The sequence below is a fragment of the Musca autumnalis genome, unplaced genomic scaffold (genome assembly GCF_047663935.1).
Source record: "Musca autumnalis isolate F117 unplaced genomic scaffold, ASM4766393v1 scaffold_3, whole genome shotgun sequence".
NCBI lineage: Eukaryota > Metazoa > Arthropoda > Insecta > Diptera > Muscidae > Musca > Musca autumnalis.
In genome coordinates this window covers 22,232,660-22,376,838 of record NW_027411866.1, presented here as the reverse complement: position 1 = coordinate 22,376,838, position 144,179 = coordinate 22,232,660, and positions in this window count along the sequence as shown.

Here is a 144,179-nt window from a genome sequence, read left to right as displayed (position 1 = left end):
AAGACCACAAGGTCTTCTTAAAGAATACCACAAGGTCTTCTTAAAGAAGACCACAAGGTCTTCTTCTATAGGAAGACCACAAGGTTTTCTTATAGAAGACCACAAGGTCTTCTTATAGAAGACAAAAACGTCTTCTTATAGAAGACCACCAGGTCTTCTTATAGAAGAACACAAGGTCCTGTTATAGAAGACCACAAGGTCTTCTTATAGAAGACGTCTTCTTATAGAAGACCACCAGGTCTTCTTATAGAAGACCACCAGGTCTTCTTATAGAAGACCACCAGGTCTTCTTATAGAAGACCACCAGGTCTTCTTATAGAAGACCACCAGGTCTTCTTATAGAAGACCACCAGGTCTTCTTATAGAAGACCACCAGGTCTTCTTATAGAAGACCACCAGGTCTTCTTATAGAAGACCACCAGGTCTTCTTATAGAAGACCACCAGGTCTTCTTATAGAAGACCACCAGGTCTTCGTATGGAAGAACACACCGTCTTCTTATAGAAGATCACACAGTCTTCTTATAAAAGACCACACGGTCTTCTTATAGAAAACCACACGGTCTTCTTATAAAAAACCACCAGGTCTTCTTATAGAAAATCACCAGGTCTTCTTATAAAAGACAACCAGGTCATCTTATTGAAGACCACCAGGTCTTCTTATAGAAGACCACCAGGTCTTCTTATAGAAGACCACTGGGTCTCCTTATAGAAGACCACTTGGTCTTCTTATAGAAGACCACTTGGTCTTCTTATAGAAGACCACTTGGTCTTCTTTTAGAAGACCACTTGGTCTCCTTATAGAAGACCACTTGGTCTTTTTATAGAAGACCACTTGGTCTTCTTATAGAAGACCACTTGGTCTTCTTATAGAAGACCACATGGTCTTCTTTTAGAGGACAACTTGGTCTCCTTATAGAAGACCACTTGGTCTTCTTGTAGAAGACCACTTGGTCTCCTTATAGAAGACCACTTGGTCTTCTTATAGAAGAACACTTGGTATTCTTATAGAAGACCACTTGGTCTTCTCATAGAAGACCACTTGGTCTCCTTATAGAAGACCACTTGGACTTCTTATAAAAGGCCACTTGGTCTCCTTATAGAAGGCCACTTGGTCTCCTTATAGAAGACCACTTGGTCTCCTTATAGAAGACCACTTGGTCTCCCTATAGAAGACCACTTGGTCTTCTTATAGAAGACAACTTGGTCTTCTTATAGAAGACCACTTGGTCTTCTTACAGAAGATCACTTGGTCTTCTTATAGAAGACCACTTGGTCTTCTTATAGAAGACCACTTGATCTTCTTATAGAAGACCACTTGGTCTTCCTTTAGAAGACCACTTGGTCTTCCTTTAGAAGACCACTTGGTCTTCCTTTAGAAGACCACTTGGACTTCCTTTAGAAGAGATGTTTCATTTTTCCTAGCATAAATGTGTCCATTTTTTACCCATACGAATTTCCAGCCGTTGTCCTTAGCCTTCATTTTGGTCAACCAAAACATTCGCCTATAATTTGATGTAAGTTCATCATTTATATAGATGTATCTATTTGTGGGTATGTCACTGTTACTTAGAACGTTTTCATCTACCCTGTGTCTCTTTAATTTATCCATAATCTCTTTCTTTTTGTTTGCGGAAGATAACTCAACTATTATCTTATTTTTTGATTTCACATGAAATGCGTTCTCAATATGAGTATCGTTGACTTCGACGCCCACCGACGCTGCAATTTTTATACCCTCCACCATAGGATGGGGGTATATTAAGTTTGTCACTACGTTTGTAACTACTCGAAATAATCATTGTAGACCCCACAAAGTATATATATTCTTGATCAGCGTGCAATTCTACATCGATATAGCCATGTCCGTCCGTCTGTCCGTCTGTCCGTCTGTGGAAATCACTCTAGCGTCCGAACGGATTGACGTAGGTTGATGAAATTTTGGGAAAATATGTTATATTTACGTAGGACTTTTGGTATTGAAAGCGGGCTATGTAGGTCCACGCTTTCGTATAGCTCCCATACAAAATGACGCGTGACGCGTCGTCGTTTTAAGGAATTTTTAAGATATTTGGCCCATTTTACGACCGAATTGGTTGTAATTTGGTACTTTGTGTCTACAGAGGCCAGAAAATATTCCTACCAAAGTTGGGTTATATAGGTCCACGTTTTGGTATAGCCCCCATATAAGGCCCCATAAAAAGTACGCGTCATTTTAATATATTTTGAATGTATTAGACCCATTTGACCACAGAATTGGTTGTAATTTAGTATTTTGTGTCTTCAGAGGCCAGAAAACATTCCTACCAAAGTTGGGTTATATAGGTCCACGTTTTGGTATAGCCCCCACATAAGGCCCCTTATAAAGTACGCGTCATTTTAATATATTTTGAATGTATTAGACCCATTTGACCAAAGAATCGGTTGTAACTTTGTATTTTGTGTTTCCAGAGGCTATGAAACATTTCTACCATAAAATGTTTATATAGGTCCACGTGTTAATATAACCCTCATAATACAATATCTCCCGATTTTCGATATTTTGAACGTTTTAGCCTCATTATCACACCGAGATGGCTGAAATTTGGTATTTAGTCTTCTTTAGGCGTATAAAACTTTCCACCAGAAATTTGTAGGTATAGGTCCACGCCATCATATAGCCCCCATAGAACGGTACCTTCCGAATTTCGGTATTTTGAGGGTTATGGCCACATTAATCCACCGAAATGGCTGAAATTTGTGGTGGAGGGTATAAAAAGTTCGGCCCGACCGAACTTAACGCTTTTCTTACTTGTTTTCATTACAGTGTTTGCATCCATCTTGACGACGTTAGCGTTGTTTATTTCAATATTTCTTTGTATGGCTTTCTGTTCGAGAATATTTATTCTTCTATCCATCTCACTGATCTGTTTGGTTTTTTCTTCATCTCTCTTCTGCAGTTCAGTGACCTGAGATGCGATATTGGATAGTGTTTCATTTAGTTTACTCAGACTGTTGTTGATGTTCTCTGCCATGTTGTTGTTAGTGATGGTCAGTGTATTCATGTTTGCTATCATTTGCTGCATAGCAGATTTGAGTTCTCCCATATCTGTTTTGATATCATCATAGTATGTCTTGTTATTGTTGTGATACTGAGATTCACTTGTTTTCGCTCGTTTGTTTTCGTTACTGAGAGAGTCAGCATCCCCATCATCCAACTCCCTCTGCTTCTTTTGTTGTTGTTGAGAATTAGGTTGTTGTGTGATTTCTTCAACATATTGAGCTTGATGTGAGGTAGAGTGTTCTGCCGAATGTTGATTTTGTTGTTTTAATGCAATTTGCAAATCATCGGTGTTAACATATGTGTGGTTGGTGTTGTTGGGAGATCTTTGCCTTGATCTGCAGATCTCGCATTTCCACTCCAATTTTCGTGACGTGCCCATAGTTTTGTAACTGGCTTCAGAGAGCCCACTACATGCGGAGAAATGGTATTTTTTGTCGCAGCTGCGACACCATACGTAGTTAGCCGACGTTATTGGTACATTACACTTATTGCATACAACCGTTGGTACTTGCAAAAAGTCCATTTTTGTTTTTGTTTTCAGCGAAATTATTTGGAAATTTAAGTTTAGTTCAAATTTGAAACAACTTTTTTTGCGATGCGCGTAGTTTAAGCACTTCTGTTTGCTACAAGAGTCAAAACTGAACTCCCTATAGAAGACCACTTGGTCTTCTGATAGAAGACAACTTGGTCTTTTTATAGAAGACCACTTCGTCTTTTTATAGAAGACCACTTGGACTTCTTATAGAAGACCACTTGGTCTCCTCATAGAAGTACACTTGGTCTCCATATAGAATACCACTTGGTCTTCTTTTAGACGACCACCAGGTCTTCTAATAGAAGGCCACCAGTTCTTCCAATAGAAGACCACCAGATCTTATTATAAAAGACCACTTGGTCTTCTTATAGAAGACCACTTGGTCTTCTTATAGAAGACGACTTGGTCTTTTTATAGAAGACCACTAGGTCATATAGAAGAGCAAAATGTCTTCTTATAGATGACTACCAGGTCTTCTTATAAAAGACCGCCAGTTATTCTTATAAAATACCACCAGGTCTTCTTATAGAAGACCCCAATGTCTTCTTATATATGACTGCCAGGTCTTCATATTGAAGACTAACACGTCTTCTTATAGGCGACCACCTTCTTATAGAAGACAACCAGTTCCGCTAATAGAAGACCACCAGATCTGCTTATAAAAGACCACAAGGTGTAGACGAACACCAAAATGTGTTCTTATAGAAGAGCGCAATGTCTTCTTATAGAGGACTGCCAGGTCTTCTTATAGAAGACCACTAGGTCTTCTTACAGAAGTCCATTAGGTACATATATTTTAAAAAACCACCAGGTCTTCTTATAGAAGACCACAATGTATTCTCATATAAGACCACAATGTCTACATACATATATATGACTACCAGGTCTTCTTATTGAAGACTACCAGATCTTCTCATAGACGACCACCAGGCCTTTTTATAGAATACCACCCGGACATCTTATAAAAGTCAACCAGTTCCTCTTATAGAAAACCATCAGATCTGCTTATAGAAGACCACCAGGTCTTCTTGTAGAAGACCACAATGTCTTCTTATAAAAGACCACAATGTCTTTTTATAGAAGACCACAAGGCCTTCTTATAGAAGACCACAAGGTCTTCTTATAGAAGACCACTTGGTCTCCTTATAGAAGACCACTTGGTCTTCTTATAGAAGACCACTTGGTCTTCTTATAGAAGACCACTTGGTCTTCTTACAGAAGACTACTTGGTCTTCTTATAGAAGACCACGTGGTCTTCTTATAGAAGACCACTTGGTCTCCTTATAGAAGAACACCTGGTCTTCTTTTAGAAGACCACATGGCCTTCTTATAGAAGACCACTTGATCTTCTTATAGAAGACCACAAAGTCTTCTTATAGAAGACCACAAGGTCTCCATATAGAAGACCACTTGGTCTTCTTATAGAAGACCACTTGGTCTTCTTATAGAAGACCACTTGGTCTTCTTATAGAAGACCACTTGGTCTTCTTATAGAAGACCACTTGGTCTTCTTATAGAAGACCACTTGGTCTTCTTATAGAAGACCACTTGGTCTTCTTACAGAAGACTACTTGGTCTTCTTATAGAAGACCACGTGGTCTTCTTATAGAAGACCACTTGGTCTCCTTATAGAAGAACACCTGGTGTTCTTTTAGAAGACCACATGGCCTTCTTTTAGAAGACCACATGGCCTTCTTATAGAAGACCACTTGATCTTCTTATAGAAGACCACAAAGTCTTCTTATAGAAGACCACAAGGTCTCCATATAGAAGACCACTTGGTCTTCTTATAGAAGACCACTTGGTCTTCTTATAGAAGACCACTTGGTCTTCTTATAGAAGACCACTTGATCTTCTTATAGAAGACCACAAAGTCTTCTTATAGAAGACCACAAGGTCTCCATATAGAAGACCACTTGGTCTTCTTATAGAAGACCACTTGGTCTTCTTATAGAAGACCACTTGGTCTTCTTATGGAAGACCACTTGGTCTTCTTATAGAAGACCACTTGGTCTTCTTATAGAAGACCACTTGGTCTTCTTATAGAAGACCACTTGGTCTTCTTTTAGAAGACCACCATAGGAAGACCACAAGGTTTTCTTATATAAGACCACAAGGTATTCTTATAGAAGACAACAACGTCTTCTTATGGAAGACCACCAAGTCTTCTTATAGAAGACCACCAGGTCTTCTTATGGAAGAACACCAGATCTTCTTATAGAAGACCACCAGGTCTTCTTATAGAAGACCACCAGGTCTTCTTATAGAAGACCACTATGTCTTCTTATAGAAGACAACTATGTCTTCTTATAGAAGACCACTAGGTCTTCTAGTGGAAGACCACCAGGTCTTCTAGTGGAAGACCACCAGGTCTTCTTATAGAAGAACACACGGTCTTCTTATAGAAGACCACACAGTCTACTTATAAAAGACCACACGGTCTTTTTATAGAAAACCACACGGTCTTCTTATAAAAACCACCAGGTCTTCTTATAGAAAATCACCAGGTCTTCTTATAGAAAATCACCAGGTCTTCTTATAGAAGAACAAAATGTCTTCTTATAGAAGACCACCAGGTCTTCTTATAGAGTACCACCAGGTCTTCTTATAGAAGACCACCAGGTCTTCTTTTAGAAGACCAACAGGTCTTCTTATTGAAGACCACCAAGTCTTCTTATAGAAGACCACCAAGTCTTCTTATAGAAGACCACCAAGTCTTCTTATAGAAGACCACCAGGTCTTCTATAGGAAGACCACAAGGTTTTCTTATATAAGACCACAAGGTATTCTTATAGAAGACAACAACGTCTTCTTATAGAAGACAACAACGTCTTCTTATAGAAGACCACCAGGTCTTCTTATGGAAGAACACCAGGTCTTTTTATAGAAGACCAACAGGCCTTCTTATAGAAGACCACTATGTCTTCTTATAGAAGACCACTAGGTCTTCTAATGGAAGACCACCAGGTTTTCTTATAGAAGACCACAGTCTTCTTATAAAAGACCACACGGTCTTCTTATAGAAAACCACACGGTCTTCTTATAAAAACCACCAGGTCTTTTTATAGAAAATCACCAGGTCTTCTTATAGAAGACCAAAATGTCTTCTTATGGAAGACCACAAGGTCTTCTTATGGAAGACCACAAAGTCTTCTTATAGAAGACCACAAGGTCTTCTTATAGAAGACTACAAGGTCTTCTTAAAGAAGACCACAAGGTCTTCTTAGCGGAGACCAACAGGTCTTCTTATAGAAGACCATCAGGTCTTCTTATAGAGGACCACCAAGTCTTCTTATAGAATACCACCAAGTCTTCTTATAGAAGACCACCAAGTCTTCTTATAGAAGACCACCAGGTCTTCTATAGGAAGACCACAAGATTTTCTTATGGAAGACCACAAAGTCTTCTTATAGAAGACCACAAGGTCTTCTTATAGAAGACTACAAGGTCTTCTTAAAGAAGACCACAAGGTCTTCTTAGCGGAGACCAACAGGTCTTCTTATAGAAGACCATCAGGTCTTCTTATAGAGGACCACCAAGTCTTCTTATAGAATACCACCAAGTCTTCTTATAGAAGACCACCAAGTCTTCTTATAGAAGACAACCAGGTCTTCTATAGGAAGACCACAAGATTTTCTTATAGAAGACCACCAAGTCTTCTTATAGAAGACCACCAAGTCTTCTTATAGAAGACCACCAAATCTCCTTATAGGGGACCACAAGGTTTTCTTATAGAAGACCACAAGGTCTTCTTTTAGAAGACAACAACGTCTTCTTATAGAAGACCACCATGTCTTCTTATAGAAGACCACCAGGTCTTCTTATAGAAGAACACAGAGTCTTCTTATAGAAGAACACACGGTCTTCTTATAGAAGAACACACGGTCTTCTTATAGAAGAACACACGGTCTTCTTATAGAAGATCACACAGTCTTCTTATAAAAGACCACACGGTCTTCTTATAGAAAACCACACGGTCTTCTTATAAAAAACCACCAGGTGTTCTTATAGAAAATCACCAGGTCTTCTTATAAAAGACCAAAATGTCTTCTTATGGAAGACCACAAGGTCTTCTTATGGAAGACCACAAGGTTTCTTATAGAAGACCACAAGGTCTTCTTTTAGAGGACTACAAGGTCTTCTTATAGAAGACCACAAGGTCTTCTTAGCGGAGACCAATAGACCATTTTAAAAAGGCCAGCAGATTTTCGAGCACCTGGTGTTTCTATAGAAAGTGTTCGTAGCGACGACCACAAGTTTTTCCTATGAAAAACTACAATATATTCTTATAGAACACCAGGAGGCCTTCTTAGCGAAGATAATCAGTTTTTTTACAGAAGACAACTAGGTCTTCTTATAGAAAACCACCATTTGTTCGTATAGAATACCACTAGAACTTCTTATAGTTCATCAGTTCATCCTAAAAATAACAACCAATAGGTCCCCTTACAGAAAGTCATCAGTTCCAATATAGAAGAACGAGGACTTCTTATAGAAAACCAACAGATCTTTTATAGAGAACTACCAGGTCTACTTACAGAAGAACACCAGTTATTCTAATGGTATACCGCCGCGTCTTCATAAAGAAGTCTAACAGGTGTTTTTATAGATTACCGCCAAGTGTTGTATAAAGCAGGTCCATGTTTCTATTTGTCATAACTCTAAACGCTTACAAATATTTCACTTTGAACACATTTCAATATGTGTCCTACTCCAGCAGCTTCTTTATGTCAATATCAGAGTGTCTCATAACACCCATTGCTAGAACCATTCATAATGAAAATGTCATTTTAATCTTTATTTTATGTGTTTCTTTTATTTTCTGTGGTACACTTCTTATTCATTCTTAGCTTGATTGAAGCTTTTGCATAATCGGCTTAATTGATGAACAACGTGTTGGCGTGGAAAAAATGAGCAATCCTTTTCATCTCTGCTATGTTAAATTCTTTTGATACCACCACACACTTCTTTTGACGGATTCAGCTCTATACGCTTAACTGGGAAAATGCGTTTCATGGGAACAATAAACGCCTTTTGGAATGATTTTTTTTCTTTTCTTGAATGGTGAATAAATGATGAAACTGCTAAAGATGATGATGATGATGGATACAGTGAAGTTTTTCGGAATAGTGCTGTTAATATCGAAATCAATCATTTTTTTTTTTATTTTGTTAGAATTCAAACAAAAATATGAAAATCGGGAAGTATCGTTATATTTGGGCTATGTTGAAAATTGTTGATGCAGATGTGTGGTGACCACTACAACCTTCAAATGTCAAATTACAGTTAGTTCGGTTAAAAATTGTAGCTAAAATTGCCAATAACTGAAAATTGGGAGGTACCGTTATATGGGAGCTATATCCGAACATGGATCTATATTGACAATTTTTTATGGAGAGGTGTTGTGACCACTAAGAACTTCAAATGTCAAATTACTGCTTGTTCGGTTTAATATTGTAGGTAAAATCATCAAATTACTGAAAATCGGGAGGTACTTATATATGGGAGCTTTATCAATACATCGACCTTTCTTGACAATTTTTGGTGGAGAGGTGTGGTGACCACTAAGAATTTCAAATGTTCAAATTACAGATAATTCGGCTAAAACTTGTAGGTAAAATTCTCAAAATACCCAAAATCCGTTATATAGGGATACCGAAATCCGTTATACCGAGGTACCGTTATATGGGGCTATACCAAAACATGGGCCTACGTTCATAATTATTTCGAATATAAGTTTTTTGGTGCTATTCCAAAACATGGCCCTATTTCTACTAGTTATATAAGTTTATTGACATTTAAGAACCCTAAATGTCAATTTATAGCTAAATCGGTCTGATAATGTAATTAAAAACGTCAAAATGCCATACCCATTGGGGGGTACCGTTATAGGGGGGCTATATCAAAACGTGAACCTATGTCCACAACTTTTGTTATATAAGTTTATTTACACTTAAGAACACTAAATGTCAAATTATAGCTTAATCGACCTGAAAATGTAGCTAAAAACGTCAAAATACCGTAAATCGGGGGGCACCATTTTATGGGGGCTATACCAAAACGTGGACCTATGTCCACAAGTTTTGTTATATAAGTTTATTGACATTTAAGAACCCTAAATGTCAAATTATAGCTACATCGGTCTGAAAATGTAGCTAAAAACGTCAAAATACCGTAATCGTAATTTCAATGCGTAACAAACGGAAAAACAAACTTAATATACCCTCCATACTACGGTGGAGGGTATACAAATTAAATTTTTAATCAAATCAATTTGGATAATCACGGCAAGAGCGTCTCGATCAAATTATATCTTTGTACATCGATAAAGGGACACCCTATATCAATATGAAAAACTGGTTTAATGAATTCAATATTGGCCGACACTCGCAAAAAAGGAGGTCGAGTGGGTCGCCGAAAATAGGCCGTTGTTCCAGAAAAAATCTAAGCCGTTCGTGAACGGGTAATGCATGAACGCCATGTTATATACCGTGAGATAGATGCATCCTTGGGCATTTCTTCCACCAACTAACACTTGATATTGCAGGAACACCTGGCCGCAAAATTGGATTTCTCCCGTTAGATACAGCAAAATTGGTCTAAAAAGGGCTCTTGTGGATTGGTGCAAAGGAATTATGAATAAAAACAAGTAAGAAAAGTCTATAGTCGGACGGAGCCGACTATGGGATACCCTATACCACTATCCCTGGACAATCGCTCTCCACGGAACTTCTTTTCAATGATTGTGAAAATTTAGTTATCAAATATCAGAGATGTAATGTATGATACTTATGACCAAAACTAACAAGTTTTCTAGCATGACAAAGACATTTTTGTAGCAGGCAAGCAAAATTTAAATCACACAAACTAAAATGTAATGAAACCCACTTATGTAGTACTACTACTTCCGTTGTTTAACCGCTACGTTATTGAAATTGTTACCAATTTCACACAAAAGTTTTAGTCCATTTAACCCGCTAAGTGTTATGTGATCTTCACGTTGGTTTTTATGCTTCTTCTTCTTCTTCTTCATCATAAACGCAAACTTTGTTTAAAATTTTGCGGGTTATTATTTTGACCTACAGAGCCGCTACAAAATTGGTTAAAATTTTGTTTTTGGTCCATTTCATTCCCTGAACATTTCACGATCATCAGCAAAAACTAATCATTTCTATTCTGGCCCGAAAATTCGTCACAATCGGTCCATAATTGCGGCCTTAAGCCATAGCCGACCAAGAAGAGCGAGCGCTTAAATTGTTTATGTGTGGGTAAAATTACACTGACAGAACAGGGTGATGATTTTCATATTGAGTGTGAAATGAAAAATATATTGTTGGCGCGTTCGCTTTGTATGACTTAAATTAAAAATAATATAAATAACTGCATAATTTGAAAAGTATTTTTGTTCATATGTTAATTTTTTTGAGAGAAAAAACAAATTGTATATAAAAATGATTTTTTAAGACTTTCTAAGCATACATACATTTTTTATTGTTGCATTGCAGACGAGGCATTCTGCGTCATTAAAATATTAATACAAAACAAAAATCATTTTCAAATTCTTCCCTCCACATATTTGCTGTACAACTGCAAAATCTTTTCTGTGTACCCAAAAATAAACAAATAAAGCGGCATCAACCTGCTTGCATGAAATTCAGTACAAGACTGAAGTAAAAAAATCAAAACATTTGCTCTCTTACTTTGCGTTCGGGTCGCGTGTGTGTGATTTGCCGAACAACTTCGTAACCAAATCAATTCCCACGAACGGGTTTGCCTTAAGCTTGTTTACAATTTTTAATGGAAGGACACACATCGAATTTATTATTACACTGCAAACAAATAACGGAATATATTAGGCTGTAACTCAGTTATCTGATCATACACACCAATATAATTGACATCAATTGAAAGGTCAAGCGTTCCACTTTCAAGTATATCTCACTTTTCCGGAATGTCACTTCCAGGAATTAAGATATAAGCTGTATATTAAAAATTTTCACAATTTTCACACAAAAGTTTTAATCCATTTAACCCTCTAAATATTATCCGATCGCCATCTCAAATTGCAAGCTTCTCCTTTGTGATATACTCTTACCTTATTTAAAATTACGCGTTGATCGGACTATTATTGAGACCTACAGTGCCGCTAGAAAATTGGATAAATATTATGTTTTTGGTCCATTTCACCCGCTTTATATTTCACGATCATCACCAATAAGAATAGGGATAAAAAATTTCGTGACGATATAATTGCGGCCTGGAGCGTGTTTACAATTTATAATGGACAGACGGACTGACGTACGGACACACATCTCAAAATCGCTTTATCTCGTCGAGATATGAAGATTGGTATGCCACTTTGGGGGTCTCCGACGAATATTTCGCGGTGTTACATGAATTTTTACCAAAACAAACTTATAATACCCTTTTCCACATTGTGGTATAGGGTATAAAAACAATCGAGGTACTTCAAACGACATTTATAATATCGTCACAGACGACGAATCTTGAATCTATGCTTAGCAGCTCGAAGCAATACAGGAATCCACCGAAAGTGAGCCAAGTCCAACGAAAGCTGTTCATGGAAGAATACCTTCGAAGCAAATGGTCACCTGTTTCTTTGGTCAAACTTACCGTGTGACGACTATACGGCTTGGGAAATGTAGGACGGTTAGTTCTGACAATTTGTTTGCCTGACTTCTCCTGAAGGATTCGAAAAGCGTACAAGAGAAGACGAATCGTTCTGCATCATGACAATGTGGGCTCTCACACATCCATACAAACCAGCGCCTGTTTGACCGGACAAAACGTGAAATTGATGGGTCATGCGCCGTACAGCCCTGACTGGGGATCCAGTGACTTCATCTGATTACAGCACATCAAGAAAAAAAAGCGTGGTCAACGATTTTCGTCGCCAGTAGATGCTGTAATAGCGTTCAAAAACCATGTTTTGAATGTGCCTCAATCAAGCCACTGTAAACAACCCAACACATGGTCCTACGTCAAACTGCCCTTAGTATGCTTAGGTTAAAAACTGTCAAACTTTCCAGGCCGTAAAGTTTTATAGTGCCCTCGTATTCTGCAGTTACAATGACACTCCTCCAATTTATTAAACACTACAAATCTATATATATAAAATTGAAATTTGTTTGTACGTTTGTTTGTTTGTTTGTTTGTTTGTTTGTGCCTTATAGACTCGAAAACCGCTGAACAGATCTTACTGAAATGTTTAGGGTACATTGCTACATGGCCTGGAATGAAAATAGGCTATATCATTTTTTGAAATTTCGCGTTGATCTGGAGATATAGCATCAAAACCGGAGGTACCTCCAAAAAATTTAGTTTTTGTATGCAAATATCTTTGAAACTATTACAGATACAATCTCCAAATGTTGTATGTGTGACGGAATTTGACGTAGAAACAAATTTGCCAAATTATATTCAAATCGGTTCAGATTTGCATATAGCTCCCATACACATATATTTTCGGACGATTTCCTTATTTTATGCGCCAAACACGCTTCATATGTCCAATTTCGCTGAAATTTAGGCTGTGTGATGGATATTGGCCTAGAAATATATGTGCCAATTTATATCGAAATCGGTTCAGATTTGGATATAGCTCCCATATGTATTTTCTGCCGATTTTCCGCATTTGATGCACCAAACACGCTATATATGTCCAAATTCCCTGAAATTTGGAATGTGTTACAGTACTTGGCCTAGAAATATATGTGCCAATTTATATCGAAATCGGTTCAGATTTGCATATAGTTCCTATATATACTTTCTGTCGATTTCATGTATTTGAGGCACCAAACACGCTATATATGTCCAAATTCGCTGAAATTTGAAATGAGTTACAGAACTTGGTCTAGAAATAAATGTGCCAAATTGTATCGAAATCGGTTCAAATTTGGATATAGCTCCCATATATATTTTCGGCCGATTTTTCGAATTTGATGCACCAAACACGCTATATATGTCCAAATTCGCTGAAATTTGGAATGTGTTACAGAACTTGGTCTAGAAATAAATGTGACAAATTATATCGAAATCGGTTCAGATTTGGATATAGCTCCCATATATATTTTCGGCCGATTTTCCGCATTTTATGCACCAAACACGCTATATATGTCCAATTTCGCTGAAATTTGGAATGAGTTACAGAACTTAGTCTAGAAATAAATGTGCCAAATTATATCGAAGTCGGTTAAGATTTGGATATAGCTCCCATACACATATATTTTCGGCCGATTTTCCGAATTTGATGCACCAAACACGCTATATATGTCCAAAATCGCTGAAATTTGGAATGTGTTACAGAACTTGGTCTAGAAATAAATGTGACAAATTATATCGAAATCGGTTGAGATTTGGATATAGCTCCCATATATATTTTCGGCCGATTTTCAGCATTTTATGCACCAAACCCGCTATATTTGTCCAATTTAGCTGAAATTTGGAATGTGTTACAGAACTTGGTCTAGAAATAAATGTGACAAATTATATCGAAATCGGTTCAGATTTGTATATAGCTCCCATATATATTTTCGGCCGATTTTCCGAATTAGATGCACTAAACACGCTATATATGTCCAAATTCGCTGAAATTTGGAATGTGTTACAGAACTTGGTCTAGAAATAAATGTGACAAATTATATCGAAATCGGTTCAGATTTGGATATAGCTCCCATATATATTTTCGGCCGATTTTCCGCATTTTATGCACCAAACACGCTATATATGTCCAATTTCGCTGAAATTTGGAATGAGTTACAGAACTTGGTCTAGAAATAAATGTGCCAAATTATATCGAAATCGGTTCAGATTTGGATATAGCTCCCATATATATTTTCGGCCGATTTTCAGCATTTTATGCACCAAACACGCTATATTTCTCCAATTTCGCTGAAATTTGGAATGTGTAACGGAATTTGGTCTAGACATAAATGTGCCGAATTATATTGAAATCGGTTCAGATTTGGATATAGCTCCAATATATATTTTCGGCAGATTTTCCACATTTTATGCACCAAACACGCTATATATGTCCAATTTCGCTGAAATTTAGAGGGTCTGACGGAATTTGTTCTAGAAATAAATGTGTTAAATTATATCGTGATCGGTTCAGGTTTGGATATAGCTATTATATATATTTTCGGCCGATTTCCTATTTTTTATGTGTTACAGAACTTAGTCTAGAAATAAATGTGCCAAATTATATCGAAATCGGTTTAGATTTGGATGTAGCTCCTGTATATATTTTCGGCCAATTTCCGGTATTTTATGCACCAAACTCGCTATATATGTCCAATTTCGCTGAAAATTGAAATGCGTAACGGGATTTGGTGTAGACATAAATGTGCCAAATTATATCGAAATCGGTTCAGATTTGAATAAAGTCCCATATATATTTTCTGCTGATTTTCTGTATTTTATGCACAAAACACGCTATGTATGTTCAATTTCAATGAAATTTGGAATGAGAGACGGGATTTGGTCTAAAAATAAATTTGACAAATTATATCGATATCGGTTCATATAGGAATATAGCTCCCATACATATTTTCGGTCGATTTCATGTTTTTGTTACATATTGAACATATGTATGTATATGTATGTATGTATGTATGAAATTTTGACGACTTAGCAGTCAGTAGAAGTCATCATTATTTACACAGGTAAATATAGTTGGGAAGGAATTGACCAAGGCTACAGCTATTAAGTATCATATCTTTGAGAGACTTCTTAAGATGTATATTTTATTATGAGATATATTTAAATCATTAGGAATACTTATTGGCGGAAAGGCTTTCGGAAGAGTGTTACCTCATGAAACATACAAAAATACCATAGTAGCTCCATAACAACCCTGAATAGGTATATAACGCCTTCATGTCTTCTATATTTATTCGTTAAAATATTAAAAACGTTAATATAAGTATGGCATTCCATTATATTTTATCGTAGTCGGGGCAGCAAAGCGCACCGGGTTCAGCTAGTGCTATATAAAAATTTTCAATATATGAATTTGAAAGAAGAAAAGTTCGATGACGGAGAAGCCGCTCCGCAGCCGATATGTCTGAAGAGCGTCTGGCAAAGGCGAAACATGCATGTCACATAATGGTGGTTGTGTGGGTTCGAATCTTCGGCTTTCCTTTTTCACTTGCATCATTGGTCAGTAAGCTCGATTCCGAGAAATTAATTGAAAATTGTGAAATTTTTGAAGATATATCGTCTAAAAATTATGCACTTGTGCCATAGTTATGATTGATAATGCACACCGTCTTGTGCTTTTCAGGGTGATATCATTATACCCTCAGCATTTATGCTAAGGAGGGTATATACACTTGCATACGGGCAAAATGTGCCTTATCGAAATAATGGTTTTAGACCCCAAGTATGTTTGGACGAAATGTGTTTCAGACAATTTGGAGTTGATCTAGCCATGTTCGTCCGTCTGTCTGGCTGGCTCTTGCGCACGATAACTCTCGAACGGATCAACCGATTCGGTCCAAAATTTTGCTTTTGCAATAGTTTGTCCAAACTTAGTTTATATCTGTCCACTCCTTCCGGTACCTCCCCCACGATAACTCTTGAAGGAAGTTACCGATTTGGTCCATACTTTGCACATCATGAAATTTCTACCAGACTTAGATGAGGTTTCAATATGGACTCAAGCGGTCCACTCCTTCGGGTACATCCCACACAAATTTTCGGAAAAGTTCAGTTAAGGACCTGCTCTCGAATCGTTTTGATTTTTGTTGTAGCAACTTGCATTCACTGCCCCCCATACGACGGTACAAGTTTCATCAGGGACAAGTCCATACTTCCTGAGAAAATAGGCTGAAAGTTACAAACAAACCCCTATGACACCGTGTGTAGTGGTTAGAGCGCAAGATAACTCTCGAACGGATCTGCCGATTCGGTCCAAAATATGGCCTTCGTAATATTTTGTGCAAAATTAGATTAAGTTCGATGATAAGCTATATCGGCCTACTTTTTTAGGTACCTCCCCCACTAAAGTTCAAAAATGTTCGGAAAAATTCTGCGCACGACAAATCTTGAAGTGAATCACCGATTTGGTCAATAATTTGCACATCCTTATATATCTACCAGACATAGATCGGGTTTGAATATAGACCATATTTGTTCACTCCTTCGGGTACCTCCCATACAAAATTTAGGATATGTTCACTTTAAGACCTGTTCTCGAATCACTTTGATTTTTTTTTGTTTGAAGCACCTTGCATTCGCTGCCTCAATTAAGACGGTAAAGGATTTTTTAGAGGCAAGTCCACAATTCTTGATAAAACAGCCCGAAAGGTGTAAAAACCCTATGGCAAAATATGTGGTCGCTGGAGCGCACGATAACTCTCGAACTGACCAACCGATTTGGTCAAAAATTTGGCCTTCGTCATATCTTGTCCAACCTTAGTTTCAGTTCGAAGATGGGCAACAATGGTACGCACGATATCTCTTGAACGGGGCAATCAATTTAGTCCAAACTTTGGATATCCTAACAATTTGCCCAAATTTAGTTTAACTTCTAAAATGGCCGATATAGATTTTCTCCTTAAGAGTACCTCCCCCACAAAAGTTCAACATTTGTGTCTAAGTGCAGTTTAGGGTGTGGTCCTGTTCACATCCATATAATGTTTTCCGTGGACAAGCCATGCTTCCTGGCATACTGGTCCAAAAGTTACAAAATGATCCACTGAAATGACTATTGGGCGCGATTTCACTTCCATAATGGACTATGTCGGTCCATGCCTTTAAGTACCTCCTCCGCAACACTTTTGAACTTTAATCTTAATTCACATTTTTGTCGGCAAGTTCAAATGTCCAAAAAGGGCCACAAAATTTTGAACAGACCCTAAATAGGCTGAGGGTATATCTCTGTCAGCAAAACCGACTGATACTTTTTTCCTTGTTTAATAACGATTCAACCACTTCAATATCTCTAGCCTGTACTTAATTCTGATTTTTGTATCTCTCAGCTGCTCTCTAATCTATGCAATATATTCCCCAAAGTCAACTAATTACAGGCATGTGGTTTTCATTTAAATACCCTTCTCCACTTGTTAGTTTTCTTTATTTTTAAGCCATATTGCCTTGATTTTAGTTTTTTTTTTTTGGTTGTTTTTTAATGGGTGTTTTCAATCGAATTTGAAAACGGAATTTTTTGTTCGATTGAAAAAAGAAACGAAATAGAACTGGATTTGTTTCCCTTTTTTGTTTGTCACACAGAAAAACTTGTTTTGTCCACATTTTTGTTGGTCGTATTCCAAATCTAAATATCTTGCTTTATTCGCTCTTTGATTTGAATCATTAACCAATGATTGTTGGTGAATTTGTAGTTTATTTGAAACTGAAATCTGACAAAGCTGCTACATTCCTTTAATTTTATTTGCCAGATGAGGCCTGGCCAGGCTGTATGCAATACCATGACCCAGTTTGCCATGGCGCTGGGGAAATTAGTTGCCATTGTGAATGAATAAAAAACGAAATTATTTTTTCAATTATATGAAGTCATGTCCGCTAATAGATTTGTTTTCGATTGCGGTTATCTTGTTTATTTTTGACCAATAATTATTGCTGAGGTCACATCAGTGCAGTTTGTTTCTGTGAGCTCATGAAATTGTTATTGTTGTCTTTTTTAATTAAAAATACATTGCGCTTGAAAATAAATAACAAATTTTCTAAACACTGGAAAAATAATTTTGAAAGTTTGAAATAAAAGAAAAAAAAAACAGAAAAAGAGGTTGAACTAGGATGATGATAAAAGTTGATTTTTTTTAGATTCCGGACTAATACATCTCTTTTGAAATAATCAAGGAAATTTTGGTATAGGTAGTGCGTACTCTAACTCATTTTTGTATCCAACTCCACAATGTGGGAAAGATATTGTAAGTTTGATTTGCTAAAAATTCATATAACACCGCGAAATATTCGTCGTAGACCGCCAATATTATATACAATTTTTCATATCTTTACAAGAACAAGCGATATAGCGATGTGTGTCCGTCCGTCCGTCATTGTTGATGATCGTGAAATATTTAGGGGGTGAAATGGACCAAAAACTAAATTTTCCTAACTTATATCTTCTCTGTAGATCGCAATCATAGTCCGCGAAATTTTAAAAAATGTGTGGGCTTGTGACAGAAAAGAAGCTGGCAATTTTACATGATGATCATATATTTTTTAGCGGGAGAAATAGACCGAAACTTTTGTGTGAAAATTTGGAAAAAATGTAATATGTATCTTATATAGAACATTGGTGGCGTTTATTTAATTGGGATAGCTGTTACAATTTTGATTTTTCAAAATAGTCTGGCTTAATCCCTTTTGTTGTTTTAATATTTAAAACAACAAGTTTATTAGTGGAGAAGGTTTGGCATTGTTCGCCAAGGGGTAAGGCAAGGAAGACTAGTTTCGATCCACGCCACTGGATCTCATCAGTTCCCTTTGTTTCTTGTTTGTGGATATTCTCCACCGAAGTTATTTTTCAATAACTTCTTCAACAAGGAACTTTTTATACCCAAACATCAATCGTCAGCTCGAAGTATAAACGTAAACAAAGAAAACCCTTCAATGAGAAGTTTTTTCTTTGGGTACCTAACACAACTCCGACGAAAGTGTTTACGAAACAAAGCAAACCTTCTTCCACTCGTATGTGTCGTTGATTTTTCAACAAATGCACATACCCAAATGCTGTTTGGTAGCTTATATACCAACAACACAGTGGCGTGGATCGAAACTAGTCTTCCTTGCCTTACCCCTTGGCGAACAATGCCAAACCTTCTCCACTAATAAACTTGTTGTTTTAAATATTAAAACAACAAAAGGGATTAAGCCAGACTATTTTGAAAAATCAAAATTGTAACAGCTATCCCAATTAAATAAACGCCACCAATGTTCTATTTGAGAAACACTGGCACGGTTTTGTGTGTTGTTGGTATATAAGCTACCAAACAGCATTTGGGTATGTGCATTTGTTGAAAAATCAACGACACATACGAGTGGAAGAAGGTTTGCTTTGTTTCGTAAACACTTTCGTCGGAGTTGTGTTAGGTACCCAAAGAAAAAACTTCTCATTGAAGGGTTTTCTTTGTTTACGTTTATACTTCGAGCTGACGATTGATGTTTGGGTATAAAAAGTTCCTTGTTGAAGAAGTTATTGAAAAATAACTTCGGTGGAGAATATCCACAAACAAGAAACAAAGGGAACTGATGAGATCCAGTGGCGTGGATCGAAACTAGTCTTCCTTGCCTTACCCCTTGGCGAACAATGCCAAACCTTCTCCACTAATAAACTTGTTGTTTTAAATATTAAAACAACAAAAGGGATTAAGCCAGACTATTTTGAAAAATCAAAATTGTATCTTATATATTTATTTCTTATAGACACGTTCTGCCCACGTGAGTTATTTTTGAAAGACGATCTCTTAACCTTTCCACAGATGCCAACTCAGATAACCGAGTTACAGACTAGTATATACAGAAATTCCACAGTTTAATACTGACAAATTGTTACAAGAGGTAAGGAAGATGCCAACAATTTTGGATAACGAGCGGATAGTTCTTAGCGTGTGAACTTTTGTGGAAAAATATCCAAATTCAATTTTTGGTCAATATTTTATTTCTAGGAGACATATGTATTTCGGCTATCGACGAAAGTAAACTTGAAACCCAACACAAATATAGCGGTTATATAACTGAACTACTACCTAACATATATGTAAGTGGTTTTTTATTGTTGTGATTTTCTTGCATAGAACTACATTTACATTACATGTTACAAAACGTCGAAATCATGATAGAAAAGTTTTCAAATCATGAAAGAAGGATTCCCTGGTTTTTAAATAGTTACAAATTACAATGCTGACAATGGTATGAGGCTGATAGACTTTGCAGCTGCAAGAAACATGGTAGTTAGCAGTATCAGATTTATGCATCTCGATATTCATAAGGGCACCGGCTATCTCCAGATCAAAGAACAAGAAATCAAATTGATCACGTTATGATAGATGGAAGACATGCATCAAGCGTGTTGGGTGTACGATCGTTCCGATGTGCAAACATAGACTCGGACCACTACCTTGTTGCAGCAAAGGTATGTACCTGATTTAACGTAGCAAACAACGTGCGAACAGACACAACACGGAAGTTGGACATCGGTAAGCTGCAATCACATCAGATAGCCACAGCATATTCCACTGCCTAATCAAAGCACTCCTCGTCCCGATAACATATCAGGACAATGGCAAAACATTGGCCACTCCATGCAAACAGCCGCAAATTGGATATCAGAAATCTCCAACAAGGAATCCATGGCATGACCAGGAGTGTCGTGCTGCTACCGAGGAGAAAAATGCGGCATATAGGGCTACTTTACAATCAGTAGCAACGCGTAGCTCACGAGAGAGGTATCGGGAGAAAAGGAGAGAGGAGAAACGTCTTTTCCGCAGGAAAAAGAGAGAGATGAAAAAGCGGGAGTGTAAACAAATCGAGATGTACAGGAGACAATATGAAGTCCGAAAATTCTACCAAAGAGTGAAACATCAAACTGATGGCTTTGGAGCTGGCACATTCTCCTATAGAGACTAGCAAGGTAATCTGGTAACTGATACAGATAGTGTGCTAAGGATATAGAAAGAGCATTTTTCCAAACTGTTGGTATCCAATAGTAGCGAAGTCGACGAAGATACCACAGATCCAGTCCCAGAAGATGGTATTGAATGTACCACCCGGCCAAGATGAAATAAATACAGCAATAAACCGGCTGAAGAATAATAAGGCAGCAGGTGCTGATGGCCTACCAGCCGAGCTGTTTTAAACCGGAGGCGACACGCTGATAAGGTGTATGCATCAGCTAGTTAGCTCCATCTGGCAGGAAGAACGCGTACCCGACGATTGGAACTTGAGCATCCTGTGTCCGTCCATAAGAAAGGAGATAAGATTTTATGCTCCAACTATATGGGCATAAGTTTTCTCCCTATCGCCTACAAGATAGTGTCAGGGATATTGTGCGAGCGACTAAAGCCCATGGTCAACGAAATAGTTGGACCATACCAATGCGGCTTTAGACCTGGCAAGTCCAACATTGACAAGATATTTACCCAGCGGCAAATCCTGGAGAAGACCCAAGGGATGCAGATCGACACCTGCCACCTTTTTGCCGATTATAAAGCAGCCTTCGACATCCCGCTACGTTCAAAGGTATTCCAAGCAATGTCTGAATTTGGGATCCCCGCAAAGTTCATTCGTCTTTGTAAAATGACTCTAACTGACAAAAGATCTTCAGTTAAAATAGGAAAGAACCTCTCCGAAGAGGTTTCTTTTCAACATCCTGCTAGAAAAGGTTATACGAGAGGCAAACTTGCTTATGCTGATTATATAGACAGCATGGGACGATCAGTAAAAGAAGTAACCGATACCTTTATGAAGGTCGAAAGAGAATCTGCTAAAGTGTGTCTGGCGGTAAACGGCGAGAAGACCAAGATGATGGTGTCGACGCGCAATGCGTCCATTGAGATCGGACCAACTGTTGAAATTGGTTCCTATAATCTTGAGGTAGTAAAAGACTTTGTATACCTCGGCACCGCCGTAAACACAACAAACGACATTAGTTGTGAAATAAAAAGAAGAACTGTATTGGCCAACAGATGCTACTTTGGCTTAAGTAAGCACTTAAAAAACAAAGCCACAACTCCTCAAACAAAAATAACGCTTTACAAAACACTGATACTTCCCGTGCTGATGTATGGTTCCGAAGCCTGGGTAATTGCGCAAGCAGATAAGGCAGTGCTTGGAGTGTTAGAGAGAAAAATTATTCGAAAGATCTACGGACCGATCTGCGTTGAAGGTGAATATCGACGTCGTATGAACCACGAGCTGCATCTGCTATACAACGAAATCGATTTAGTTAAACGTATCGAGATGCAGCGATTGCGTTGGCTAGGCCATATCATAAGAATGGCGGTGCACGCAGAATTGGCAGGCCAAAGAATAGATGGCGCAAACAAGTGGATGAAGAGATGACAAGGCGCGGTATTCCAAAAAGCGAAGCACTAAACAGAGAGAAACAAATGTTCTGTAATGGGCCAGCTAAGTAAGTAAATTACAATGCTGTACGGGGTCTCGAAAACTTGATGCTTTTCCACTGATCGATTAGACAAAAATCACCGAAAACTACTTCTAAATTTTTTTAATATTTGTTTGTACCCTCAACATTTAGGCCAACGAAATGATCGAAATAATGATTTTAGACCCCAAGTATGTTTGAACGAAATCCATATCAGACAATTTGGAGTCGATTTACCCATGTCCGTCCGCCTATCTGGCTGACTGGTGCGCACGATAACTCTCGAAGAATCAACCTATTTGGTTCAAATTGTAGGTCTCGTAAATTTTGTCCAAACTTAGTTGAAGTTCGAAGATGGACCATATCGTTCTACCCTTTCCGTTAATTACCCCCACAAAAGTTCAAAAACTTTTCGCTAAGATTATTCGATTTGTTCCAAACTAGGGATGTGTGCATATATATATCAGATTCGAATATGGACTATATTGGCCCACTCCTTTGGGAAAAGTATAGTTTAACAGCTCTTCTTCAACCGTTTTGAATTTGTTTCAAACATGTTCGCCTTGTGGCCCCTTTTACCACGGTGCAATTTTTTGGGCAAGTCCATACTTCCTGATATAACGCCATCTAAACTAATAACCCTCGAAGTGAGAAACCGGTTTGGTCTTAATTTTTTACATCGTATTATTTCTTAGAGACTTGCATTACGTCCGAATATGGACTAAATCGGAACACTTCTTCGGATGCCTCCCACATAAATTTTTGAAAGAGTGCCGTTTAAGGACCCGTCTCGGATTGTTTCAATTTTTTTGCATTTTTATTGTCTTTGTGGCCATTTTTACGACGGTGCAATTTTTTGGGAAATTGATCCCAAAATTAAAAAAAAATCATAGAGACGTTATTAGTATTGAGTTTACTTATTTTCTTTTTGTCCGAGGCTGAGGGTAAATCTTGTCGGCACAGCTGACTGATACTTTCTAACTTGTTTTAATAAGATGCTGCGAAAAAGCTCCGATTGGTCATTATAAAATACGGAAAATAATACCTTACATTTCCGGTAATGACGGCGTATATATGTATGTATGTTCTATATCTCTGGTATGTTACCATTTATATCAACTTATGTATGTTAGACCGGTCGGCTAAAATATTTCGCAATCACATAAAAGAAATTCCTAGAAAAATAGTGCCCAGGTAGAGTGAAGTAGGATATCTCATGGTCGGCCCTGTCCGACTATGACCTTCTCTTACTTGTTTTTTTTTATTTAAAGACAAAAATTGGTAAAATGAAAGCTCATGATTATGAATGGACGATTAAAAAAAGTTGACACCACTCTTGTTATTTTTTTTTTTGTGGTCGCTAACTTACCAAAGATGTCGCCAATCACCGAAATTATAAGCATTTTACTCTTACTGATTTTTGCCGGTAGCTCACAATATAAGTTACAAAATCTCATCACGGATAGCGTTTTTTATAATTTTTTTTTTTCAAAATAAATATTGGAGGAAATATCATTCTTCCATTTGGTTTTTCTTTTCTCTTATCTTCTCTCAGAGTCAGCTTCTGTAAGCCATTTCTGTTTTAATTAAAAACTTTCCCTTTTTCAGGATATAATGAATTGGAAATAAATAATAAAGATATATTAAAATATTGAAACAACATCATCAATTTCTTCAAAAGCAAGATATCTTTGATTTTATGCATAACTGTATCGACAAACATTAATTTGTAAAGAGTAATGAATAATTCAAATCATCCTAGAAACATTGATTAAAGAAAATAGTAAAGAGACGCAAATCAGAACTTCAAAAGTATTCTCTGGAAAACTAATTTCTAATTACCAAGCAAAAAAGGGAAAAATTCATCAAACCTTACAAAATGCTTAATAATTCCGAAGAAGTGAAGAAAAAATACAAAAAAAAAAGAAAAATTCGTTAATATCACTATGCAACACTGAAAATGCAAACAACTTCTAGTATAAATTTTTTAAAAGTACATTTAAGACTACAAAAATCCTAGTTGGGTTTTGTTCCGTCAGATCCAGTTCGGATTTTATGGAATCAACTAAACCGGGCTAAAAATACGGGTTTTCCATTTATCGGTCCTTTATCTCAGAAATGATTAGGAATTTGGCATTGTTGTCTTTGGCAATATTGTAGCCCTAAAAAAGTAGAACTTATCTATTAAACAACTGCATAAGATAAACTCCACCTAGTGCATAAAAATCTATAAAATATAGACATTTTCACATAATTGCTGAAATTCTGGTGAGTATCAGCTAAACTATTGGGAGTTGAACGCAGTAACCTTTTGCCAAAATCTTCCAAATAAAATTCTCTGTAGTTCTTCAGAACATTCTGAAACATTAAAATGATTACTTCATGTTGTTTCAGCGCTATTTTGCATCATATCCTTTACAACACGTATTTCACACCAGCAGTTTATTCTCGCATTTCAGATTTCAACACTTTATTAACATATTTATTAAATGGTCGTTGAAAAATATACTGAAAACAAAGTAATAGAGGCATTTTATAACAATGGCATGTTCTGACGAGTTGTGTATTATATTCCAGCGAATATTTTTCCAAAAGAAAACATTAAGAAAAAAATAACGGTTTCGGAGATATGGTGCGAAATGTACAAAAAGTATGAAAATTTTTGATATTTTTTTAAAATTTGAGGCAATAAATGCAGTTTTTTAAATATTAAATATTTTATTCTTTCTCTTATCTACAAATTTGCTTCAAAAGTCAGAAGAAAATTCACATAGGTTTTAGAGATATAACCCACAATTGCTTTAACAAGTGAATATTTAACCATGTTAAATAAAATCCAGGATGCAGAATATTCTGGCCCAACACCATAAGTAACATAGAACTGTGGAACTTAACAAACCAGGAACCCAGACAAAAGCAGATTAGACGTAGGAAATGGAGGTGGATTGGCCACACCTTAAGAACAAATGCTCATAGCATAACAAGGATGGCGCTTGAATGGAATCCCCAAGAATCACGAAATCTAAGTCGTCCAAGAAACACCTGGCGACGAACCATAATCCATGAACTAAGACATAACAACCCTACATGGAAGATGCAAAAGCAAGAGCAAGTAACCGTATAAGATGGCGATGCTTTGTGGAAGCCATATTCTTCCAAGGGGAGTAACAGGAAAAAAATAAAATGCAAGTTTGGGTCTGTACTTTCAAAAATCCTCAGCTTACATTGTTTGCACAAGATTGCCTTAAAAATGTTTCATTGGATTTAGGAGTGTTGGCGTTTTTTATTTGGCATGTCGACTTCTATTTTTCAATTTTTAAGTATACGCTCATTATCCAAATTTGTTGTTGACCAAAATTCTTACCTCGTGTAAAAATTCGCTAGTATTTAACTTTAACTGTGAACTCTGAGCACGTACATCAACATAAGTGACATATATCGACGCCTCCAAACAATAGTATGCTAAGTCGACTTAGCCTGTTTTCAAGTTCTTTACATTTTTATATTTAACGTCTTTTAACTTAAATTCTGTCAAATTTTGGTAATGATCGGACAATCCGAACAGAAGTTATAAACAAATATTTACTTAGCTAGCACTGAAGGTCAAAGAAATTTCCAAACTTTGAGAGCTTCTCCTGCAAAACTCACTTTTTAGACTTAGCATACTATTATTTGGAGGTGTCGATATGGAAAGGTCGAGAGATCGTCTTTCAAAAATAACTTACGTGGGCGGAATATTAAATTTTTCCCCAATTGTCACATTAAAGTTTCGGTCTATTTCACCCGCTAAAAACTGTCTGATCACCATGTAAAATTGCAAGCTTGATATATCGAGCAAAGAACCGTATACCCGATTTTCGTTCTTATGTGGGGTATCGACACAACAGCCAGTTGAAATGACTGTAATTTGACGTTTAATCTTCCTCACAGTTTGAAACTCCGGTTGTAATAAAACTGGTACCTTTTATGGACAGTAGACAGAGCTCCGATTACTCACTCCAATTCGCTCGAATTTCACTCGCGAGTGAAACTCTTCTCGAAATCGAGCAAGTTGAGGGGCGTAACTCGCCCCCTCCCCACCCCCAAAAAATTGCACCCAAAAAAAGATACCACATCCCTCCAAATGTCCACTCGCGAGTAAATCGGAGCTCTAGCAGTAAATGGTCAACAGGTCTTCTCTCTCACAATTTGAAATAGTATTATACAAAATTCGAAGTTCTTTAAGTAAAATATACAACAACGTTCGAAAAACAAAAAAAAGCAGTAAGGAAAGGATTAAAATCGGGCGGGACCGACAATATGGTACCATACGAGTACACCACTGTGAATGTGTAAAATATCTATGGAAGATGTATCTAAATCTGCCCTAATTTCGATATAATATGGTACACTTATTACTAAACCAACTTTCATCACAACATTCCAAATTTCATCAAAATTGAACAGATATAGGGTGTCTGGGGCAGCAACTACCTGAAATAGACGGAAAATATATATGGGAGCTATATCCTAATCTGAACCGACTTCGATATAATTTGGCACATTTATTTCTAGACCGTATTCAGTCACATATTCCAAATTTCATTGAAATCGGACACATACAGCAGGTTTGGTAAAGCAAATGCGTGAAATCGGCCGAAAATATATATGGGAGCTAAATCCAAATCTGAACCGATTTCGATATAATTTGGCACACTTATTTCTAGAACGAGGTCAGTCATACGTTCCAAATTTTATAGGAATCGGACATATATAGCGTGATTGGTTCAACAAATGCGTGAAATCATCCGAAAATATTTATGGGAGCTATATTCAAATCTGAACCGATTTTCACCAAAAGCAATAGCCTTCTTTCTATGGCTAAAAAATGATATTTCTTAATTTTCAGCTAAATCGGATTATATGCATTAATCGAGTTAGAAAGTTATTCTATGTCAGGGCTGCTTACAGAGAAAAATATACCATTTAAGGGAAATTAGGAAAACACGATTTTTGGAAGTTTATTTAGATATTTCATCAATTTTTGAACTTTATTGTCCTCAAAGACGATGGGGAAAAATTTCACATTTTTGAGCAGCCATGTTCAATGTACATATTTACCTAGGAGGAACTATGGGTCTATCTCGTTTCCTTTTTTCCATTTGATCAAAAAAGCCTTATATATGAAATTTAAGGCGATCGGATCCTACCAAAATTTGTGAAAATCGGCCCAGATTTTGATTTTGCTCCAATATGCATATTTGGCCAATTACAGGTAATGTAGGTCCCATTATATAGCTAATATTAAAATCTGGCCCGATTTTCAAATATGTTTGTAGGATTCGTTTTTTTAGACACAACAATGAACTGGTAAAGTTTTTTCCATCGATTGGAAAATATTTGTGGAATGTAGAGCGATTTCGTGAAAATTCGCCTTTGGCCCCTATACACTTAAAGAAAAAGCTTCATAACATAAACGAAATTATACGTTCCATCAATGAAACTTGTCATTAATTTTAACCAACGTAGAGCTTCATTGAATAAACGAAAAAAGTTTCATTGAGTTTCATTCAAGTAAAATTAATGAATTTGTTCATTAATGCAATGAAACTTCTTCATTGATGCAATGAAACTTTTTATTAATGCAATGAAATATTTTATTAATGTGATGAAATACTTTCATTAATGGAATTAAATACTTTCAATATTGCAATGAAATACTTTCATTAATGCAATAAAGCTTTTCGTTAGTTCAAAATCAATAGCACATTTCATTGATGTAACGTAAGATTTCATTTATGATATGAAACCGTTTCATGTATTTAATGACACTATTTCATTTATTGTTGGTGCCGACCAAAAATGTCAAATCTATATATATAAATGAGCTTGGTGATAAGGTACTGACTGACTGACTGACTCATCATCAACGCCCAGCTAAAACGGCTAAAGCTTGGAGCTTGAAATTTTACCAGTGGGTCACTGTTGATGCAAATGTGCGAGATAAGACCGGGTTTTAGAAAATTCGTCCTGGAACCACAAAAAATAACAACAACAAAAATCCTTACTTTTCATTATTATTACGTACTTATTCACTTAGTTGGCCCTCTGCAAGACTTGTGTCAAATTAACAATGCTATAACTTCTTGATATCGTAAGAGATCACACATAATTTAAAATTTTGTAGTTTACTTCTAGGCGCACTTATTTTATCGTAAACCACTAAATAATAGAAAGACAAAGACAAACCGATCCTGATTTTGTTTTCACATAACAGGTGTCGCACAAAAGATTTTCATTCGTTAAAATCCAGTTAGAAAAAATGATTACAAACGATGCCTTTGTCAAAAATTTGGATTTTCAATTTAAAATTAAAACAAAAATTCTTTCAATAAATAATGTTGGGTTTGTTGAACAAATGAGTTGCTGTTGAAGACAACATTATGGGAATAAACTCAGAAATCGGCCAGAAATAACAGCAGCTAAAAACTGTATGGACCTGATTTGGTAATAACTAAATGTTTGCAAATAAATGAAAGTGCAATAAAATTGTGCATATTACCACGATTTATTTGCAATTAAGAATTTTATCGTATATGGAAATGTACAGTCATAGCTATTCAATTTTCAATTTCAAAATCTGTAATTTTAAGAAATCGCTAAATAATTAATGAAATCAATAATAGGCCCCAAACCAGAGACAAAAGATTGGTTCTGTAATTGAAAACTACTTTGGAGTATGTGTGTTACGTGAAAAAGGCAGAAAAGTATTACATAACAAGTGTTCATCGCGAAGGGTTAGGAAAAAGTTCTCTCCCCGCAAAATATAAACGAGCGAATCAGATTTGCTACTAAGAAGATTTCAAGCCCGTTAAAGTACTTTGATGACGTTATATTTTCTGATGAGATGAAAATTATGTTGATTATTACGACGGAACCCAAAAAATATGGCGCAACCCTCTCACAGCCCTGGAAAATAAAAATGCAATACATACTGTAAAGCTCGGAGAACTGTTAGGTTATGGTAAGGGCATAGACAAATGAAGTGTATAGACAAAGGATTACTCATGTTGAGTGCTGTCAACAGACTCAAACCAAAATACTCAACATTTTTCGAAGTAGATTTTTGAGAAAAATTGCAAGATTTTCTTTTACATCTGAGGATGTCGATTCCGTCAAAAACTAACCCCATACAGTTTTTGTTAGAAGAAGATGTTTTAAAAATTGTGTTTTTAATTGAGTTGTTCTGTTTGCAATTAAGAATTATTATGGCATTCTTGGTATATAGAAATGTAGAGTCTATAACTTTTCGTCACTAAATAATTTAGGAAATCAATAATAGACCACAAACCAGAATCAAATTTTGATTTTGTAATTGAAAACGATTTTGGAATATGTGCGTAACGTGAAAAAGTCAGAAAAGCATTATCACGAAGGGATAGGAAAAACCACTGCTCTCCCCGTAAAATATAGGGAAACGAATTTTCTACAGAGAAGATTTCAAGCCCTTTAAAGTACTTTGATGACGTTATATTTTCTAATGAGACGAACATTTTGTTGTATTATTACGAGGGGACTCAAAAAGTATGGCGCGAACTTCTCTATAACGAACTTCCCAATAACGAATTTTTCTCTATAACGAAGAAATATTGAAAACACAGTTTTTTCTGTCCATGCTCACCTATTTTAACCTCAATATAACGAACTTCCCTATAACGAATACTTCTCTACAAAGAAGTTTTTTTAAGCACAAGTTATATTTCCCACACAAAATAACCTCCCTATAACGAATTAAAAAACAACATCTTTCAACAGCGCTCTTATTGAAGTCCACTTTATTTTTACATTGCGCACACAATATGTCAAAACAAAATAGTGGTTTATGAGGAAAAATATCAGTTAAAATATTTTTTGTGGTGATCGAACGCAAACTACGATAAAATTATAGAGATCAGCAAGTTTATCATTTGAGTTTGTTTAGATTCGAAGACTGATGAATCGTGCAATATGTTTTGAATTGCCTTTTCTTTCCCAGTTTAAGAAATAGTTGCGAAACAAAGTTCCCGATCATATTTGTTTTCCCACTGCTCATTCGGATGACTTTTTTGATGAAGCAAAGTAGCTTAAGGGGTATTATCAATTTGTCTACATAGCATCACATTCTGAGTCCATTTATACGTGCCCGTCCATCCGTTAATGCACTTTTGTCGCATTTATTATCCTATCCGGGTTAAAATTTATGATGGTCGCAATTTTGACTAAAGGACTATAGCCATTGCTTTTGACGAGAATAGGTTGAGATTTGAATATAGCTGCCATATATTTTCCAGATTCCGTATATTCTATCCACCAAACAACTATTTTGAAACAAATGTGTAATGAAATCTGTTCAGTAGTGCGATTCACAAACTAATTTTGTGAGTTACCGACAAGTGTCGGTAAAATTAAAATGCTTATAACTTCGGTAATTACCGAAAGAATATGTGGTAATACCTTAAACTGTCGTACTTTACTTTAAATAGGAACGGGTAAAACTATACTCTGCATTTTAATTAATTTATTTATTTAATATCCTCCTTTATATTCGTGTGAATTCTCCGCTAACGAAGTAGCGGGCACTTGCTAGTACATATATAAAATTTTTTCGCCCTGTTTTAAAAGATATTGGCGTACTTATCTTTTTCAGCACATACTATTTAGCATGATTTCAACACTCAAATATTATTCTTAAATTTAAAGATATTAAAACTTTCATTACGTCAATGAAATCCGTTTTGTTTATACAATGAAACCAAAATTTGTTAAATTTTAGAAACATTTCATTGTATTAATGTAACATTTCATAGCATCAATGAAAAATAATCAATGAACCCTGTTCATTGATACATCGTAGCATTTTTCTTTCAGTGTCCAATGTATTATGGAAATAAAGATCGGTCAGGGGGCAAGGTCACAATAAATTTTTGTAGACATCGTTTTTCAGCCACAATAATGAACAGGTAAAGTTTTTTCATCGATTGAACTATAATAACGGAATTTAGAAAATTTTCGTGAAAATGTACGTTTGGCCCCATACAAATTTGTATGGAAACAAAGATTGCTCCGGGGGGGCACGGGTTAACTTTAACCGATTGTCATAAAATTTCATATATATGGTTTTTGAATCAAATGGAAACAATTTTGTCATTTTGGGGCCGCCCTAATATGTGGCTTTGTACACAACTTTTCCGATATCTCTTTAAATTAAGATTACTTGTATATTTGTTTCAAGTACTTTATTGTGAAATTCTCTTGCATTCCTTTCTTCTCCTTGTTCACGTTTAAAATGCCAGTATTTGAGTTTTCAGCTAAGAAACCTAAAGCTTCACCATTGTCTGTCTGGCCTTAAATAACTACAGAAAATCAAACACAAAAAATCTCCCTAAAAATTATGAAATATTTTGCGCAAATGCATTTTTATGGCAAATGTTTGGCAATCAATTTTTTTGGGCATAATAGTTGGTGTCAGCAATAAACTTTTTACAGCGAATAAGGAAAATTATAAATAACGAAAAAAGTCTAGCGATTGCTAAGAAAATAGAAGACTGCCTTCTTTTGTTGGAATATTGTAAAATCGCTGTTGCCCGAAGTTAAAAGTAAAGTCAACATTTTTTTCTTCTTATTTGGAAAACTACGTAATATTTGCAAAAATATACGGTCATAAATAGTCATTTGTTTGAAACTATTACCGAAATAGGACTCATTTTTTGTTAGTAGGATATAGGATTGTTTCCCTATGAAATGGTCAAATAAACAAGTAATAAATCTGGTCATTAATTATTGTCGAATACCCATTCTTTCTGCCAGATTGTGCCAAATATCTGATGCATACATCTTATAACCATGTCGCCTCCGGTCTTCAACAGCTAGTAACCCTTCGGCTCCTACGGCCTTGTATTGCTGTCAGGACATAATCTTGGGCGGGCGATATACAACCAATAACACCTTCTGACATTGGAAAATTTATCTTTTCATATCCTGTGCACCCTAACCCTATTACCTGATTATCTTGTTCGTCTCTACAGGATGACCATAGCTGACCAGTTTGATGTTTCATTCATTGGTAGCATTTTCGGACTTCATCCCGATTTTTTCAAGTTCCCGCTTTTCCATTTCTCTCTTTTTCCCGCGAAAAAGACGATTCTACTCTTGCCTTTTCTATCGATGACTCTCTCATGCTATGCGTTCCTACCAATTGTACAGTAGCCCTATATGCTGCGTTTTTCACTGCGGTAGCTGCATGACGAAGAGTACTCTCATTAAGCATTTGGGCCAGTTGAGTGGAATATGCTGTGATTGCAGCCTATCGATGTCCAACTTTTGTGTGGTATCTCTCCGCACTTTATTCGCTACGTTTAATAAGGTACCTACCTTTGTTGCAATAAGGTGGTGTTCCGAGTCTATGTTTGCTCCTCGGAACTATCGTACATCTAACACGCTCGATGAATTTCTTCCACAACGTGATCAATTTGATTTATTTTAATACCCTACTACACAATGCCCCGCTCGGGCATTGAAATTTGTAATAAAGTTACAGGCCGCTATTATGGACAAAATTGTCACGAAATTTTGTATAGAATTCATTTTCAGACCAGAATAGACACCTATTGTTATTGGTGATTATCGTAAAATATTTTGGGGGTTGGAATGGACCAAAAACAAAATGTTTTATTCGATTTTGTAGCTGCTCTGTAGGTCGCAATAATAGTCCGATCAGTGCAAAATTTTAAATAAGGTTGGAGTTTATGACAAGGAAGAACCTTGCGATTTAACACGATGATCAGATAGTATTAGCGGATACAGGAACGTACGCAATGTTGGTAAATAATGGGGGTCCCAGAGAGGAGGACGCATATTGGGTTCTATGAAGGTCAGACAATATACCCCAACAAATGTTTACCAGTGAAAAATCGGCCCGTCCAGGCTGTAACTGTGCTCACTTCTTTTATTTGAATTGTACTGCAGAGTATCTCTGCTTTGGTTAGATGGGTTGCAACAATGAAGACATTCTGAGCTTCAAAATGTTCGGAACTGCGTTACCAAAATTGGTGAAATGCTTGTAAAAAGACACTGGGATATCTTAATTTCCAATTTATGGAATTTTATTTTAATGTCAGATATTTATGCTTCTGTTGGACATATTTCAAGGAGGGAGGTTGATAAATTCAGAATGTGGCATTTATGGTAAAATACCAGAGTTATTGCAAAAGGAGCTATGATATCACAATTTTAATATTTTGAAGTTTTTACGTTAATGACAAATACCGCTGCTTCTATTTGGTGTATTATAGACATGTAAAATGCTAATCAAGAAGACCAGGAAAGCTTTCAACTAGTGCCAAGTAGATGTCGACAGTAGTCAAATATTAAATTAAATATTAATTACTTTTGTTCAGTTCGCCTGAAGTCATTTGGCATAAAAGCCAGAAATGTTTACGAGTGAAAAGTTTGTGCACAGTTGTAGCATACAACCTACGGAGTAGAAACCGATTAATATTATTGAAGCGAGCGCACGTACTTTGGCCGGCCTGTCAGCTCGTCGGAGGGGCAGGTTCTTGCTTCATGACACTTTTTCCCGCTACATTGTAGTTAATTTATATTATACGTGCTGCTTTATAAAGACATTAGGAAGTGGAAGATAAAAGCGGCAAATCTGTCACTGACATTCTTCATTAAGATAGACCAAGAGATGTTGAATAGCCTATCATGCCCACCCAACCAGGTCAGAAGTCTCATAAATCCCATGAATATACTTCACCTACTGACCCCCATATTCTGATGACAAATTTAACTTGGCTTAACTAAAACCAAACAGGCATACAAACTGTATTAAACGAAATCCATAATTAGTTTATTCGATAATAATTCACAATTCATGTTTTCAGGACGTATGTCCGCAATTTTAGAAACACTAGAAACATGCTAATATCAAAAATAAAAGTAATCTAATATAATCTAGCTTATCAATAAAATTTATGCACTCTATATAGCCTAATTATTCAGTTCAAATTCGCCAAATAGGCATATAAGGTAGATGCAGTTCAAATTATTAAAAGTTAATGCGACCCGCCTTAAGGCAAATCAACAGGTTGATTGTATTGCAATAGCAGCAGATAGAAAATACTTTGCATTCGATATCACACCAAAAGATACTGAGACCGAAATATCAGAGAGAACAAAAATAAATAAATAATGAGAATAATATCATGTACTCACAAATGTGTTTCTCCAAACGGCAAATCATACTCCACCGGCGAAAGATCTTTCGAGAGAGATGATGATGTTGTTTAACATTGGGGAGAAAATAACATTTAGTATAACACTTGTTCTACAAAACATTTGCTGCTGGATTTGGGGTTTGCGTTAGATCGTCGACTTGCCTAGAAATGAGACCATAACAATGCAAGATGCTTAGGGTAAACGGTGGGGGAGATGATTACAAAAAAACTGTACCGTTCAATGTTTGATGTTGGTATGTAATGAATATTTATATTAATTGCATTGTGTATGGGGTTTGTCTCTCGCCAAGTCGATATCATATTTTGTTTCTGTTTAGGCACCAAATTTAAGAAGTTACACTCACGAAAAGAAGCAGGTTTAAATCTCGGCTTCATTGAATCAAAACTTAAGTTTCACACCAAGCTTAACTTAATTAATTATAATTTAAATTTAATTATATTCTTTGAACCAGATCCAATTAGGCGTAAAGTAAAAACACGTTTTCGACGATAAACAAAATTACTTAGGTTTTGATTCATTTCTTGCCTCAAATATAACTTAGAGATTATTTAAACTAGTAATTTTTGGTGTCTTTCCATTATATGAGATGTTCTGAGGTCATCACTTCATTTTACATTTGACATTGATGTTCGTGGATTTTTTTTTAGCGAAGGCAAGTTATTTGAAGATTTTGCCGAGTAATGTCTCTATGATCCTGGACTTACTCGGACATTCGGAAATTAGGATGATGAAGATTTTTAGGACAAGTTATCCACTTTATAAGCACATTTTCTGATCTTCTCTTTGGTAAAAAGGCAAAATTTCATATCACTGGTATTCCCACTCCGTATTGCAAAAATTCCGTTAGTGTAATTCAATCATCAAATCACATGGCAATTGTTTCTTTCTTTGGTTTCGATCAACTGAAAGGTAATAAAGGAACTGATGATAGCTTGCAGTCGACTTGTGTGCTTGGCGATCTTCTGATTTGCACTAGGCATGCAAACCTGTTTGAGAGCAGGAATGGCAAAGTAAAACAGGCGAACAAATAGATCTCCCAGTATTTTTATGACTGCCTTTGGTTTGTCGAGCCAAATTAAATAATTGAATTTGGGTGCCAATCATAACAAAAATCAAAACCGCAAACATTATTTCTGCGTTTACACGCATTCACAAATGAAAGAACAACCACTCACCGCTTTCAACAAATTGCACCCAGGCTTAATGATTTAAGGTTATCTAATGACAAAGGCAATAACGAAGCTTAGATAATATTTGGGAAATATCCTTAACTCCAAGTCAATGAACATGGAATCCAGTAGTCCGATTCTAATAAAGGAATAGGTTTTCCTTTAATAAAAGCTATTGACTGAAGGCACTATTTCGCTTTAACTCACCAAGAAATATTTGCAAAAATTGTATGTAGGAAAAAGTGTTAAGTAACAAAGCAAAAGAACTATATTGTACATTAAGTTTAAACTTGTTCGTAAACTGATGACTGGCAAAATGGCCGAGCTAATTGCAAATTAATAGAAAGAAGCCTAGGATGAGCTGGACTCAAAGCCCAAATTTCCAGACGGTTCGCAAGAAGAATAAAATAGATTAAAAGCAAAGCACTCAGAAGTAAGAAAAAAAAACACTTTTCACTGAAACTTGAAGTCCAGAGGGCGCATATTGCTAATCTTTGAAATTCAAATTCATGTTCGAAACAGTTAAAGATGAAAGACAAATGATATGAGATGAAATAAATTACAGATACATGATAACAGATATCCTGGCAAGTGCACCTGTACACAGTGGTGTAGGGTATCACATAGTCGGCTCCGTCTCGACTATAACCTTTGCTCACTTGTTTTTGTATATAACTACATTTACCTTCCATTCTACAAAATGGCGCAATCATTTTAGAAAAAATTTCAAGCCATTTTTTTAATTGGTGTAAATTGTAATGCTGTACGTGGTCTTGAAATTGTTGTGCTACCTTTGGTAAAAAGTAATGTAATACCTCGAAATATTGGTATGTTTTCATTGATCGATCCAGTAAAAATCATCGAAAGCAATTTCTAAAAGCATTTTACATGGTCGACCCTGTCCGATTATAGCCCGCAATTACTTCTTTTAATTAATGTTTTTATTATAAATTTTGATTTTTCAAATCGTATTTAAATGCATTAAAAACAACCCTGTCACTCACATTTCACAATAAGCCAACAAACAAACTTTCAGATTTCATCTCAAAACCACTAAAGTTGGCAAACCAACACACACTATGACAGTAAAATTCTCTGCTATTGGTAAAATAAGGAGGTCAAAAAGTCACATCAAACTTATGTTTGAAATAAACCACATGCCATGACTAGCCATATGGTTTTCCTAGAAATTGGTTGCGATTTTCTTTCAGTTTTCGTGTTTGTGGGTATGTGTGTGGGTGTTTGAATGTGCTGCCTGGGTATTTTACACATGTACACTCACAAATACAGTCATTTGTATGTATACACAAAACTGCAAAAAGGACATACGATTGTCACTACAGTGCAATATGACTATGACTATGTCATACAATAGACATATTACAATGTATCATATTACAAGATGGAAAATGTACCTTAATGCCTGAAAGATTCACAAATTTCAAACGCTTTCGAAGGGGCCTTTTTGTGCGTTCCATGAAGTAAGTTGTGACAAGTTTCGTATCTTTCGCAAAAACTGCAGATATTAGTCATTACATTTTTGAAGATTTTATCATTTTCTTTTTTTGGTTCCTTTAACAATTTCACACAAATATCAGCTTCTTCACATTTCTCAATTTCAAAATTAACCATCAAATAAACTTTGAAGTTCTTTGACCACATTGAAGTAATGTGAATGTCCGTAGCTCTACAAGGCACCACTGTTAGTTGTTCATTTTAACGGCATTCGAAGTTATTAGACATTATTGACTTTACCGGCAATGTTTATCAATTTCGGTCATGGTGTGTGGCAATCCGACAAAAGCAAATCAATTGAGTTGAATGAAAAGTAAGTTAAATTAAGTTAATTAATTGCAACTAGACTTCCACACAAACGTGGTTCCTTTTGTGATTTACTTTGTTTTGTTGTGAACTCGAACGAATTTGAGTGCGTATTGTTCATTAAAATTACAACTACGCAACAATAACCTCGAAAGGTGAAGAGAACAATTGGAGCGTATGACTTATAACGTAACTTATGCGTTCAACTTTACTTAAAAGGTCTGTGAAGTAATTCAAGCTAATTTGGCCGTTGCACAGTGGTGCCTCTTGTGAGGAAAGAGTGCCACAAATAATTCTAATCGAGCTACCGCCTCGAAATTTTAAACATAGTTTTATAACGAGCCCAAATGAGAGAGAAAATTAATGGATGTAGGTCCACATTTGGGTGTAGCCCCCATATAAAGGTACTGCCCAATTTTTTATATTTGGACGATTTTAGCCAAATTTTCCAATCGATTTGGCTGTAATTTTACATTTTGTGTTCTGAGAGAACAAGATACCTCCTTGCAACAAATGTTCATTATAAGTCCAAGTTTAGATATAGGTCCCATATAGACGTATCTCCTGATATTCGGTATTTTGACGATTGTAGCCACATTTTGACTTCGGAGGGAACACCATACTTCCGTGCACAACATGTTTAATATAGGTCCACGTTTAGGTCCCACATAAACGTACTTCCAGATTTTAGGAATTTTGGCGTTTTTACAGGTATAAGGGTATAAGGGGAATAACCTGCAGGGTGGCAGATGGGGGCAGCTGGATTTTTTTTTGTCGTAAACAAGAGACTTTCCTCTGTATTTAAAAAAATATGGACTTGCCCTTAAGCGGCCAACATTAATAAAACTCAACATAAATTTATAGTAATGATATTAAATAAAGAAAAGTCATTTGCAAAGAATTAATTTTTAAGGAAGTTAGTTAGGTTAGGGGGTGACGTAGGGGATGGAAGATACCAAGGAACGGTCCTGACCGGTTTTAACATGGCAAAGCCCAGGATTTATCTTGGTCCCTCTTTCATCCCAAGTGGACACTGACCTCCCCGTGGTGTCACCTGGGGAACTGCCTTTAACACCCGTTAAAGGTAGTGAGCTAACATGTGCCGCGCGTTCACCCATAAGAACGTTAAAAACTTGGGTTTGGGCGTCGGGTTAGTAACCCTCCCCTAGAAAAAACAGCATACTATGAAAAAACGAAAGAAAAGAAAAACAAACCCCTCTAAAGTTGACGAACCCCGCAAACGTTTTAAGGACCATGATCTGCGAATCTGCACCTGGAATGTTCGCACTCTTTATAGAGAAGGTGCAGTCTTCGCATTGGCAGACGTACTTGAAAAGTACAAGACCGATATTACTGCCATACAGGAAATACGATGGATTGGGAAAGGCGTCACAACAACACCTAAAGGTGACGCACTGTATTATAGCTGCCATGACGTAAAGCATGAGTTTGGTTGTGGATTCGTAGTTAGTCGGAGACATCTTGTATCCAGCTTCACTCCAGTGAATGAAAGACTTGCTGCAATTCGAATAAAAGCTAAATTCTTCAACATCAGCTTTATCTGCGCTCATGCTCCCACTGAAGAAAAGGATGAACAGACCAAAGATATATTTTACGAGCGCTTAGAAGAAACATATGACCGTTGCCCTGCCCATGACATTAAAATCATTCTAGGCGATTTTAATGCCAAAATTGGAAAGGAGAATATCTTTGGCCCAACAGTCGGGAAATTCAGTCTCCACAGTGAAACATCTGACAATGGTATGAGACTGATAGACTTTGCAGCTGCAAAAAACATGGTAGTTAGCAGTACCAGATTTAATCATCTCGATATTCATAAGGGCACCTGGCTGTCTCCAGATCAGAAAACAAGAAACCAAATTGATCATGTTGTGATAGATGGAAGACATTCATCGAGCGTGTTGGATGTACGATCGTTCCGAGGCGCAAACATTGATTCGGACCACTACCTTGTTGCAGCAAAGGTACGCACCCGATTAAACGTAGCAAACAAAGTACGAACAGACACAACACGAAAGTTAGACATCGGTAAGCTGCAATCACAACAGATAGCCACAGCATATTCCACTCAACTAGCCCAATTGCTTAATCAAAGCCCTCCTCATCCCGATAACATATCAGCGCAATGGCAAAGCATTGCCCACTCCATGCAAACAGCCGCAAAATCCATACTTGGATACCAGAGACCTCCACCAAGGAATCCATGGTATGATGAGGAGTGTCGTGCTGCCACCGAAGAGAAAAATGCGGCATATAAGGCTACTTTACAATCCGTAGCAACGCGTAGCGCACGAGAGAGATACAGGGAGAAAAGGAGAGAGGAGAAACGTCTCTTCCGCAGGAAAAAGAGAGAGATGGAAAAGCGGGAGTGTGAAAAAATCGAGATGTACAGGAGCCAGAATGAAGCCCGAAAATTCTACCAAAGAGTCAAGCATCAAACTGATGGCTTTGGTACAGGCACATCCTCCTGTAGAGACCAGCAAGGTAATTTGGTAACTGATACAGATAGTGTACTCAGGATATGGAAAGAACATTTTTCAAATCTGTTGGTATCCAATAGCAGCGAAGACGACGAAGATACCACAGTCCCAATCCCAGAAGATGGTATTGAATGTATACCGCCCAGCCAAGATGAGGTAAAGACAGCAATAAATCGGCTGAAGAATAATAAGGCAGCAGGGGCCGATGGCTTACCAGCCGAGCTGTTCAAAACCGGAGGCGACACGCTGATAAGGTGTATTCATCAGCTAGTTAGCACCATCTGGCAGGAAGAACGAGTACCCGACGATTGGAACCTGAGTATCCTGTGCCCCGTCCACAAGAAGGGAGATAAGACTGTATGCTCTAACTATAGGGGCATAAGTCTACTCCCTATTGCCTACAAGATCGTGTCAGGGATATTGTGCGAACGACTAAAGCCAATGGTCAACGAGATTATTGGACCATACCAATGCGGCTTTAGACCTGGCAAGTCCACCATTGACCAGATATTTACCCTGCGGCAAATCCTGGAGAAGACCCAAGAGATGCAGATCGACACCTACCACCTTTTTGTCGATTATAAAGCAGCCTTCGACAGTCCGCTGCGCTCAAAGGTATTCCAAGCCATGTCTGAATTTGGTATTCCCGCAAAGCTCATCCGGCTTTGTAAAATGACTTTAACTGACACGAGGTCCTCAGTTAAAATAGGAAAGAACCTCTCCGAAGGGTTTGGTACCAAAAGAGGTTTCAGACAAGGAGACAGCCTTTCGTGTGACCTCTTCAACATCCTGCTAGAAAAGGTTATACGAGAGGCAAACGTCAAAAGAAGTGGCACAATCTACACCAACAGTCACATGTTACTTGCTTATGCTGATGATATAGACATCATGGGTCGATCAGTAAAAGAAGTAACTGATACCTTTATAAAGGTCGAAGGAGAATCTGCTAAAGTGGGTCTGGCGGTAAACGGTGAGAAGACCAAGTTGATGGTGTCGACGCGCAATGCGTCCATTGAGCTCGGACCGACTGTGGAAGTTGGTTCCTATAATATTGAGGTAGTAAAAGACTTCGTCTACCTCGGCACCTCCGTCAACACAACAAACGACATCAGTTGTGAAATAAAAAGAAGAATTGTATTGGCCAACAGATGCTACTTTGGATTAAGTAAGCAGTTTAAAAACAAAGCCACATCTCGTCAAACAAAAATAACGCTCTACAAAACACTGATACTACCCGTGCTGATGTATGGCTCCGAAGCCTGGGTACTTGCGCAAGCAGACATGGCAGTGCTTGGTGTGTTTGAGAGAAAAATTCTTCGAAAGATCTACGGACCAATCTGCGTTGACGGTGAATATCGACGTCGCATGAACCACGAGCTGTATCTGCTATACAACGACATCAATATTGTTAAACGTATCGAGATGCAGCGATTGCGTTGGCTAGGCCATATCATAAGAATGAGCGATGATGAACCCGCTAAAAAGGCGTATGAATACATGCCACATGGCGGTGCACGCAGAATTGGCAGGCCAAGGAATAGATGGCGCAAACAAGTGGATGATGAGATGACAAGGCGCGGTATTCCAGTGTGCAAAGCAACAAATAGAGAGGACTGGAGATCTCTTCTTAGTTCGGCCTATAGAACAAATGTTCTGTAATGGGCCAGCTAAGTAAGTAAGTAAGTAAGTAGTTAGGTTAGGTTTAAGGATGCCCAGCCCTCTATTATAATAGGTGACTGCTTCACTCGGAGACCGACTATTTTGAGATTCTGGAAATGATGATTTAAAAATGATGGTGTATTGCTTAGATGTTTGACGATGAAGGAGATGATAGAGTGAATAGGAGAGGATAGAGGTGAAGAGATGATGGAGAGTGTAGGAAGCGTATCTGGAAAAGTGAAAAAGAAATTTTTTATTAAGGGTTGCTAGTGATCTTTGCCACGGTACGGTATCTCCTTGTTTGCAACATGGTATGGGCACCTACAAAGCAGATGTTTGACAGTCTTTATCTCCTCCGCATCTTCACATAGTCTGCAGTAGTCAATGCCACTGTAGCCTAGAGCTGGCAAAAAATCGATGGCACTATCGATAATATCGATTGTTATTTAAAAATTCAATATCGATAGATAGTTTTACCTATCGATATTATCGGAATAACAACCCCTAACCTCAAATTCATTGAAATAAATAGAAATTTCGCTACTTTTCGGTTATGTGTGTGTGAGAAAGTAAGCCCGTAGTCACACGTACACATTTTTCGGTAAAGTAAAATGTATTTTTTTATATTTTTAATAAAATAAAAGCAGTTGTTTATTCTGCCTCACATTTTTGTGAACTACTTGTGCAAAATTTCAAGAAAATCATTGACATTTCCGCCTTTTTCATTTCCAAATTAATGGTGATGACAGCTTAACGATAATATCGATAGCAATCGATATTTTAAAACATTATATCGAAAATATGTAATGTTGGGAATATCGATGGTTTGCCAGCTCTACTGTAGCCCCATTTTGAAGTTAGGAATCTCTCTCCGCAGTGACCTGTTATAAGTCCAACCGCGATTTTCATCCCTAACTTGTCAAGTGAGATGATGGAGGCCGTTCTTCGACGATAAAACACAGGCCAGATTGCCTTGGATACCCTACAACCAGGTTCCAATAGCCATCTTTGATGTGTTTCTCATTGAAGAACTCCCGAAGTTTGCCGATGAAGTGACACATCGGTGGCCTGACGGTTTCATTAACTGATAAGTCGATAGACCTAGAGCCACTTCGAGCCAGTTCATCTGCTACCTAGTTTCCCATGATATTGCTGTGACCCGGAACCCAACATAGCTTTACGATATCGTGTATATCCTGCAGAGCTGTCCTGCAATCAAGAATAGCTCTTGAATTTATGGTCCATGACTTGAGAACCTTGAGGGCCGCTTGACTATCGACATATGTATATAGTAACCGGTCCTGTAAGACTGCCTTCAAGCCTTTTAACCAATTCAGCTGCTTTCCTGATAGCAAGAATCTCCGCCTGAAAAACACTACAATTATCGTCCAGCTTATATGAGTTTTTAATTAGTGAATTCTCGCTGTAGACGCCAGTGCCAGTACCTTCTTCCATCTTGGACCCGTCTGTATAGATTGCCAGACCGTCCAGAGGAGATATGCACTCAGCCCATGCGTCTCTGCTTGGGAATATAACGGTTAAGGAGTCAAACTTTAATGAGGTAGGCATATAATCGCTTACGCAACTACTGTCACCTAACTCAAGTCGACTGTCACCTAACTCAAGTCGACATTCGAGTGTCCAAAGTGTGAATCACGCCAACACCCTGACTCCCGGAGTCTAAGAGCAGTCCTCGCCGCCTGAAACTGGAGATACAGTTGGAGATACAGTATGACGTTTAAAGCGGCTTGAGGAGTGCTCTTAATCGATCCGGTAATCAGCAGTGACGCGGTTCTTTGTACACTTGATAATTTGGAAAGTAAAGCTTTGTTCCTAAGAGCTTGCCACCAGACCAGTCCACCATAGGTAAGTGTGGGCAGGACCACTGTTACATACAGCCAGGGTATGATCTGTGGTCTCAGTCCCCAGCTTTTCCCAATGGAGTTCTTACAGGAATAGAGTGCCATGAGTCCTTTCTTCGTTCGCTCCTCTACATTTCTTTTCCATGACAAGCGATGGTCCAGAATAGTGCCGAGGTATTTAGCATCCGTAGAAAGTTCCAGGGCCACCCCGTCCAGGACAGGAGGATCGGAATTGGGAACTTTGCGTTTCTTAGTGAATAGTACAAGCTCTGTTTTCTCCGGGTTTACTCCCAGACCATTGTTCTGGGCCCAGTTTGCTCTTTGCATGAGCTCAGACAGGGTTGGCAAGAATTTGCCACTTATCAGCACAACCACATCATCAGCGTAGGCGACCACCTTGATCTTCAGCCGATCGTAGCACACAAGTATTTCATTTATTACCAGAAGCCATAGCAGAGGTGAGGGAACTCCTCCCTGCGGAGTGCCTCTGTTAACAGATTTCCTCACGGAACTCTCTCCTATGGATGAGTTGATGATTCTACTCTTCACCATCTCATCAATCCATTCCACAGGGATGGAGGAAACACCTGCGTTGCTGAAAGCATTGTAGATTGATTCAAGCTTCACGTTATTGAAAGCCCCCACTATATCAAGAAAGGCCGCCAGCGCGAAGCCTGAATTTTCCATATGCTAAGGAAGTTAGAAAACGATTTTTATACCCCGCCCCATATATAGTACGAGTCACTTTAAGATATTTTGAATGTATTAGTCTCATTTGACCACATAATCGGTTGTAACTTTGTATTTTGTGTTTCCAGAGGCTAAGAAACATTTCTAGCATAAAATGTTTACATAGGTCCACGTTTTGATATAGCCCCCATAGGACGATATCTCCCGATTTTTGGTATTTTGAAGGTTTAGCTACATTATCCTACCAAAACGGCTGAAATTTGACATTTCGTCCTCCTTTGGGATGCAAAAATTTCTCCCATACATTTATTGGTATCGGTCCATGTTTTGATGTGCACGCATGGAAAGGTACATCCCAATTGTCGGTATTTCGAAGGGTTTAGCCTCATTATAATACAGAAATGGCTAACATTTGGTACATAGTCTTCCTTGAGGGTATAAAACTTTCCACCTGAAATTGGTATGAGTCAACGACTTCATATCGTCGGTGTCATGCTTAAGTGTTCCATACGCCATTTTTGACATTTTGAGATAAAGGTACCTTACAAGGTTTTGAACCATGCTCTTTCAGATTTTTTGGTCGGTTTTTCTATATCTCTTATAGTTTCTGAGATCTTCAGTATGTTGCCAGTTGTTCCAGATGCCAGTATGTTCCATATCCGCTTTGTGATCCAAAAAATCTTGTCGTTTTGTTCCATATCCATAAAGCCTGGCGTATGGAACAAAACAACTTTGAACTTTTTAGTTCCATATCCATGTCGTTTGGCGTATGGAACAAAAAGAGACAAAAACGAATTGTTCCGCACCAAAAATGATGGCGTTTGGAACAAAAAATTGTCCATTTTTTCCAAGTTACGGAAAAGTGTGGCGTATGGAACAAACCTCCTCCCGTACCTCCCGATTTTCGGTATTTTGAAGGTTGATGCTCAATATCCCAACGAAATCACTGACATTTGGTAGTTAGTCTTTGTTCCCCACAGAAATAGCTGATGTTTGGTATTTACTTTTTGATAGGGGTACGAAAGATTCCACCCGAACTGTGCCGGTATAGGTCGACGTCCTCAAATAGCCCCCATAGGACCTCCCTATTTAAGGTTTAAAGTTGTGGCCTCAATATACCACCGATATGACTGAAATTTAGTATTTAAACTGACATGAGTATATAAAATATTGCAGAAGAGAATTATCAGTATAAGCCCTTTTCTTCAAAGAACCCCCATAGAAGCGTACTTCCCGATTTTCGGTATTTTGAAGCTTGTGTCATCAATATCCCATCGAAACGGATGATATTTAATAGTCCGTTTGTGGTATGAATTTTTCCACCTGAAATTTTCCGGTATTGTTCCATGTTTTTATATAGTCTCCATAGAAAGGTCCCTCCCAATTTTCGGTATTTTGAAAGTTTTAGCCACATTATTCAACGGGAATAACTGAAACTGGGTATTTAGTCTTCGCTGGAGTTATGAAACTTTCCTCCAGAAATTTATCGTTACAGGTCAACGTTTTATACAGCCTCAAAAGAACGGTGCTCCCGATGTTGTTAACTATCCAAATCCAGAATATCCACGTTAAGGTCTAGTCGGTATTGCCCAATTTTATGTATTTCGCTCAATTCGGAAAATTGTAAATATTGGTCCATGTTTTGGAAAGAACAAAAATTTCGCCCCATATTAACTGTTTTGAAGGGAGTATTATCAGTTCAGATACATGTACTACTCCTGTAATAAAACGAAATTAAACTAATTGTTCCTATTCACCTTAATACAGTTCGTGGTGGAGGGTATAAAAAGTTCGGCCCGACCGAACTTAACGTTTTTTTTTTTTTGTAAGAATATTGTCAATGCCGTCAACTATAAGTTTTATTTTGGAAATTGTACATTTACTTCTTCAATTTTTTATAATTTCACTCATAAGCTACGAATGCTTTGCGGACATATTTTTCGGTTTTAAGGCACCACATACAAACCTTAATTTCTTCGACTTAACTTGACATATTACCGCTGTAAATTGGCAAAAATAACACTGGATATTAAAAACTTAATGTGTTTAGAGAATATTTATTACAATCGCCATAAATTTTTCATGTTTTGTCCACTGGCGGAACCACAGTGCGTTGTGTAGAAAGACTACCTAAATATACCTATGCCAATTGTGTTGCAATGAAACTGTGGGAAATAATACCATCTGCGTCTTACCAATGCATTTGATGCACCAGGTTATATTCTAGGAAATAATTTCCATATTTGAAATGTTCAACAAAAACTTCCTTTAACCAGAAAAATTTACCCCAAATGAAAAAAAAAGCAAACCAACCGAATTTATGTTTACACTTCCCTCACATTCCTTGTTTAGTTTGCCTGCAGAAACTTCCACGTACAAAAACTAAAGATCTCCATTTGTCTCATGTAACGTTCATTCTTTCCTCTATCCTTCGTTCCACCCTTTTTGTGGATTTGTTTTCATTGCGACCACATTTCCTTTCCCTTATAGCAATGGTGTTTTTGTTTACTTTTGCTTGGAAGCTGCTGCAGCAACATCTTTGTTATCAGTTGGTTGACTTGGCCAAAAAAGTCAAAACAAAGGTATTTTGGGGTGTGGAAGGACAAACTTTTGATACACCATGCTGGACAGTTGCAGTTTTTTCCAGCCAACTGTAGAAGCAACAAAAACCAAAAAGGGAGAACTACTTTTAAGAAGTTAAGATTAAGGGTAAATAAGTTAAACTTGGAAAATAAAAACAAAAACCAGTTAAGACAAACGACTTTTTGTATATTTTTAATTAAGTTATGACTTATCAAAAAAAAAAAAACGTATAATACCCTTTCCACATTGGGGTCAAAGACATAGAACTGTAAAAACGGGAAGAAATACATTTGACATTTGACATACAAATAGCTTACAAACAATTGTTACGAACAGTGCTGCGTAACAGAGGCATGTTAATAGACATGTTACCGTTCTATGGGGTCTAAAAGAGGGGGTGGACTATACCGAAAAATTAAGAGTAGAAAGTTGAATAACATCAATGAAGACTAAATACCAAATTTCAGCCAATTTGGTGGAATATTGAACCACAACCTTCAAAATACCGAAGATTGGGAGGTATGGAAGCGTTGACTATACCGACAAATTTAGAGGGGAAAGTTGAATACCCCAAATGAAGAGTTAATACATTTCAGCCATTTCGGTGGAATATTGAAGTCGCAACCTTCAGAATTCCGAAAATCGGGATGTACACTTCTATGGCGGCAATACGAAGGCGTGGACTTGTGCCCAGACATTTCCGGGGGAACGTTTTATACCACCAACGAAGACTAATACCATATTTTAGCCATTTCGGTGGAATATTGAGGCCACAACCTTCAAAACACCGAAAACTGGGATGTACCGTTCTATGGGGGCCATATGAAGACGTGGACCTATACCGACAAATTTAGAGGGGAAAGTTGTATACGCCCAACGAACACTTAATACCAATTTTCAGCCATTTCGGTGGAATATTGAGGCCACAACATTCAAAATACCGCAAATCGGGAGGTACCGTTCTATGGGGGCTATATGAAGGCGTGGGCCTATACCGACAAAATTCTGGAGAAAAGTTGTATACCCCCAACGAAGACTAAATACAAAATTTCAACCATGAAGTCATGATAATGAAGCTAAAACCTTCAAAAAACCGAATATCGGGTGGTAACGTTATATGGGAGCTATATCAAAACGTGGACCGATATAGTCCATTTGCAATAACAAACATCCTAGGAGTAGTAGAAAATTCTATACCAAATTATAAAGCTCTATCTTAAAAATTGCGAGCTGTATCTTGATTTCAACAGACGGACGAACGGACAGACGTACTTGGTTATATCGACTTAGAATTTTACCCTGATCAGGAATATATATACTTTATAGGGTATCCGATGAATATTTCGATGTGTTACAAACGGAATGACAAATTTAATTATACCCTCCATATTATGGTGGAGGATAAAAAATGCGTACTAGTAGTTCTTTGGATTTTCGGTGTTGCATAGTGTTTTCAAAGATCGAAACTTTGCCTTTACTCCAGAAATTTGAAAGAATTTCAAGCGCACATTCCATGGACCTTTTTGGTGCGTTCCATAAAGTAATTTGTGAAAGTTTCGTATAGTCCGCAATAATTTTAGGAAATTAAGTATCTCGGGTAATTTTATTGGCAACACTTCAAGGAATATTTTTGTAGAAATTTTTAACCATCGATCTCACACCAAAAAAATACAGATGTTGATTATTACTTTTTTAACAATTTCCCTTTAACAATTTCCCAAATACCAGCAGTTCTTCACATTTCTCAATTTCAAAATGAATCACTAAGTAACTTTGAATTGCTTTGTCCACATTCATGTAATTTGAATTCCAATAACTCCACAAGGCTCCAATATTAGTTGTTCATTTGAATGGCATTCGAAGTAATTAGACATTATTGACTTTACCTGCAATGTTTACCAATTGCGGTCATGGTGTGCGGCAACCCGGCAAAATCTAATCAATTGAGTTGAATGAAAAGTTCGTTAAATTAAGTTAATTAATTGCAAGAACAATTCCACTGGGTACAAAAGCACACAAACGCGATTCCCTTTGTGATTTACTTTGTTCTGTTGTGAATTCGAAAGAAAGGTTCAGATAAGCTCGAAAGGTGCAGAGATGATACCATCTGCATCCAACCTATGTGTATGAAATCATGGGAGCCATTGGAATATTGGATGCACCATGTTATATTAAAGGAAATAATTTCCATATTTGAAATGTCCAACAAAAACTTCATCCAACCACAAAAGTTTACCCCAAATGAAAAATCCAAACCAACCGAATTTATGTTTACAATTTGTTTCCAACTTGCTTTGTTTACCTGTAGAAACTTCCATGCACAAAAACTAAAAATCTCCACTTGTCTCAGGTAACGTTTATTGTTTCCTCTGATCTTCATCCCACCCTTTTTGTGGCTTTTGTTTTCATTGCGAGAATATTTTCTTTTCTTTAGAGCAAAGGTGTTTTGCTTACTTTTTAGTTGCATGACTGCAACTGCTTCTGCTGCTGCTGCAGCAACATCTTTGTTATCAGTTGATTTGGCCAAAATGGCAAAAAAGTATTTTTGCGAGGAAATAAGACAAAGTTTTGATACACAATGCCGGACAGTTGCAGCTATTTCCAGGCAACCATAAAAGCAACAAAAACCAAAAGGGAAAACTACTTTTAAGAAGTTGAGATTAAGGGTAAGTATGTTAAACTTTGAAAATAAAAACAATACCCAGTTAAGACAAACGACTTTTTGTACATATTTAATTAAGTTATGATTTATTAAAAAGCAAACGTACAATACCCTTTCCAACAATGGATTCAAAGGCATAGAACTGTAAAGACTGGAAGAAATGCCTTTGACAAACAAATAGTTTACAAAAAATTGTAACGGGAATTCTCGCATAACAGAGACATGTTAAAAGAGAAAACAAAAAAAAAATAACATAAAAGAAGAACAACACGAAGAAAAAATCTTCAAAAGAAAATATTTAAACTCATAATTTTTTTTTTTTTTTTAATCGAGCTTTATGATCTATTATGCAAGTGAAAAAGGAAAGCCGACGATTCGAACCCACACACCCACCACTATGTGACATGCATGTTTCGTCTTCGGTAAAGACTCTTCAGACATATCGGATGTGGAGCGGCTTCGATGTCCTCGAACTTTTCTTCTTTCAAATGCATTTTTGTTTTGTATTTTACAACAACAATGAGGATTTTCCCATTTAGTTGTGCTTTCATGACAAACGCTTAGCGCTGCCTTTGAAAGTTATGAGTTTGGCTCTGAACGCTAACACGCCGTGACAACACTTTTTTCCTGTGTTTTTCAAGGACGTGGGTTCAAACCCCAGCCTGGCTCAGCTGATTTTTATTTATTTGAAAATTTTTGCCTTTTTAGGCGAAGATCATTTTTTAAGATTAATTTTTTAATTTTTTTTTTTTTTTAATCGAGCTTTATGATCTATTATGCAAGTGAAAAAGGAAAGCCGACGATTCGAACCCACACACCCACCACTATGTGACATGCATGTTTCGTCTTCGGTAAAGACTCTTCAGACATATCGGATGTGGAGCGGCTTCGATGTCCTCGAACTTTTCTTCTTTCAAATGCATTTTTGTTTTGTATTTTACAACAACAATGAGGATTTTCCCATTTAGTTGTGCTTTCATGACAAACGCTTAGCGCTGCCTTTGAAAGTTATGAGTTTGGCTCTGAACGCTAACACGCCGTGACAACACTTTTTTCCTGTGTTTTTCAAGGACGTGGGTTCAAACCCCAGCCTGGCTCAGCTGATTTAATTTATTTGAAAATTTTTGCCTTTTTAGGCGAAGATCATTTTTTAAGATTAATTTTTTAATTTTTTTTTTTTATTTTAATCGAGCTTTATGATCTATCATAAAGCTGGCTCAGCTGAGCCAGGCTGGGGTTTGAACCCACGTCCTTGAAAAACACAGGAAAAAAGTGTTGTCACGGCGTGTTAGCGTTCAGAGCCAAACTCATAACTTTCAAAGGCAGCGCTAAGCGTTTGTCATGAAAGCACAACTAAATGGGAAAATCCTCATTGTTGTTGTAAAATACAAAACAAAAATGCATTTGAAAGAAGAAAAGTTCGAGGACATCGAAGCCGCTCCACATCCGATATGTCTGCAGAGTCTTTACCGAAGACGAAACATGCATGTCACATAGTGGTGGGTGTGTGGGTTCGAATCGTCGGCTTTCCTTTTTCACTTGCATAATAGATCATAAAGCTCGATTAAAAAAAAAAAAATTAAAAAATTAATCTTAAAAAATGATCTTCGCCTAAAAAGGCAAAAATTTTCAAATAAATAAAATCAGCTGAGCCAGGCTGGGGTTTGAACCCACGTCCTTGAAAAACACAGGAAAAAAGTGTTGTCACGGCGTGTTAGCGTTCAGAGCCAAACTCATAACTTTCAAAGGCAGCGCTAAGCGTTTGTCATGAAAGCACAACTAAATGGGGAAATCCTCATTGTTGTTGTAAAATACAAAACAAAAATGCATTTGAAAGAAGAAAAGTTCGAGGACATCGAAGCCGCTCCACATCCGATATGTCTGAAGAGTCTTTACCGAAGACGAAACATGCATGTCACATAGTGGTGGGTGTGTGGGTTCGAATCGTCGGCTTTCCTTTTTCACTTGCATAATAGATCATAAAGCTCGATTAAAAAAAAAAAATTAAAAAATTAATCTTAAAAAATGATCTTCGCCTAAAAAGGCAAAAATTTTCAAACTCATAATGTTATTCTACAGCAGCTTCCAATAAATTAGGTATTGATTTAGCGGGCTTAGGGCTTTGATGAAAATGGATTTCCCACCGTATAATTTGTCAACGGCGGGAAAATGCATGAAGTAAGAAAATGAGGTCAACCTGCGATCCTTTCTAAAAAGACAATGACGCACAGTGTCACGACCGTGGCCAAAAATGCAAAAACTAAATACTTCGTTGAACAAATTTATTGGTGGGGAGTGATAGAAAACATATAAATTAAGAAGAATCTGAAGTTTGGTACTGATATGTGAAGTAGTTGTTGCTATATGAGGATTTAAATCCGACAATTTTAGTTAATACGTATTTTTGTGTTTTTTGTTTTAAAATTAATAAATTATATTATGCGTTAGTATTTAAAATTTAAGAGTAACAGTCGCTGCAAAAACGGTTCCTAAGTTCTCCTGGGATGTAATAAACTTGTCTACACTTTTGTTTGCATGTAAATATTAATCATGTGGTATTTACATTTACCCAAACATGTAATACTAAGTTTATTAATTTTCTAAAGCAAATTTTAAATTGAGTGGAGTGGGAAAAAATGGTATTAAAGTGTATATCGATATTGTTTGTGATTTATTGTTCCTTTTTTCCTTTAAATATAAGAATCATCAAACTTGTTATTTTTCACTTATTTCCACTCGCTAACTTTAAGGGAACAGAGTGTTAATATTCGCCTAGGAGTTGCCAACCCTTTAATATTTATAAACGGCGATTTCTGATAGATCGGCCGTGTAGTATGGAATACAAAATAAACACGCACACATATCCACCTTTCTATTTACCTAGCGGCAAATTCCAATATTGAAAGTAAATAAGAAAAGAAACAAAAGAACCTGCCATGTTGTAAATTTGATGTTTTACTTTTATTATGTCGCGAATCTTCTAATCGTTCGTTACCTCCCCCATGAACAAAGCCTCCCAAAACGTGAACAAGTGCATCAATCTAAAGTAGTTAAAGTAAAATTAAAGTGAAACTTATAAAGAAAGAAACAGCCTAAATGGTATCAAATCAAATAACGATCAAAAGAACAAGCAAATCATATTGTAAATACATAACTAAGTTCTAACCAAAACATAATTAAAAGAATATGAACGCCTCTTGAACCAATTACATTGTTAAGAAATAAGTTACAAGAATTGCTGTACAAAATAGTGCGTAGAAAAGAGGAACACATTTTGAATTATATCTACCTTGGTAAATTTATCATAATTAAAAGTCATATCCGAATATTACGCTAATTTCTTAATATATATATATATATAAACTATAAGAGATTTCGATTTACTCCAATTTAAATTATATGTTTAATATTCATACTTTGAAGTGAAAGTGGTACTAATGAAACAGAAGCTCACAAAACGTTGAAAACCATTGTAAAATTCCATTGTACAAAAACAAACCCCTATTGAATTAACCTAATAAAACCTGAAATCAAAAAATACAAATTTGTGCCTTTGGTGAATGATAAAGGTAAAGTAAAAAACATTGGTCCTAACGAGCCAGATCAAAAAGTGAGTTTTTTAATAATTAAAAAACAAAAATTCCAAAAACATCGTGAGTGCATAATTAATTGTACAAGATCGAAATAACAATAAGAATACAAAGTGAACACATATACAGTGAATAAATATTACAAAAAAACAGTGAACTCCATACAAACTGAACATTCAAATAAAGTATTCTAGAAAAAAAAATAATAAATAAAATTATACGGTTCGGTACGAACGTAACATACATAACCTTTAACAAATTCGAAAGCAACAGGAGAAGACGAAAAATCTGGGAAGAGCAGCGCAAAGACCACACCACAAGAAAACAAATTGTATTAACATAAGTCTTCAAAGTGAGTACCCTCTGTTTTAAATTTTGGAGCACGTTCAATAGAAGAATACTGGGAGCAATACAATAGACCCAAATATTATTGGATATTTGCATTTGACCCCCCGTATATTTGGATTGCTCGTGCTATGACATAGTCAGTCGTGAAATATTTTGACACTTTAATGAGTGGAAAACTAATTGCCCCAAGACACACATTGATTCGCCATTTTGTGAAACAAAAATTCAACCAATAGGATCAAATTTTGTTGCGCCACTTAGAGTACATAGTACATACAGCATATACATATTGGAAAAACTCGCCATATTGATTCGGCTACATAAAAAATTGGAAATACCTAGTTAATAAATAATGGAAATAAATACATAATCCTCATATCACATATAAAAATCCGCCATAATTATCATATATACATATATGTATGAACGTGGAGTGCATAAACACATACAAACATCAACAATACTTATCTACATTACATTGAAGTTGTGTGATGGACAGACAGCTTTTTTGAGGTTATGCAAATGACTTCACAGTGTTCTGGAAAAATATTTTGAATTTATAATGATTATAGCCATTTTATCTTATCCTTCGATTTTATGCCTGTTTTAATAATTTATTACATCTAAACTAAATTATTTTCTGTAATCCAAGATACTGTTGTATTTCTACGAAAATATCTTGATGATGAAAGTTGTTCTTTAAACAAACTAACAATATTGGTGGACTTTTTTTGGGGAAAACTGATTTGAGTTTTGGAATTTATGGTGTAATTGTCAAGTTTCATGATTCTGTATCATAAGCCTGTCGATTTCTATTAAAAACACAATTGCGCTTAAGACCCAAATCACAGCATAAATATACACTTGGTTGATTACTTGTCGCGTGTCAATCAAGGAAGTACAATAATCATTAAAAATAAAAACAACCTTTGAATCACGAAAGGAGATTTTTTTGTGTCAACATTGGACCCAATATTTTCTCTTGCAATCTCTAATTGGATTTGAGCTTTGAAGGTTTTCTGGCTACAGACAGCTTCAACGTTTTCACAGATTCTAGGTCTTTTGTTGGAACAATCTATTCAAGCTTTCGTACAAATATTTTCACAAATTTCTTCCTCGTCTGAGCTTGAGCTACCAAGTTTAAAAAGTCATTGGGAAATCTGGTTAAAAGGGAAATAACTTTCAAAAAATTTGTAATGCAAATTTTTCTCTAATCGTTATAACCCCAACCATTCATTGTCATTGGACAGTTTTGACAATTCTTGCTACGCAAAAGCTGTTTAAAGCTAATAATATCCAAAAGCCATCAGAATGGACAAAACCAAAATCAATAGGTTCACAAATTGTGTAAATGACCTACTTGATTATGTAGGACTTTTTTTGATTACCTCGCCGGATGACGATATACACGTATTGGAAACGACCCGTGTGGAATTGAGCTCAATTTGGGACCAATTAAAGGAAGCATATTTGGACTGCCGAGATCAGGCGCCCGCGGAAGAAGAACAAGGAAAAAAGGATATTAAAAGGTTGAGGAAGGATTATATGGGAGCTATGGATTCGTATAAAAAGGCTTTAAGCAAATTAAATAGTGAAATTCAGACTCGTCGCGATAACATATCCCAGGAACAGGCGAAACAGGAACCGAGAACTTCAGAACAAAACAAACCAGAAGTGGATTCGACACCTATGCTGCGTTTGCCACCATTGGACACGGATACATTCACTGGAGGATATAGTCAATGGCCCACGTTTCGGGATTTATTTACCGCAATTTATATAAAAGGCTCAAAACTCAGTAATGTTGAGAAATTATTTCACCTGAAGCAGAAAACGGCGGGAGAAGCACGCGAAATCGTCAGTCATGTCCCACTGACTAACGATGGTTTCGAGTTGGCATGGAAAAATTTGACAGACCGGTATGAAAATAAGCGAATGCAAGTCACTGAACAAATAAAAATTCTTTTCAATCTTCCACATGTTACAAATGATACAAGTCATTCAATTCAAAGGTTGCAACGTACCGTCAATACTAGTATCCAGACCCTAGAAACCCTTTGAAGTCGATGTCAAGGGATGGGATCCAATACTTATATATTTATGTTCAACGAAATTGCCAAGAAATTTTCTTGAAGAATTTGAGAATTCTTTAAGCGATTGTAAACTTCTCCCCACATGGGAAAAGTTTGACATTTTCTTAACCCATAAATTCAAAACAATAGAATCTGTGGGAAATATTAGACCGAATTTCTCAAAATTTTCGCAACAAAAACAAGACACGACCAAAAAACCAAAATATTTGAACAGCTTTCAAACTAATGTCTCGAGGAATAATTATAAAAATAAAGGATTGGTCCAGGCAAACAACTCGGAAATTAATAAAACAAAATATACTCATATTTGCCCGTTGTGCAGAGCTCATCACTTCATAAGAGATTGCCCTGAGTTTTTGAAGAAGATGGTGAACGATAGAATACACGTAGTAAAAACCTCACATCTTTGCTATAACTGTCTTTCGTACAGTCATGGAGTCAAGGATTGCAAAAGCCGTTATGGATGCCGAACCTGTAATATACGCCATCACACATTATTACACAAGGGAGCAGAAACCCAAACAACTCATACTTTAGACGGAGATGAAGCACGACCTAGTACCAGTGCTTCAGCTCTAACAACCCTAGTACAGTCCACTACGAACCCAAAACCATCAACAGCTACTACTTTGCAGCTCCAAGATAATCAATCGTGTGAGAGCAATCCAGGAGGAACGCTTCTTTACACTGCAATTGTGCAAATTGAGGCTAAAGGACAACTATATGAAGCAAGAGCAATCATCGACTCAGGTTCACAATCGACATTCATTTCAGAAAAGCTGAAGAACTTTTTGAAACTGCCAACAAGGCGAAATCTGGTACATGTAACAGGAGTCAGTCAAATTATATCTGAAACTTCTACAAAATCTTGCTTATTCACATTACGGTCACGATATGATCCCAGCTTTGAGCTTGAAGTGTGGGCACCAGTTCTCAAGACCCTCCCGGCAAGTCTACCGCCACAGACGGTAGATAAGTCCCAACTTAGAGATACGACACAACTAGACTTGGCAGATCCAAAATTCTATCTAAGTCAGCCAATCGATCTATTAATTGGAATGGACATTGGACCTCTTATATTTAAAATTGGAACTCCTATGAAAACAATTGGAACTCTGTTAGCGCAAAAAACCGTATTTGGATGGATCGTTGGAGGACCCATTGAAGGAGGAAGTCAAAAACGAAACCATATTTCACTACTGAATACTACCTCAGTAGAAAAAATCTTAACGCGTTTTTGGGAGGTGGAAGAACCCCCAAAAAAGCTTTTACGGTCAGAAGAGGACACATTTTGTGAAGAAAATTGTATAAAGACAACAACTCGCAATAAAGATGGGAGATATGTAGTGACACTCCCATTCAAACGATGCGAGGAGCTAGGAAGCTCCCGAAACATAGCTCTAGCCCAATTTTACCGTATGGAAAGAAAGCTTATGAAAAATCCAGATATAAAGAAACAATATGACGAAGCCATTCTAGAATACCTACAACTAGGACATATGAGAAAAATTTCGCAAGAGGAAATCTTAACAATGCCTAATTATTACATGCCGCATCATGCAGTCATCAAACCAGATAGACTTACAACAAAACTGAGAGTGGTATTCAACGCCTCCTGTCCTAGCTCAAATAAAAAAAGTCTGAATGACAATTTATTTGCTGGACCCATTTTGCAACAGGACCTTGTTTTACAAATTCTTAAATGGAGATTTTTCAGATACGTATTTAATGCCGATGTTACGAAAATGTACAGGCAAATACTTTTAGACCCAAGTCAAACAAAATACCAAAGAATTCTCTTCCGAAAGTCTCCAACAGACCCTGTCGAAGATTACGAGCTGTTAACAGTCACATTTGGTGTGAATTGTGCAGCATTTCTAGCGCTGAGAACTTTGATCATGTTAGCAAAGGATATCGAAGAAAGTTATCCAAATGCCTCGGACATTATTTTGCAAAATTTATATGTCGACGATGTGCTTGCAGGCGGTCACTCTATAGATGAAACAATAGAGGCTCGAAAGGAATTAACCCAACCATTTGACTTGGCTGGGTTCAAGTTGATGAAATGGACTTCAAATAATCTAAAGGTCATTCAAGACATTCCAAAAGAAGATTTACTACCTCTAAATTGGTTAGAAATTTCCGATGACGCCTCTACAAAGACATTAGGCGTAAGATGGAATATTTCCGGTGATTACTTTACTTTTACACCACCATCAATAGAAATTCGAAACTCATATACCAAAAGAGAAGTGCTGTCAGCAATTGCAAAATTGTTTGACCCGTGTGGGTGGCTAGCACCGGTTGTTTTAGTAGCAAAACTGGTAATGCAACAAGTATGGTTAGACAAAATTGATTGGGATGAATTTTTAAAACCCCTTACGCACTTAAATTGGATAACATTTGTCAAAAACAGCAAAAATATAGACTCCCTTCAAGTCCCAAGATGGATCAATTTCACACCAGGGTGTATTCTTGAGATACACGGCTTTTGTGACGCCTCTGAGAGCGCGTATGGAGCCGCACTTTATGCTCGTATTGAGAAGGATAATAATAGTATTGACACGTTCCTGTTAGCTGCAAAAACGCGTGTTGCTCCCATCAAGAAAATATCATTGCCTAGACTTGAGTTATGCGGAGCAGTGCTACTTTCAAAACTCGCTGTATCAGTTATAAACAATCTACAAGTTTCAAATATCTCTACCATATTTTGGACAGATTCAACTATTGTGCTAGCATGGCTAAGAAAGGAGCCGTGTCATTGGAGCACATTTGTGGGCAATCGAGTTTCAGAAATTTCAGAATGCGTAGGACAGGAATACTGGCGTCATGTGGATTCGGAAAGTAACCCAGCAGACATTGCTAGTCGCGGATGTTCACCTAATGATTTAAGAGGTCATCTACTGTGGTGGCATGGACCACAGTGGCTCAAATTACCTAAAGACCGTTGGCCATCATATGAGTTCTACGGAGACACGAACATGGAAGCGAAGGCGATAAAACCCGTACAAGTTCTTACGATCATCGGAGAGGGAAACGAGGAAAAGGACCCATTGCAAAATTTTTCATCACTAATAAAGGTATACAGAGCATATGCTTGGGCGCTAAGGTTTTGGAAAAATACTGGTATGAGCCGACAACATCTTAGGACAAACTCAGAGAACCTTACCGTAGAGGAAATTCAGGACGGTAAACGAGGTAGCATTATTCAAACTCAAAGGTTCTACTTTAAAGAAGAATACGAGGCGTTACAAAGGCGATCACGTCTTAAGCCCACCAGTTCACTTTTATCTTTGAATCCCTATCTAGACTCAAAGGGAATTATGAGAGCCAATGGGAGACTTGTACAATCTCCTGCTCTAACTGAAAATGAACGACACCCAATTATTTTACCACATCAAGCTAATTTTAGTAAATTATTGGTTGATTTCGTACACAAATTTACGCTACACGGCGGAAATCAATTATTGACACGAATTATAAGGTCGGAATTTTGGATTTTCAAATTAAAGTCTCTAGTAAAAAAGACTGTTCACAGCTGTAAAATATGTATACTCTTCAGGAAACATACACAAACCCAATTAATGGCATCTCTTCCGCCGGAAAGAACGATGTTATCTAGACCATTTACAAATACAGGAGTAGATTTTGCAGGTCCATTCAATATAAAAAGTTTCACTGGTCGGGCATGTTTGATAACTAAAGGATATGTATGTATTTTTGTATGTTTCGCAACCAAGGCGATACATTTAGAAGCTACCAGTGATTTGTCGACACAGTCTTTTCTGGCTGCCTTCTCACGATTCATTGGAAGACGGGGGTGCCCCGCCTGCATGTACTCAGACAATGGCACTAACTTTGTGGGTGCAGCAGAAATTTTAAAGAAAGATAGAATTTTATTTATGAAACATTTACAAACCCAATTATTGCATAATAATTTATACCAAAATATGAATTGGAAGTTTATCCCACCAGGCGCTCCACATATGGGCGGACTTTGGGAGGCCGGTGTAAAATCCTTTAAGACCCATTTAAAGAAATCCATACCAAAAATGAATTTTACTTTCGAGGAATTTTCAACTATTTTAGCCAGAATTGAGGCTTGTTTAAACTCTCGACCCCTAACACTAGCTAATGGTGATCCAGAGGATCTATCCCCTTTAACACCTGGACATTTCTTGGTTGGCATGCCAATGCTGGCCCCTGCAGAGCCAGACATTTCCGATTCCGATGTATCCCTAGCAAATAGATGGAAACGTTTAAAAATAATTTCCCAAACATTTTGTAACAGATGGAAAAACGAATATTTAAATGAATTACATAGGAGGACAAAATGGAAGTACAAAGAAGATAACATAAAAGAAGGGGACCTAGTCGTAATAAAGGACGATCGATATGCTCCAAATGAATGGAAAATGGGTAGAGTTCAAAAAACATACCCGGGTATCGACCAAAACGTTAGGGTTGTGGATATTAAAACGTCTGGTGGCAAAATTAGTAGACCCATATCCAAAATCATCAAGTTATTTTCCGACTGACTAGTCGGGTATATGTTAATTAAAAAATACGGTACTCATGTCTCTTCCATTACAGATATGGCGGCCTATCTTGGAAGTAATCAAGCTAGTGGTCAAGGAGAACGTGGCGGAAGAAGGGGTCAACGAAACGAGAGGCGAGATGAAGCAGAAAGGAGCAGGTCCAATCCGCGGGGAAATGGAAGAAATCAGCAGGGCAGACCCAGCTATTGGCAGTATGCGTGTGGGCTCTGCCAGCTAGATCACGCCCTCAGCTCATGTACGAAGTTTCTGGATCTCTCGCCTTCTCAAAGGTATGAAGCGGTAGAAAGGCGTGGCTATTGCCGCAACTGCCTTGCCCGGAGTCATTTAGCCCCGGATTGCCCATCACTAAGCGGGTGTCGACGATGTGACTACCGCCATCACACCCTAATTCATGGAGCCCCCCAACTAGAGGACCCTCTTAGACCATTACCGAACAAGACGCTACCATTTGCATGGGATCTCGTGTTCGTTCCCACAGTTATGATCCGCATTAAGGCCGATACAATGGAAACCTGGGCTATTGTCCGAGCGCTGATGAGCCAGTCGTTGCCTATGTCCAAGATATCGTATTCATCTTTTCAACGTATGGGACTCCGCTCCTTCCGATATCGCGAAAGGCGTTTTACTTCCTTCAGAATACAACCACGAAATCCTCATAGCACCTGGGCGTTGAAGGTAAACGCGATGGTAACTGATGACTTGCCGTATAGACCATATAATGAGCCAATAATAGAGGATCCAACTCGTGACTATGCCAAAAATGTCTTAGCGGATGTCGATCCACGGTCAAATACACCTATTGAAGTAGAACTAGGGGCAGATGTCTACTCCATCATTATCCAGGATAGCAGAAGTGCCACGGGTTTAGGAGACGTCTATGGATACCAGACAGAGTTGGGAGTTGTTTTCTCTGGTCCCATAAAAAATATGCCCACCGAAGATGACTCGATTTAAAAAAGGAAAACATTACATCATATATAGAAGCACTTGTTCATTGGAGGGGGAGGAAATGTTTGTGATTTATTGTTCCTTTGTTCCTTTAAATATAAGAATCATCAAACTTGTTATTTTTCACTTATTTCCACTCGCTAACTTTAAGGGAACAGAGTGTTAATATTCGCCTAGGAGTTGCCAACCCTTTAATATTTATAAACGGCGATTTCTGATAGATCGGCCGTGTAGTATGGAATACAAAATAAACACGCACACATATCCACCTTTCTATTTACCTAGCGGCAAATTCCAATATTGAAAGTAAATAAGAAAAGAAACAAAAGAACCTGCCATGTTGTAAATTTGATGTTTTACTTTTATTATGTCGCGAATCTTCTAATCGTTCGTTACCTCCCCCATGAACAAAGCCTCCCAAAACGTGAACAAGTGCATCAATCTAAAGTAGTTAAAGTAAAATTAAAGTGAAACTTACAAAGAAAGAAACAGCCTAAATGGTATCAAATCAAATAACGATCAAAAGAACAAGCAAATCATATTGTAAATACATAACTAAGTTCTAACCAAAACATAATTAAAAGAATATGAACGCCTCTTGAACCATTTACATTGTTAAGAAATAAGTTACAAGAATTGCTGTACAAAATAGTGCGTAGAAAAGAGGAACACATTTTGAATTATATCTACCTTGGTAAATTTATCATAATTAAAAGTCATATCCGAATATTACGCTAATTTCTTAATATATATATATATATATATATATATATATAAACTATAAGAGATTTCGATTTACTCCAATTTAAATTATATGTTTAATATTCATACTTTGAAGTGAAAGTGGTACTAATGAAACAGAAGCTCACAAAACGTTGAAAACCATTGTAAAATTCCATTGTACAAAAACAAACCCCTATTGAATTAACCTAATAAAACCTGAAATCAAAAAATACAAATTTGTGCCTTTGGTGAATGATAAAGGTAAAGTAAAAAACAGATATTTTTTGCTGTATGAGTAGTAAAAAGTGAGCACTTCAAATATATAAAGGTCCCAACTGCAGAGGTTTGCAAACGAATATGTCATTTCTCTTTTTCAGCGACCACCTCACTGAGAGGATACCCCCCCTTTTTTAACAAATCGTTTTGCGGTGTCGGCTATAGCGCGAAAACGAATGAACCGATCATCATATATTTTTGTGGGCTTATTAAGTACCTAATATTCTTGCTTCAAAACAAGAGAATTTTAAAAATATTAATTTTTAAAAAAATTGCTGACAGCGAAAATCAAAATTCGATTTTATAAACAAAATTGACCGTTTTTTGACCACTAATCGGTCAAAATAATTTTTAAACGAAATTTCTCATATATAAAGACAAGAGTTTTATATATTCAATATGCTCGCAAACAATATGAAGACTAAACACCAAATTTCAGTCATATTCGGGTGGATATTGAGGCCACAACACTCAAAATACCGAAAATGAGGAGGCACGGTTCTACGGGGGGCTATAGGAAGACGAGTACCTACATCGACATATTTCTTGTGGAAAGTTAAAAGTCCCCAACGGAGACTTAATACCAATTTTCAGCCATTTCGGTGTGATAATCAGGCTAAAACCTCGAAAATACCGAAAATCGGGAGGTACCGTCCTATGGGGGCTATGCAGACAAATTTCAAGGTGAAGGTATAATGCCCCCATACGAAGACTAAATACCAAATTTCAGCAATTTCGCTGTAATAATGAGACCAAAATCTTCAAAATACCGATAATCGGGAGGTACCGTTGTATGGGGGCTATATCAAAACGTGGACCTAAGCCCACAATTCTCTGTTGGAATGTTTGATACCTCTGCCGAAGACTAACCACAAAATTTTAATACTTTCGGTTGGTCAGTGTGTCTAAAACATTCAAAATACCGAAAATCGGGAGGTACCGTTCTATAGGGGCTATATCAAAACGTGGACCGACCAACCCAATTTTTTGTCCTGAAGATTGTATGTCAATAATAGGTACGTGTACCAAAATTGATGCACCTACGACAACTCCTTCTATTTTTGGCCACAGTTAATATGAACTCGCGACATTGTGTGACGTCTTCTTAAAGACGAGAACAAGGTCTTCTTTTAAAAGAGCGTGAGGTTTTCTTTTAGAAGAAGTCTCTTTATAGAAGATCACTAGATTCTATAAGAAGACCATGAAGTTTTCTTATAGAACGTCATAGGTTGCTCTTATAAAATACAATGAGGTATTTTTATACAAGACCATGAGGTCTTCTTGTGTTGTTTTTTATTGACGCCTCTGAAATTTTCTCTGAGATGAGGTCTTCTTATAAAACACCATGAGGTCTTCTTATAGAAGACCATGAAGTCTTCTTATAGAAGACCATGAAGTCTTCTTATAGAAGACCATGAAGTCTTCTTATAGAAGACCATCAAGTCTTCTTATAGAAGACCATGAAGTCTTCTTATAGAAGACCATGAAGGTCTTCTTATGGAGGACAATGAGGTCTTCTTATAGAAGACAATGAGGTCTTTTTATAGAAGACCATGAGCTCTTCTTATAGAAGTCCATGAGGTCTTCTTTTAGAAGAGCATGTGGTCTTCTTATAGAAGACCATGAGGCGTTCTTATGGAAGACCATGAGGTATAAGAGACTTTGAGCTCTTCTTATAGAAGCCTCTGAGGTCTTCCCATTGAAGTCCATAATATCTACATAAAGAAGACCATGAGAGTGAGGTCTAGTAACAGGAGACCAAGAGATCTACTTGTAAAATTCTATGAGGTCTTCTTATAGAAGACCATGGGGTTTTGTTGTAGAACACCATGAGGAGTAGAATACAATATGGTCTTCTTGGAGAATACTATGAGGTCTTCTTAGGGATGACCATGAGGTCTTTTATAAAAGACCATGTGGTCTTCTTGTAGAAAATTATAAGATGTTTAAAAAAAAAATGTGAGGTCATCTTGTGAAAGAACATGATGTTTTCTTTTAGAAGAACGTGAGGTTTTCTTATAGAAAACCATAAGGTCTTTTTAAAAAGGTTTTTATATAGCAGGCCATGAGGTCTTCTTATAGAAGAGCATGAGATATCCTTATAGAAGAGCATGAGGTCTTCTTATAGAAGACCATGAGGTCTTCTTATAGATTACAATGAGGTCTTCTTATAGAAGTCCCTGAGGTCTTTTTTTAGAAGACCATGAGGTCTTCTTATAGAAGAGCATGAGTTCTTATAGCAGACCATGCCTTGTCTTCTTATAGAAGACCATGAGGTCTTCTTATAGAAGACAATGAGGTCTTCTTCTAGAAGATCATGAGGTCTTCTTATAGAAGACAATGAGGTCTTCTTATAGATGATCATGAGGTCTTCTTATAGAAGACCATGAGGTCTTCTTATAGAAGACCATGAAGTCTTCTTATAGAAGATCATGAGGTCTTCTTATAGAAGACCATGAGGTCTTCTTATAGAAGACCATGAGATCTTCTTATAGAAGACCATGAGATCTTCTTCTTATAGAAGACCATGAATGAGGTCACCTTAGAGAAGTCCATGAGGTTTTCTTATAGAAGACCATGAGATCTTCTTATAGAAGACCATGAGATCTTCTTCTTATAGAAGACCATGAGATCTTCTTATAGAAGACCATGAGATCTTCTTATAGAAGACCATGAGGTCTTCTTATAGATGACCATGAGGTCTTCTTATAGAAGACCATGAGGTCTTCTTATAGAAGACCATGAGGTCTTCTTATAGAAGACCATGAGGTCTTCTTATAGAAGACCATGAGGTCTTCTTATAGAAGACCATGAGGTCTTCTTATAGAAGACCATGAGGTCTTCTTATAGAAAACCATGGGGTCTTCTTATAGAAGAACATGAGGTCTTTTTAAAGAAGACCATGAGGTCTTCTTATAGAAGATCATGAAGTTTTCTTATAGAAGACCATGAGCTATTCTTATAGAAGACAATGAGTTCTTCTTATAAAAGACCATGAGCTCTTCTTATAGAAGACCATAAGGTCTTCTTATAGAAGACCATAAGGTCTTCTTAATGAAGACCATAAGGTCTTCTTATAGAAGACCACGAGGTCTTCTTATGGGAGACCATGAGGTCTTCTTATAGAAGACCATACGGTCTTCTTATAGAAGACCATAAGGTTTTCTTATAGAAGACCATGAGGTCTTTTTATAGAAGACCATGAAGTCTTCTTATAGAACACCATGAGGTTTTCTTATAGAAGACCATGAGGTCTTTTTATAGAAGACCATGAGGTCTTCTTATAGAAGACCATGAGGTCTTCTTATAGAACACCATGAGGTCTTCTTATAGAAGACCATGAGGTCTTCTTATAGAAGACCATGAGATCTTCTTATAGAAGACCATGAAGTCTTCTTATAGAAGACCATGAAGTCTTCTTATAGAAGACCATGAAGTCTTCTTATAGAAGACCATGAAGTCTTCTTATAGAAGACCATGAGGTCTTCTTATGGAGGACAATGAGGTCTTCTTATAGAAGACAATGAGGTCTTTTTATAGAAGACCATGAGGTCTTTTTATAGAAGACCATGAGGTCTTCTTATAGAAGACCATGAAGTCTTCTTATATAAGACCATGAAGTCTTCTTATATAAGACCATGAGGTCTTCTTATAGAAGACCATGAGCTCTTCTTATAGAAGTCCATGAGGTCTCCTTTTAGAAGAGCATGTGGTCTTCTTATAGAAGACCATGAGGCGTTCTTATGGAAGACCATGAGGTATAAGAGACTTTGAGCTCTTCTTATAGAAGCCTCTGAGGTCTTCCCATTGAAGTCCATAATATCTACATAAAGAAGACCATGAGAGTGAGGTCTAGTAACAGGAGACCAAGAGATCTACTTGTAAAATTCTATGAGGTCTTCTTATAGAAGACCATGGGGTTTTGTTGTAGAACACCATGAGGAGTAGAATACAATATGGTCTTCTTGGAGAATACTATGAGGTCTTCTTAGGGATGACCATGAGGTCTTTTAGAAAAGACCATGTGGTCTTCTTGTAGAAAATTATAAGATGTTCTTAAAAAAATGTGAGGTCATCTTGTGAAAGAACATGATGTCTTCTTTTAGAAGAACGTGAGGTTTTCTTATAGAAAACCATAAGGTCTTTTTAAAAAGGTTTTTATATAGCAGGCCATGAGGTCTTCTTATAGAAGAGCATGAGATATCCTTATAGAAGAGAATGAGGTCTTCTTATAGATTACAATGAGGTCTTCTTATAGAAGTCCCTGAGGTCTTTTTTTAGAAGACCATGAGGTCTTCTTATAGAAGAGCATGAGTTCTTATAGCAGACCATGCCTTATCTTCTTATAGAAGACCATGAGGTCTTCTTATAGAGGACAATGAGGTCTTCTTATAGAAGATCATGAGGTCTTCTTATAGAAGACAATGAGGTCTTCTTATAGATGACCATGAGGTCTTCTTATAGAAGACCATGAGGTCTTCTTATAGAAGACCATGAAGTCTTCTTATAGAAGATCATGAGGTCTTCTTATAGAAGACCATGAGATCTTCTTATAGAAGACCATGAGATCTTCTTCTTATAGAAGACCATGAGATCTTCTTCTTATAGAAGACCATGAATGAGGTCTCCTTAGAGAAGTCCATGAGGTTTTCTTATAGAAGACCATGAGATCTTCTTATAGAAGACCATGAGATCTTCTTATAGAAGACCATGAGATCTTCTTCTTATAGAAGACCATGAGATCTTCTTATAGAAGACCATGAGGTCTTCTTATAGATGACCATGAAGTCTTCTTATAGAAGACCATGAGGTCTTCTTATAGAAGACCATGAGGTCTTCTTATAGAAGACCATGAGGTCTTCTTATAGAAGACCATGAGGTCTTCTTATAGAAGACCATGAGGTCTTCTTATAGAAGACCATGGGGTCTTCTTATAGAAGACCATGGGGTCTTCTTATAGAAGAACATGAGGTCTTTTTAAAGAAGACCATGAGGTCTTCTTATAGAAGATCATGAAGTTTTCTTATAGAAGACCATGAGCTATTCTTATAGAAGACAATGAGTTCTTCTTATAAAAGACCATGAGCTCTTCTTATAGAAGACCATGAGGTCTTCTTATAGAAGACAATGAGCTTTTCTTATAGAAGACAATGAGCTCTTCTTATAAAAGACCATGAGCTCTTCTAATAGAAGACCATAAGGTATTCTTAAAGAAGACCATAAGGTCTTCTTATAGAAGACCACGAGGTCTTCTTATGGGAGACCATGAGGTCTTCTTATAGAAGACCATACGGTCTTCTTATAGAAGACCATAAGGTTTTCTTATAGAAGACCATAAGGTCTTCTTATAGAAGACCATGAGGTCTTCTTATAGAAGACAATTAGGTCTTCTTATAAACGACCATGAGGTCTTCTTATAGAAGACCATGAGGTCTTTTTATAGAAGACAATGAGGTCTTCTTATAAAAGACAATGAGGTCTTCTTATGGAAGACCTTGAGGCCTTCTTATAAAAGACCATGAGGTCTTCTTATAGAAGACCATGAGGTCTTCCTATAGAAGACCATGAAGTCTTCTTATAGAAGACCATGAGGTCTTCTTATGGAGGACAATGAGGTCTTCTTATAGAGGACAATGAGGTCTTTTTATAGAAGACCATGAGGTCTTTTTATAGAAGACCATGAGGTCTGCTTATAGAAGACCATGAAGTCTTCTTATATAAGACCATGAGGTCTTCTTATAGAAGACCATGAGCTCTTCTTATAGAAGTCCATGAGGTCTTCTTTTAGAAGAGCATGTGGTCTTCTTATAGAAGACCATGAGGCGTTCTTATGGAAGACCATGAGGTATAAGAGACTTTGAGCTCTTCTTGTAGAAGCCTCTGAGGTCTTCACATTGAAGTCCATAATGTCTACATAAAGAAGACCATGAGAGTGAGGTCTACTAACAGAAGACCAAGAGATCTACTAGTAAAATTCTATGAGGTCTTCTTATAGAAGACCATGGGGTTTTGTTGTAGAACACCATGAGGAGTAGAATACAATATGGTCTTCTTGGAGAATACTATGAGGTCTTCTTAGGGAAGACTATGAGGTCTTTTAGAAAAGACCATGTGGTCTTCTTGTAGAAAATTATAAGATGTTCTTAAAAAAAACTGTGAGGTCATCTTGTGAAAGAACATGATGTCTTCTTTTAGAAGAAGGTGAGGTTTTCTTATAGAAAACCATAAGGTCTTTTTAAAAAGGTTTTTATATAGCAGGCAATGAGGTCTTCTTATAGAAGAGCATGAGATATCCTTATAGAAGAGCATGAGGTCTTCTTATAGAAGACCATGAGGTCTTCTTATAGAAGTCCCTGAGGTCTTTTTTTAGAAGAGCATGAGTTCTTATAGCAGACCATGCGGTGTCTTCTTATAGAAGACCATGAGGTCTTCATATAGAGGACCATGAGGTCTTCTTATAGAAGACCATGAGGTCTTCTTATAGAAGACCATGAGGTCTTCCTATAGAAGACCATGGGGTCTTCTTATAGAAGAACATGAGGTCTTTTTAAAGAAGACCATGAGGTCTTCTTATAGAAGATCATGAAGTTTTCTTATAGAAGACCATGAGCTATTCTTATAGAAGACAATGAGTTCTTCTTATAAAAGACCATGAGCTCTTCTTATAGAAGACCATGAGGTCTTCTTATAGAAGACCATGATGTCTTCTTATAGAAGACCATGAAGTCTTCTTATATAAGACCATGAAGTCTTCTTATATAAGACCATGAGGTCTTCTTATAGAAGACCATGAGCTCTTCTTATAGAAGTCCATGAGGTCTTCTTTTAGAAGAGCATGTGGTCTTCTTATAGAAGACCATGATGTCTTCTTATAGAAGACCATGAGCTCTTCTTATAGAAGACCATGAGGTCTTCTTATAGAAGACCATGAGGTCTTCTTATAGAAGACCATGAGGTCTTCTTATAGAAGACCATGATGTCTTCTTATAGAAGACCATGAAGTCTTCTTATATAAGACCATGAAGTCTTCTTATATAAGACCATGAGGTCTTCTTATAGAAGACCATGAGCTCTTCTTATAGAAGACCATGAGGTCTTCTTATAGAAGACCATGATGTCTTCTTATAGAAGACCATGATGTCTTCTTATAGAAGACCATGAGCTATTCTTATAGAAGACAATGAGTTCTTCTTATAAAAGACCATGAGCTCTTCTTATAGAAGACCATGAGGTCTTCTTATAGAAGACCATGATGTCTTCTTATAGAAGACCATGAAGTCTTCTTATATAAGACCATGAAGTCTTCTTATATAAGACCATGAGGTCTTCTTATAGAAGACCATGATGTCTTCTTATAGAAGACCATGAAGTCTTCTTATATAAGACCATGAAGTCTTCTTATATAAGACCATGAGGTCTTCTTATAGAAGACCATGAGGTCTTCTTATAGAAGACCATGATGTCTTCTTATAGAAGACCATGAAGTCTTCTTATATAAGACCATGAAGTCTTCTTATATAAGACCATGAGGTCTTCTTATAGAAGACCATGAGCTCTTCTTATAGAAGTCCATGAGGTCTTCTTTTAGAAGAGCATGTGGTCTTCTTATAGAAGACCATGAGGCGTTCTTATGGAAGACCATGAGGTATAAGAGACTTTGAGCTCTTCTTATAGAAGCCTCTGAGGTCTTCCCATTGAAGTCCATAATGTCTACATAAAGAAGACCATGAGGGTGAGGTCTACTAACAGGAGACCAAGAGATCTACTTGTAAAATTCTATGAGGTCTTCTTATAGAAGACCATGAGGTCTTCTTATAGAAGACAATTAGGTCTGCTTATAGAAGACCATGAGGTCTGCTTATAGAAGACCACGAGGTCTTCTTATAAAATACCATGAGGTCTTCTTATAAACGACCATGAGGTCTTTTTATAGAAGACCATGAGGTCTTCTTATAAACGACCATGAGGTCTTCTTATAGAAGACCATGAGGTCTTTTTATAGAAGACCATGAGGTCTTCTTAAAGAAAACAATGAGGTCTTCTTAAAGAAGACCATGAGGTCTTCTTATAGAAGAGCACGAGTTCTTATAGCAGACCATGCGGTGTCTTCTTATAGAAGACCATGAGGTCTTCTTATAGAAGACAATGAGGTCTTCTTATAGAAGACCATGGGGTCTTCTTATAGAAGACCATGAGGTTTTCTTATAGAAGACCATGAGGTCTTCTTATAGAAGACAATGAGGTCTTCTTATAGAAGATCATGAGGTCTTCTTATAGAAGACAATGAGGTCTTCTTATAGATGACCATGAGGTCTTCCTATAGGAAGACCATGAGGTCTTCCTATAGAAGACCATGGGGTCTTCTTATAGAAGAACATGAGGTCTTTTTAAAGAAGACCATGAGGTCTTCTTATAGAAGATCATGAAGTTTTCTTATAGAAGACCATGAGCTATTCTTATAGAAGACAATGAGTTCTTCTTATAAAAGACCATGAGCTCTTCTTATAGAAGACCATGAGGTCTTCTTATAGAAGACAATGAGCTTTTCTTATAGAAGACAATGAGCTCTTCTTATAAAAGACCATGAGCTCTTCTTATAGAATACCATAAGGTCTTCTTATAGAAGACAATAAGGTTTTCTTATAGAAGACCACGAGGTCTTCTTATGGGAGACCATGAAGTCTTCTTATAGAAGACCATACGGTCGTCTTATAGAAGACCATACGGTCTTCTTATAGAAGACCATAAGGTTTTCTTATAGAAGACCATAAGGTTTTCTTATAGAAGACCATAAGGTCTTCTTATAGAAGACCATGAGGTCTTCTTATAGAAGACAATTAGGTCTGCTTATAGAAGACCATGAGGTCTGCTTATAGAAGACCACGAGGTCTTCTTATAAAATACCATGAGGTCTTCTTATAAACGACCATGAGGTCTTTTTATAGAAGACCATGAGGTCTTCTTATAAACGACCATGAGGTCTTTTTATAGAAGACCATGAGGTCTTCTTAAAGAAAACAATGAGGTCTTCTTATAGAAGACCATGAGGTCTTCTTATAGAAGACCATGATGTCTTCTTATAGAAGACCATGAAGTCTTCTTATATAAGACCATGATGTCTTCTTATAGAAGACCATGAGGTCTTCTTATAGAAGACCATGATGTCTTCTTATAGAAGACCATGAAGTCTTCTTATAGAAGACCATGATGTCTTCTTATAGAAGACCATGAGGTCTTCTTAAAGAAAACAATGAGGTCTTTTTATAGAAGACCATGAGGTCTTCTTATAGAAGACCATGAGCTCTTCTTATAGAAGTCCATGAGGTCTTCTTTTAGAAGAGCATGTGGTCTTCTTATAGAAGACCATGAGGCGTTCTTATGGAAGACCATGAGGTATAAGAGACTTTGAGCTCTTCTTATAGAAGCCTCTGAGGTCTTCCCATTGAAGTCCATAATGTCTACATAAAGAAGACCATGAGGGTGAGGTCTACTAACAGGAGACCAAGAGATCTACTTGTAAAATTCTATGAGGTCTTCTTATAGAAGACCATGAGGTCTTCTTATAGAAGACAATTAGGTCTGCTTATAGAAGACCATGAGGTCTGCTTATAGAAGACCACGAGGTCTTCTTATAAAATACCATGAGGTCTTCTTATAAACGACCATGAGGTCTTTTTATAGAAGACCATGAGGTCTTCTTATAAACGACCATGAGGTCTTCTTATAGAAGACCATGAGGTCTTTTTATAGAAGACCATGAGGTCTTCTTAAAGAAAACAATGAGGTCTTCTTAAAGAAGACCATGAGGTCTTCTTATAGAAGAGCACGAGTTCTTATAGCAGACCATGCGGTGTCTTCTTATAGAAGACCATGAGGTCTTCTTATAGAAGACAATGAGGTCTTCTTATAGAAGACCATGGGGTCTTCTTATAGAAGACCATGAGGTTTTCTTATAGAAGACCATGAGGTCTTCTTATAGAAGACAATGAGGTCTTCTTATAGAAGATCATGAGGTCTTCTTATAGAAGACAATGAGGTCTTCTTATAGATAACCATGAGGTCTTCTTATAGAAGACCATGAGGTCTTCTTATAGAAGACCATGAAGTCTTCTTATAGAAGATCATGAGGTCTTCTTATAGAAGACCATGAGATCTTCTTATAGAAGACCATGAGATCTTCTTCTTATAGAAGACCATGAATGAGGTCTTCTTATAGAAGACCATGAGGTCTTCTTATAGAAGACCATGGTGTCTTCTTATAGAAGAACATGAGGTCTTTTTAAAGAAGACCATGAGGTCTTCTTATAGAAGATCATGAAGTTTTTTCTTATAGAAGACCATACGGTCTTCTTATAGAAGGTCATACGGTCTTCTTAAAGAAGACCATAAGGTTTTCTTATAGAAGACCATAAGGTCTTCTTATAGAAGACCATGAGGTCTTCTTATAGAAGACAATTAGGTCTGCTTATAGAAGACCATGAGGTCTGCTTATAAAAGACCAAGAGGTCTTCTTATAAAAGACCATGAGGTCTTCTTATAAACGACCATGAAGTCTTCTTATAGAAGAGCATGAGGTCTTTTTATAGAAGACCATGAGGTCTTTTTATAGAAGACCATGAGGTCTTCTTAAAGAAGACAATGAGGTCTTCTTATAGAAGACCACGAGGTCTTCTTATAGGTCTTCATATAGAAGACCATGAGGTCTTCTTACAGAAAACCATGAGATCTTCTTATAAGACCATGAGGTCTTCTTATAGAAGACCATGAGGTCTTCTTATAGAAGACCATGAGGTCTTCTTATAGAAGACCATGAGGTCTTCTTATAGAAAACCATGAGGTCTTCTTATAGAAGACAAAGAGTCTTCTTATATAAGACCATGAGGTCTTCTTATATAAGACCATGAGGTCTTCTTATAGAAGACCATGAGGTCTTCTTATAGAAGACCATGAGGTCTTCTTATAGAAGACCATGAGGTCTTCTTATAGAAGACCATGAGGTCTTCTTATAGAAGACCATGAAGTCTTCTTATAGAAGACCATGAGGTCTTCTTATAGAAGACCATGAGATCTTCTTATAGAAGACCATGAGATCTTCTTTTTATAGAAGACCATGAGATTTTCTTATAGAAGACCATGAGATCTTCTTATAGAACACCATGAGGTCTTCTTATAGAAGACCATGAGGTCTTCTTATAGAAGACCATGAGATCTTCTTATAGAAGACCATGAGGTCTTCTTATAGAAGACCATGAGGTCTTCTTATAGAAGACCATAAGGTCTTCTTATAGAAGACCATGAGGTCTTCTTATAGAAGATCATCAGGTCTTCTTATAGAAGACAATGAGGTCTTCTTACAGAAGACCACGAAGTTTTCTTATAGAAGACCACTAGGTATTCTTATAGAAGACCATGAGGTCTTCTTATAGAATACCATGAAGTCTTCTTATAGAAGACCATGAAGTCTTCTTATAGAAGATCATGAAGTCTTCTTATAGAAGACCATGGGGTCTTCTTATAGAAGACCATGAGGTTTTCTTATAGAAGACCATGAGGTCTTCTTATAGAAGACAATGAGGTCTTCTTATAGAAGACAATGAGGTCTTCTTATAGAAGACCACGAGCTCTTCTTATAGAAGACCATGAGGTCTTTTTATAGAAGACCATGAGGTCTTTTTATAGAAGACTAAGAGGCCTTCTTATAGAAGACTATGAGCTCTTCTTATAGAAGACCACGAGCTCTTCTTATAGAAGACCATGAGGTTTTTTTATAGAAGACCATGAGGTCTTTTTATAGAAGACTATGAGGTCTTCTTATAGAAGACCATGAGGTCTTCTTACAGAAGACCACGAGGTCCTCTTAAAGAAGACCATGAGGTCTTCTTATAGAAGACCATGAATAAGGTCTCCTTAGAGAAGTCCTTGAGGTTTTCTTATAGAAGACCATGAGGTCTTCTTACAGAAGACCATGAGATCTTTTTATAGAATACCATGATATCTTTGTATAGAGGACTATGAGGTCTTCCCATAGAATACCATGCGGTCTACTTACAGAAGACCATGAGGTCTTCTTATATAAGACTATGGGGTCTTCTTATAGAAGACCATGGGTTCTTCTTATAGAAGACCATGGGGTCTTCTTATAGAAGACAATGAGGTCTTCTTATAGAAGATAATGAGATCTTCCTATAGAAGACCATGAGGTCTTCTTATAGAGTACAATGAGGTCCTCTTATAGAAGACCATGAGGTCTTTTTATAGAAGACCATGAGGTCTTTTTATAGAAGACCATGAGGTCTTTTTATAGAAGACCATGAGGTATTTTTATAGAAGACCATGAGGTATTTTTATAGAAGACCATGAAGTCTTCTTATAGAAGATCATGAAGTCTTCTTATAGAAGACCATGAAGTCTTCTTATAGAAGACCATGAAGTCTTCTTATAGAAGACCATGAAGTCTTCTTATAGAATACCATGAGGTCCCCCCTTGTGGTATACCAAAGTTTATATCTCGCCGAAAGCGATTTCGATAAGGCGTGTCAGTCCACTAAAAATTGTAATCAAACTCCAGGCCGCAATTATTGACCAATTGCCAAGAAAGTTTTTATGGAGGTCGGGTTTTGACCAGTATAAAAACAATTAGTTTTTGGCGATGATCGCTAAATATTTAGGGGGTAAAATGAAATGATCCGATTTGTAGCTGCTCTGCAGGTCGTAATAATGGTCCGATCGGTGCGAAATTTTGAATAAGGTTTGAGTTTATGACAAAGAAAAAGCCTGCACTATAAAATGATGATCAGATAATATTTTTCGTGTTAAATGCACCAACATTTTTGTGTGAAAATTGGTAACATTTTTCATATTTTGCCCTCGTGACTTAAATTCGGAAGACGGTAGGGTTTAGGGTAGGGAAATCCCGCAACGGGAATTCCCGGGAATCCTCGGTTTTTTAGTTACGGGATTTTCCCGGGAAACAAAATCATATTTCCCGGGAAATCGGGAAATATCTTTTTGCCCGTCACTTTTATACTATAGAATCAGAATTCGATTAGATTTTACAGAATCAATAAATTACAAAAGATTTGGAAATAACTTTAATCTACAAAAGCGTTTTCAGGGAAAAAGTTATAAGAGCCGCACCAAAAACATGGTCTATAACGACAGAGTTTTAGTTTGTTTTATTTAAGTGCGAAAGAATATTTTCTATTTTAAAGATCCATTTTGATACCCTTAGCCATTGGGCTAAAGAGGGTCCGGTCCGGCTTGCTAGCTGGTGCGCACGATAACTCTCGAACGAAGCCACCGATCAGGTCAAACATTTGGCATTCGAGATTTTATTCAAACTTAGTTTAAGTTCGAAGATGGACCATATCGGTGGTCCACTACTTCCTGTACCTTCCCCCAAAAGTTCAACAATTATCGCTAAAATAATGCGCACGAGAACTCTTGAAGGGAATAACCGAATCGGTCATAATATTGCACATGGTAATAGTAGTTCCAGGTATAGAACACAAAATTCTGAAAAAGTGTAGTTTTAGAGCTCCTCTCGTATCGATTTGAAATTTTCAGCAGTTTCTCTTTACGACGTCTTTACGACCGTACATATTGTTTCGGGGTCCATACTTCCTGAGATAATGTCTTAAAAGCTCCAGGAAACCTTGACGGCAACAACTAAAATAGAAAATTGGCAAGATAACTTCTGCAGGAAGTTTTTAATTGGTCCAAACTTTGCATATCTTATTATTTCATCTAGTCATGTATCAGGTTGGAATATGGAATATATCGGTCCAGCCCTTGGGGTACCTCCAACACAAAATGTAGGTAAAGTGCTGTTAACAGATAATTTCGAATCGCTTTGAAATTCTTCCCAAAAAGTTCTACTTGAATTGAAATCCCTGTTACGACGGCGCAATTTTTTTGTTTGGGAGGGCAAGTCCGCTCTTCCTGAGGTAAAGGCCCAAAATCTCAAAAAAGCCTACCGATACCAACTACATTGGGTGCTATGTAAGATAACCGTCGAAGGGAGAAATCTCCCACACTCTCTTCTTTATATGTTTGGCAACATGTTTTGTGTGTGGCCCTAGTTAAAACAGTACACATTTTTTCGGGGCAAATCCATACTTCTTAAGACATTGGCTCAAAACTCAAAAAGCCCCTAGAAACTTCAGAAGTATTGTGTTTGTTTCTTTTCTTTAGGTCCGAGGCTGAGGGTATATCTCAGTCGGCACAGCTGATTGATACTTTCTTACTTGTTTCAAGCAATCATAAGAATAATAAAAAATACGATTTTCGAAGTCCATAAAATTGGAATTTCTGATCAATAACTTCATGTTTCAGCCAAATCACTTTCCATATATCGATTTTCTTAGCTTTAGATAATGGATTTTCATATTGGACATTTATTGTTCTCAATATCATCTATAAAATTTCTTTAGTATATCCACGTTTATTTATGTCGTCTAAAAATAAAAATGTTTTTTATCTCTTTTTACCTCTACAACCTACTGTAAAAACAGTCACATTTAATAATCTAGACATTAGGGTTATGACTTGTTGACATTTTTTCTCAAAAATGATTTCCTGTAGTGCGAAACGAATGAACTTTTGCCTATTAATGCCTAAAATAACATTCATTCCATTTTATTATAAAAAAAGGTTCCGCACAAACAACTTTCTATGAAATGAGAAAAATTGTTTCTCAACAAATGATTTCCTGTTGCACGAGCGAATTGTATTTTGGCTATTAATGACTAAAATAACTTTTATTCCATTTAAATTTTTAAAAAGGTCCCGTACAGACCACTTTTGATTTTTATGATATATGAAATAAAGTTATATATGTATGTATAATATAAATTGATATGTATGTTATAATACGATGATAAAATTAGTGAAAACAAACGGTTATGTCATTTTGGTTATGTCGTAGGCCCATATAATTTGTTTTCAGCAAAATATCTGCTTAAACTGACTTCAAAAAATTGTCAAAAATTCTGAAAAAGTTAAAACTTTAAAAGCTTTTTGTGCGAAAGTTTTTTTTTATCAAATCAATTTATAATTAAGATTTAATGCAATCTTATGTAAAAACTCAATAAACTATCATACGAGGGATACGAGGTTGTAAAAAAGCCATAACCCTACTAGACATACTATAATAAATTGTTTAAAAATACTCGTTCATTTAGCTGAACAACATTCCAAAAATTTCTGTAAATATCTCCTTATACATGTGTTAATTTCATAGCTATATCTCACATTGCTATCTGTTTCTATACTCAATTTAATTTCATTAATAAAACATTATTTTCGGTTTTATTTAACCTCAAAATTTATTTCCTGTTAACGTGAAAGCTTTGCACAAATGTATTTGATATAATTCCATAGGTCCGCCACTATCTTCAACAACACTGGAAATAATTATAGGCCTAGTGAAATAAAATCTTCAAAAATTTCCATCTAATTATTTGTATAACTCATACAAACATTCAGGCTGTTTAATGATACAGGTACTCATGGAGATATACAATTCTGTTCGTTTTCGTTATGTTTTGTTGAGTTCTATTCAAATAAAAATGCACACATATTTGAATCTCATTTCAGCACAAAAATTTGATTTGGTTTTAATTACGAACAGATTTATCATTAAATTGTGGTTTATCTTAGAATTCTGGTGGTTCTCGTTTTGTTAGGCATAAATATGAGAACAGTGGGAATTGGATATACACAACAGGTAGAATGGTAGAGTACGACTTTAGAGGTCTTTTATGTCATTTTTTTGTAGAAGGAAATATCTTGGTACCAACAATTTGACTTTCGCCGACTTTTCAAATTATTTGTTCCAATGTCCCACTGTGGTAATCATTCTTTTGAGAACTAAACTATTGTGTTGGCACTTCAAATAAAATGCATAAAATTTCCATTAAGAATTCAAGTTTGTCCAATCAACAATTCATCCCCCCCCCCAGAGATCCATAGCAGGTAAATCCAAAGCTGAGCCATGCCATGCCATTCCATGATAATGGAACGAAGAATAATCATCACACAAATAATGTGTAAATTTTCAAACATAATTGTAGACATTAGTCAAGGCATTTCGTAAATGCATTAATGCTATAACAAGCATGCCTGGAGAGCCGGTGATGGAGCAACTGAAATATCTTTGAAATATTTACTAGGAGAATATTCATCATGGTGTGCTAAGTAAGGCTATGACTATGCTTTTGAATAAGGCATTTGCTTGGCAAATTCAAAATGTAGTTCATAAATATTTAGGCATTCTTTTTGTATTGATGTTTGTTGTTATGTGTGTGTGTGTGCTGTGTTGATAAAGATAATAATGTTACGCAGAGGGCTACTGTATTAAATTAGGAAATTTTAAGTGTGTGGTGAACAGCAAAACACACTCATACACACACGAGGAAAATGAATAACACTATGCAACACTGAAAATGGAATCAACTGCTAATATGCATATTTTGAAAGCAGATATTGAGACTACAAAAGCCATAGTAGGGTTTTGTCCTGTCAGATCAGGTTCGGATTTTGTGATCTCATCTAAGCCTGCCTAAAACTACAGTTTTTTGCGTTTATCGGGATTTTATCTCAGAAACGATTGTGTATTTCATTCCAGAGATTATTTTTCCAAAAGTTATGGTGCAATATGTATACAAATTATGGAAATTTTCGATATTTTAGAAAATATGAGGCAATAAATAAAGTTTTTCGAGTTCATTATTTCTACAAATATTTTATTCTTGTTCTTATCTACAAATTTGCTTCAGAGGTCAGATTTCCTTAAAAATCTACGTTTATTGTTGTGAATGGCCTCTACAAAATTTCTTTAAAAAATCCACGTTTATTGTTGTGAATGGCCTCTACAAAATTTCTTTAAAAAATCCACGTTTATTGTTGTGAATGGAATCTACAAAATTTCTTTAAAAAATCCACGTTTATTGTTGTGAATGGCCTCTACAAAATTTCTTTAAAAAATCCACGTTTATTGTTGTGAATGGCCTCTACAAAATTTCTTTAAAAAATCCACGTTTATTGTTGTGAATGGCCTCTATAAAATTTCTTTAAAAAATCCACGTTTATTGCTGTGAATGGCCTCTACAAAATTTCTTTAAAAAATCCAGGTTTATTGCTGTGAATGGCCTCTACAAAATTTCTTTAAAAAATCCACGTTTATTGTTGTGAATGGCCTCTACAAAATTTCTTTAAAAAATCCACGTTTATTGTTGTGAATGGCCTCTAGAAAATTTCTTTAAAAAATCCACGTTTATTGTTGTGAATGGCCTCTACAAAATTTCTTTAAAAAATCCACGTTTATGTTCTCTACAAAATTTCTTTAAAAAATTCACGTTTATTGCTGTGAATGACCTCTACAAAATTTCTTTAAAAAATCCACGTTTATTGTTGTGAATGGCCTCTACAAAATTTCTTTAAAAAATCCACGTTTATTGTTTGAATGGCCTCTACAAAATTTCTTAAAAAATCCACGTTTATTGTAGTGAATGGCCTCTACAAAATTTCTTTAAAAAATCCACGTTTATTGTTGTGAATGGCCTCTACAAAATTTCTTTAAAAAATCCACGTTTATTGTTGTGAATGGCCTCTACAAAATTTCTTTAAAAAATCCACGTTTATTGTTGTGAATGGCCTCTACAAAATTTCTTTAAAAAATTCACGTTTATTGTTGTGAATGTCCTCTACAAAATTTCTTTAAAAAATCCGCGTTTATTGTTGTGAATGGCCTCTACAAAATTTCTTTAAAAAATCCACGTTTATTGTTGTGAATGGCCTCTACAAAATTTCTTTAAAAAATCCACGTTTATTGTTGTGAATGTCCTCTACAAAATTTCTTTAAAAAATCCACGTTTATTGTTGTGAATGGCCTCTACAAAATTTCTTTAAAAAATCCACGTTTATTGTTGTGAATGGCCTCTACAAAATTTCTTTAAAAAATCCACGTTTATTGTTGTGAATGGCCTCTACAAAATTTCTTTAAAAAATCCACGTTTATTGTTGTGAATGTCCTCTACAAAATTTCTTTAAAAAATCCACGTTTATTGTTGTGAATGTTCTCTACAAAATTTCTTTAAAAATCCACGTTTATTGTTGTGAATGTTCTCTACAAAATTTCTTTAAAAAATCCACGTTTATTGTTGTGAATGGCCTCTACAAAATTTCTTTAAAAAATCCACGTTTATTGTTGTGAATGGCCTCTACAAAATTTCTTTAAAAAATCCACGTTTATTGTTGTGAATGGCCTCTACAAAATTTCTTTAAAAAATCCACGTTTATTGTTGTGCATGGCCTCTACAAAATTTCTTTAAAAAATCCACGTTTATTGTTGTGAATGGCCTCTACAAAATTTCTTTAAAAAATCCACGTTTATTGTTGTGAATGGCCTCTACAAAATTTCTTTAAAAAATCCACGTTTATTGTTGTGAATGGCCTCTACAAAATTTCTTTAAAAAATCCACGTTTATTGTTGTGAATGGCCTCTACAAAATTTCTTTAAAAAATCCACGTTTATTGTTGTGAATGGCCTCTACAAAATTTCTTTAAAAAATCCACGTTTATTGTTGTGAATGGCCTCTACAAAATTTCTTTAAAAAATCCACGTTTATTGTTGTGAATGGCCTCTACAAAATTTCTTTAAAAAATCCACGTTTATTGTTGTGAGTGGCCTCTACAAAATTTCTTTAAAAAATCCACGTTTATTGTTGTGAATGTTCTCTACAAAATTTCTTTAAAAAATCGACGTTTATTGTTGTGCATGGCCTCTACAAAATTTCTTTAAAAAATCCACGTTTATTGTTGTGAATGGCCTCTACAAAATTTCTTTAAAAAATCCACGTTTATTGTTGTGAATGGCCTCTACAAAATTTCTTTAAAAAATCCACGTTTATTGTTGTGAATGGCCTCTACAAAATTTCTTTAAAAAATCCACGTTTATTGTTGTGAATGGCCTCTACAAATTTTCTTTAAAAAATCCACGTTTATTGTTGTGAATGTTCTCTACAAAATTTCTTTAAAAAATCGACGTTTATTGTTGTGCATGGCCTCTACAAAATTTCTTTAAAAAATCCACGTTTATTGTTGTGAATGGCCTCTACAAAATTTCTTTAAAAAATCCACGTTTATTGTTGTGAATGGCCTCTACAAAATTTCTTTAAAAAATCCACGTTTATTGTTGTGAATGGCCTCTACAAAATTTCTTTAAAAAATCCACGTTTATTGTTGTGAATGGCCTCTACAAAATTTCTTAAAAAAATCCACGTTTATTGTTGTGAATGGCCTCTACAAAATTTCCTTAAAAAATCCACGTTTATTGTTGTGAATGGCCTCTACAAAATTTCTTTAAGAAATCCACGTTTATTGTTGTGAATGGCCTCTACAAAATTTCTTTAAAAAATCCACGTTTATTGTTGTGAATGGCCTCTACAATTTTTTTTATTCTATGGCCTCTACAAAATTTCTTTAAAAAATCCACGTTTATTGTTGTGAATGGCCTCTACAAAATTTCTTAAAAAAATCCACGTTTATTGTTGTGAATGGCCTCTACAAAATTTCTTTAAAAAATCCACGTTTATTGTTGTGAATGGCCTCTACAAAATTTCTTTAAAAAATCCACGTTTATTTCTGTGACTGGCCTCTACAAAATTTCTTTAAAAAATCCACGTTTATTGTTGTGAATGGCCTCTGCAAAATTTCTTTAAAAAATCCACGTTTATTGTTGTGAATGGCCTCTACAAAATTTCTTTGAAAAATCCACGTTTACTGTTGTGAATGGCCTCAACAAAATTTTTTAAAAAATCCACTTTTATTGTTGTGAATGGCCTTTACAAAATTTCTTTAAAAAAATCCAGGGTTATTGTTGTGATTGTCCTCTACAAAATTTCTCTAAAAAATCCACGTTTATTGTTGTTAATGTCCTCTACAAAATTTCTTTAAAAAATACAAGTTTGTTGTTGTGAATGTCCTCTACAAAATTTCTTTAAAAAATACAAGTTTGTTGTTGTGAATGTCCTCTACAAAATTTCTTTAAAAAATCCACGTTTATTGTTGTGAATGTTCTCTACAAAATTTCTTTAAAAAATCCACGTTTATTGTTGTGAATGTTCTCTACAAAATTTCTTTAAAAAATCCACGTTTATTGTTGTGAATGTGCTCTACAAAATTTCTTTAAAAAATCCACGTTTATTGTTGTGAATGTTCTCTACAAAATTTCTTTAAAAAATCCACGTTTATTGTTGTGAATGTTCTCTACAAAATTTCTTTAAAAAATCCACGTTTATTGTTGTGAATGGCCTCTACAAAATTTCTTTAAAAAATCCACGTTTATTGTTGTGAATGGCCTCTACAAAATTTCTTTAAAAAATCCACGTTTATTGTTGTGAATGGCCTCTACAAAATTTCTTTAAAAAATCCACGTTTATTGTTGTGAATGGCCTCTACAAAATTTCTTTAAAAAATCCACGTTTATTGTTGTGAATGTTCTCTACAAAATTTCTTTAAAAAATCCACGTTTATTGTTGTGAATGTTCTCTACAAAATTTCTTTAAAAAATCCACGTTTATTGTTGTAAATGTTCTCTACAAAATTTCTTTAAAAAATCCACGTTTATTGTTGTGAATGTTCTCTACAAAATTTCTTTAAAAAATCCACGTTTTTTGTTGTGAATGGCCTTTAAAGAAATTTCTTTAAAAAATTCACGTTTATTGCTGTGAATGGCCTCTACAAAATTTCTTTAAAAAAAAACACGTTTATTGTTGTGAATGGTCTCTACAAAATTTCTTTCAAAAATCCACGTTTATTGCTGTGAATGGCCTCTACAAAATTTCTTTAAAAAATCCACGTTTATTGTTGTGAATGGCCTCTACAAAATTTCTTTAAAAAATCCACGTTTATTGTTGTGAATGGCCTCTACAAAATTTCTTTAAAAAATCCACGTTTATTGCTGTGAATGGCCTCTACAAAATTTCGTTAAAAAATCCACGTTTATTGTTGCGAATGTTCTCTACAAAATTTCTTTAAAAAATCCACGTTTATTGTTGTGAATGTTCTCTACAAAATTTCTTTAAAAAATCCACGTTTATTATTGTGATGGTTCTCTACAAAATATCTTTAAAAAATCCACGTTTATTGTTGTGAAAGTTCTCTACAAAATTTCTTTAAAAAATCCACGTTTATTGTTGTGAAGAGGCTCTCCAAATTTTCTTTACAAAATCCACGTTTATTTCTATGAATGAATGGCCTCTACAAAATTTCTTTAAAAATCTACGTTTATTGTTGTGAATGTTCTCTACAAAATTTCTTTAAAATTACACGTTTATTGTTGTAAAAAGCCTCTCCAAAATTTCTTTAAAAAATCTATGTTTATTGTTGTGATTGGCCTCTCTGAAAATCCAAGATTATTGTTGTGAATGGCCTCTATAAAAAATCCACGTTTAATTTTGTGAAAAGCAATTCCAACGTTTCTTTAAAAAATCCATGTTATTTGTTGTGAAAACCTATTTAAAATGTATTTCTTGTTGTGAATATTCCCTCCAAAATGTCTTTAAAAATCTACGTTTATAGTTGTGAAAGGCCTCCACAAAATCTCTTTAGAAAATCGTCGTTTATTTATTTGGGTGGTACTTCCAAAGTGTTTTTATATGTTGTGTTACCTTCCGTAATTGATACGCTTGGCCTTCCCACCCTATTTTTCAATTTCGAAAACAAAACTATTTAGTTAACCCACAAAAAAATAAAACAATAACCAATGATATATTGGAATATTTCACTGCAACCACATACATAAATCCTTTGAAAAACTTTCTGTTTTTTTCATAATAAATAGCCTAAGTTTATTGCAGACATAACACTAAGTTTTCTAGTGATATACATCATAACAAAGCAGGAAGAAAGTGAGGGAAAGAAAGTTGAAAATGAAATATTTCTTAATGTATTGCAAAAATAAAAATGAAAGACACAGTTTGAAGAGGAAATAGAAAACAGCACAAATTATTGCATACTTTTAGGGTAAGTGGTGGTGTTCATAAATTGAGGTTAGACACGGTATTAACTTATTCAAAATATTTTCATTTCATTCAGTTTTAGTTTTCAAATTATGTAATGTAATATAAGGTCCCTTTAGAAAATGTTACAGCTCATATTAACTCAGCATCAATTTAATTTATCTTAATGCAATTTTGGAACATAATTTGTATTAAATTGAAACCACGAAACATGCATTTGTTTTCCAAAATGAGGCTTCATACAGAATATTCGTATCAACCAATTTTCCAATTAATTTTAGTTCACGATGAGGGGATTGAAAAATAAAACCCAAGGATACCCGAACATAAAATTACAATTTCTAATCTAGCATCGTAAAAAAGCATTTGCAAAATTCTTAAACCACAAGCAAAATTATATTTCATGAATTACTTTTGGGGTTAGAGAAACATAAATCCTAGAATGGGAAAGGCTTTTAAGTGATTATGTAATGGAAATAAACTTCAAAGCTAAAAGTTTATTTTTATACTAATTTAATTGACATTTTATTGCCCATTACAACTTTCTCTTCGAAGGCAAACAGCGACATTGTCATAATTGGAATTTGTTTTTATCGATTTCTTGCCATCAACAACTCGTAAAACTTCTTCATTGTCATGAAAGTAAAGTATTTTATCACTTAAAATGTCATTTCCCTTACAACTTTACAACTCATTTCCAACACTGCGAAAAAGACTAACGACTGCCCATCATCAATCCATAAAAACCTAACTGTAGTATATATAGACCATAAAACAGTCAACTCTTACGTTGGGCTACTTGGTTTTTGGAGGGGTATGGGGTATAAAATCCTCATACCTAAAATGTCGTTGTTGTTGTTGGCTTGTGTTGAATAAATAACAACATTACGATATTTCATTACCCCTTTCTCGAGTGGATTTATTCCTATTATGAAGTTCTCAAATTACCAATAAAAACTTGTGGTGTTGTTTTTATGACCAAATGATTTTGCTTTTGATGACCCACAAAATTTACTTTTAAAGTTATATTGAAAAGGAACATATTTTTATTTTTTCTATCTAACTGGGTAATTAAACCAAGGGAATTGAATGATGATAAATTGAGAAAAATTTTAAGGCCATAACAGAATATGGTGTGACTAAAAGTATGCATCGGGTGAAGTAGGGGATGAAAGATACCAAGCAGCGACACTGATCGACTTTAATATGTGTAATATGCCCTCGAATGTGACTGGGTAACCAAATACTAGATGGAAAGTGTATCATTTTCATTTTCTTTTATCGCCTGGCTTAGTCGTGGGTACGTTCGAGCATATACAAAAAAATAACATCGAATCACACAAAGCATCATTGTTGCTGCTGAGTAACAACCGTAGTATTCGCTGTGGATGGTAGGGTACCTATAGATGGAGCAGGATACCCTTATGCCCTCCCATGGACTCCTAACGAGTCCCCATTATGGGCCTCAGAAATTTGAGAACCCCCAAAGATAATGTTGACTGAATGCCCTAACCTTTTTACAACCCTCCCTTAAATAACTTCTCAGTACATGTTTTTATATTCAATTACAATTCAAAAATCCATTTAGGTTTATTGATATAGACTCAACGGCTATATAAACATAGAAAACTTATGGTCTAATTTAATTTAGATTTATATTCAATACAGCCCCTTTGGGGATTAGTGTAATAAAATAAGATATAAATGTACAAGATTGAACAATTAGGAACCTAATGTTCATCCCAATTTTGCGTGCCACTCTGCACCTTAATTTCGCTATGTATGAATCTGGACCTAATGACCTAATGAGCTCAGTAGATAATTGGTTATGCCGCAGTTTTGGCGGTTTATATTTTCTTAAAGAAAATAAAACTGGGATCAACACTAACAAATCGAATAAAAATTAATAACTTGTGGTAAATTAGATGATTTATAGAAAAAAATGTTCGTATAGCTATGAGTATGCACCTAAACATTCGAAGTTCACTCAAAGCAATACACCTACTGATATATGGCGACCCATATATAAGTATATGGATGCATGGAGTGGTAGATCAAACGCTAAGTTCATAAGTGAGTAACACTTAAGGTGATATATACGGATACTGCTTAAATTCAAATATGGAATGCAATAAAAATGTATATAAAACTAAGAAAGTAAAAAAAGTATATAAATATCTTATATAGGTTCGCTCACGTGCGACCCTGAGGTCATAGGAAAATAAACGCAATTGCAAATAAACAGGGTTCAAAGAATTGCTATCTTTTATTCAATTCGGAAATTCATCGGTTAAACGAGAGACAAGTCAGAACCCAGAATTTTTCCAATACGGAGCCAATACAGAATCTGAAGTTAGGATTTCGAACCGACTAGCTGACCATAATTACCGCTGACGTCAGAATCCCAAATTGTATCATCGTACCGAATTGTTAAAATAGATTTCGAATATTTTCTGTTCTTGTTAAATCGTTAATTTATTTGTTAATGTGGGATTAAGTTAAAAAAAATAAATCTAAGGATAGGAAGTTTCATCCGATCGAATGACTAACTGGATTTAGACTTAAGGATCTAAACATGAATGTGTTCAAGATGCGGTTCTTTGATTTTGACGTAACATATGGTCAGGTTTCGATTCGAAACTACAGTATTACTCACGATAACGATCGGTCTGAAATCGGTACCAGATTTGACGCAAAATTTGGACTTGATACCAATTAAAAGAAAAAGGATCAATGAAATCCAGTTTGTTTGGTTTGAATTCAAACCTGAATTGAAATCTGTCCAGTATTTGTTTTCGAACCTCCAAAAAAAAAAGTCGTTATAAAGTTCGTTTGAATCTGGCACAGAGTGTGGAAAGAAAGGGGTTTGAATTCAGTATGAAATGAAAATCCAATAAATTTTATTATGATGTTCGATTCATATCGAATTAAACACGTCACAAATAGCGAGATCTCAGTAAAATCCAAATTGAATTCGATACGAAGTATGAATTGGTGTTGTATTGAATTCAATTTGAATATCTTAATGAAATTCAAATTGAACTCGATACAAAATATGAATTGAAATTAATGTTGAATTTAATTGAGTATCTCAATGGAATTAAAATGAAATGATAATGAAAATGGAAATTTAATTCGATACGAAATATGAATTTGAGTTGTATTGAATTCAATTTGAATATCTTAAAGAAATTCAAATTGAACTCGATACAAGATATGAATTGAAATTAATGTTGAATTCAATTTGAGTATCTCAATGAAATTCAATTTGATTTCGATACAAAATATGAATTGGAAATAGTTACGAATTCATATCAAAATCCAATAAAATGTTCCATTCATATCGCATTCAAACTTGGCACAAAAAGCGAATTCCAATCGGTTACAAATCGAATTTTAAATTCCAATAAAAATTCAATTCCAATTCGATATAAAATTTGGTACGGAATATGGATTGAAATTGGTATTGAATTCATTTAGAAATACAATTATATTTCAATACCGAAATTTGTTCGAGTTCCATATCAAGTCTGGTTCCAAAATCCCAATCCAATTTGTTATCGCGAAATTCTATTTATATTTTTCTTGTTTTCTTTTGCAAAAGGGAAGAGCACATGGGTATAAAGCTTGAACCCGAATCTAACCGAATGAAAAAAAGGTTATATTGACACGTGCATATTGAATCCCGTTATGGAAAGCACTGGAAACTGAACTCAGGGCTCGCACGTGATAGAAAATAATATAAATTATACGAAATTTAGTTTTGAAGTCTATAATAGGTTTCAGGAATCTTTTCCGGGAACTAGCGGCTATATTCGGCTGACCGTCGAATGATGTATTAAAAAAACTGGTCCCATTTCTATCCCTGTCTGTAACGGGGAAGAAATGGGCACCCTCGAATTGAAAATATTCACGGTGTGAATGTCACGACTGTACCGGCTGGTATATACGTACTTACATCAGAATCCTGCGCAAGGCAACTTTAATGTTTGATCTTGTTCCACCAGATTACACTTGCAGTTTATGGGATTTGACTGAGACTGTAGTGTGACTGGAGTGTTGGTGACGATGACAGGAATCCGGTAAGGTATGTTGGTTTGAGACAGCACGGGATGGTTGGTACTGTTGAAGCGTTGACGGATTGACTCTTTGAAGGCAGCCTCTGTTGTTGCCGACGTAAATCTTCTCAGAATATTTTATGTTAAGTTGGCCAGTTGTTCGCTGGTTTATGATGACGAGCTTTCTGACAAACACAAAATTGCAGAATGGGGAAGTATTTATATGAAACTTCGGGCTTCAAAAGCACAAAATTGCAAACGGTGGTGCCTTTGTTAACGACAGTTCGGCATTTGGGTGCAGTATAAGTTAGTTTTCCGGAATAAAAGAAGTGGGCATTAATGGCTGACAAGTCGGTGTGGAAAAATTTTGTGGTTTTGGTTCTTCTCTAACGCTGTTAACCTCGTGGTGGTACAGCCCCTCGGGTAACGGTACTTCGGCTTTGTGCCGTGAGTTTCTTTTTGCAAATGCTGAAAATTTGCAAAATGTTTCTTAAAAATGTGTTTGTCACAAACAACACGCAATAAATTTACTCACATTATTAATAATGGCTTTCCCACTCCAATTGGAATATCCAATTGTAATATTTCCCTGCACTGCTATGTGAATTTGCCGTTTGTTGGAATGTTCTGGCATTCCATGTACCACCCAATTAATCTTTTCCTGTTTCGTCTTAGCACTTCAACCGTCGTTTAAAAATGATTTGCAACAAATTATGTCGTATATTGGCAAACCTGTCTTTGCCTCTTTTCTTTCGAACTCAGGCCTGCCAACCGGCAGAATACATATTACACGAAAGAACAGCTGATCGCAATCAACTCTGTAATTAGGGTGTTGCTCGATACGTGCCGCAAAAACTTTCATCATTTGTTATGAAAGTTTCATTGAGTGGCAAAAGAAATATGATCGGCTGACATAACATATGGCAAAGCCCAGTACTTATATTGGCCCCTCTCACATATCAAGTGTATACTGACCTACCTGTGGTGTCAAACTTGGGTATGGACTTACTTAGAAAAAGGCAGCCTACCAAGAAAAAATTAAAGAAAAGAAAAACAAATCCCTCCAATGTTGACAACCCCCGCAATCGTTTTAAGGACAATTATCTGAGAATGTGCACATGAAATGTCCAGACACTTTGTACAGATAGTACAGCTTACTCATTGTCGGACATACTTGCAAAGTCCAAGACCGATATACCTGCCGTACAGGAAATGTGATGTGTTGGGGAAGGCACACCCAAAAGTGGCGCTTTGTATTATAGCTGTCATGACATAGAGCATGAGTTTGGTTGCGGTTTTATAGTTAGTCAGAGGTTGAAAGAAAGACTTGCCACAATTCGCATAAAAGCTAAATTTTTCAGCATTAGTCTTATTTGTGCCCATGCCCCCACCGAAGACAAGGACGAGCAGATTAAAGATACATTTAACGAGCGCTTAGAAAAAAACTTATGACATCTGTCCTGCCCATAGCATTAACATTATTCTTCGCGATTTTAATGCCAAAATTGGAAAGGAATATATTTTTGGTCCGACTTACGTCGTGGCGTTTTATGTGAATACCTACCTTGCGGTCTACCTCACAGTGCTCTTAACACCGGGTGAATACAATGCGTCTACCAACGCCCCCGCACAAAAGTACAAGTACCTATTCGCTCACACGTATTTGAACGTGATCGCCACCTTGGTTAGGAGCGGAGCCTATCTAAACTCCTGCTTTCCTTTGGGCCAGGCACCCGGTTGATATGCAACTCCACATTCCAGCCGAAACTCTACCCGCGATTTGGGTTTTAACCACAGCCACCGCGATGCTCCCGCAAGGGGGCCAACTGCCAGACCAGATCCGAGGATCTGGGGGCACCTTGCACCCGCGGTACCAGAATATAGCCTCCGGTCAGGCTTCGTGGCCAATAACCACTACCAGCTGGACCCCAAACAGTCCCGGACTGGTGACCTCCTCCATTTAATCCAGCGGAACAAACATACAAGACAGGACCACAAACAATTAACATGCTGTCCTCAAGGACTGCACAGTGGGCCCACAGGGACCGCGGCAATGGACAACACAACACAAACAGTAGACGAAGCCACCCTCACGGATGACCGGCACGATATCAACACCAGGACCCGACGCCGCACCACACCAACACTTCTCCAACACCACACGCCCAAATTGTAGAGATGACTATGTGGAGGAATTACCTCCACTAAGTCTAGTCCTTCTCCTAACAAACACTTCATCTACTTAAACAACTAAAAGTTCGCCTGTCTTCAAGTGCCCTACTGAAATCCCACCCCGCCCCTCCATACGTGATACCCATATTGACTAAATCTCTAATGTTATCATAGTACCGGCATTCCGTCAGTATATGCTGCCAGTCTTCAGTCATCCCACACCCACATAAATCAGTCCCGGATAGGTCCCGGAAGTCTGGGCGTTCAAGTACGAACGTAGCGTCACGAATAAATTCGTACGTCACCCTCCCTTTGTCACTGTCGGTCCACCTATACCGCCACCTACCAGCAGCACGCTCCCGAAGAATTGCACTGCGCCGCCTAGCATCCCCATCCACCAGATCACAAGGCCCGAGCCAATCATCCTCAGACAGTTGCAAGCCACGCTTTAGCTTGTGCAGAACAGTCCTACATCTTGCATAGGTGCACCATATGTTGCATAGGCAACAAAGAGTCCACCATATATGGTGCGCACGGAACGTCTGCTCAAACCCCAGTCGGTCCGCAAGACCCTTCTAACCATACCAGTTACAGCAGTTAACTTGTCCTTCAATTCATTCTCTCAGCCATCGTTATCACAAGGTACTTGACTTGCTTGACATACCGTATGCCGTGGTCACCAAATCGAACGTGGGGAGGTCGACTGTGTGCTAATCTGCCTTTTAGAAGCATTAGCTCAGTCTTCTCCTTAGACACCTTAACACACACTAGGTCACTCCAAACGCCCACGATGCCATGGCCTCCCCAGCACGACGTTCCAGTTCGACACGAGTCTCACCTTCAATCACGATGAGGTGATCATCAGCATACGCACAGATCTTGAAAGTGGTAGCTAACTCCCACAGCAGAGAATCCATCATGAGGTTCCAAATAAATGAACCACAGATAGACCCCTGAGGGCAGATTCGCTCCACATCTGTCCAGACCGTCTCATTGGCTCCCACGACACAAGCCCTTCGTCCACTGAAATAACTTGACCAGAGAACAAACTTCCGACACCTGATCTCAGACAGATTAGCGAGCACGCTATCCCACGAAAGGAAGTCAAATGCACCCTTAAAGTCAACAAATATGCCCAAGACATATTTGGCATTTGAACCGCTCCGACCTCTACACTAGACAAAGCCGAACTGATGGGGTTAAGGACTCACGCCGCGGCACTCCACAAGCCTTGTCACCATAATCCTCTCCAGCACTTTTCCAAGCACTGGGAGAGGGCTTATGCCCCGATACGAGCGAGGATTACTCCCTACCCGATCAGGCGACTTGAGGAGCTTCCTTCCACGCACGCGGGAAGTACCCCTGGTTAATGCAACCACCAAGAACGGACTCAATATACTCAGGCATGACCTAACAGATACAGGTAGTGTGCTCCGGTTATGGAAAGTCCATTTTTCCAAACTGTTTGTATCCAATACTAGCGAAGACGATGAAGATACCACAGATATCCAGAAAATAATATTAAATGAACACCGCCCGGCCAACATGAGGTTAAGACAGCAATAAACCCGCTGAAGGTGTATGCATTATCTAGTTAACACCATATGGCAGGAAGAACGCCTACCCGACAATTGGAACCAGAGCATCCTATGTACCGTCCACAAGAAAGGAGATAAACCTGTGTGATCTAACAACAGGGGCATAAATCTGCTTCCTATTGCTTTAAATATGGTGTTAGCGATATTGTGGAAACGACTAAAGCCTATGGTCAACGAAATAATTGAGCCATATCAATGCCTCTTTAGACCTTGCAAATCCACCATTGACCAGATATTTACCCTGTGGCAAATCCTTTAGTCGACCCAGGAGATGCAGATCAACGCCTACCTTCTTTTTGTCGATTATACTATAGCAGCCTTCGACAGACAACATAAACTTATACTCGGCTTCAGTTAAAATAGTCAAAACTCTCCGATCATTTCAGTTCCAAAGAGATTTCAGACATGAAAACAACCTTTCGTGTGACCTATCCAACATTATGCTAGAAAATGTTATACGAGATTCAAACGTTATTGCCGACAATATTGACATCATGGGTTGATAAGTAAAACAAGTAAAAAGGTGTCAGTCGGCTTTGCCGACAGATATATACCCTCAGCCAATGTGAAATGAAATTTTCACCTACGGACAGATCGAATGTATTTAAGGTCTCTTTAGAATTTTGTGGCCCTTTTTGGACACTTGAACTTGCCGACAAAAATGTGGATTAAGAATTAAGTGCACTAAGACACAAAATGTTAAACTTTTGTGGGGGAGGTACCCTTAGGGAGGACCGATAGAAGTTAAATTAAATTTTGACAAAATATTAGGAGATCCAAAGTTTGGACCAAATTGGTTGCCCCATTCAAGTAATATCGACCTAGCATTGTAGTGACATTTTTTAAATATTGGGGAGAAGTACCGGAAGTTGTGGACCGTTTTTGCCCCATGAAACTAAGTTTGGATATAATATGATGAAGACCAAATGTTGTACCAAATCGGTTGAACAGTTCGAGAGTTATCGTGCTCTCCGACCGCCACATATGGTGACATAGGGTTTTTTTACACCTTGCAGGCTGTTTTCCAAGGAAATATGGACTTGCTCCTGAAAAAATTTACCGACTATAACTAGTGGATTTGAACTTTTGTGTGGGAGGTACCTGAAGGAGTGGACCGATATGGCTTATCTTCAAACTTAAACTATGCTTGGACACAATATTACGAAGGCCAAATTTTGGACCGAATCGGTTGATCCATTCGAGAGTTATCGTGCGCTCCAGCCAGCCAGACAGACAGACAGACGGACGGACATGGTTAATTCAACTCCAAATTGTCTGAAACGGATTTCGTCCAAACATACTTGGGGTTTAAAACCATTATTTCTATGAGGCACATTTTGCCCGTATGAAAGTGTATATACCCTCGTTAGCATAAATGCTGAAGTTATAAAAAAGTAAATGAAACCTTTAAGAAGATAGAAGAGAATCTGCTAAAGTGGGTCCGACAGTAAACGGCGACAAAATCAAGTTGATGGCATCGACACGTAATGCTTCTTAAAAAATCGGACCAACCGTGCAAGTTGGTTCCTCTAAATTTGAGGTAGTTAAAGACCTTGTCTACCTCGGCACCGCCATAAACACAAGAAACAATATCGGTTGTGAAATAAAAAAAAGAAGAACGGTATTGGTCAAGGGAGGTTCCGGAAGGACATGTTCTCTATTATATATTTTCGAATTTGACTTAAGTTAGAGAGAAATATTACGATGTGCAAATGTAGCGATGTACCGATGCCATAATTTGCCGTATGAAAGTGTATATACCCTCGTTAGCATAAATGCTGAGGTTATAAAAAAGTAAATGATACCTTTAAGAAGATCGAAGAGAATCTGCTAAAGTGGGTCCGACAGTAAACGGCGACAAAATCAAGTTAATGGCATCGACACGTAATGCGTCTTAAGAAATCTGAACAACCGTGCAAGTTGGTTCCTATAAATTTGAGGTAGTTAAAGATCTTGTCTACTTCGACACCGCCATAAACACAACAAACAATATAGGTTGGGAAATAAAAAAAGAACATCGGTATTGGCCAAGGGAAGTTCCGGAGTGACATGTACTCTATTATCTATCTTCGAACATGACTTAAGTTTGGGAGAAATATTACGATGTGCAAATGTAGGACCGATGCCATAATTTTCGTTGGTCACCCATGAATTATTTTTGGACCGCTATGTCAGGAAGCATGGACGTTAGGGTGAACCAAAAAAAAAAAATATTTAGGGTCTCTTTCGCCCTAATTTTTTTCCATTTGATCCAAGAACCTTATATATGAAATTTTTTTGGAGATCGGTTAACGTTAACCCGTGCCAACCTAGCGATCGTTGTTTCCATAGTAACTTGTGTCTAAAAAACTATTTCTACAAACATTTTTGAAGATAAGATAACTCTCGAACGGACCTGCCGATTCGGTCCATACTTTACACATTTTAGTATATCTACAAGATATAGGTCAGGTTCGAATAAGGACTGTATTTGTCCACTGCTTCGGGTAACTTCCACACAAAACTTCGGATAAATTCACTTTAAGACGTGCTCTCAAATCACTTTGACTTTTGTTGAAGCAAATGCCTCCATTACGACGGCAAAAAAAAAATCAGGGGCAAGTCCATACTTTTTCAGAAAACAGCCCGAGAGTTGTAAAAAACTCCTATGGCATCATTTGTAGTGGCTGGAGAGCACACTAACTCTCAAACTGATCAACCGATTTGGTCCAAATTTTTCCTTTTTCATATTTTGCCCCGACTTACTTCACTTCGGGTGTTGTTCCACTCCACCTTCGGGTTTTGTTCCACTCCACATTCGGGTGTTGTTCCACTCCACCTTCGGGTGTTGCTCCACTAGTCAGTACTCGTAGTAAACGGTAGAGGTTAACTTAGAACTAACACTAACGTACGACGACCCGAGCAACCGAGCAGAATTACTGAGTGGCAGAGTCCCCTACAACACGAGAGCCGAGGGCCAGAACAACCATACGATCCGCAAGTGGCTGAAGGTGCCCGAACCCAGAATCATCGAGCGGCCGAATACCGAATCACCGAGTGGCCGCACATCTACAACACGAATCCCCGAGTGAGCTTACCCCGAACACAAGATGACCGAAGGGCCGAACCCTGAATCACCGAGCAGCCGAATACCGAATCACCGAGTGGCCGAACATCAACAACACGAAGCTCCGAGTGACCGAACCCCGATCACTGAATCACCGAGTGGCCGAACACATACGTATCCCGAGTAGCCGAACATCTGAAGCACGAATTCCCGAGAGGCCGAACATCTACGGCCCGAATCAGCGAGAGGCCGAGCCCCTACAAGACGAATCGCCGAACTACCCCACTACGAGCCAAGAATCGCCAAACACCCACGCACGAGCATTAGGTATCCGTTCAAGCGAACCACGACGCATAGCACCCACGATCATACTCAAGAACGAACTACCGAGTTCGCGATTATCTCCAAGTCGCCTGATACCGAACAGCAAATCATCGACTACCGAACAGCGAATCATCGGGTTCCCCAATGTCTTCAAATCGCCTAATACCGAACAGCGAATGATCGACTGCGCACAACGAATCATCGAGTTCCCGATTATCTTCAGATCGCATACTACCGAACAGCGGCTCATAGAGTACCCGATTATCTTCAGTTCGTCTACTACAGAACAGCGAATCACCAAGTTCACAATCATCAAATCATTTACTAGCCGGCCGCACTTCCCCACATTGCTGAACCCCGAGTCATCCAGCTCCAGGGCGACTGCGAATCAATGCATCCTAACCTAATAACAATTCGACTTTCCACTCCCAGGTTTAATGAGCCTTTATGGCGACCCTGGACACGACTAAGTCTACCCCAGCCTACGACAAAACCACGTTACAATACTAGTCCAAAAGCAATAAGAGGACCCCCTGAAATGACTAGTGAGCAGGATATAAGATAAGATAATAATAAGATCCTCTTCCATTCCTTCAACTACCTCCTCCGAAACATTTTTGAACTTTAATACTAATCGACATTTGTTTCGGCACGTTCAAATGTCCAAAAAGTAAATACATTCGATCTGTCCGTAGATGAAAGTTTCAATTCACATAGGCTGAGTATATGTCTCTGTCGGCAAAGCCGACTGATACTTTTTTACTTTTTATACCCTCCACCATAGTATGGAGGGTATATTAAGTTTGTCATTCCGTTTGTAACACATCGAACTAATCATTTGCGACCCTATAAAGTATATATATTCTTGATCAGGATAAAGAAGATCTAGCCATGTCCGTCTGTCCGTCTGTTTTAATAACTCTAGCGTCCGCAATAATTGAGATAGAGTGCTGAAATTTTGCACCCGAGAGTCTTTTTTCCATAGGCAGGTCAAGTTCGAAGATGGGCTATATCGGTCCACTCTTTGGTATAGCCCCCATATAACGGTACCTCCGGATTTGAGGTATTTTGACGTTCTTCGCCACATTTGCAGACTGAATTAGCTATATTTCGGCACTTAGGTTTCCTAGTGATCAACAAACGTATATCCCAAAGGATATGGGCATAGGTCCATGTTTTGGTATAATCCCCATATAACGGTACCTCCCGATTTTCGGTATTTTGAGAATTTTAGCCACAATTTCTAACCAAACTATCTGCAATTTGACATTTGAGGTTCTCAGTGGCCATAAAATATCTCCACGAAACATCGTCAACATAGGTCCATGTTTTGGTATAGCCCCCATATATCGGTACCTCCCGATTTTCGGTATTTTGAGAATTTTAGCTACAATTTTGAACCGAACTAGCTGTAATTTACCATTTGAGATTCTCAGTGGTCATGAAATATCTCCACCAAACATCGTCAACATAGGTCCATGTTTTGGTATAGCCCCCATATAACGGTACCTCCCAATTTTCGGTATTTTGAGAATTTTAGCCACAATTTCTAACCAAACTATCTGCAATTTGACATTTGAGGTTCTCAGTGGTCATAAAATATCTCCACGAAACATCGTCAACATAGGTCCATGTTTTGGTATGGCCCCCTTATAACCGTACCTCCCGATTTGCGGTATTTTGAGCATTTTAGTTACAATTTTTAGCCGAACTAGCTGTAATTTAACATTTGAGGTTCTCAGTGGTCATGAAAAATCTCCAAGAAACATCGTCAACATAGGTCCATGTTATGGTATAGCCCCCATATATCGGTACCTCCCGATTTTCGGTATTTTGAGAATTTTAGCTAAAATTTTTAACCGAACTAGCTGTAATTTGCCATTTGAGGTTTTCAGTGGTCGTGAAACATCTCCACCAAACATCGTCAACATAGATCCATGTTTTGGTATAGCCCCCATATAACGGTACCTCCCGATTTTCGGTATTTTGAGAATTTTAGCTGCAGTTTTTAACCACAATAGCTGTAATTTGACATTTGAAGTTCTCAGTGGACATAAAATATCTCCAATGAAACATCGTCAACACAGGTCCATGTTTTGGTATAGCCCCCATATAACGGTATCTCCCAATTTTCGGTATTTTGAGAATTTTAGCTGAACACATTTTTTATACCCTCAGCCTTTAGGCTAAAGAGGGTATTTACACTTTGATACGACCAAAAATGTGCCTCATCGAAATAATGGTTTTAGACCCCAAGTATGTTTGTACGATATCCGTTTCAGACAATTTTAAGTAGATCTAGCAATGTCCGTCCGTCTGTCTGTCTGTCTGTCTGTCCGTCTGTCTGTCTGGCTGGCTGGTGCGCACGATAACTCTCGAACGGATCAATCGATTCGGTTCAAATATTGGGTATCGAAATATTTTGTCCAGATTTGATTCAAGTTCGAAGATGGCCCATATGGGTCCACTTCTTCAGGTACCTCCCCCACAAATGTTCAAAAATTGTCGCAAAACTTGTGCGCACGATAACTCTTGAAGGGAATAACCGATTTGGTCCATACTTTGCACATCGTGTAATTTCTACCAAACATAGATGAGATTCTAATATGGACTCAATCGGTCCACTCCTTCGGGTACCTTCCACACAAAATTTCGGAAAAGTTCAGTTTAGGACCTGGTCTCGAATCGCTTTGATTTTTGTTTACGCAAGTTGTATTCGCTGTCCTCTATACGAGGCTGTAAGTTTCATTAGGGGCAAGTCCATACTTTCTGAGAAAATAGCCTGAAAGTTACGAAAAACCCGATCACACCGTGTGTAGTGGTTGGAGCGTAAGATAACTCTCGAACGGATCTGCCGATTCGGTCCAAAATTTGGCTTTCGTAATATTTTGTCCAAACTTAGTTTAAGTTCGAAGATGAGCTATATCGGACCACTCCGTCCGGTACCTCCCCCACAAAAGTTCCAAAATGTTCAGAAAAATTGTGGGCATGATAACTTTTGAAGGAAGTAACCGATTTGGTCCATACTTTGCACATCGTGAAATTTCTACAAGACTTAGATGAGGTTCCAATGTGGACTCAATCGGTCCACTCCTTCGGGTATCTCCCACACAAAATTTCGGATAAGTTCAGTTTAGGACCTGCTCTCGAATCGCTTTGATTTTTGTTGCAACAACTTGGATTCACTTTTCCCCATACGACGTTAAAAGTTTCATCAGGGGCAAGTCCATACTTCCTGAGAAAATAGCCTGCATGTTGTAAAAAATGCCTATGACCCCGTGTGTAGTGGTTTGAGCGCAATATAACTCTCGAACGGATCTGCCGATTCGGTCCAAAATTTGGCCTTCGTAATATTCTGCCCAAACATACTTTAGATTCGAAGATAAGCCATATCGGTCCACTCATTCAGGTAGCTCCCTCAATGAAGTTCAAAAATGTTCGAAAATAATGCGCACGATAACTCTTGAAGGGATTGATTGATTTGGTCCATACTTTACACATCCAAATATATCTACCAGATATGGATCAATTTCCAATATGTACTTTATTTGTACACTGATTCAGGTACCTCCCACACAAAACTTCGGATATGTTTACTTTAAGACCTGCTTCCGAATCAATTTGATTTTTGTTGAACCAACTTGCATTCGCTGTCTCAATTACGACGTCAAAAGTTTTTTTTTGGGACAAGTCCATCGTTTTTGAGAAAACAGTCCGAAAGGTGAAAAAACCCCTATGGCACCATATATAGTGGCTGGAGAGCACGATAACTCTCGAACGGATCAACCGATTTGGTCCAAACTTTGGACTTCGTCATATTTTGTCCAAACTTAGTTTCCGTTCGAAGATGGGCAATACCGGTCCACAACTTCCAGTACTTCCCCCCAATATTTAAAAATGTCACTAAAATTGTATGCATGATATCTCTTGAACAAGGCAACTTTCGATCTCCTAATATTTTGTCCAAATTTAGTTTAACTTCTAAAATGGCCAATATGTTTCAACTCACATGGGCTGAGGGTATATCTCTGTCGGCAAAGCCGACTGATACTTTTTTACTTGTTTAGATTAGATTAGATAACACTGTGCAACAAAATGGAGGTGAAAACAAGTAAAAAAGTATCAGTCGGCTTTGCCGACAGAGATATACCCTCAGCCTGTGCAAATTGAAACACTTTTTTCACAAAAAACTTATGTATTTAGGGGGTTTCAAAATTTTGGTCGTATGAACCGACAAAAATGTTGATTAGGATTAAAGTTCAAAAATTTTGCGGAAAAGGTACTTAAAGGAATGGACCGACATATACCATGGGGGTGCCATAGGGGGTTTTTACACCCATCGGGCTGTTTTCTCAAGAAGTATGGACTTGCCCCTGAAACAACTTTTACCGAACCTGATCTTTATCTGGTAAATATTATGAGAATGTGTAAAGTATGGACCAAATCGGTCACTCCCATCAAGAGTTATCGTGCGCACAATTTTTCCGAATATTTTTGAATTTTTGTGGGGTACGTACCTGAAGGAGTGGACCTATATGGCTTATCTACGAACTTAAACTAAGTTTGGAAACAATATTAAGAAGGCCTAATTTTGGCCGGAATCGGCATTTCCGTTCGAGAATTATCTTGCGCTTCCGCCCATAAACATAGTGTCATAGGGTTTGTTTTTCAACTATCTGGATATTTTTTCAGGAAGTATGGACTAGCCCCTGAGGAAACTTGTACCTTCGTATAGGGGACAGTGAATACAAGATGTTACAACAAAAACCAAGGCGATTCAAGAGCAGGTCCCACACTGAACTTTTCCGAAATTTTGTGTGGGAGGTACTCGAAGGAGTTTACCGATTGAGTCCATATTGGAACCTTATCTATGTCTGATAGAAATTTCATAATGTGCAAAGTATGGACCAAATCGGTTACTCCCTTCAAGAGTTATCGTACGCACAAATTTTCCGAACATTTTCGAACTTTTGTGGGGGAGGTACCGGAAAGAGTGGACCGATATAATACATCTTTGAACTTGAACTTAGTTTGGACAAAATATTACGAAAGCCAAATTTTGGACCGAATCGGCAGATCCGTTCAAGAGTTATCTTGCGCCCCAACCACTACACAAGGTGTCATAGGGTTTTTTGTAACTTTCAGGCTATTTTCTCAGGAAGTGTGGACTTGCCCCTAATGAAGCTTACAGCGTCGTATAGAGGACAGCGAATACAACTTGCGTAAACAAAAATCAAAGCGATTCGAGACCAGGTCCTAAACTGAACTTTTCCGACATTTTGTGTGGGAGGTACCCGAAGGAGTGGACCGATTGAGTCCATATTGGAACCTAATCTAAGTTTGGTAGAAGTTACACGATGTGCAAAGTATGGACCAAATCGGTTATTCCCTACAAGAGTTATCGTGCGCACAAGTTTTGCTATAATTTTTGAACATTTGTGGGGGAGGTACCTGAAGGAGTGGACCTATATGGCCCATCTTCGAACTTAAATCGAACCTGGACAAAATATTTCGATACCCAAAATTTGAACCGAATCGATTGATCCGTTCGAGAGTTATCGTGCGCACCAGCCAGCCAGACAGACAGACGGACAGACAGACAGACGGACGGACATTGCTAGATCTACTCAAAATTGTCTGAAACGGATATCGTACAAACATACTTGGGGTCTAAAACCATTATTTCGATGAGGCACATTTTTGGTCGTATCAAAGTGTAAATACCCTCTTTAGCCTAAAGGCTGAGGGTATAATTACTCTTGGTGAAGAAAGGCCTTGGTGAGTATATTATGAACCCCGAAGGGCAGATCCGCCGTGAGTCGAACTTCCGCGTTATGGCGTGATGAAATTTTTGTTAGAGAACCTGTCGACCATCAGGAATTAGCGTTATATCTTTGTTCGCTGTTGCTTAAGTGCTTTACAAAATAACAAACAAAGATATAGTGCTAATTCATGATGGCTTACAGGGTCTCTTGCAAAAACTTCATCACGCCATAACGCGGAAGTTCGACTCACGACGCATCTGTCCTTCGGGGTTTTTATTATACACAAACCAAGGGCTTTCATCTCCAAAAGGAATTATCTCTGCCCCAACATTCGTTTTCACAGTGTAATTTAAGCAATAGTGGGAGGCAGTAGGATTCTATCCATTGTCGAAAAGTTGTTACACCTAAAATTGTGAAAGGACCCTAATTATTCAATTTTAATTAAGACTATTTTATGGTGGAGGGTATAAAAAGTTCGGCCCGGCCGAACTTAACGACTTTTTACTTGTTTTTTTTTTTTTTTTTTTTTTTTTTTTGATTGATATTTTTATATTGATCGATTCGGTAAAAATCACCGATAGCTCTTTCAAAATGCCTAAAATGGCCCCTCTGACCATTATAAAGTAAATAACACAAAACGTGTCGAAATGATATAAAATATTTTTTTTTTTTCAATTAATTTTATTAATTACCTCTATTAAGCAGTGAAATTTACATTATTCTTAGCTTACTATGATTTATAAGCGATTCTTATGGTTCACATATGTATATAACATTCAGATTTTATTTTTTTAAATTTGATGTTTCAGAAAAGATCTTAATAAATTTCGTGCGAAACTAGTGCCCAGACGTTGTGGTGTAGGGTATCACATGGTCGGCTCAGTCCGACTACATACCGCTACTACTAGTTTTATTCTGATTAGAACTATAAAAGGCGAACTGGCTATTAAAATGTAACTTTTTTCATAACCAAACTTTACATGTTTTTGGAACAGCTTAGACATCAATATTTAGCTCCTAAAAGTATGCATCACATATTTTATATCATCAAAATGATATTTTTGTTTCATTTCAATATTGATGATAATCCAATTACTCATGTATATCTTTGTATGAACTATTTAAAAATCATTTGACTGCCTACAGTCAGACTTATGGTTTCCCTCATCGTACCCTCCATATTCAATTAAAACTTATCTTTAAAAGATTGACGTTGCACATAACTTTATCAATCATAAAGTTTTCACCCATACATAGAATAGGTATAGAAAATACAGCCAGCTTGGCACAGCATACTCATGGCAAATACATATAAGTTTTGTTTAAGCAAGCAGACTACTGCAAAATCTATAGCATGTTCTAAAGAAGGAGAAAAAAAACTATGTCAATAATTTTCTTAAACTCAAGCAAGACCTACAAAAAATTAAATAGGAAGGATATCATACTTTAAGGAAAGTTTTCCCATTTAATTTCATATTTTTCTTGGTAAATATATAACGTAATTTTATCATCTATTGTTTGTTTATTCCTTGTGCTCTTCCAAATATTGATGCACCATGATATTTTGTTTGAAAGTTAGATGTGTATGAGTTTAATATTTCAATAACAATAAATATAAATAAATGTTGACGTGATACAATACCAAAAATAGACCGTGTCTCGCAGTTTTGCCCAAAACCATGCATTCGAGCAGAAGAATTATAAAGGATACTGCAGTTATAATGTCCTTCAGGAATTTCATATAAACTTTAAGAGAGAATAACAAATTCGCTGATATTTCGAAATGAACATTTCCGCAAGTCATTCTAGGGCAGCTTTCCTACAAATTGCTATCATCACCGCTTATTTAGCAATAACATAAATAAAACATCACGTTGCCATTTATGGTTAAAAACTACATTCCAACCACCCCTATCACCAGTGCCTACTGCCTCAACAACCACTTTACCACTTGCATTAACTTTTGCAATATTGATTATAGCCAAACACTTGACACAAACATGTTCACGTGCCAAGTGTTAATAATACTACCTGTTAAGTGTTAAAAGTTAACTCACACTCTAGTGGAGAAAGAGCATAAAAAGCCGCTGAAATGCTTTTCAATGAAAAATGTTATTTTTTTTTCAACACCTGAGTATCCACTTAGCTGAATCGGATTATGTGATCCAAGCTTAATTAAAACAAAATGTACAAGTATGAATATAAAAATCATGCATTGATTTGTTTGGTGTGATTTCGGGTAAAAAATGTTTACAATTTTTGTTGCATACTTTCAGGTCAAGAAGAAAAAAAAAACTTAAAACACCACACAAAGTGGGTGTATTTTAATAGCTATGAACTCGTGTTAATTAAGCATATTACATTGCACATAGCCCTGAAAGGAAGTAGACGAAAAGAGGTAACATTACTTGCTTAATTGTATAGGTGTCGTTTTCAAGCCGAACACTTGTTTAACATATTTACAAAAATACGATGTCATAATTGCGATAAATAACAACCACAATAACATCAAAAGTGTGTACCCGGAGCTGGTTGAGATTTATGAGATTATATTGAACATACGACAAAAGAAGTTAATTTGATGTGAAGTGTACTTTCAATGTCAAAGAGTGAAATTATTGGCACGGACATGGAATAGAGTATATATGTGGGGATTTCTGAGTGAAATCGGACTCTTTTTCAAGAAGAGGTTTTCGATTTTCTTTATTTTTTGCTGTTTTGATGCTACTTATCAGCAGGTCTTGATAAACAGTCGAGTTCTGTACTTTCGCGAATTTGTTGCAAATGACACCATATTGTCTTGTCCGATAGGTACAATAAATATAAACATAAAACTCACGAGTTTATAAAGAAAAACCAAAAATTGCAATGGTGTCAAAAGTTCCTAATATGCTCCGAAATGGCGCGATTTGAGAACAAATTGGTCCAGAACGGTTTGATAATGATTTTAAATTAGATTACAAAAAAAAAATGTTAATGAAAAGCAAATATGTTGTTATAACAGATAAAATTAAAAAATTCATTACTGAACTTCAATGCATTTGGTGCGGAAACTTTTTTCGCGATAGAGAAAAAATTACACCTTATTTCATAATAGTTTTTCATGCTCTACACGGCTATGTGGCGGTATTTTCGATATTTGCAAAAAAGTGCAAAAAGTTATATCCCTACTATAGACTTTTGTTACTATTTAACAAGATATACAAAGAACAATATCCACAGTTTATAACAAACTATTTTAATTTTTCCAATTCGGTTCGAGTGAAGCAACTAATTATACCCTGAGTTGGGGGTTATATGAATGAATCTTTTGCAATTAGAGTGGCAAGGCTATTTAATATACTTCCGAATAGCCTTAAAGTTTTGTTTTTGCTACACGTATTCTATATGTAAAAGAAAGTTTCTTCATATTTTCCTTAAAATTAATTATAATTAATGTTGCATTTTTGTAGTTATTACTTATTAAAATTAATCAGAAATTATTATAAATAATACTTTTATACTATGAGTAGGCCGAGTAGCTATAAAATAATGTAATGCTAGTTAGTTCAAACAAATTTGAAAATTTGAATTAATTCTGAAAATCAAAATTATTAAAATAGTTGTAATTACATTATTATATTTTCGACTGGCTATGATGTACAGATGGATTCTCTGTAATTATCTTTAAATTGCCCATAGAATTGTAAACTGGCTTTAATTGCAAAGCAACTAAATAAAAATAAACAAGTAAAAAAGCGTTAAGTTCGGCCGGGTCGAACTTTTCATACCCTCTACCATAAAATATTCTAAACTAAAATGGAATAATTAGTTGTCATTCCTGTCCCCAACTTTAAGTGGATACGTTCAAATGTCAGATAATGTATGTAATTCTTCATTCGGGAGGCCCTTTTTTATGGTGCCTATATCTAACTATGTATGTTGACAATTTTTGGTGGGCTAGAAATTGGTAGGTACCGTTATATAGGGCTTATAATAAAACATGGACCTATGTTGACAGTTTTTAATGGGTGTCTTTAATGTCAAATAACTCCTAATTCGGTTAATAATTGTAGCTAAAATCCTCAAAATACCGAAAATCTGTACAACACGTGGGAACTTCAAATGTCATTAACAGCTAGTTCGGAGATATGTGGTCTATACGAAAATAGGAACTTAAATTATCAATTTTTGTTGCAAAATTTTTGTTGGCTTTTAAATTTCAAATTACAGAAAGTTCGTCCAATAAATAAAGCTAAGGTACGGAAAATCGGGAGGTTTGTTTTGGGTCTATACCAAAACATGGACCAACGTTCGGTTAAACATTTAAGTAAAATCCTCAAAGTACCGAAAATCGGGAAGTATCGTTATATTGGGGCTATGTTGAAAATTGTTGATGTAGATGTGTGGTGACCACTACAACCTTCAAATGTCAAATTACAGTTAGTGCGGTTAAAAGTTGTAGCTAAAATGACCAAATTACTGAAAATTGGGAGCTATATCCGAACATGGAGCTATGTTGACAATTTTTGATGGAGAGGTGCTGTGACCACTAAGAACTTCAAATGTCAAATTACTGCTAGTTCGGTTTAATATTATAGCTAAAATCATCAAATTACTGAAAATCGGGAGGTACTTTTATATGGGGGCTTTATCAATACATCGACCTTTCTTGACAATTTTTGGTGGAGAGGTGTGGTGACCACTAAGAATTTCAAATGTTCAAATTAGAGATAATTCGGTTAAAACTTGTAGGTAAAATTCTCAAAATACCGATAATCGGGAGATACCGTTATATTGGGCTATACCAAAACATGGACCTATGTTCATAATTTTTCGAATATAAGTTTTTTGGTCATTACGAACCCTAAATATCAAATTATAGCTAATTCGGTTTAGAAATGTGACTAAAAACGTCAAATACCTGAAATCGGGCTGTAACGTTATATGGGGGCTATTCCAAAACATGGACCTATGTCCACTAGTTATATAAATTTACTAACATTTAAGAACCCTAAATGTCAAATCGGTCTGAAAATGTAGCTAAAAACGTCAAATTGCCGTAAATCGGGGGTACCGTTATATGGGGCTATACCAAAACGGGGACCTATGTCCACAACTTTTGTTATATAATTTTATTTACACTTAAGAACCCTAAATGTAAACTTATAGCTAAAACGGTCTGAAAATTTAGCTAAAAACTTCAAAATACCGTTAATCGGGGGGTACCGTTATATTGGGGCCATACCAAAACGTGGACCTATGTCCACAACTTTTGTTATATAAGTTTATTGACACTTAAGAGCACTAAATGTCAAATTATAGCTAAATTGGTCTGAAAATGTAGCTAAAAACGGCAAAATACCGTAAATCGGGGGGTACCGTTATATGGGGGCTATACCAAAACGTGGACCTATGTCCAAAAGTTTTGTTATATAAGTTTATTGACACTTAAGAATAATAAGTGTCAAATTATAGCTAAATCGGTCTGAAAATTTCCCAAAATTTCAGCGTTCTATCTCCATTTTTGTGGATGCTAGAGTGATTACCACAGACGGACGGACGGACATAAACTCAGAATTTTACCCTGATCAAGAATATATATACTTTATAGGGTCGCAAATGCGTATTTCAATGCGTTACAAACGGAGAAACAAACTTAATATACCCTCCATACTATGGTGGAGGGTATAAAAAAGTAAAATAAAATAAATAATGCTGGTACACTAATTACTAAACGATTCTTAAAATTAACAAAACAAATGTTACTAAATGCAACTTATTATTTATTTATTTATTTTTTTTTTTTGTTGTTAAAATAACACATTTTGCACATTGGTATATAGGAAAACATTTCTTGACAAATTAAAAAAAATAAAAAAAATAGTGATTATTCGAATCCCACTACCAAATAGGACTTAACATTTTTGTAATTAATCATAGTATAATACAAAAAAAATTCAAGTTATGTTATGAGTATTTCTTTCCATATAGTTTTTACTAAATTCGACTTTTTCAAGGCGCGATATTTCTGGAACTGTTAGCTAAAAAAATCTGAAAACATACTGAAATGGTCTACTGATGAAAAGCGTCAACACAGCAAGACATAATGGACATTAAAACCCACTTTTTAAAAAAAGTGTCCGATTTCACTCAGAAATCCCCATATATATTTATTATTTTATTTAGTTCAATATGTGTACCCTCCACCATGGTATGGAGGGTATATTCACTTTGTTTTTTCATTTGTAACGCATTGAAATAATCATTTGCTACCCTATATATATTATTGATCAGAGTAAAATTCCGAGTCATTCTAGCCATGTTCGTCTATTGATATTTTGAACCCTATTATCTTTTTTTCCATAGGCAGGTCTTGCTCGAAGATGGACTACAACATCTCATGTTCTGGTATAGCCCCCATATAACGGTACCTGCTGATCTTCGGTGCTTTGAGGATTTTAGCTTTAGCTACATTTTAGATTTTAGCAACGTTTAGGCTAACGAGGGTAGATACACTTTCATACGGGCAAAATGTGCCTCATCGATATAATGTTTTTATATACCAAGTATGTTTGTACGAAATCCGTTTGGAGTCGACTTACCAATGACCGTCCGTCTGTCTAGCTGGCTGGAGCGCAGGTGCAAGTCCATACTTCCAGAGAAAATAGCCCAAAAGTTGTAAAGAAGTTCTATGGTATCATGTGTAGTCGCTAGAGCGTACGATAACTCTCGAACGGATCGGATTTTGATCAAACTTTGTACAAGTTCGAAGATTAGGTATAGGGTTCCACTGCCTCCGGTACCTCCCCCACAAGAGTTTCTAATTTACCCCTAAAATGGTACGCCCTATATCTGTAGAATGGAACAACCGATTTGGTCCAAACTTTGAATCTTCTAATATTTGTTTAAATGTAGTTTAAGGGGTTACCCCTGCTTGTCTGTTTCAAAAAATCGAAAACAAATTTATTCGCAAAAAAAATCTATTCGATCGGAGCAAAATTGCCTGAGATATGCGCGGAAACTTTAAACGTGTGTTTCTCGAAATGGCATTTTTGAAGTCGGTGCCAACGATAGCTCGAAAACGAATCGACCGATCTTCATATGTTTTGGTGAGCTTATTATATACATAAAAAGCCTATGTTTAAGCGAGACAGATTTTTTTAATTTTTTTGACCGAATTTTGGGCAAAGTATGGTCAATTTTTTTGTTAAAAACGAAATTTTGACTTTGACAGTTCAAAAAATTTTTAATCGATTTTTAAAATTCTGATTCACTTAAAGACAAGATTATTAGGTTCTTAAAACGTCCACAAAAATAAACGAAGATTGGCCCATCCGTTTTCGAGCTATCGTTGGCACCGCAAAATGCTTTAACAAAATAAGTATTTCGCAGGTAGCCATTTACTACAAGACTATGCAATATTTTTCAACAACAAAAATTCCAGAAGTAGCTTAAGATGTGCTCTTTCAGGTAGAAAAAAGATCTACTTAAAAATAGTTTCTTTGAAAAAATGCATGAAAAATGAGTTTTTTTTGACCTGCACAACTAGGGGTAACCCCTTAACATCGGCCTTCTTCTTAAAGTTCCTCCCGCACAAAAATTCAACATTTATGTTTAATTGCAGTATATGGTCTGTTCCAATATCCTTTGGCAATTTATTCTGATGCTACTCCTTGTGGTCCTGTTCACAGCGATATTATGGTTTTCATGGGCAAGTCCATGCTTCTTGACGTAGTAGTCCAAAACCTCAAACGTCGTTTATCTACGTTCACGTCGTTTATCTACGTCTTGGCCCAAATTTAGCTTTAGGGTTTCTAGTGGTCAAAAAATGCTGTACCAAAAGTACGGACATATGTACATAAGTCCTCCTTTTGGAATTGCCCCCGTTTAACCAAACTGACCGATTTCACCTAATTTGACGTTTTTATCGACGTTTTTGGTCGTAATTTGGATGTAATTTGGAAAACGACACTTTCGGTACAAATTGTATATAGTTTGACATTTAGGGTTCCCTGCGATCAGATAAAAAATTTAAGACACTGTTCCATTCTTTGATGTATTTTGAAGTTTTTATCTAAATTTTCGGATGAAGGATATAGCTCCTACATAACAGTACCGACCAATTTAAAGTACTTTAAGGATTTAATCTACATGTTTGGCCCAAATTAGATGTAATTCGTTATTAGGTTTCTCAGTAGTTACCCCAAATTTTCGACCGACATTGGTACTTTCGTAACAGAAAGAAAAGTATTTAATTTTAGGTAAGAATATATCACGGTGGAGGGTAAACAAATTTCGATCCAGCAAAGTTAATATTTTGACTTGTTTGCCTTTGTTAGGGGAAGCTAATAATTACTGAAATATAGGCCCCGAAATATCCCAATATTTACGACCATTCCTTCAGACATATCTTGCACTAAAGTTATTTACTTTATTTTATTTTTATTTATTTTATTTTCCCTTCTTTTCTCGAAATTTTTAAAATCCCGCCTTAGGCTTGTTCTCAGTGATTGGGTCTGCCAGTGGAAAAAAATAGATAAACTGTTTATGTTATCTACGCACGAACGCTTTAAAATTTACACTGGAAACTTCCACAACTTTTTTTGTCACCTACGAAAATACTATGCTATTTGCAAAAATTATGGATCTTTTCACAGGATTTGGGCCATCAATTGTTTTTTTTTCGACAAAGCCAACTTATTCGTTTTACTTGTTATTATGGGAAACTATACATTTCGAAATCGTTTTTGGGTACAAGGAAATCGCAAGAGCATAACTGTTTTGATTTGATCCCACAATATTACATTAAACTTTAACTTTAAATAAATTCAGCAGTATTTATTATCTCAACCATGTATTTAACATTATTTCTTATTCACATCTTGTTTAACGGACGGATGCTGAAACGGCATAACAACGGATAAATAACAAAAACTCTGAAAACATTTTCTTTTGAATACATGTACATTGTATATGTACATATACTCATGTATTCATATTTTAATATTAACAAAAATTACATTATTAATGGCCACTTTCGAGGCCAACAACACAACACACCACTGAAAAAACGAAAATTCCAACAAGAAGTAAGAGTTAATAAAAATGTTAATTGTACTTGCTACTCAGCATGCCGGCTCTCTACTTTTGTTGGTTGGATGTTTCGTTGGCGTTGCTGCATTTAAAATTACAAATTTGTATACAAAATGAAAATTAACATTTTCCCGTGTATAGCTTTCACATTGTTTCCGGTTTCCTTGGTAGTATTTTCCGGTAAATTATGTGTTCATTCCCCTTGTTTTGCTGAGCAGAATGATGTACAGAAACTGTTTAACCGCCTTAACAATTGTTGAATGAAATATTTTTACTCGCGTAACTCATGTTGATGCTGTTGACCATGACGATGATGATACAACTGCTGATGTTTATGGTGTCGTCCGAAGGATTCTCAGTCTTGTCAATATTAATATATTTCTTATTGTTGCGTTTGTTGTTGTTATTCTGTTGTAGCTTTTTATACCCTACTCCACAATGTGGGAAGGGTATTATACGTTTATTTTGCTAAAAATGCATGTAACACCTCGAAATATTCGTCTTAGACCCCCAATGTTATTTACCATTTTTCATATCTCGACGAGGTGAAGCGATATAGCAATGTGTGTCCGTCCGTCCGTCCGTGTGCATGTCTGTCCATTATAAATTGTAATCAAAGTACAGGTCGCAATTATGGACCGATCGTCACGAAATTTGGTATGGAGGTCGATTTCACATAAGAATAGATCGCTATTGTTATTGGTGATAATCGTAAAATATTTAGGGGGTGAAATTTTTTATCCGAATTTGTATCTGCTCTGTAGGTCGCAATCATATACTGATCAGCGCGAATTTTTAAATAAGGGGTGGGCTTCAGATAATTTTTAGCGTATGAAATGAACCGAAACTTTTGTGTGAAAATTGGAAAATAATTAATATATATCTTATATCATTATTTCTGGTAGACACATTCCTCCCACGTGAGTTCTTTTTGGAAGACGATCTCTCGACCTTTCCATAAATAAGAATTATAGTGATGTACGTGCTAAGATAACAGTATATAAAGAAATTCCACAGTTTTAATTGTGTGTATAGTAACCATAACCACGCTGGAGGTCGCAGTTATAGTTTAATACTGACAAATTTTTGCACGAGGTAAGAATTTTGGTCAAGGTAGATCCCAATAATTTTGGATAATGAGCGGATAGTTCTTAGCGGGTGAACTTTTGTGGGAAAAATATCCAAATTCAATTTTTGGTCTGTATTTTATTTCTAGGAGACACATTTCGGCAATCTACGAAAATAAACTTGAAAACCAACATGAATATAGCGGTTAGATAACTGAACTGCAGCCTAACATATAAGTGGTTTTTTATTGTTGTGATTTGCTTGCATAGAACTACATTTTCATTCTATGTTACAAAATGTCGCAATCATGAAAGAAAAGTTTTCAAATCATGAAAAATGATTCCCAGGTTTTTAAATTGTTACGTAGGGGATCAGAGATACCAAGGAACGGTCCTGACCGGTTTTAACATGGCAAAGTCCAGGATTTATCTTGGTCCCTCTCTCATCTCAAGTGGACAGTGACCTCCCCGTGGTGTCATCTGGGGTGCTGTCTTTAACACACGTTAAAGGTAGTTAAAAATTTGGGTTTGGGCGCCGGGTTAAAAACCCTCCCCTAGAAAAAGCAGCCTACTATGAAAAAACAAAAGAAAAGAAAAACAAATCTCTCTAAAGTTGACGAACCCGCAAACGTTTTAAGGACCATGGTCTGCGATTCTGCACCTGGAATTTTCGCACACTTTATAGAGAAGGTGCAGTTTACGTATTGTCAGATGTACTTGAAAACTACAAGGCCGACATTACTGCCATACAGGAAATACGATGGAACGAGAAAGGCGTCACGACAACACCTAAAGGTGACGCACTGTATTATAGCTGTCATGACATAATGCATGAGTTTGTTTGCGGATTTGTAGTTGGGCGGAGGTTAAAATACCTGGTCTCCAGCTTCACGAATAAAAGCAAAATTCTTCAATATCAGCTTTATTTGCGCTCATTCTCCCACTGAAGACAAGGACGAACAGACCAAAGATATATTTTATGAGCGCTTAGAAAAAACATATGACCGTTGTCCTGCCCAAGACATTAAAATTATTCTAGGCGATTTTAATGCCAAAATTGGAAAGAAAAATATCTTTGGCCCAACAGTCGAAAAATTCAGTCTCCAAAATGAAACATCTGATAATAGCATGAGGCTGATAGATTTCGCAGCGGCAAAAAACATGGTAGTTAACAGCACCAGATTTAAACATCTTGACATCCATAAGGGCACCAGGCTGTCTCCAGATCAGAAAACAAGAAATCAAATTGATCACGTTGTGATAGATGGAAGACATTCATCGAGCGTGTTGGATGTGCGCTCGTTCCGAGGAGCAAACATAGACTCGGACCACTACCTAGTTGCAGCAAAGGTACGCACCCGGTTAAACGTAGCAAACAAAGTACGAACAGACACAACACGAAAGTTAGACATCAGCTGCAAACACAACAGATAGCCATAGCATATTCCACTCAACTAGCCCAATTGCTTAATCAAAGCATTTCTCATCCAGATGATACATATATCAGCGCAATGGCAAAGTATTGCCCACTCCATGCAAACAGCCGCACAATCCATACTTGTATACTAGAGACCTCCACCAAGGAATCCATGGTATGATCAGGAGTGTCGTGCTGCTACCGAAGAGAAAAATGCGGCATATAGGGCTACTTCACAATCCGTAGCAAAGCGTAGCGCACGAGAGAGATATCGGGAGAGAAGGAGAGAGGAGAAACGTCTTTTCCACAGGAAAAAGAGAGAGATGTAAAAGCGGGAGGGTGAAAAATTCGAGATGTACAGGAGCCAGAATGAAGTCCGAAAATTCTAACAAAGAGTGAAGCATCAAACTGATGACTTTGGTACAGGCACCTCGTCCTGTAGAGACCAGCAAGGTAATTTGGTAACTGATACAGATAGTGTATCAAACCAAACTGTTGGTATCCAATAGTAGCGAAGTCGACGAAAAAACCACATATCCCATCCCAGAAGATGGTATTGAATGTATACCACCCGGCCAAGATGAGGTAAATACAGCAATAAACCGGCTGAAGGATAATAAGGCAGCAGGAGCTGATGGCCTACCAGCCGAGCTGTTTAAAACCGGAGGCGACACGCTGATAAGGTGTATGCATCAGCTAGTTAGCTCCATCTGGCAGGGAGAACGCGTACCCGACGATTCGAACCTGAGCATCCTGTGTCCCGTCAATAAGGAAGGAGATAAGACTTTATGCTCCAACTACAGTGGCATAAGTCTTCTCCCTATCGCCTACAAGATATTGTGCGAACCTCATCTTGGCCGTGTGGTATACATTCAATACCATCTTCTGGGATGGGATATGTGGTTTTTTCGTCGACTTCGCTACTATTGGATACCAACAGTTTGGTTTGATACACTATCTGTATCAGTTACCAAATTACCTTGCTGGTCTCTACAGGACGAGGTGCCTGTACCAAAGTCATCAGTTTGATGCTTCACTCTTTGTTAGAATTTTCGGACTTCATTCTGGCTCCTGTACATCTCGAATTTTTCACCCTCCCGCTTTTACATCTCTCTCTTTTTCCTGTGGAAAAGACGTTTCTCCTCTCTCCTTCTCTCCCGATATCTCTCTCGTGCGCTACGCTTTGCTACGGATTGTGAAGTAGCCCTATATGCCTCATTTTTCTCTTCGGTAGCAGCACGACACTCCTGATCATACCATGGATTCCTTGGTGGAGGTCTCTAGTATACAAGTATGGATTGTGCGGCTGTTTGCATGGAGTGGGCAATACTTTGCCATTGCGCTGATATATGTATCATCTGGATGAGAAATGCTTTGATTAAGCAATTGGGCTAGTTGAGTGGAATATGCTATGGCTATCTGTTGTGTTTGCAGCTGATGTCTAACTTTCGTGTTGTGTCTGTTCGTACTTTGTTTGCTACGTTTAACCGGGTGCGTACCTTTGCTGCAACTAGGTAGTGGTCCGAGTCTATGTTTGCTCCTCGGAACGAGCGCACATCCAACACGCTCGATGAATGTCTTCCATCTATCACAACGTGATCAATTTGATTTCTTGTTTTCTGATCTGGAGACAGCCTGGTGCCCTTATGGATGTCAAGATGTTTAAATCTGGTGCTGTTAACTACCATGTTTTTTGCCGCTGCGATATCTATCAGCCTCATGCTATTATCAGATGTTTCATTTTGGAGACTGAATTTTTCGACTGTTGGGCCAAAGATATTTTTCTTTCCAATTTTGGCATTAAAATCGCCTAGAATAATTTTAATGTCTTGGGCAGGACAACGGTCATATGTTTTTTCTAAGCGCTCATAAAATATATCTTTGGTCTGTTCGTCCTTGTCTTCAGTGGGAGAATGAGCGCAAATAAAGCTGATATTGAAGAATTTTGCTTTTATTCGTGAAGCTGGAGACCAGGTATTTTAACCTCCGCCCAACTACAAATCCGCAAACAAACTCATGCATTATGTCATGACAGCTATAATACAGTGCGTCACCTTTAGGTGTTGTCGTGACGCCTTTCTCGTTCCATCGTATTTCCTGTATGGCTGTAATGTCGGCCTTGTAGTTTTCAAGTACATCTGACAATACGTAAACTGCACCTTCTCTATAAAGTGTGCGAAAATTCCAGGTGCAGAATCGCAGACCATGGTCCTTAAAACGTTTGCGGGTTCGTCAACTTTAGAGAGATTTGTTTTTCTTTTCTTTTGTTTTTTCATAGTAGGCTGCTTTTTCTAGGGGAGGGTTTCTAACCCGGCGCCCAAACCCAAATTTTTAACTACCTTTACGTGTGTTAAAGACAGCACCCCAGATGACACCACGGGGAGGTCACTGTCCACTTGAGATGAGAGAGGGACCAAGATAAATCCTGGACTTTGCCATGTTAAAACCGGTCAGGACCGTTCCTTGGTATCCCTGATCCCCTACGTAACAATTTAAAAACCTGGGAATCTTTTTTCATGATTTGAAGACTTTTCTTTCATGATTGCGACATTTTGTAACATAGAATGAAAATGTAGTTCTATGCAAGCAAATCACAACAATAAAAAACCACTTATATGTTAGGCTGCAGTTCAGTTATCTAACCGCTATATTCATGTTGGTTTTCAAGTTTATTTTCGTAGATTGCCGAAATGTGTCTCCTAGAAATAAAATACAGACCAAAAATTGAATTTGGATATTTTTCCCACAAAAGTTCACCCGCTAAGAACTATCCGCTCATAATCCAAAATTATTGGGATCTTCCTTGAGCAAAATTCTTACCTCGTGTAAAAATTTGTCAGTATTAAACTATAACTGCGATCTCCAGCGTGGTTATGGTTACTATACACACAATGAAAACTGTGGAATTTCTTTATATACTGTTATCTTAGCACGTACATCAATATAATTCTTATTTATGGAAAGGTCGAGAGATCGTGTTCCAAAAAGAACTCACGTGGGAGGAATGTGTCTACCAGAAATAAAGATATAAGATATATATTAATTATTTTCCAATTTTCACACAAAAGTTTCGGTTCATTTCATACGCTAAAAATTGTTCGCACAATATCTTGTAGGCGATAGGGAGAAGACTAAAGCCCATAGTCAACGAAATAATTGGACCATACCAATGCGGCTTTAGATCTGGCAAGTCCACCATTGACTAGATATTAACCCTGCGGCAAATCCTGGAGAAGAACCAAGAGATGCAGATCGACACTTACCACCTTTTTGTCGATTATTCAGCTTTGTAAAATGACTCTAACTGACACAAGATCTTCAGTTAAAATAGGATAGAACCTCTCCGAAGTGTTTTGTACCAAAAGAGGTTTTAGGCAAGGAGACAGCCTTTCGTGTGGTCTTTTCAACATCCTGCTCGAAAAGGTTATACGAGAGGCAAACGTCAAAAGAAGTGGCACAATTTACACCAATAGCCACATGTTACTTGCTTATGCTGATGATATAGACATCGTGGGACGATACCTTTATGAAGGTCGAAGGAGAATCTGCTAAAGTGGGTCTGGCGGTAACCGGCGAGAAGACCAAGCTGATGGTGTCGACGCGCAATGCGTACATAGAGCTCGGACCAACTGTGGAAGTTGGTACCTATAATATTGAGGTAGTTAAAGACTTCGTCTACCTCGGCACTGCAAACATCAGTTTTGAAATTAGAAGAAGAATTGTATTGGCCAACAGATGCTACTATGGTTTAAGTAACCAATTTAAAAACTAATCCACATCTCGTCAAACAAAAATAACACTATACAAAACGCTGATACTACCCGTGCTAATGTATGGCTCCGAAGCATGGGTATTGCGCAAGCAGATAAGGCATTGCTTGGCGTTTTTGAGAGAAAAATTCCTCGAAAGATCTACTGACCGATCTGCATTGACGGGGAATATCGTCGTCGTATGAATATCTGCTATACAAAGACATCAATATAGTTAGACGCATCGAGATGCAGCGATCGCGTTGGCTAGGCTATATTATAAGAATGAGCGATGATGAACCCGCTAAAAAGGCGTATAAATACGGACCACATGGCGGTACACGCAGAACTGGCAGGCCAAAAATAGATGGCGCAAACAAGTGGATCAAGAGATGACAAGGCGCGGTATTCCAAAAAGCGAAGCACTAAACAGAGAGAATTGGAAATCTTTTCTTGGTTCTGTCTATGGAACAAATGTTCTGTAATGGGCCTGCTAAGAAAGTAAGTAAGACATGCTGGTCTTTCATAGCTTCTTTCTTTAGAATCTCGGCGTCTTTGTTACTTTTATGACAAAAAATGGTTGTATTTTTTTCTTCTTTTTCTCCTGTTCACATTTTAAATTTCCATAATTCGTGCCACACCACTGCCATTGTTTTTGTCTGCGGCGTTAAAGAGGAAACATTTCAACACCTCTTAGTCTTCTTTTTCATCTACTCCACCATTTAACATTAAAACAGAATGCCATTTTATCTACACCAGTGGACCTTGGCTAAATATAGTCCATAACTTCCGTTGCCCACGGCTTTGTCAGGCAGGCACCAACGCCAGCTATGTTTCTCTCCCAACTAGCTATTATAATATATTTTGCTCGAAATTTTCCATTTCCATGTTTTCTATTTAAATATTCGTTGTTGACTTTTGGTATATTGTTGACTATTTGTCTATTCCTGGTTGTTATCATTTCCACGAGTCGTCCTGTTGTTACTTTTTGCCTGGTTTTTGTTTATTTGCATGGCATTTTTTGTGGATTTTTTTCTTGTGAATGATATTTAAATTGCAGAGATTTTGTTTATTTCACTGCTACTCGTGTTCTGTATAGCTCCAGGGGCATAAAGTATTTCATTGAGGATTGTTGAGTTTTTTTTATGAAACAAATCCTGACAATTATATAAACAACAAGCAGTAGTAATACATTTTTTCGTTGGTCATTTGACTTTATGGTCGGTCTGTGGCTGCTCTGCATTTATTTTACAATTGTTTTTAATTAGCATATTTTGGGGAATGCTTTATGAAGAGAGAGAGAGGGGGACATTTGTTGGTACAGGTTCATTGACGTTATTTTTGTAAGGTTATTTGGTGGATTAAAAGACAAGTAACACCATTGCTTTGTTGGGGGAGAAAATTATACGCTTTTCACCGGAATTACAAATCAAAATCTTTAAGAATAAATTACTGAAAATTATTTCCCCCCTTAATAAATGAAATCACTGTTGAATGATTTTTTTTTTCACAAATCGAAATCACTAACCACATACAAACCGAAATCACCATTAGACAAATTGAAATTGAAATTTTCATATTATTTACTTTTTTCTAATTCAACAAATAGATCTGCTTTCCTTCTTACCTTAGAGGTATCCAACCAAAATCCCTGAAATTATTTTCCATACATTGCATTACAGGGACATTTGATTACAAAATAAACTTCAAAATTGAAAATTGTATGCAACACTAATCAAAAGTTAGGCAAATCAAATGTGAAGAAAAGTTTTAAAACAGCAATAAAAACGAAGAACATTCAGAAAATAGTTGTACTTATATGGGGATTGAACGTTTATTAATTTTCAAGGAGTTTAAAGAATGAAAACTTGAAATTTAACTTGTATAGATATTAGCTCATGACCTCTTTTGTGCCATTAATTTTGTATAAAAAATTACACGGTACTCTTGAAGCAACTTTAAATGGAAGGTGCTTACACTTGGAAAGTTTTTGCGGATTCTGAAACTACAATATTCAATGATGAGAAAAATCAAAAAACAAAAAAAAAAGCCGGAGCGCTTTTTAAATAAGTCGCGATTCAAGTCGGCATTTTTAAGGGTTTTTTAGGTTTTCACGATTTTGCTTGGAAACCGCAAGTCCTATCAAAATAGGAGGGAAAATAATTTTGTAGCTATGAAAATTCTCTACAAGACTGACCATTATGGTATTTTTGTATGTTCTACCGTTTTTGAGATATAGAGTTCAAATTGGGCCAATGCAATGACTGTATCGTTTCCTTATAAAACAGTGTCATGACTGCAATTTCCCAACTTAAACTTATATATCTCACAAATGGTAAAACCTAGGAAAAAGATGCCAAAGAAAATCCTGTAGAGAATTTTCACAGCTACAGCATTTTCTTCAGTTCCATTTCCATAGGACTTGCGGTTCTCAAGCAAAATCCTGAAGACCTGAGAAAAAATCTGAATGATTCATCTGATTTTCTATATCTCAAAAACGGTAAAACCTACGAAAATATTATGCTGATCAATCTTGTACAGAATTTTAACTGCTACAATATTTTTTTTAGTCCCATTTCGATAGGACTTGCGGTTTCCAAGCATAAAACATAAAAAAATTAAAAACAATGGAAAAGCGTTAAGTTCGGTCGCGTAATTTATATGGGGCCTTATATGGGGGCTATACCAAAACGTGGACCTATATAAACCAACTTTGGTAGGAATGTTTTTTGGCCTCTGGAGACACAAAATAAAAAGTTACAACCAATTCGGCGGTAAAATTGGACAAATATCTTAAACATTACTTAAAACGACGACGCGTCACGCGTCACTTTGTATGGGGGCTATACGAAAGCGTGGACCTACATAGCCCGCTTTCAATACCAAAAGTCCTACGTACAAATAATAGATTTTCCCAAAATTTCATCCACCTACGTCCATCCGTTCGGACGCTAGTGTGATTTCCACAGTCGGACAGACGGACGGACATGGCTATATCGATGTAGAACTGCACGCTGATCAAGAATATATATATAGTCTGTGGGGTCTACAATGATTATTTCGAGTAGTTACAAGTAGTGACAAACTTAATATACCCCCATCCTATGGTGGAGGGTATAAAAACCTAAAAATGTAAACTTTGACCGCGATTTATTTAAAAATTCCTACAGTGATTTTTTTCTTGTTTTTTTACGGATTTTTCTCACCTATGATTATTGCAGTTTCAAAATCCGCAAAAACTTCCCAGCGGTTTTCACTTAAAGTTAGTTAAGGCACACCATGTATGACATTGTTTTATAAGGTAGCGATACAGTCAATGCATTGTCCCAATTTGAACTTCTATATCCCAATAACGGTAAAACCTACCAAATTATCATAAAGCTCAATCTTGTAGAGAATTTTCACAGCTACAACATTTTCTTTTGTTCAATTTCGATAGGACTTGCGGTTTCCAAGCAATATCGTGAAATACAAAAAAAAAAAAAACTAAAAAGTCAACTTGAATCGTGATTAATTTAAAAAGGGTTCTGGCGATTTTGTTTTTTTTTTTATTTTTCTCGTCCATCAGAATCCGCAAAAACTTCCCAGATGTATGCACCTTTCATTTAAAGTTACTTCAAGAGCACGGTGTTGAGCTATAGGACACTTCAATTTCAGACATAACAAGCGACAAAAGCGTTAAGTTCGGCCATCCTGAACTTTTTTACCGTCCACCATTGAATGTTCTGAACTAAAATGGAATGATTAGTTTCCTTTTTTGTCCACAATTTTATGGGAAGACGTTTTTCGATACCCCAAATGCATAAATTATGGCAGAAAATTTACCGCTATTCAGGGACTATAACAATCCATGGACCTATGTTGACAATATTAGGTGAAGAATGTTTGTGATCTCAGGCAACTTCAAATGTCAAATTACAGGTAGTTCGGTCAACAAACAAAGCTTATGTCCCCAAACACCTAAAATCGGGAGGTACCGTTATATGGGGGCTAATCAAACCATGGACCCATGTTTACAATTTTTGATGGAGACGTTTTGTAACCACTGGGAAGCTCAAATGTCAAATAACAGGTAGTTAGTTCATTTCAAATATGTAGCTAAAATCCTCATATTAACTAAAATCGGAAGGTACAGTTTTTTTGGAACTATGTACATCAAAACATGGATCTAAGTTGAAAATTTTTGTTGGAGAAGTTTCGTAAGTACAAGGAACCCCAAAAGTCAAATAACAGATAGTTCGGTCAAAAAATGTAGTTTAATTAAAAAAATACCTAAAAACGGGAGGTCCAACCTGTGTTGAACATTTTTAGTGAAGAAGTTTGGCGAATCCTTGGTATCCCAAATGTCAAATTACAGGTAGGTCGATTAAAAAATTACGTATAGTTCGGTCCAAAACGTAGCTAATATCTCCAAAATACGTAAATTCGGCAGGTACTCTTATATGTTGACAATTACATGGACCAATATTGACGGTTTTTGGTGGAGATGTTTTGTGACCACTGGGAACCTTAAATGTCAAATTAGTAATTCGGTCCAAAAATGTAGCTAAAGTCCCCAAAATACCGAAAATCGGGAGGTACCGCTATATGGGGGATATACCAAAATATTGACCTATTTTTACAATTTTTGGTGGAGATGTTTTGTAACAACTGGGAACCTCAAATGTGAAATAACAGATAGCCTGTTATATGGCGGCTATACCAGCACAAGGACCTGTTTTTTTACAATGTTTGATGGAGATGATTTGTGACCACCGGGAACCTCAAATGGAAAATTACAGGTAGTTTCTTAAAAAATTTAGCTGATATTCTCAAAATACCGAAAATCGGGAGCTATCGTTATATGAGGGCTATATCAAACAAGGAAGAAAGGAGTTAAGTTCGGCAGGACCGAACTTTTATACCCTCCGCCACGAGCATTGAAGTAAAATGGAACAATTTATTTTGAAAGTCCTAACGTTAACTGAGGGATATCACTTTCATTAACGAATGTTTAATACGAGGGTCACTAAAAAACCTTCTAGCCTAGGCAATACGCAGAATCGCCAGGCGTCATTTAACGTTTTTGTTGGAATGTTTAACAGTTTTTAGCCTAAGCGTACTCAGGACAGTTTGACATACGACAATGTATTGGCTTGTTTACAGTGGCTTGATTGAGACACCTCCAAAACATGGCTTTTGAACGCTTTTACAGCATCTGCTGGCGATTGCTGCGATTTTTCGTGCTCATACGCATAGTTTCATTCGTCACCTGTTCTACCTTATACCTTATATTTTTTCGAAATTTCTTGCAACAACAAACACAGGATCCGACGAGAAAATCTACTTTTTGACACCAGGCGTTCATGCAATATCAAATGTTAGTTGGTGGAATAAATGCCCAAGAATGCCTCTATATCACGGCACATAACATGGTGATCTTGCATTATTCACGCACGGTTTAATTTTTTTGGCACAACGGCGGTTTTTGGACGGCCCTCACGAACTTCGTTTCTTGGCGAGGGTTGGCCACGATTGAATTCATTAAACCAGTTTTTCATAGTGCTATAGGATGGTCCTTTATCAACATACAAAGATTTAATTTGATCGATCCACTCTTGCCATGATTATCCACGTTGAAATTTGTGAAAAGTTATCGGACGAAAATGTTCACCAGTAAATTCACTTTTTTATGCAAAGTGATTTTTTCAAGTCACTGTAAACAACACAACACATGGTCGTATGTGAAACTGTCCTGAATACGTTTAGGCTAAAAATTGTCAAACTTTCAAAACAAAATGTCAAATGACGCCTGGCGACACTGGGCGTTGCCTAAGCCAGAAGGTTTTTAGTGACCCTCGTACCAATGAGACATCAATATTTTCTATCCGTTCAGTATAGGAATTCTGTGGAGAATCTACGTGGAGAATCCGAAATACCAAGTGGAAGTCACTTCAGTTGTCTAATCCTTTAAAAGTCTTCGCAACGAGCGGTATCGTAGTACTTCCCGCTATACCCTTCTAAGGGGGTTAAATTAAAACGCATATCTATACCCACAATTCTCTTTAAGCATGTTTTATACTCATGTCGAATGCCAAATATCAAATGTAAGTCATTTCGGTAGGATAATGTGACTAAAATATTCAAAATACTGAAAATCGGGATGTAGCGTTCTCTGGGAGGTATATACCGTTGACCGATACCGAAATATGTATGGAGGGAAGTTTTGTTTCCCGAAAAAGACTAAATACAAAATTTCAGCCACTTCGGTGTGATAATGAGGCTAAAACCTTCAAAATACCGGTGATTGTATCACAACGCGGACCGATACCGACAAATTTCTGGTAGAAAGTTTTGTAGTCATACTCAAGACTAAATACAAAATTTCAACTATTTCGGTGTGTATAACTTCAAAATACCGAAAATTGGGAGGTACGGTCCCATGGGGGCTACATCAAAACGTGGACTTATATAAACCTTTTTTGGTAGAAATGTTTCTTAGTCTCTGGTAATACAAAGTACCAAATTACAACCGATTCGGCGGTCAATTGGGACTAATACATTCGGGGCGTTATATGGGAGCTTTACTAAAACGTGGACCTATATAAAAAATTTTGGTAGAAATGTTTTTTAGCTTCTGGAGACATAAAATACCAAAATAAAACCAATTGGGTGGTCAAATTTGACGCCGAACAGAAATAAGGCACCATGAAATAACACCCCAAACGGAAATGAAAATGGAGCGATTTTTCAATTTGAAAAATGCCCCCAATACAAAAAGGACCCAAATTAGGAAATTTGTTAACAACAAATTTCATGCCCCAAAAATTTCATTTGCGGACAAAATGCATTTTTGAAATTGGGGTGCATTTGGCAAATGCAATATCGCCCCAAACACAGAAAATACAATTAGGTCGCATTTGCAAAAAGGATTTTACAGAAATTTTTATACAATAGTTTGTAATAACTAACTAATTTATGGCTACACTTATTTATAATGTTTTTTCAAAATAGTCTGGCTTAATCCCATTGTTGTTGTTTTAATATTTTAAAACAACTATTTTATTAGTGGAAAAGATTTGGCATTGTTCGCCAAGGGGTAAGGCAGGGAATACTATAGTTTCGATCCACGCCACTGTATCTCATCAGTTCCCTTGTTTCTTGTTTGTGGATATTCTCCACCGAAGTTATTTTTCAATAACTTCTTCAAAAAGAAACTTTTTATACCCAAACATCAATCGTCAGCTCGAAGTATAAAGGTAAGCAAAGAAAAAAGTTCAATGAGAAGTTTTTCCTTGGCAACCTCATACAACTCCGACGAAAGTGTCTGCGAAAACAATCCAAACCTCTTCCACTTGTATGTGTCGTCGAATTTTGACGAATGCACACACCAAAATTTGGTTGGTCTGCTTTACAGCAAAACTATAGTATTCCCTGCCTTACCCCTTGGCGAACAATGCCAAATCTTTTCCACTAATAAAATAGTTGTTTTAAAATATTAAAACAACAACAATGGGATTAAGCCAGACTATTTTGAAAAAACAAAATTGCAAACGCTATCCCAATAAAAAACGCCACAATGCTTCCTCTTATTTATAATTTTATAATTAATTTTGAGAGTAGCAGAGGAAAAATTTGATGAAAGTACAAAGTTTTTCAAAAAAAAAATATGCAAATATGTTTTAAAATCAAAATGCGGCACAGGCGAAAATACTATTGAAAATCGCACGATTTTTTACAAAAATATTTTCAAAATTTTAGAAAATACAATGTTTTTCTTAAAAAAATTTAAGTAATTTTAGAAAAGCAAAAAGCAGCACAGGCGAAAATATTTTTAAAAAAGTCGCGCGATTTTTTACAGAAATATTTTCAAAGTTGTGCTAAATACAATTTTTTTCTAAAAAATTGCAAATATTTTAAAAAAAATCGCGCGATTTTTTACAAAAATATTTTCACAGTTTTACTAATAACAAAGTTTTTCTAAAAAATTTCAAATACTTTTATAAGACCGAAAAGCGCCGCAGGCGAAAATATTTTTTCACAAACATATATTCACAGTTTTACTAAATACAACTAAATACAACGTATTTTCTGAAAAATCGAGCGATTTTTTACTACAATATTTTCACAATTTTAGAAAATACAAAGTTTTGCTAACAAATTGCAAATAATTTTATAAAACCGAAAAACGCGGAGGTAAACATATTTTTGGAAAAATCGCGCGATTTTTAGAAAAACGTTGTATTTAGTAAATCTGTGAAAATGTGTTTGTGAAAAAATTGCAAGAGTTCTGCAAAAATATTTTTTCTGTCAAACACTGGATTTCATTTGGGCCCTAAAAATGTGCGAAAAGGCTTCAATGAAAAATGCAATTAGAGCCCAATATTGTTTAGACCCCAATTTGATTTTCAAATTTTCGATTTACTTGTTGTGAAGACAAATTGGGCCCAAATGAAATAAGGTCCCAAAAAGACGAAATAGACCCCAAAAGTTTTGTTGTTGTTTTTCATACGCGTCGCGCGTCACTTTGTATGAGGGCTATACTAAAACGTGGACCTAAATAGACCGTTTTCAATACCAAAGTCCTACATACGTAAAATCTAGATTTTACCAATCAATTCAATTCTTCAATCTGTTCGGAAGCTAGAGTGATTTCCACAGACGGACGGGCATGGCTATATCGATGTAGAATTGCACGCTGATCAAGAATAAATATAGTTTGTAGAGTCTAAAATTATTAATTCGAGTAGTTACAAACAGAATGACAAACATAATATGACCCCATAGTATGGTGGTTGGTATAAAAATGGCCTATGTTGATGATTTTTAGTGCAGACCACTGTGCACCTCAAGTGTCAAGTAAAATTTTAGCTAAAATTCTCATACCGAAAATCGGGAGGTGCTGTTAATAGGGGGTTATGCCAAAACTTGAATCGATGTTGACAATTTTTGGTGGAACCTTAAGTGTCAAATTAAGGGTAGTCAAAAAAATTAGCGAAAACCCTCAAAATACCTAAAATCTGAGTTACCGTTATATGGGGGCTATACCAAACATGGATTGTAAGATCGATCCAAACAAAGGTTGAAAAAATATTGTGCTGAATTAATTTTCTTACAGCAGGAAATGGGTTTGCGAAGTCCAAGATTTGCGACATGTGGGTCACAATTTTTTATGGTAGAGAATTTGGATTTTATTGGCATAACCCCTATACCAACGACAAGGTTTTATTTGCTTAGGTCTTCTATACATTGCAGAACTCCTACCATGGTGGTATTTAGAAATGTGACCTCAATTCGAACTTTTCCTTTAAAAAAAGATTATGCTAAAAGAACTTCTTCCAACAAAAGATCATAGGAGACTCACTAGGAGGTGTTCCGACTACAGATGACCACAATTGAAGGCTACACATTTGAAAAACACGAATTAGGACACTTGACTATTCTAAGTTTCTAAGAAATATTCAAAATTTCCATTTAAAATTCCACCTTAACAAATTTTCGTAATCTAAAAAACATATCATAATTTTCCTCTCATGTTGTTATTGCAATCCATTTAATACCCTTTCAACGGCATTCACTGAAGTACAGTAAAGATAAAAACTTGGTAATGTCATTCATTTGAATAAGTTCTTTACAGGGTTGTATATTTCGTGTGTGTGTGAGTGTGGGTATGAGCCGCATTAAAGTATTAAAATGACGTTGCCATAAAATATAAAATTTCAAAATAATTTGTTGAAAGGACCAACCAACACACACCCATTACGGCAATAGGATTAAAACGTTGCTACATTAGAGAACTTTACTCTAAGCTGGGTTTAACATCATACGAAATACATTGCTTTATTTTCGCGAGAAATGCATGATGGCAATATGAAATAATACACATACCTGAACCATGGCCATCAAATAGGCAATGGAATTTTCGTAGAAAAGAAGGGCATATATAAAATGTGTGGCTACCCACCCTGAAATTTCCATTCAAGGAACGCAGGGATATTTTTTCACAATGGTCGCTTGGAATGATATACAGTCGGACCTCGATTATCCGTAACAGATAATTCATTTTCTCTGATAATGGAGTAACACTGTTTCTTTTATTTATAAAAGTAAACGCTCATGAATTTAATGTGAAGTTTAAAACATTGATGTAAAATAATTTATTTGTGCATTGTTTTTGCTCATTGAAATTTGTTTGAATGAATTTTAATACCGGATCATAACGATTTTCACGGTTAATCGGCGTAAAATTAACAAAAAGTTATTTGCTTTCCCTTTCCGGATAATGGAGGTTTACGGATAATCGATTGCCGGATAATCGGGGTTCAACTGTATTTATTTAAGTGCTGACTTTCCTTACCCCTGTAAAAGCCCAATATAAAGGTGGAGGTGCACAAGATGGTTGATGAAATAAGCGAGAATATCGCAAAACTCACAACGTAAATTGTGCTGTGGTCAGGGGCTCAACGACCAACGTTTTTAAAGTTAACCGAGACATTAGGTCATTCGAAGAAAGTTGTCCCCTTCGATGAAGGAATTCTACCAACGAAAATCAATGGGTGACAGGGGAAATTTGTAACAAGGGGGAAGAAGTCCGAAGATTTTTCAATGTGGTAAACGTAAAGAAGTCATTGACATGACGTCAACCGTCATCGACATGAAGTCAATAGTCATTGACTTGAAGTCAATAGTCATTGACTTGAAGTAAGTAATATTCATTGACTGGAAGTCAATAGTCATTCACTTGAAGTCAATAATCATTGACTTAAAGTCAGTAGTCATTGACTTGATATCAATAGTCATTGACTTGAAGTTAGTAGTCGTGATAGTCATTGACTTGAAATCAATAGTCATTGACTTGAAGTCAAGAGTCAGTGACTTGAAGTCAAGAGTCATTGACTAGAAGTCAAGAGTCATTGCGTGATGTCAATAGTCCTTGACTTGAATCAAGTTATTGACTTGAGTTAAATAGTCATTGACTTGAAGTCAATATTCATTGACTTGAAGTCAATAGTCATTGACTTGAATTCACTAGTCATTGACTTAAAGTCAGTACTCATTGACTTGAAATAGTAGTCGTTGGCTTGCAGGTAATAGTCATTGACTTGAAGTCAATAGTCATTGACTTGAAGTCAGTACTCATTGACTTGAAGTCAATAGTCATTGACTTGAAGTTAGTTGTCGTTGGCTTGCAGGTAATTCTCATTGACTTGAAGTCAATAGTCATCGACACGAAGTCAATAGTCATTGACTTGAAGTCAATAGTCATTGACTTGAAGTCAATAGTTATTGACTTGAAGTCAATAGTCATTGACTTGAAGTCAATAGTCATTGACTTGAAGTCAATAGTCACTGACTTGAAGTCAATAGTCATTGACTTGAAGTCAATAGTCATTGAATTGAAGTCAATAGTCATTGACTTGAAGTCAGAAGTCATTGACTTGAAGTTAGTCGTCGTCGGCTTCCAGGTAATAGTCATTGACTGGAAGTCAATAGTCGTTGACTTGAAGTCAGTACTCATTGACTTGAAGTTAGTTGTCGTTGGCTTGCGTTGGCTTGACTGGAAGTCAATAGTCGTTGACTTGAAGTCAATAGACTTTGACTTGAAGTCAAGTCATTGACTTGAAGTTAATAGTCATTGACTTGAAGTTAATAGTCATTGACTTGAAGTCAATAGTAATTGACTTAAAGTCAATTTACATTGACATGAAATCAATAGACATTGACTTGAAGTCAATAGTCATTGACTTGAAGTCAATAGTAATTGACTTGAAGTCAATAGTAATTGACTTGAAGTCAATAGTAATTGACTTGATGTCAATAGTCATTGAATTGATGTCAATAGTCATTGAATTGAAGTCAATAGTCATTGACTTGAAGTCAATAGTCATTGACTTAAAGTTAGTAGTCGTTGGCTTGCAGGTAATAGTCATTGACTTTAAGTTAATTAATTTAATTGAAGTGAAAAGTCATTGACATCAAATCAAAAACCATTGACTTCAAACCTTGACATGTGGTCAATTTTTATTTGAAGGCAATACTCACTGACTTGAAATCAATAACCATTGAAGTCAATATTTCTTGACTTGAAGTCAAATGTAATTGGCTTGAAGTCGAAAATCATTAAAAGTCATTGATTTGAAGTAAAAAATAGTATAATCTAAAAAATTACTCATTGACCTGAAGTCAATAACCATTGACTTGAGCACAAGACCCATCGACTTAAAGTCAAAAATTATTGTCTTGAAAAATAATTGAATCGACGAAATAATTCACTGGCATGACTTTAGTCAGAAGATATTGACTTTAAGTCAGAAGACTTGAATTGAAGTTAAAAGTCATTGACTTGAAGTTAAAAGTCATTGTGTTGAAGTTAAAAGTCATTGTGTTGAAGTTAAAAGTCATTGACCTGAAGTTAAAAGTCATTGACTTCAAGTCATTGACATGTAGTCAATACTCATCGACTTGAAGTCAATAATTATTGATTTGAAGGCAATACTCACTGACATGAAATCGATAACCATTGAAGTCAAACGTTATTGACTTGAAGTCAAAGGTTACTGACTTGAAGTCAAAAGGCATTGATTTGAAGTCAAAAGTCATAGAATCGTAAAATTACTCATTGACATGAAGTCAGTAACTATTGACTTGAAGTCAATAGTCATTGACTTGTTGTCTTTACCATTACTATACTTACATATGTATGTACCTTCTTATCGTTAGAAGAACACTCATCCCCTTGGCATTGCAAATTATTATCGCAAATTGTTTTCAATGGAAAAAGATTTACTACCATTCGTTGGCTGTCTTCTTAACTGTCAATTAAATCAAATAAAAAGTTGTATTATGACGACACATACAATTTCAGACATGAGCGGGTGTGCCATGAGGCCATAAATAATGATTGGTGGGAAGAGCAGCTTTATTTCAACGATGGCAGTGGCGTATGATTGGTACAGTAGTTGTTAGGCATTCTACTGGAAATAGTTTAGCTTTGAAATCACTAAGGTAGTTACTTAGACAGTTACTTATCTTGTGGTCCTCCTCCAATGTTCACCTAAATCCTCTTGTAAACTTTTCCAATCACGCCATTTGCTTTAATGAAATTGTTATTTCAATTGAATACAATAATACTATTCAAATGAATAATAATTGTATGGGGAATAGTTATTTGGAATTTGAATCGCTAATTGCTACTTGTGGCGGTTTTTGTAAAAAAAGAAAAAAAAAAACTGAAATGTTCCAGAACTTCAATAAACTTCACATATATAATTTGCTCGCTTGTTATTGAAATAATACTCTTGGTTTTTTTCTCCTCCTTTTCATCTGAATATCAGCGGGTATCATTGTGAGAGATATATTCATATTTGCAGAGGGAGGAGAATATGAGAAGATGAAAGGGATTGCGATTATCAGCATCAATGTTATTTTAATGAACTGTTGCCTCCGCTGATTATATTCATATTTATGTGTTTTTTGTTGGCTGTTTAAAAGCAAAAAAAATTGAGTCCTTTCTCACAAAAGACATCAAATTTGTTTAATACTTTTTTGGGGACACCCCACACCCCTTACTCGTTTTTGTCACATGTGTGATGAGCCTCAATTTGGCCCAGTTGTATATGATGATCCCTGAGGCTAGAGATGTTGAAACAAAAATGGTTGCTAATTAAGTGATGTTGATGCTGGCGCTATCGCTTTGACAGGGGGAAAGTGAAGTTAATTTTCTGTTGAATGAATTTATTTTCGCGATTTAACAAGTAGGGGGAAACTGTAATGTAATAAGAGCCATAATGAGGAGGAATCAGCCATGGGTGCATGTGTTTGAGTTGGTTAATTCATGAACACAAACAAAAGGGATAAGCGAAAAAGAAGTAAGGCGCTGTAGCAAAAAAAAAAAAAAAATAAATAAATAAGAGGAAATGCTTGTTGGCTGATTCAATACCATTACAAAACAAGTAAAAGAGGTCTCATTAGTCGGACGAGGCCGACCATGTGATACCCTACTCCACCTCCCCTGGGTACTAGTTTTCCGCAGAATTTATTTATATGATTGCAAATTCTCTTGTTCCTTCGGGGATGTTGTGGGAATATATTTATGTATGTATGATTGCGACAGGTTATACATATGTTATTGTCATTACTTCGTAATGGATATATGGACCATTTTGGCTACATATACATACACATTTCCTCAAAAAAATTAACAAAATTTATTAAGAAAGGAAAAATACCAAACGTATTTGGAAAAAGCTTTTAATGACTTTATCCGATTCGATCAATGAAAGAGACCAATATTTCGAGGTTTTACATTACTTCTAATCAAAGGTGACATAAAAACAAGTAAGCAAAGGTTAAAATTCCTTTATGGTAGAAATAAGCTCATTGTAAGAAATAAGTTTGTCGATTCTACCACCTTATCACATTAAGCTTGGGACCTACAGTTTATAGCCAAGTCCGAACGGCGTGTCTTAAGACACCGCCTTTAGAAAAGTTTTATATGGCTAAAATACTTAGAAAATATCGCCAACATTACTGAGGTGTATTTTGCCACCATCTGTTTTATGCTTCACTCTTTGGTAGAATTTTCGGACTTCATTCTGGCTCCTGTACATCTCGATTTTTTCACACTCCCGTTTTTTCTCTCTTTTTCTTGCGGAAAAGACGTTTCTCTTCTCTCCTTTTCTCCCGATATCTCCCTCATACGCTACGCGTTGCTACTGTTTGTAAAGTAGCTCTATATGCCGCATTTTCTCTTCCGTAGCAGCACGACACTCCTGGTCATACCATGAATTCCTTTGTGGGGGTCTCTGAAATCCAAGTATGGATTTTGCGGCTGTTTGCATGGAGTTGGCAATATTTTGCCATTGTGTTGTTATCGGGACAAGGAGTGCTCGCATTAAGCAATTAAGCTAGTGTGACGACGAGTTTTCACTTTGAAGCTGGGGTAGATTCAGTGGGGGCCAGGGTCGTGACAAGAATTTATTTTTGTTTAGAGACCATAAAGAGAGAGAAACACATTCGTTAATTTTTTTCATAAAACGTTATAAACACACTTTATTTTTTCTAACACGGAAACACTACACATAGTTAACACAATATCGTTATCTTAAAATTCAATATTCCGGTACATATGTTGTTGGGTGAATGCATTGGAGGAGGCGTTAGCACCAGATGATGGGCTAAGCGGGTTTGATGTACACAAGGCGGTGGGCAACGGCTTTGTCACAGCAGCGGCTCAATAAATGTTGACGACAGTGCATTTGACAGCGACGTTAGCACAGCCACGGTCCAATAAATGTGGTTGACGACAGCGAGATTGGTAGAAGATAGGGTGCTTGGCAGCGATGTTAGCGTATCAGCGGCCTAATGGGAACAAACGTTGATGACAGCGAGACTGGCAGCGACGTGAGCACAGCAGTGCCCGAGTATAGCGGAGACAGACTGGTATACACTGATGTGTTGTCCAAAAGCCAAGGTTTTGTTTTTCAACACCACTTGACTCAGACGACCCCACAACAATTATACTAATGGCGACTCGATGCCCTGTCGAATAGCCAAGGTTTTGTTTTGCAACACCACTTGACTCTGACGACAGCACAACCCAGAGACCACTAACACCGAGAGTATACTGCAGCTACTTCCACTGATAGTCGAGGTTTTGTTTTCACACCACTCGACTATGTAGAAACTAATAGCTACCTTATTTTCCACAGAGTCAAGGTTTTGTTTTGCAACACCACTTGACTACATAGAAAATACTATCTACTCTAGTTTCCACAGAGTCAAGGTTTTGTTTTGCAACACCACTTAACTACATAGAAAATTCCATCTACTCTATTTTCCACAGAGTCAAGGTTTTGTTTTGCAACACCACTTGACTACGCAGAAGCTACCATCTACTCTACTCCCACAAAAGCCAAGGTTTTGTTTTCACACCACTTGACTCAACAACGGCCAACAGACGACTGTCCCGATTGTCTCCACAGCACCTCCTTTTATACCTGTTGGTCGCCGGCCGTCGTTCAATTCCCTTCCCATCGGCGTACAAAATATTAATGTGGTTGATTTCCGCTAGGTGTCTCCATTACTGTGCGTTAGTGTTTTTGCCTTACTACAGGGGGACCTTATGGCCGTTAAGTTTGAATTAGAACTCATTGATAATTTATTCAACTTAAGCTAGATTCTTATATTCATACAAAAAGTTATAATTGGCAAATAAACATGTCTAATTCAAATGACATAAAATAATATCACATTACATTTCAAATTAATTAAATAAAGAAAGAATACATATATTTGTGTGGCCAAAAACGAGTACCCACGACTTTTGGGCGTTACACTAGTTTACTGGAATATGCTGTGGCTATCTGTTGTGTTTGCAGCCTATCGATGTCCAACTTCCGCGTTGTTCGTGCTTTATTTGCAACGTTTAAACGGGTACGTACATTTGCTGCAACAAGGTAGTGGTCCGAATCAATGTTTGCGCCTCGGAACGATCGTACATCCAACACGCTCGATGAATGTCTTCCATCTATCACAATATGATCAATTTGATTACTTGTTCTTTGATCTGGAGACAGCCAGGTGCCCTTATGAATATCGAGATGATTAAACCTGGTACAGCTAACTACCATGTTTTTTGCAGCTGCAAAGTCCATCAGCCTCATACCGTTGTCAGATGTTTCACTGTGGAGACTGAAATTCCCGACAGTTTGGCCAAAGATATTAAAATTAAAATCGCCTAGAATAATTTTAGTGTCATGGACAGGGCAACGGCCATATGTTTCTTCTAAGCGCTCGTAAAATATATCTTTGGTCTGTTCGTCCTTTTCTTCAGTGGGAGCATGAGCGCAAATAAAGCTGATGTTGAAGAATTTAGCTTTTATTCGAATTTCATTCACTGGTGTGAAGCTGGATACCAGATGTTTTAGTCTCCGACTAACTACGAATCCGCAGCCAAACTCATGCTTTACGTCATGGCAGCTATAATACAGTGCGTCACCTTTAAGTGTTGTTATGACGCCTTTCCCAATACATCGTATTTCCTGTATGGCAGTAATATCGGCCTTGTACTTTTCAAGTACGTCTGCCAATGCGAAGACTGCAACTTTTCTATAAAGAGTGGGAACATTCCAGGTGCAGATTCACAGATCATGGTCCTTAAAACGTTTGCGGGGTTCGTCAACTTTAGAGGGGTTTGTTTTTGTTTTCTTTCGTTTTTTCATAGTAGGCTGTTTTTTTTTTTTTTTTTTTTTGGGAGGATTACTAACCCGACGCCCAAACCCAAGTTTTTAACGTTCTTATGGGTGAACGCGCGGCACATGTTAGCTCACTACCAGGACCGTTCCTTGGTATCTTCCATCCCCTACGTCACCCAGCTTCCGAAGTCTATTATTCAAAAATCAAAAAATTTAAAATATCCATCTCTTGACATATCTAATAGGGTGCCACCGTGGTGCATTGGTGTGCCCTCCCGCCTTTCACGCTGAATACCCCAGTTCGGTTCCTAGGCCAGGCGACATGAAATTTTCAGCGGTGGCTAAATGCCCCTCAGTAATGATGATGACATTATCTGAGTATTTCAGCCATGAAAAACTTCTCTACATGCGGTGTTTTAGGACTCCTAGTTCGGACTCGGCGATAAACGGTAGGTCCCTTATCATTTAGCTAGTATGAATCGGAGTGCACTCATTTATATGAGAGAAGCCTCCCTTGTCCCTACTGGGATGTTTGTGGAACAATTAAAATTAATAAAAGTTCCAAAATTTGAAAATTGACATTGCTAGCCCCTTCTGATACATATATTAATTTTCTTTTCTTTTTGGAATACAGCTAATATAAATAAATATATAAGCCGCTGCAAAAATATCCAATTACAATGTAATTTGCCATATATGACCGTAAAATTTTCGACAGATGGACATTGTTCCAATTTTATTGAACACTACAAAAGCTGTATACAAATTTTCAAAAGGAACATTGTGAGTTTATTGAAGATCTATCGTCCAAAAAATGTGCACTTGTATCACACAAATGCTTGGAAATCCGCGCGATTTTGTGCTTTTTAGGATATTTCGAAAGTAGTTAATTGTGGATATATATTGTGATATCAAAAATATATTTTAACCGATAAAAAAACAACTAATATTGAGTAGAAATTCAAATAATTTGAATGCAAACAAATTTATGACTCCCAAAAGTATTCACATTTAATTATACGCCAGGATGTGGGTGCCTTCACCACAATTAATATTTCAAAAAAAAAAAAAAAAAACTTTAACGGTAGCGACACCGAGTGCATTTTGAAAATAGGTGGTGAAGCGACCCCATGCTGCAATATACATAGGTAAAAAAAATCAATTGGACCAGATTTAAGCATCTCGATATTCATAAGGGCCACTGGCTGTCGCCAGATCAAAGAACAAGAAATCAAATTGATCACGTTGTGATAGATGAAAGACATGCATCGAGCGTGCTGGATGTACGATCGTTTCGAGGTGCAAACATAGTCTCGGACCACTACCTTGTTGCAGCAAAGGTACGTTCCAGATTAAATGCAGCAAACAAATTGCGAACAGACACAACACGGAAGTTGGACATCGGTAAGCTGCAATCACAACAGATAGCCACAGCATATTCCAGTCAACTGGCCCAATTGCTTAATCAAAACACTCCTCGTCCCGTTAACATACCAGGACAATGGCAAAACAATGTCCACGCCATGCAAATAGTCGCAAAATCAGTACTTGGATACCAGAGACCTCCACCAAGGAATCCATGGTTTGACCAGGAGTGTCGTGCTGCAACGCGTAGCGCACGAGAGTGGTATCGGGAGAAAAGGAGAGAGGAGAAACGTCTTTTCCGCAGGAAAAATAGAGAGACGGAAAAGCGGGAATGTGAACAAATCGAGATATACAGGAGAAAGAATGAAGTCCGAAAATTCTACCAAAGTGTGAAACATCAAACTGGTGGCTTTGAAACTGGTACATCCTCCTGTAGAGACCAGCAAGGTAATCTGGTAACTGATACAGCTAGTGTGCTAAGGATATGGAAAGAGCATTTTTCCAAACTGTTGGTATCCAATAGTAGCGAAGTCGACGAAGATACCACAGATCCAATCCCAGATGATGGTATTGAATGTATACCACCCGGCCAAGATGAGGTAAAGACAGCAATAAACCGGCTGAAGAATAATAAGGCAGCAGGAGCCGATGGCCTACCAACCGAGCTGTTTAAAAACCGGAAACAACACGCTGATAATAGTAGCGAAGTCGACGAAGATACCACAGATCCAATCCGAGATTATGGTATTGAATGTATACCACCCGGCCAAGATGAGGTAAATTCAGCAATAAACCGGCTGAAGAATAATAAGGCAGCAGGAGCCGATGGCCTACCAGCCGAACTGTTTAAAACCGGAAACAACACCCTGATAAGGTGTATGCATCAGCTAGTTAGGTCCATCTGGCAGGAAGAATGCGTACCCGACGATTGGCATCCTGTGTCCCGTCCATAAGAAAGGAGATAAAACTTTATGCTCCAACTATAGGGGCATAGGTCTTCTCCCTATCGCCTACAAGATAGTGTCAGGGATATTGCGCGAACGACTAAAGCACATGGTCAACGAAATAATTGGACCAGGAAAGTCCACCTTTAGACCTGGCAAGTTCACCATCGACCAGATATTTACCCAGCGGCAAATCCTGGAGAAGACCCAAGAGATGCAGATCGACACCTACCACATTTTTGTCGATTATAAAGCAGCCTTTGACAGCCCGCTACGTTCAAAGGTATCCCAAGCCATGTCTGAATTTGGTATATCCGCAAAGCTCATTCGGTCGAAGGAGAATCTGCTAAAGTGGGTCTGGCGGTAAACGGCGAGAATACCAAGTTGATGGTGTCGACGTGTGCAATGCGTCCATTGAGCTCGGATCAACTATTGAAGTTGGTTCCTAATTTTGACGTAGTAAAAGACTTCGTATACCTCGGCACTGCCGTAAACACAACAAACGACATCAGTTGTGAAATAAAAAGAAGAATAATATTAGCAACAGATGCTACTTTGGCTTAAGGAAGCACTTTAAAAACAAAGCCACAAATCGTCAAACAAAAATAACGCTTTTCAAAACACTGATACTACCCGTGTATGGTTCCGAAGCCTGGGTACTTGCGCAAGCAGATAAAGCAGTGCATGGCGTGTTTGAGGGAAAAATTCTTCTAAAGATCTACGGTCCAATCTGCGTTAACGGTGAATATCGACGACGCATGAACCACGAGCTGTACTAGCTATACAACGACATCAGTATAGATAAACGTATCGCAGCGATTGCGTTGGCTATGTCATATCATAGGAATAAGCGATGATGAACCCGCTAAAAAGGCGTATAAATCGGGCCTCATGGCGGTGCACGCACAATTGGCGGGCCAAACAATAGATGGCGCAAACAAGTGGATGAAGAGATGAGAAAGCGCGGCATTCCAGAAAGCGAAGCACAAAACAGAGATAATTGGAGATCTTTTCTTAGATCTGTCTATGGAACAAATGTTCAGTAATGGGCCAGTTAAGTAAGTAAGTAAACTCTTACATCGTGCAAAATCTCGTGACCATTGATCTATAATTGCGACGTCTAGCGTGCTTCTGATTACACTACAAACAAATAACTCAATATATTAGGCTGTAACTCTGTTATCTGAGCATTTGAGCATTGACATCTATGGAAAGGTCATGAAATGGCCTCCCAAATGTTACTTACGTGGGCGGAATGCATCTTCCAGGAATACATATATAAGCTGAATATTAAACATTTTCCAAATTTTATTTTAGTTAAAATTTCGAGGCGATCGGAGTATTATTGCGACCTACAGGGTAGCTACAAAATCGGATAAAATTTATTTTTTTGGTCCATTTCAGCCGCTAAATATTTCACGATCATCACCAATAACAATAGGTGTCTATTCTGGTCTGAACCCGATCTCCATGCAAAATTTCGTGACGATCGGTTCAAAATTGAACTGAAACATACAAATATTTCTTCGTCATAGAATAAGAAGAATTTCAACACCTTGCATGGTTCTCATCTAGTTACAGAGACTTTACGCTTTCTGTAAAGTAAAGCTGATTGCCTGAAATGCTGTGTGTTATGTTAATTTAACAATACCTCTATAGTCACTAACTATTGAATTCAACGCAATGACTATAAAAATATATAAGAGATGTATTTGTCTTAATTATAACATATTTAATAATTATATCTATAAATATAAATCCTATTTATATTTAAAAAAACATCTTCTTATTAAAACCAATAGCATCTTTATCCACTATACACCTTTAACGCCTTCTACACACACACTACTCCATTAAATTTTATTGTAATTCCCCCATTCCGTTGCCGTTACAGACACATTTTCAATTATAGCCAAAGCACATCATAACCATATTTGCTTACAACTTTGGAATGGCATTCATATTTGCACAACACATATAACAGCCTCCGTGGTTGAGTATTTACTTGTGTGCGAGAGTGTATATTAAATGTAACAGGATTTCATCCGGAGGCCATGTTTGCCTTGTAAATTTATGAACTTGTAACAAAAATGTTTTTTTTTTTTTTTTGTTTTGTCATATTTGCTTTGTTGTTTGCTTGTATTCTACATTTGTTGCTTGTTGATGTCCTTTAACAACAGCCATCATCACAAGAACAACGACAGCCACAGTTATTACAAGGAGATCAGTAGATTATGAATTTCTGAAGAATTGTCCTTCTCAGAGTCTTCTTTTAAAATGTATTTGCGATTTTCATTTAGACTTTACAGTGTAGTGGTAAATATGGTAATGGCAAGAAAATACAAACAGACACCCACACACAGTCACTCACAAAGAATTATAATAACAATAATATTTATGATAATATTTCACAGATTAAAAGAGACATGGAATTGCGATTGCTTAAAAAGAAAATTACAGGATTATTATATTTAGGAATGAAAAAAAAATTGAAAAGGGGTAACAAAAGGGAGTGATATAATGTGCTAATAACATGCCACGTAAATATAAACCTTTTTAACATCAAGTCAGTAGGTTATTGACCCTAAGTCAATAAGTTGTTCATTTGAAGTCAATGGATTATTGACTTGAAGTCAATTGACTTGAAGTCAATATATTATTGACTTGAAGTCAGTAGATTATTGACTTCACATCAATAACCTATTGAACCAATGAATAAACGTTTGCCTATTAAACACTAACATAACTTTTATTCCATTTAAATATTGAAAAAGGTCAGTTATACATGTGGTTAAAGGGACTCCAAAAAAATTAAAAAAACTCATATATAAAAACTTTAAAAGCTGTTTGTTTGTGAGCTTTTTTATCGAACAAACTTCTGATTAAAATTTTATCTAATCTTAGGTAGAAGCTCATCAAAATATATTACAGGTATACGAGGTTGTAAAACAGTCATAACCCTAGTCAATACGTTATTGACTTGAAGTCAGTAGGTTATTGACTTGAAGTCAATTGGTTATTGAAGTCAGAGTTTAATACTTGAAGTCAGTAGGTTATTGTCAATTGGTCAATTGGTGACTGAGTTTGAAAGCAATTGATATTGGCTTTAAGCCAATAATTATTGATTTGATATATGTAGGTTATTGGCTTCAAGTCAATAGATTATTGACTTGAAGTCAATTGGTTATTGATTTGAAATTAAAAAATATAGAACAATAAGTTATTGAATTAACAAGTTCGCGGGAGCAAAAGAACTCAGAGAATGGAACCCACGACCTTCTGCGTGCAAGGAGCCTGTGCATACCATTGCACTACGGTAATAAAATTATTATTATTATTAAAATTTTTTATTTATTATATTATGACTTATTTATGAATTTAGTCGTATTGAATGCTGTAGGACTCTTGTCATCTAACGTCACCATAAAAATGAATGCTATAGCATTCACGTCCGCGAACGTGTTAAAGTCAAATGTTTATTGACTTGAAGTCAATAAGTTTTGACATAATTTTATCGACTTGAAGTCAATTGGTTATTGATTTAAGTTAATAGGTTATTGACTTGAAGTCAATGGGTTATTGATTTTAAGTCAATAGGTTATTGACTTGACGTCAATAGATCATTGAATTGAGGTCAAATCAATTGGTTACTGACTGGACTTTAAGGGTTATTGACATGAAGTCAATGACTTATTGACTTGAAGTCAATGGGTTATTGACATAATTTTATCGACTTGAAGTCAAATGGTTATTGATTTAAGTCAATGGGTTATTGACTTGAAGTCAATTGGTTTTTGATTTTGAGTCAATATGTTATAACGCGTGGTTTTACCGAAGGCTGAGGTTAGCTGGGGATGGGATTAGCGATAGTCGGTTGGCTGTCGGCTCGACAGTCGTCGGATAGGTGGATCGGCTCGGTGATATTTGGTTGTTGGTCGCTCGTCGGCAATCGTCGGATGTGTTGCTCGGCTCTGGGTAATCGGATGCCGTCGGATACGGTCGGCTCGTTGATAGTCGTCGGGTGTGTTTGCTCGGTTCTCGGGTGCGGTCGGCTTGTTGGTAGTTGTCGGCGATATTCTTCTCGGCAGTACTCGGCTCGGTGTTGGATCGACAATCGGCTGGGCGGCTTTCGGGTGATTGACCGTACTCGGCTGTTGACGATCGGTTCTGCTACTCTGCAAAGAGAAGAGTCGGAAATGGTTAGGTAACGGAGCGAACAAATCGCAAGGAGCGAACGAATCGACAGGATCGAACGAATCGGCAGGAGCGAACGAATCGGCGGGAGCGAACAAATCGCAAGGAGCGAACGAATCGACAGGAGAGAACAAATCGCAAGGAGCGAACGAATCGACAGGAGCGAACAAATCGCAAGGAGCGAACGAATCGGCAGGAGCGAACAAATCGCAAGGGGCGAACGAATCGACAGGAGCGAACAAATCGCAAGGAGCGAACGAATCGCAGGGAGCGAACGAATCGCAGGGAGCGAACGAATCGACAGGAGCGAACAAATCGCAAGGAGCGAACGATTCGCAGGCCGACGGCTGTTGCTAGGTTCGGTTCAAGTGACTGCGGACAATGCCACACGTCTTATCTTGTACTTCGTTTAACGCCAGCACTCGACAAATTCAGCGACGAAAACTAAACATCTTATCCATCCGGGTTTACGGAGTGAATGAGAATTATTTGTAAGGCGAGACCACCAGGAAATACACTGAAGTTTAAATAATGTATGAATGGAGTTGTAATTATGCGTGAAGTGGGGATTATGCATGCACTGATGAGGTAGTTTTGTATTGATACTGGATGTAATATCAGAGGGGCGGTTTTGCAATGTAGCGGTCACGTTACAATGTTCTTGACTTGACGTCAATAAATCATTGATTTGAGGTCAAAAATTTACCGACTTGAAAGTAATAAGTTACTGATGTATTTCAATATAGTTTTGACTTGAAGTCATTGGGTTATTGACTTGAAGTCAATAGGTTATTGACTGAAAGTCAATGGATTATTGATGGGTTATTTATTTTTGAAGTCAAATGGCTTTTAACTAGGAGTCAATAGGTTATAGGCATGAGGTCAATTGGTTGCTCACTGGACTTTAAGGATTATTGACTTGAAGTCAATGGCTTATTGACTTGAAATCAATGCGCTATTGTCTTGAAATTAAAAAGTTACTGACTTGATGTTATTGACCATAAGTCAGTAGGTTATTGGCTTTAAGGCAATAGATTATTGACTTGATGTCAGAAGTTAATTGCTTTAGGTCGGCAGCTTACTGAGTCAAAGTCAGTAGGTCCTTTGAAAGAAGTCAACATACACGGTGCTCTTGAAACAATTTTAAATGGAAGGTGCTAACACCTTGGAAGTTACAATGTTCATAGATGAGAAAAATCAAAAAACAAAAAAATCGCCGGAGCGCTTTTTAAATAAATCGCGATTTAAGTTCACATTTTTAGGGGTTGTTCAGATTTTCACGATTTTGCTTATAAACCGCAAGTCCTATCAAAATGAGACTAAAGAAAATGTTGTAGCTATGAAAATTCTCTACAAGATCGACCTTTCTGGTATTTTCGTAGTTTTTACCATTTTTGAGATATAGAAGTTCAAATTGGGACAATGCACTGACTGTATCGCCCCCTTATAAAACAATGTCATGAAGGGTGCGCCTTAACTAACTTTTGATTAAAAACGGCTTACAAAGGGAAAGTTGTTGTGAATTCTGAAACAGCAGTGTTCATAGATGAGAAAAATCCAAAAACAAGAAAAAATCGCTGTAGGGATTTTTAAATATATCGCGGTCAAAAACCACATTTTTAGGTGTTTTTTAGGTTTTCACGATTTTGCCTGGGACCTGAGAAAATCTTAAAGCTGTGAAAATTCTCCACAGGACTAGCTTATGTAACTTATCCTAAGTTGTAACATTTTTTTAGATATATAAGTTTAAGTTGGCAATTTGCAGTCATGACATTGTTTTATAAGGGGGCGATACAGAATTGAATTGAATTTGAATTGTCCCAATTTGAACTTCTATATCTTAGAAACGGTAAAACCGACGAGAATAAAATAAAAAACAATCTTGTAAAGAATTTTCATAGCTACAACATATCCTTTAGACCCATTTTGATGGGACTTGCAGTTTCTAAGCAAAATCGTGAAAATCAAAACAACCCCTAAAAATGTCAACTTAAATCGCGATTTATTTAAAAAGCGCTCCGGCGATTTTTTTGTTTTTTGATTTTTCTCATCTAAAAACATTGTAGCTGATGTAGCTAGCTATTGTGCGTGATAACTCACAGTGTGATTACCCGATTGGTTACACGCTTTGTATATCGTAATATTCCTTCCAAAATTATATTAACTTCGGTAGAGGTCATATCGATCAACTGCTTCTAGTATCTTTCCCACAAAAGTGCAAAATTTTTACTAAGTGCTTATGGGGGACCGTTTGGAATATTTACCAAAAGTCATTTAATTTTTGCTTCATGGGCAAGTCCAAGCTTCCTGAAATATGTTAGGCTTTTTGATTATAATTGATAGGTAAATAAACGAAATAATGACCAAAACCCGTTGTATAGTGAGTTAATTTCTTTCTTGAGCAAGGCCATGATTTCTGACATAATAACCCATAAACTATAAAAATCCTACAGCTGATGAGAACGACTATAATTATCCTAGGCAGTGACTGACATTCGTCCTAGGTTTGTAAATCGTAATATTTCATTCAATCTTAAATCAGATAAAGATGAATGATATCTAACAACTCAATCAAATACCTCTCATAAAAAGTTCGAAATTTTCGACAAAGTGGGACATTTAGATTCGGTAACCTTTTCAATTGTTGTACTGACAGTACATACTCGTATCTGCGAGCAATGCTAACTGATCCTCCAGAACTTATATTATTTATTACAGTTTATTTATTTACCATCCATCCCCAAGTCACACACCCTTTTTCCTACAAATATTAATTTAACAAGATCTTCTGTTCATCAACCGTCGTCATTGCAAAGGTAGTAAACAAAATAAAGGACTCAGGTATGCTGTGATATGACAGAAAAATGCCGCCAGTAAACGGCTGCATTCTCAAGATAAAAAGAATTGAATGACTTTCATTAAGTATCAAAGACACAAATTCTACTTTAAAGCAAATGAGTGTGACAAAAAAATACAAACACGCCAAATATGAAACGTAATGTAAGCGTAATAACTGAAGGATATGAAATAATTCAAGGATAACATTTTTGTGAAGATAGTCATAAAATATAATAAGAAATGAAAATATTTGTTAATAATGGCATGTGTTTCGATTTTCTTATGACGCAAAAAATTAGAAAATACGACATGGAATATTGGGAAATTGCAAATTTAAAATAATTCTCATCTCCATCGAAGCCCATCAAATCATAATTGAGTTTTGATTTTTCTTTTATATGCTAAAGGTTGTTTTTTATTACCCACCAGCAACCATCTTAAGTGATGAGCACCATTGACTCTAATCAAATGCTCGTGAAGAAGAGCACTTCGTGCCGATTGCTTAAACCTGTAAAGAAATACATAAAACCCGGTAGCTAGTGTATACTGCATGCACCTGGTGGCAAACAAAGTCATCAGGTAAATTGCATTAAGTGGAAAAGGAGCAGAGAAGCATTGCGTACATTATGATGTGGCTAATAGACGATTGCCGATAAGATGGATATTTATGATAGAAATAGCAATCTTTTCAGAATAATTAAAAAAGCACCCATTATTATTGTGTTGATCTTTGAAAAATATTCTTTAAAAATCCACGTTTATTGCTGTGTTGGTCCTTGAAAAATATTCTTTAAAAATCCGCGTTTATTGCTGTGTTGGTCCTTGAAAAATATTCTTTAAAAAATCCAAGTTTATTGCTGTGTTGGTCCTTGAAAAATATTCTTTTAAAACCCGACTTTTATTGCTGTATAGGTCCTTGAAAAATATTCTTTAAAAACTCCACGTTTATTGGTGTGTTGCTCG